The sequence below is a fragment of the Vanessa cardui genome, chromosome 8 (genome assembly GCF_905220365.1).
Source record: "Vanessa cardui chromosome 8, ilVanCard2.1, whole genome shotgun sequence".
NCBI classification, from domain to species: domain Eukaryota; kingdom Metazoa; phylum Arthropoda; class Insecta; order Lepidoptera; family Nymphalidae; genus Vanessa; species Vanessa cardui.
This window is the reverse complement of record NC_061130.1, coordinates 14,568,004-14,712,182: the sequence shown is the minus strand read 5'-3', so window position 1 is coordinate 14,712,182 and position 144,179 is coordinate 14,568,004. Positions and strand designations below refer to the sequence as shown.

General features: G+C 33.5%; 5 protein-coding genes, 1 non-coding gene and 1 pseudogene across 6 annotated transcripts in view; 4 read left to right on the top strand and 3 right to left on the bottom strand.

Moving 5' to 3' along the window:
- LOC124532143 (skin secretory protein xP2-like) overlaps positions 1-3,827 on the bottom strand; it is an 11,985-nt gene extending 8,158 nt beyond the window's left edge. Inside the window, exon 1 of the mRNA XM_047106857.1 lies at positions 3,760-3,827. Coding sequence (XP_046962813.1) covers positions 3,760-3,780 — 21 coding nt within the window. The 5' untranslated portion in view covers positions 3,781-3,827. The remainder of the gene's footprint in view (positions 1-3,759) is intronic.
- A 21,398-nt stretch (positions 3,828-25,225) lies between these two features.
- LOC124531688 (activating signal cointegrator 1 complex subunit 2 homolog) lies at positions 25,226-43,417 on the bottom strand. Its single transcript, XM_047106185.1, has 3 exons — positions 43,251-43,417; positions 29,184-29,451; positions 25,226-26,693 (listed from the first exon to the last, which is right to left on the bottom strand). Exons 1-3 carry the CDS (start codon positions 43,263-43,265, stop codon positions 26,116-26,118), a joined length of 861 nt encoding a protein of 286 aa, XP_046962141.1. The 5' UTR covers positions 43,266-43,417; the 3' UTR covers positions 25,226-26,115.
- Positions 43,418-60,584: 17,167 nt separating this feature from the next.
- Positions 60,585-69,289, bottom strand: LOC124531967 (protein mothers against dpp). The gene is made up of 3 exons (XM_047106562.1): positions 68,981-69,289; positions 65,091-65,252; positions 60,585-63,666 (listed from the first exon to the last, which is right to left on the bottom strand). Exons 1-3 carry the CDS (start codon positions 69,086-69,088, stop codon positions 62,668-62,670), a joined length of 1,269 nt encoding a protein of 422 aa, XP_046962518.1. The 5' UTR covers positions 69,089-69,289; the 3' UTR covers positions 60,585-62,667.
- Positions 69,290-69,512: 223 nt separating this feature from the next.
- LOC124531823 (stress-induced-phosphoprotein 1) lies at positions 69,513-78,621 on the top strand. The gene is made up of 7 exons (XM_047106360.1): positions 69,513-69,714; positions 69,786-70,235; positions 72,774-73,227; positions 73,895-74,095; positions 75,477-75,673; positions 76,702-76,827; positions 77,251-78,621. The coding sequence occupies exons 1-7, from the start codon at positions 69,706-69,708 to the stop codon at positions 77,428-77,430; spliced, it is 1,617 nt and encodes a 538-aa protein (XP_046962316.1). The 5' UTR covers positions 69,513-69,705; the 3' UTR covers positions 77,431-78,621.
- Positions 78,622-79,349: 728 nt separating this feature from the next.
- Positions 79,350-81,770, top strand: LOC124531801 (annotated as a pseudogene).
- A 292-nt stretch (positions 81,771-82,062) lies between these two features.
- LOC124531824 (protein croquemort-like) lies at positions 82,063-141,803 on the top strand. Its single transcript, XM_047106362.1, has 11 exons — positions 82,063-82,329; positions 117,020-117,152; positions 117,905-118,084; positions 124,402-124,527; positions 125,291-125,500; positions 134,220-134,428; positions 135,034-135,142; positions 136,040-136,200; positions 138,151-138,255; positions 139,490-139,637; positions 140,875-141,803. The coding sequence occupies exons 2-11, from the start codon at positions 117,036-117,038 to the stop codon at positions 140,983-140,985; spliced, it is 1,476 nt and encodes a 491-aa protein (XP_046962318.1). The 5' UTR covers positions 82,063-82,329; positions 117,020-117,035; the 3' UTR covers positions 140,986-141,803.
- Positions 140,434-140,515, top strand: Trnas-gcu. The gene has a single exon. It is a non-coding gene; the product is annotated as a tRNA-Ser (tRNA).
- Positions 141,804-144,179: the final 2,376 nt, after the last annotated feature.

Sequence of the window (144,179 nt, the reverse complement as noted above, 5' to 3'; positions counted from 1 at the left end):
ACTTAATTATCATTAAATTCAAATTTTATACAAGTATACCTTACTATACCTCTTATTTGTTAAGATCATTCTAAATTCAAAACTATCGACGTTTGATTTCATCGAAATCATTCAAACACTTATTCATGAGTCGTACACAAAAAAGGTAATATACGAAATTAATTTTATATCCAAATTCATTTCATATCCGTAATATAAAGTACAAACAGTTGCTAACCGAAGTCAAGGATATCATGAATAATGTGAAGTTATCTGCATTGCAACTGACGGTTCTATTCTACGACGGTTAAATTCTACTAATTCCTCATCTCAATCGTACATAGGGGTTAATTCTACTATAAAAATACTAAAAAAATTAAAGTAGTAAAGTAACAGCCTGTAAATTTCCCACTGCTGGGCTAAGGCCTCCCCTCCCATTAAGGAGAGGGTTTGGATCGGATTTCACCACGCTGTTCCAATGCACATGTGGCAGAATTTCAATGAAATTAGACACATGCAGGTTTCACTGGACCATCTTAGCTAACAAATCTTTATACATTAAAAAGAGATTGAACAGAGCAGTTTAGTTTTATAATTGGTTCGTACAAATTTAATATGTTTCAATCAGTTGGGTGTAGTACTGTACTCCTTGTTAGGTTATAAAATAATCTTTAATAAGGAGTAACGGTCCCTTATATGAGTGTTTCTTAATAATTTTGTACAAATATATAACATCGGTTACAATACGATCCCGATTGTAATCCGATCCGGACCGGACCGCAACTGGATCGTTGAGTAAATAATAGGACGACTAAACGTCGAAAGGCAATGTTTCGATTGTGACAAACTGTCTGTTTGTTAGTGGAATTAGGGCTCAATATTTCCTTGACAGGCTCTATCTATATGTGATAATACTAGCTGTTCCACACGGATTCACCCACGTCCAATGTTATTACTCCGACCCAGTGAGTAACATGACTTTGTACAAATTTCTCCAGTACGAAGTGTGGACGAAACGCCAGTAATATTAATATAGTTAAATGATTAATTACAAACAACATTAAAAAAATATCACAATATTGAAAAACATGTAAATGAAAAACCTACCTACACGTAGGCGTACGTCCTTTTTATAACATTAATTTACTTTCACAAACCTATTTCACCTTTATTTATTTCAAGCCGTATTCGTATGACATACTTCAGGTTATAATAAAAAAAAATTGAACCGTTATTAAATAAAATTTTAACGAAATTCGGTCATATTTTTTTATTAGCATTTCAGTTTGATAAAGGCGTCAGTACTTTCTGCCAGTAACGCACTATTTATTTCAGTTGTGCCATCGTAGTATATCCGAAACTAATGGTTAATATCATTCACGCAACTGACGGACACTTGAGTTACGTACGTTGTGTAGGGTTGCCAGTTCTAAAAATATATATTTATATACATATTTTAATAATAAATTTTATCTAATCAATTAATTATGTTGATAACTATTACGTATAATCTAGTTCAAATAATTATGGCCAATTATAATATAATTATATTATAGTATGTAGGAAGTCAAATATCTTTAGTAGTTATAAATTTAGAGTTAAAACCATACCATATTATTATGTACAAATTCCGACTTAGAAAAATAATAGCTAGAAAATTTAATGTAAATTATTTTTTATGACAAAATTGTAGAATGAAAATTGTCAAATCTTCGATATATATTCTAAAAAAAAAATATCTGTGATAGGTGTACTTCTTTAAACCATTCAAGTGAGGATTCAACTCTGTTCCTTGGCACAAGCCTGGAATGTGCTATCGCACATACTATTAAAATTCTTCATTGATTATTCATTTGCATGTAATAGCGATTTTTTTTTAATTTATTTAATAAACCCGTCACTTTTATGAAGGCATGCGACAATGAGACCTCGAAATACCTGGCAATTGGCTACCCTATACATAACTCAAGCTACACACCTGCCTTTGTTAAAAAATGGACCGTATGTAATCACAATAAGGTAGATAATGTGTTAACAAACGAAGTGGCTATTCTGAAACTTTTTATCGTTATGGAAAAGTATATTGAATGAATTATGTACACAAGATCACCTTGTATTGGAATTTTTAATTATTTTGTCATGTCTTATAGTTTTAAAAGGCAAATGGATATATATTTTTTGTTTTAATATCTTTATATAATGTTCAATTATATATAATAACAAGGTCGTGTTTGAAATGTCACAATTTATATATTATTGCAAAAAATTACTATATTTGGTAATTATAGAAAGATAACGCCTCTTGATAGATTTCTATCTCTGAATTTGTGTATATCAAGGAAATATGGCCGAATCAGTCCTTATGAAACTCTTGGATTATATTTGTTTGAAAAACTATTTTATTAGGAAAGTTACACAAAGGTTTTGTGTTGAAAACTATAGTTCAATAGTCCGAACTATACCCAATTACAATGAATAGGGCAGTATGTACATATGTAGAGCTGTTAATTAAATTTAAGTGAATTATTAAAACGCGATTAAAATTAGATTTGATCATCGACCACTAAAGAAAACCAAAATTTAAAATATTTCAGATGCAATGAATACTATTCATATATTGCTTCAAGAATTTATAATGAAGTTAATCTACACCAGGTTTAATGAAAATAATTGTCAGTTTCTGTATACTAAACACAATAAACGGTAAATATGAAACTTATTTTTGTACTCAACTTCTTTACGATATGTAATGCAAGATTGATTTGTAACGTTTACAGTCATGTAACGTTTCAACATGACACATTTATTACACAAATTCTTCTTTCCACATATATGAACTTTTTATAGTTTTCAGTGTATGTAAATCTTGACAATTTTTGCTTTAATATGAGTTATTTTAACGTCAAATATTTTTATTATTTACTTATAGCAATGCGTCGTAATGAAACAATTTATTTGCAAGCTTCATATAAAGCTATAACGTTGCAAGTCATTCACGATTTCTAAAAAAACCGATTACGTATATAAAAAAATAAATCACTACAATTTTACGCATTGTTTGAAATTCGTCGTGGATTTTTTGTCCATTCAGACAAAAAATAAAGAATAATAATCAATTAATATAAAATATTTGAACAAATCAATTATAATTTTTGAAACAGATAATCAAACATTGATATAAGTTTTTAGTTAAACTATTACGTGAAAGAAATATTCGCATACAAATGTACGTTCAATTACGCTTTTCAATAAATCAGTTATGCCTTTAAAAGAAAATACTACGGAACCCAATACATAAATTCTCTTCTAACACTTGGCCCTATATATAGTAATATTGTTGCACAATTTGAAACACTATCGTTACACTTTCATTATCACAAACAGTGAACCTAATTCACTATCACTTAGATGCTATCACTAATGGGTTAATGAGAAATTCACTTTTACACGGATACACTTACACAATTTATATGTCAAGGAGTTTCAATCAAAGTTAAAAAAAAAAGTCTAAGCTATTTAATTTGTGATGTTGACATATATTATTTTATGTCCAAAAAAGATTTAAAACAAATTATTGTAAGGAATTATTAGCAAAAAATAAATATATAACAATAATAATACAATTGTGTTTAAATAATATTTTTTATATTACTAATATGTTTATTAAATTATTATTGTATATTTTTAAAACCAATAAATCCTTTTTTGATTATCTTCCTTTCCCTTAAAATTAAAAAAAAAAATTAAAATAAAAATCAAATTTAGAACAATAAAACGTACCAATCTCACTAACGCCGTCATGTCGTCAAGTCGGAGGCGCGGTGCGCGCGCTGGCCCCTTATATACCTTTCGTGCGGACCTTTCACTGATTTTAGTTTATTTATTATCGAACAGGGGATGCAATAATCCCTTGCGCCCCGAGAATTCAACCCATATTAATTAATTACAGCAACTTTTCTAAATTTACGGACAATTGACTGATTAATTATAATTCACATCTTCTTGAAAGACAGCTCCACTAATGAGAAAATTTGACACTAAATTAAATGAAAGTATGTATAAGAAGGTATTTTTTTTTATTTTATATATAATTCTACAAATATCTAATAAAAGTCAGAGTCGTTATGATATTTATGTAATAATAGTCTTGTTATTTATATAAATTAAATGTAGTATTGCTTAATACAGCTTAATAAGCTATTATTTTTTTCGTAAAAAGTAACGGATAACAAATTGTTATTGTGGGCTATCCCTAAGAAATAGGCATGTACCGTCGACATCTTTTGATATATCTTGAGGGTTCTGTTATTATTTGCAATGTCAACGATCAAATATGTTTATATAGGACATCACATTAGAAACCTCTAAAAGTATCAGTGTTTATCTGCTACATTATACATGTACTAGCGACCCGCCCCGGGTGCAATGTTTATACTAAATATATGTATTACATAATTTGTTGTTAACGACATCACATTAGAAACTTTTAATTATCTGTGTTTCTTTACTATATTGTCCATGTACTGTATACAAAAACCTTCCTCTCGAATCAATCTATCTATTTAATAAACGCATCAAAATCCATTGCGCTGTTTTAAAATTTAAGCATACATAGGGATACAGGGACAGAGAAAGCGACTTTGCTTTATACTGTGTAGTGATTATACATTTAAAATTTACTCGTATAATAACTCTATTTATTAATAAAAATGCGTAATTTTAAAGATCTAAGCATACACAGGGACAGACAGACAGCGGGTAGCGACCTTGTTTTATACTAAAATAAGTGTGTTCTTGTAAGCAAAAATTGATGAGTTCAATTCTAGTACATACTGAGTTTTTAAAGACTATTTTAAGTAATGTTTCTCTTTGGGAAATCTACGTAAATCGGAAGAAATTCCGACTTATATATTAACCGGAAATGACTCGACTGAGACATGCACTCTTGAATAGTAAAGTGCTAAAATTATCTTTAGTTACATCGTTGAATACAAAATGTTTTGAACGAGTTTTGAGTCTCAGTTCTACATTTTAATTAGATCCAAATCTCTCTTCCTTGCAACTGCACTGTTTATTCAATAAATTATAAAGATAAGTATATATAGCTTTGTATATACTAGCTGTGCCCGCGACCTTTTACGCGTTTGAATTTAATAAAAAATAAAATATTGTGGCCTAAGTTACTCTCTATATCAGTTATCTGCCAGTGGAAGTCCCGTCAAAAACGGTCAGACAGACAGACAGACCGACGAAAATTATACAATATGTTATTTTCATTCATAATTAATGCTTCGAGTAATTGCCAATAATATTTGATGGCTGATTTACTTTTAAGATCGGGTCACCTCTAATGGAGTTGTAAGTGTCATGGCAACGCGAGCCGTCATTATTTGACAAGCGTCTCGAATTCGATGGTGACTTGCAAACCCATTTTCCTCTCATAGTTTTCCAAATGTCGGAACAACTATCAAATCCACCTGTTCGGTATCCTGTTCCTCCGACATATATATTAGAATTATATATTGTTATGATAAAGATAGGCGACGTCGGAGTCGAGATGGCCCAGTTAGAAAGCGTGCATCTTAACCGATGATTATGGGTTCAAACCCAGGCAAGCACCGCTAATTCATGTGCTTAATTTGTCTTTATAATTCATCTCGTGCTCAGCGGTGAAGGAAAACATCGTGAGGAAACCTGCATGTGAGAAATTTTATAGAAATTCTGCCACATGTGTATTCCACCAACCCGTATTGGAACAGCGTGGTGGAATATGTTCCAAACCTTCTCCTCAAAGGGAGAGGAGGCCTTTAACCCAGCAGTGGGTATTTTCAGGCTGTTGTTGTTGTAAAGATAGGCGGACGGCCAAGCCTGTTGGTCACCACTTACAGACATTGGGAACTACGACTATAAGTCCCTTGTGCATATTTACACTGGCTCACTCACCCTTCATACCCGAACACAATAATACTAAATATATATGTTTGGTGAAAGAATACCTGATGAGTGTACCTACCCAGAAGTACTTATTTGTTTATTAATTGTAATTGTGATTGCTTGTTTTTACTTCCTTAATGGAATTACAGCGTTGTTAATTGAATCGTTTTTTCTTGTGTAGAGAGATGGGCTGGTAACATTCATACCGCTTAAGAGCAAAAGGTCGTTCGTCAATATTGTATGCTTATAATGACAACATAATATTTAACGTTTTAATCTCTTTTTCCGTGGTAACCCATTATATTAAATGGTTAAACTATTATTATTAATTTTTCATACGACCATTTCGATTACAGAATCTACAGACTATTTATTACTGCGGAAATATAGGATTAAAATATAGTACTTTATATATAATTATATAATTGTTACGAACGATGCAACTCGATGCACATTATGTTACTGAATAAATATATAGTGTAAACGTAATTATCATTTATCTTTTAAATTTATATATTATACATGTCGGCGCGAAAACACGAATTTAAGAAAAACACGTGTCCAGAAATGATTATTTTAATAATTTAACACTGTTTCATTGTTAAATTAATAATTTTCAGTGAATTGTGACATGTTAAATCAGTCTGAAATATTTTAGTGTTTTTGTAAGCAGCTTTTATGTTGAGTGAATAAGACTACCCACCTATTTTGTTATAAAGGACCAAGCGCCCGCCGGTATCGACAGGCTTGGTCAAGCCGTCGGAGCGATCGGACCGCCTCATATTGGAATAAATCAGAGAAGATTATTTCCTGAGTTTAATTTCATACCACTGAGGATGGTTAAAGATCGAAACCCTGACAATCGTGACGTCCGCTATGCTGACGTCATGTTTTTAAAAACGGGGTCGGACATGCTGCTCCGTTAGACATAAATAAAACATAATACAAAAATTAAGGATTAGGGTTTACCTGCCCGGCGCTACGTAACTCCTAGACCTATTGCCTACAATACGTACCTAAACAGTTTGAAGAGCTCATAAAAAAATGTCTACAGTAACTGTCTGCACATTTCCCACTGATGGGCTAATGCTGGGCTAGGGTATCTTCTCCCTTTGAGGACAAAGTTAGGAGCATTTACCACGCTGCTCCAATGCAGGTTGGTGTAAACACAAATGAAGCGCATGAAGATTCAGTGGTGCTTGTCTGGGTTTCTCTTCTATTGGCTAAAATTGAAATTTATTTATCAGAACTTGCACTTCAAGGACTTTGACCTTGAACTTGGGCTTCAAGAAACTTTCACGTTTGTCCAAGCTCGTCTGTGTAAGTACCACCTACTCATTACATATTCTACTGCCTAAAAGCAATTCTTGAGCCAGTCTCACACAAGGGACATATATCTCAGTTACCAAGGCTAGTGACCCATTTGCGACCCTCACATTCATCCTCAGACACCGTCTCCATGTTCCATCGAAATTGAAATAAATAAATAAATATAAATATGAGACAACATCACATACATTACTCTGAACCCAATGTAAGCAGCTAAAGCACTTGTGTTATGGAAAATCAGAAGTAATGACGGTACCACAGACACCCAGACTCAAGACAACATAGAAATCTAATAATGATCTAAATCGACTCGGCCGAGAATCGAACCCGGAAACTCGGAGTGGCATACCCATGAAAACAGGCGTATACACCACTCGACCATGGAGGTCGTCGGAAATTGCCTTAAGATAATAATTAAAACCACACAGGTGGAAAAAATTTCGGAGACATATTTTCACAGTCGGTAATGTCTAAATTAAATTTTAGGTACCTTATTTTTTTGATATCGTTTGAAGTATGTCCCTAATCAACAGTCCAAGGTGCCACGTATAAAAAATAGGATCACCTAATTTTAGTTCCTTGACCTCTCCTCGTGTTATATAACCTGTAGCTAGTTTATAAATATATTGAAGTTTTTAACTCAAGGCAAACTATGAACATTTCCTGAACCATTGGAGTGTTCAATACGGTTTCGGTATACTTGCTTACTGAAGCACGTTGCGGTATCGTTCATTTAACCTATCCGTATATCTTTGTTAAATAATCATGCAGGACCACTTTCTCGTTGCGAGACAATGTCGTCCTTGAGCAAAGAAGGGAAAACGCTGTATGCTGTAAGTTCGAAGAATGACTCCTGACGTCTCTGATGAGATGCAGAATGCCGAAACGAACTCACTCTTCTCCTGCATATAGCATACCTATTAGAAAGGACTTGCAGGGAATGTTGCTGTTTTAATTTAATTTGACAAAAAACTAGCTGAGTTTCTTTCGCTGGTTCTTCTCAGCTTAGGGCGTTTCTTTTTCCGAATCAGTGGTAGTGTTTGATTTGACCATCAATAAGTAAGTGTAATATTGAATTCTTCTATATTGAATTAAGGAATTTGAGTTTGAGTTTAAGAAAAAAAAACTTAAAAATACTCATCTCTTAACACGGAACGTTAAATTATGACTTTAAAGAATTTTTCGTAAAAATACACACGAGACAACGAACAAAGAATTGCTGGTAATAGTTCACAATCGATCACAATGCCAACGGCATTCGAATTGGTGTTATGTCATATTAGGTCGCCTAGGACACCGGCCTCGGCTCTGCTTGATACTTGGCAACGAAATTAGGCTTATAAAGGGAAAGTCGCAGGCCGCTGAACACTATATTTTAAACGTGGTTCCGTCTATTTATTCTTTTATTAGATACTAATTAATTTGTGGTTGGGTGCAACCCCGTTTAGTTAGGTATCAAACACTCATATGTTTCAGTCAAATTTGAAGGGAGAACGAGCCAGGGTAACTACATGTACAAGAGACTTTATATCGTAGTTCTGAAGGTTACTGGTGTTCATTTCTGAGATAGGAGATGGTTAATATGTCCTACAGTACCAATATTTTGCTAATAATAGTTTATTACGAATAAAAAGTAAACAGCTAATAGCAGACAGGCAACAAATAGCAGGCATGCATTGTAATGCCTCTTTCAAATTGTTAACTTTTAAGTGATACTGGCGTTCAAATATTTTTCGTCCTCAAATTTCCTGGCATTGACGAATGGAGTTGATGTACTGCAACATAATCCTTTACAAATCTAGTAAAGTAACAGCCTGTAAATTTCCCACTGCTGGGATAAGACCTCCTCTTCCATTAAGGAGAGGGTTTGGAACATATTCCACCACGCTGTTCGAATGCGGGTTGGTGGAATGCACATGTGGAAGAATTTCGATGAAATTAGACACATGCAGGTTTCCTCACGATGTCTTCCTTCACCGCCGAGCTCGAGATGAATTATAAACACAAATTAAGCACATACATATTGGTGCTTGCCTAGGTTTTGCACGCGTTCTTAGCACTGGGCCAGCTCAGCTCAATTTGCAAATCTACCAGATGCGTAAGTTACACGCTTTGAAGGTTGGCGCGCATTCTTATTTTTTTTTTTTTGGTTGGCGTGCAATGGTAAAACCAATAGTAATAGTATTAATGTGAATATTCGATACCTCATACCATGTCATATAATTAACTAACCACAATACGTAAAAGACAAATGCCACTAAATAAGATAAACCAGATGACCTCGAAAACAGACATACATATGACTTTGGACATTTAGACGGACCATATTATAATAAAATCTGGATTCAGTATGTTCACGTTTTGTTACAGTAGCCAGCACTGTTTGACCTTGGACTTTAATACCTATCGTCTATGTGATATGATTCATATTCCTACACTTTCACAGACAATGTTCTGTGGATCTGTCTGCCACACTCTATTCGCACTAAGAAAAAAGTTTTTACTATTAAACTAATGACGACTGATACTTTTTTGTCATTATCTCAGTTCATTCATCCCTTCCAGGCTATTTCAAATAACGAAAAATATATATTTTCCTTATTTGTTTTTTTTAGTACATAAAAATTGGACAACATCACATACATTACTCTGATCCCAATGTAAGCAGCCAAAGCACTTGTGTTATGGAAAATCAGAAGTAACGACGGTAGCACAAACACCCAGACCCAATACAGTATAGAAAAGTAATGAACTTCTTCTACATCGACGCGGGAATTGAATCTTTTTAGGAATATTGTAATACTCCGCATTTTTCACGAAAAATATTCCGAGGAATTGATTAAATCTCACTTTGGGACGTCCAAGATTCACCCCCATCACCAAGATATCGGATAATTAACAATAATGCGATTTTTAAATCATTTTCTACCTCGTGCAACTACTCCGTGGAACCAAATTAACCGACCGAACCAACGAACGACGACGATGAAACAATTTTAGGACCTTCAAGAAAAGAGCGGACATAGCAGGCTGGCAATGCACTTGCCAACTCACGAGTGGTGCAGATGTCCGTGGGCGACTTTCCTTCAGGAGAACCTCCAGCTCGCCTCCGACCTACATCATGAAAAAAATAACGTTAAATTAAAATAAATATCAAAATTGTCTCAAAGAAAATTTATTTTTATAAAGAAGCTTAAATCGTCGGGTCGTTTTTAATAAAAGTAATACTTTATTGAGTAATATTACTTAACAATGTTCATTCTATTTTCATTTGGTTCTTATATGTATATTATTGAACAACAATATATATAAAAACATACTTCATACAAATATCAGTAGAATATTAAAATCTTTAAAATAATGATAAAACAAAGGCTAAATGTTAAAAAACAAAAACATGACATAAACAATTTTGTTCGCATAAGAAGTGACTGGCTTATTATTAATAATAGACTTTATACTTGTTATTACTTTGTACATTTTAATATAATAAAAAACAAAAGACCAAATCATACAATCTATACTAATTCTTATATTAGTAATAAGAGGTAAAATTTGTTTTGTATGTATGGCACTATTAAATAATCTATTATAAAATAAAAACGTTTATATAATATCATTTCATTTATTAATAATTTCCACTCGCGTAAAGCCCGAGTGGGTCACTATTTTATTAATAAAACAATGTAAAATATCACTGGATATTTATTTTGAGATTTATTTATTAATACATTTTATATTTGTGTTATGTATTTTAAGTTCAAAAAAGTATTTTTGTCAAAAATGTAATTCATTTTGATCGAAGTTGTTAAACGGTTGTTAATAATATTTTTTTAAACGTTTCGCTGTTGTGAATTTGGATTAAACGGATGACGAAAAACAAGCCGAATATGGCATTGTTTTAAGGTTAAACTTAACTTAAACTATATTGTTTGTCCGAAAAAGAAAATCGACAAAAAATTACAATAAAATGTAATTTTATATAAATCTCTTAAAAATACTAATAATTTTCTTCAAAAAAAACATATGAACGCTCTTTTTTTTAAAGTTACAACCTTTTTAGGTTAGTATTGTTACAATAACAAAATTGAACTCGAAAACTTGATAAGTTATACCACAGCTCGAGTCTCTGATTGTGGTTAAATATCTTTAAATTAATATTCTTTATATACCTGTAGACTTCGAGGCAGGATACATTACATACATATATAATTGTATTTAACTAATATGTCTATATTTTTTAAATATTGAAAAAATGTAACTACTTCTCAGTAGAATCTACTTTCAGAACCAGTGGTAGCTTCACTTAATTGTTATATGACGATTCAAAAGTGCTTGTAAAAGCCCCCTTGAATAAAGTTTATTTTGATTGACTATTTCCTTCATCTTGAGGTGCAAATCTTTCGTGTGTGATTGGGTATCCTATCCGATTATAACAGTGAGAAAATAGAGAGTACTTCTGTTTTCGCTTGTGCACTTTAAGGTCACGCACGTTTCGCTAATGTCTTTTTTAAATTGCAAGGTCAACAGGCAATTCGGCAAATTGGTAAGTGGTCACCACCGATAAGTATTGATGTCGTAAGGTTGAAATGTTTTCTAACATCGCTAATGCAACGATACTGGACACTAAGATGTCCTGTACCTGAAGTTACTCTGGGTCACTCACGCTTCAAACTGTAACACAATATATTGCTGCTTGGGTACCATTCGTTTACTACGTAAGACTATTTTCCCAAGCCCCCTCTCCCTCCTATTCTAAGAAAAAAGTCAGTATAGGCCGACCTCTTGCTTATTTTTAAAAAGTAAAAGGCGAAAAATTTATACGTATTGAAGGGAAACCAAAGCTGAGATGGCCCAGTGGTTAGAACGCGTGCATCTTAATCGATGATTTCGGGTTCAACCCCAGGCAAGCACCACTATATATGTATATGTGCTTAATTGTGTTTATAATTCATCTCGTGCTCGGCGGTGAAGAAAAACATCGTGAGGAAACTTGCATGTGTCTAATTTCATCGAAATTCTGCCACATGTGTATTCCACCAACCCTCATTGGAACAGCGTGGTGGAATATGTTCCAAACTCTCTCCTTAATGGAAGAGGAGGCCTTATCCTAGCAGTGGGAAATTTACGGGCTGTTACTTTTGAAGTAACTTTTTCTTTAAATATTTATTTACAATTTCAAAGGTAGTAAAGGTACGTATCCGAGCGAATCTCGGCAATCGCTAGGTTTCCTGAGCTTTTGCAAATAATTTGAACTTTGCGCATTTTTTATATTATGTAAGAACTATTGAAACACCTTTTCATGCCTTGTAAGAAAATATAAGACATGATCAACCCCCTCCCCGTCAAAATGTTCTCTCATAATTAATTCATGGCCCATTGATTCTAGAATACATGATGAGTAAGTGGTACCAACTCAGACGTGCACAAAGCCCTACCCCCAAATTAACAATCCATAGACAACTGCTTCCGTCGCCGCCATCCATAAAGAAATCACTATCATCATAACTGTAATAAAAAAAGACAAATATTAAATTTTACATAAACCTTAAACCTCTGTAATTTTAATTTACTGTATTTGGTACTATAATATTAACAACAGTTACATCATAATTTACTATTTGGTAGACTCTTAAATTCCGTACTGGTCAGTAAGATTATATTTTTACGGTTTAAATAAGCTTATAATCGTTTAAACGGTCTTGACTATATATTCCGATTTTAATTATAATAAATATAAATATTGGACAACATCCAATGATATTCTAATAAACAGATATGTTATATCCATACTAAACAACAGAAAAAAGTGTGCCGCGCCGGAGACCGTTTATTTAAGTTTATTTTTACATTTGGTTAAAAGTAAAAAGGATAACTTGATAAAAACAATAAGTAAAAGGGATAACTAGATGTTTTAATTACGCAAAACGTATTACTACGTAATTATGATGTATTATAACGTATTACTACGTCAAACAACTAAAGGCAAACGTCACAATTAGAACGTTTTCTAGTCTTCACTTTTTGCGCGTTAATAACATATCTGTTTATTTGAACATCATTGACAACATCACATACATTACTCTGATCTCACTGTAAGTAGCTAAAGCACTTGTGTTATGGAAAAACAGAAGTAGCGACGGTACAAAAACCCAGACTCAAGACAACATAGAAAACTAATGAACTTTTTCTACATCGACTCGAGCAGGAATCGAACACAGGACCTCGGAGTGGCGTGCCCATGACAACCAGTGTACAGACTACTCGACCATGAAGATCATCGTTCTTATCGGAGATTTTGATAACATTGTTGTAACACCCTAAGAATATTAATTGATGTGCAATCTTCAGGCGACAAGGTTTTCCAGCGAATCTTGTCACGTCTTACAAAAGACCTTAAGAAAATAAATCATACTATTTAAATACGAACAGAGGCACTTGAAATACTTTTATTTTTCGAACGATCTGATAAGAACGGCTAGTTTATATAAAAACTCTTAGTATTTTAAGTCCTTTATCTATTAATAGAAGTGTGTATAAATATCAGTACATTTTTCTTGGTGGTAGGGATTTGTGCAAGCCCGTCTGGGTAGGTACCACCCACTCATCTGTTATTCTACCGCCAAATTACAGTACTCAGTATTGTTGTGTTCCGGTTTGAAGGGTGAGTGAGCCTGTGTAACTACAAGCACAAGGGACATAACATCTTAGTTCCCAAGGTTGGTGGCACATTGACGATGTAAGGAATAGTTAATATTTCTTACAGCGTCATTGTCTATGGGTGATGGTGACCACTCACCATCAGGTGGCCCATATGCTCGTCCGCCAACCTATACCATAAAAAAACATTTGTAATGTAATTAGTCACAATCCCTTTTGGTGACCTAATGAGAGATGGGAATTAAGGACCAGGCAATGTCTTCCCCCTTTATTCACCCAACTGTTGAACATTATTACACTTGCTTTGTTACAGTAAACTAATCTAAATACATTGTAATATTAATCGAAGTAGGGTCGGGCGGCGCAAGCGCAGGCGACCTTAGCGTAAAGAATGCAACCGTTCGAGGTGGACTTGTTAAATCTTTCCTATTCGCTTTAAATAAAACGTGATTCAAATTTATTAGATATGTAATAACTTTTTACAAAATTTTGCAGTATTTCATGATTCTCTTATGTACCGCGTTTTCATTAGAATAGAGTTTAACACCCTTAGTAGTCGTAGACGGTGTGATAAGGGTAGTTTTGTGACGTGCTTGACAAGGTACCCTTTATGATATCTAGAAAGTAATTGAATAGCAAAAGCAGTTCAAAGATTGATGTCATGCAAGACGGATATAAGACTCAGTGAAATATTTTGTAGTTTATTACACTTTTCGCCAGCTAGGAATAAATTGTGTAGTTATATTTTGTTATTAAGTTTATTAATATTTTAAATAAACAAATATTGACAGTTTTCTGTGTTCGCGGTTGCCTTTATTGTATTATATGTCTACAGCCTCATGTATCTTTCTATTATTTACATTGATTTTCAATTTTATTTCACTGCATACTTTTATTATCAGACTGTATCTCAATTTATGTTTACACCTTTTTAATTGTTAACGGTTTAGATGGTAATTGGCCATGAGATAACAATTTCCTAAAATATATATACCAAAATTATTGCACGGTTAAACGCAGCCCTTTTCTTTACTACCTCCAGTTATTATAACTAGTAGTCGCCCACGGCTTTTAGGGTGTTGGTTTTCATGAGTTAGGTAAAAAAAGTAGCCTTGAAGTTAGTGTTTGCTTCATACTAAAAATTCATCAAATTCGGTTTAGCGGTTTGGTCGTGAAAGCGCAACATACATACAGACAGACAGAGAGCCAGACAGATAGATAAATAGATAGATGGATAGACAGGCAGAAAAAGTTACTCTCATATTTATAATATTAATATAAATTGTAATTATCACGCATGCGATGGCTATAAATTTAAATAACCTCAAAAAATTGCAATACTTTATGACCGTCAATGTAACACTATTAAAGAGATACGGGTTGTTATTACAAATATCAATAACCAGTGGCGTTGCCCTCGATTTCGCTGGACTTGGTATTTGTTATGTTTTTGGAAATATATGTGTACAGTCAGAGTAAAAAAACCTTCGTCAGTTTTCAAATTCAATCCTTTATCGAGTCTTAAACTCTTAGTGCCTTTTGAATCTAAACATCAAATCATAGCGACGCAATATGTCATTCTCAATCGGTAAAGTAGATTATCGCTCATAGTAGGTATTCGTGATCAGGCACACGAAAATAGATCTTAAGGTGACGAAACTTTAGTTTCTAGTACAAATTTGCCAAGCTAACAGCTAATGTTCTAAGTAGGTATTTCGTTTCGGTAAAGTAATCGTTAAGTTTCTTTAAGTAAACCATCTAACTACGTAGGTAGTTAGATGGTTTACTTGCGTACAAGAAATCTATCGTACGAAATTCACTTCCAATGATATCAATTATAAAACTCACTACTATTTTGTAAGTAAAAGTATAATTTTTTTGCGTACAAATCTGAGGTAAGGAGAGAGAAGACATAGAATCAATTGCCCAGTAAATTCTAACTATTTTAATTACAAAACATGTATATATAATAACAGTATAATATGTTAAAAAATGGCACTAAATGAGTCATATCTCAGAGCGAAAAGTAGAGCAAATGATCGCGTCTGCTCGAAGGCACGCGCTATTTTGCGCAGGCGGTGGATAAATCAATGCGCAAGGTCACACATTTGTATGCTTTCACTGCCATCCGCGCGCGAACACGAGTATGCACGAAATAGCGCCACCTGTTTACGCGACGTGTTCGACCTGCTGTTATGCGTTACGCTTCGTCAGATTTACGTCAGATAGCGTCATCTAGAATGTTATAGTGAGCAAATAAAATTCCAAATTCAAAAAACGTTAAAAAAGTTTCCAAATCATTAAATATAATGAAATTATTATAAAGAGATAAACAGACAGAATATAAATATATATATATAAATATATGAGACAACATCACATACATTACTCTGATCCCAATATAAGTAGATGAAGCACTTGTGTTATGGAAATCAGAAGTAACGACGGTACCACAAACACCCAGACCCAAGACAACATAGAAAACTAATGGTAATCTACATCGACTCGGCCAAGAATCGAACCCGGGACCTCAGAGTGGCGTACCCATGAAAACCGGTGTACATACCACTCGACCATGGAGGTCGTCATGAAGAAACATCTTAAAATCTTATAGAGTAATTATGATACAAAAGGACGTATAATCAGTACCAACTTTTTGAGTTATTGTTATTTATATATTTAGAAAGCTACATAATTAACTCTGCCCTAAATAATTAAAATAATAATTACTAAACACCGTTACCTATTACATCATCATAGAATTGAACAATATTTGGCGTTCTAATAAATGCCTACTAAGTACTAACACAACGAAAGCAACCATGATAGAAAATAATATATTATAGAATGTAGTTCACGACCAACCATTACATTTTTTATATGTACATAATAATCATAATTAAAAAACGTGCAAATAAAGTAATCAAAGACACGATATGTAACAATATAAAAATTTTAACCTTTAAGCCAATTAACGAATATAATAATTATATAATAAATTATTAACAATAAAGCTTGGAGGTTCTATAACAGTTGCACTCGTGACGGAAGTGCAAGTCGACCTTGAGCTTTCGTTTACAGAGCATACAACATATTGAAACCGGTCTCATGTTTGTGACAAGATAACTTGAGAAAGACTCTATACACACTGCGTTCACCGATAACAACGATCGTTTGAACAGAATGTTAAATAATAAACAATGATATAAATCGATACAATAAATTGAACTCTTTAAACGAGTTTATCTGTATTCGTTCTGTCCGCCATTTTGAATTTAACCTTCAGTAGGTATATTTATATTTATCAACGTTATCGTTTGTTAAAAAGTATGTTCTTTTTTTCAATGGGCGTGTCAATATTTATTATTATTTGAATATATTATTTATAAAAATGAAGTTAGATTATAAATTTATGGTTTATTTGGTGTTGAATTTTGAGCAATTTTGGTAGTTACGTAGAATGAAAAATTTTCAAATTAATATTTCTTTTAGCTTACCATTTGACATTTCTGATATCGTTTTTTATTATTTAAAAAAAATTACAACAACAATAACTGGGCTAAGACCTCCTCTCCCTTTGTGGAGAAGGTTTTGGAACATATTCCACAACGCTATTCCAATGTGGGTTGATGGAATACAAATGTGGCAGAAGTTCTATGAAATTTGACACATTAAGGTTTCCTCACGATGTTTTCCTTCACCACCGAGGACGAGATGAATTATAAACACAAATTAAGCACATGAATATTCAGTGGTGCCTGGGTTTGAACCCGTATTCACCGGTTAAGATGCTCACGTTCTAACTGGGCCATTTCGCCAATAATTACTAATAATGAAAAATATTCTGAAGTGACTGACCATTCGTTTAGTTTGTAAAACTGTGATCAAAGTTAGATTAACTAATCTGACTAAATACTGAATATTAAGTATTCAATTTTGCATGATGTATTCAAAATATTAAAGAAATATATAAAAAGTTTCCACGCAAAATTAACACCTGAGGTTAACAATTATAAAAAATAAAACTTTAGGACATTCATATCATTTGACCAATCACAAGATTTGATACTTAATGAGTCACCTGAAATCTATCTTAACGTCGAAAGGAATAAGGCGAGATCCTGTTTATAGGTTGTTGAAGTTTTAAACAGTTTTTCAAACTGATACTCGCGCCACCTTGAAAAGTTTCTCGGACTATTAAATTGTCCACAGAGAATACCGGCTATCATTCACTCGTGGATAGTCCTTATGTCCTTACAAATAAGACTTAATATATAATACTAAATATTTGTCTTTGATATTCGTTTTATTTATTTATACAAGGAAGTGACATTTAGATTGACGAAGCTTAAATTTAGCGAGTGCAGAGTAATTTGAACACAGATAGCTGGGTTTTATTCATTAATCTATATTGCTATATTATGACGGCTCCCTTTCTAAGTATACATATAATAAAATTGGAGTGTCTGTTTGCATATTAAAATAGCCCTTTCCTACTCAATGCATATGTATGTATACAAGGTACCTACACCAAAATAACATTTTTTACAATTTTTGTCTGTATATCTGTTTGTTCCAGCTAATCTCTGGAAAGGCTGGATCGATTTGGACGGGACTTTCACGGCAGATAACTGATATAATAAGGAGTAACTTAGGCTATAAAAATTTTTTTTTGTTAAATTCAAACGCGTACAAGGTTGCGGGCACAGCTAGTTGATTGATAAACCGTGTGAAAAGACGATTGAAAAATATTACAAAATAATATTATCAGGGTAAATAATTTGGGATGAAATATGAAATGTGATTTTGTACTTGTCAAGATAGAAACGTGAACATTTAATGAGCTGGTTGAGGGCAAAATAAATCTTCAGAATGACAGAAGGGCGAGCCATGAGATTGATTTTCTAACAGTCTCCACTAATAGAAGAAGACATATTTTAAAAATTTATTATTAAACATTTAACGTTAAAATACCGATATGACATTTTCGTGACAAAATAAATTCCGTTTTTAGTAAATTCTAAATAAAATATTTTTCTTCAGCTTTTATGAAAAGAGATGATAAGCAAGCAATTTGATAAGCGTCTAAGTTGGTATATAACAACAGAAAAAAACTGAAGTATGTATATAAAAAGACGGAATCTAATCAAATTAAACACCTTTTGCTTTAGTAAAGGTTCTTAAAACAAATACAAAAGGCCGAATATTGCGACATATGTTTAATTTAATAATTCGATTTTAAGAAAACGCATAGCTAAATTTTTTTCGACCTCTACGTAATATCACTCTATAAAAAGCAATTTTTGGGCGCGGTCTATGGCAAGGACCAATTCGTGGAGTAATTTGGAGGTCTACTTGTTATCGACCTTAGCGTGTAAAAAGCAGAATCTTTAATATCTAATACTTGTTTCAACTACGGTTCTATCTCTATTTTTTATTTAAGTACTTTAAATAAATAAATATTAGGCAACATCACATTCATACTCTGATCCCAAAGTAAGCAGCTAAAGCACTTGGGTTATGAAAAATCAGAAGTAACGGCGGTACCACAAACACCCAGATCCAAGACAACATAGAAAACTAATGAGCTTTTTCTATATCAAATCGGCCGGAAATCGAACCTCGGAGAGGCGTACTCTTGAAAACCTACGCTGACTCTTTAAAGGACAACATTATTGTCATGTTATCTGATAAATTGAATTAAATTAATTCTAATTCTTATGCAATCGGTGTAAACGATCTTTTCACTGGCAACTTATTGTAATTTTAAGTACTGATAATCCGTGATATCCGTCAAGTAAATACTCATATTAATTTAAACATATGGTACATAGGACATATTAATTTCATTTTAAAAACTTTTCAGTTTAGTTCGTTATCTTTATAATAGTGTGTGTGAGAGAGAGTGTGTGCGTGCAGTGCAAGTGTGTTTGTTTGTAAATAAAACATTATACTTGTGGTTGAGATTTCCTTTTGCATGTTTTAATACAGTTGGTATACTTACAGCTGCTTATAACAATATTATTATTTACGACAATATAAATCATTTCGAAAGAAACGGTGACAATCATTGCACACTACTGAGGTTTTTGCCAGTTCTTTCCAGTAGATTTATTTAACACTAACATGACGAGACATAAGTTTTATGAACCAAATAATATAATAACTATTTATTTTTATAATAATATTAGCAGTAGTGGACTAATTTTTTTAATGAGTCAGCTTTGTAATATGCGTAATTATTGTATCTAATTTATAATAAGTAATTTTACATGCTAATGATAATTCGGTTTTCTTGTTGCCCTTGTAACATTTAATCTGACATTTGGTAGGAATCTATAGTAGTATTACATGATTTGGAATTGTTTTAGAAACTACTTACATCATCAATATATGACATAGTAGTTTCTCATAAGAAAAACATCCTGACAGATGGTCTAGATATTATACACGAAATCCTTCTACGAAATTTGAACATTTTTTGAACGACTACTGCCCAGTACTACCTACCAAGAAAATTATACCAACAATCGTCGAACCACTAAGCTGATTATGATAAAATTTGGTGCGAAGTAGGCTTGAACTTTAAGGCTCCTTTTGATGCCCAATTAATTTGACCTGATGACTGACTTCAAAAATGCGCATGACATAGATAACTAGTCGGCTTCTAAAAAAATTGGTAAAGAGGTTTTCTACTCAATTTCAAAATTATTTATGAAAGATTGGATCAAATACAAATATCGGTAAAAAAGTAGCAGGTTTTATTAGATTTTGTAATTCTTTACATATCTTCAATGTATCAATGAAAGGCTATTCAATTTGTTTTAAGCCGTTACTAGATGGCGCTGCAGAACTAACAGCGGGCAAATGATCGCCTTGAATATGGCTATGATACACAGTCAGGACAACTTCTGGGTTTTATTGGAATATTTATAAAAGAGAATGTTAGTTTTTGTTCATTTTCCATTATACACATATCCTTCATTCGATGGAGTAGAAACTTCATATGGTTATTATTTACGCATGTCTAGTTCCTGACGTGTTACCCATAATACAACTACTGAGTTTCTTGCCGGTTCTTCTCGGTAGAAGCTGCGTTCAGAACCGGTGGTAGCTTCACTTAAGAGTTGTTAATTTAGGATTCAAAGGTGTTTGTAATGAATTGAATGAAGTATTTTTTGATTGATTAATTGATTGAAACACGTACGTCATATCGGAAAATTTTAAGAAGAATAAGAAAACAATTAAAACCGCTAGTTATATATTAAAATTACATATTATTTCGAAGAGCATTTCAATAATGAACCTCAAAATACGACATGGTCTTAAAAAAATATATTTTGTTTATATTACTATACAAACAAATATCATACTGAGATAAGTACTTTGGTACTTAGTCCTTTTTTAACCTGGTCCTAAGTTTGATTGCCTTGGAAAGCTATTAAAGATTCGGTAATCACTTAACACGTTATTTTTAAATCATAATACTTACGTGAAGCTTGCTACATAGCGTGCTCGTGACTTTGATGTATATACTTTCTTTGTCTATATAATTTATTTAAATATACATTCTTGTCATTGGTTCCCTCCTGTATAAGGCTATCCACTTGAGGTAATCTGGCCAACATTTTTTTAAGCTTCCGATACTCGACTATAATTAAATACAAATCAACATAAAGTATATGGTCACCATTAATCGGAAGGAAATTATTTCAGGGTCGACTTAATTAAACAAGTCTCAAAGATTTAATGGCGTGTTATGTGAATGGATTTATTTAAAAAAAACGAGTGGGTAGACTTCCTTTATAGAGACGTAGAGTTTTCTGAATCTGCCCGGAACTTAGATTATTAGCAATACTCGTATTTATTTATTTATGTTTTATGACCATCAGCAGTCACTACACTTACACATGTTATAGATAAAAACATATATATCTATACATATAATAAAATTGGATTGTCTATTTGTAACATTAAAGTAGCCCTTTTTTACTCAATGCATATGTATGTATACACGGTACATATACCGAAACAACATGGTTTTTAAATTGTGTCTGGACCGATTTCGACGGGGTTTTCATTGGCTAATTATAACTGATATAATAAGGTAGTACTTAATAGAAAGTGTTCAGTCACTTCTAGTCGGCCACAACATGCATTTTAAGGTTCAAAACACAAGTATATATTTTTACTAAAATAATCTCATACTACTAAAAATATTATAGTATTAGTCGATATATCGAGATGACCCAGGCAAGCACCGCTGAATTTTCATGTGCTTAATATCTGTTTATAATTCATCTCGTTCTCGGCGGTGAAGGAAAACATCGTGAAGAAATCTGCATGTGTCAAATTTCATAGAAACTCTGCCACATGTGTATTCCACCCATACGCATTGAAACAGCGCGGTGGAATACGTTGCAAGCCTCAAAACGGGAGAGGAGGCCTTAGCCCAGCAGTGGGAAATTTACAGGCTGTTGTTGTAGTCGATATAATATGATCAGATCAGATCAGATCTTTGGCAAACTTTGAGAGAGGCTTGAGACCGGTGAGTTCATTGATCCTATTGAGTTTGAACTACAGTCTTACCAAAAGCTAATTATTATGGCAGCGCCTATATTATTGATTTTATAACTGCAAGAGATTGGAGTATTGGAGTATTGGGTGGGTGATTGTTACACAATGCTTTTTCCACAAATGAAATGGACAAAGATAGTTTGAGTCGCAGGGCTACACATTTGATTCTCTCGAGGGGTAACTTGAGGCTAACGGTTTGTGTGCTGTAGCGCTTTACGCTTAATTTATTAAACTTTTTTTTGTATAGATTGGTGAACGAGCATATGGACCACCTGATGGTAAGTGGTCACCATCACCCATAGACAATGACGCTGTAAGAAATATTAACTATTCCTTACATCGTCAATGTACCATCAACCTTGGGAACTTCAAACTGAAACACAACAATACTGAGTCCTGTTATATAACGGTAGAGTAACTGATGAGTGGTTGGTACCTACCCAGACGGGCACAAAGCCCTACCATCAAACTTTACCCATAAGTAAAGATTTATAAATTATGCGCTGTTTGAGCCGCAGATGCAGGCAGTACTTTTGTAACAAAGAAATCTTGCTATAAACTTTTGTCAGTTATCGTATCACTATTATAAACTAATTATATATATTGTTATGACTTTTTTATATCAAAATAATTAAAATATTTGCGAATGATGAAGGACAGATCAGATCTATTCAACTGTGAAAAAAATTGCTGTATAGATACTCTAATAAAAAGTGTGAAAAGTAAAATTAATAATTGGCAAAGATATTTTTATTAACAATAATTTTGTAAACGATAATACTATGTGACGCAAGTATCCGGTAAGTGCCGTAACATCCTGAAATTAACCTCTTAACCTTTCTTTAATCCCCACATTATAAAAAAGGCGGAAAAGAGTTATATTTCTAATTTCTATTAAACTTGTTTATTGAGTCTCTTACATAAGCCCTTTTAAAGTGAACTAGAAACGAAATCTTCCTACTTAAGATTTACCAAAAAAGGTAATAAAACAAGTTAAATACAAGATAGTTTTTAATGATTATGTATTTGATATTTAAAAAAAAATACCATGTCTGAAGAAGAGACTTATCCTTTTTTAAATTGAAGCGAAAAATATATTTGAACACTCTCCCTAAATTTTCTATTGATTTAGCAGTAGTTACTGTAAAATAAACTAAATGAGTCAAATTATTATAATGACAAAGCAAATAAGATACTACAACTACAATATAGTGATGTTTACTTTAGATTACCTTAGTATTACTATTAACTATCATTGGGCCATCATATTTATTACAGTGTTGCCAGTTAAAAGAAAATTAAACTTCGTTTGTAAAATTTGTGATGTTTTCTATAATCGTTATTTATAACCATTCCTATTTTTTAAGAAATATAAGGCTTTAATACACGACATTCAATTGACTATGATTTTTAATAATTGTTATTATTTTAGGCCCGAATCAGAAAAAGGCGCTGTAAGGAATATTAACCATTTCTTACATAACCAATGCGCCACCAACCTTGGAAACTAAAATGCTATGTCCCTTGTGCCTGTAGTTACACTGGCTCACTCACCCTTCAGACCGGAACACAACAATACTGAGTGCTGTCGTTTGGCGGTAGAATATCTGTATATCAGTGATTATCGTTTTTAATAAGTACGTATTACCGTAAACGCTGTTTGAAATATTATGCCATGGTATTCCATAGATTTATTTATTTATTTATTTAGAACTACCAACAAAAGATACAATAATTCGTGTACAGCAGTAATTTCTAGTAATACATTTCAATTGTTCTTTTACTTACAGGTAATTACAGCATGCAAGTTGTTATAGGTAATCATCGACTAACAGACTTACATTACTAAAAATAATAGATTCAATTGCATAAAAAAAACATGTTTACAAAATACAGGATTTTTCTTAATTTATGCAAAACATAAAAATGTAAAAAAGGAAAAAAGCTAATAAAACTATATAAGAATTCCATTGAATAATCAAAGTGACAAAGTAATGGTGTAAAAAAATTGTTCACAAGTATTTAACAAAATTCACGATATAAAAAAAAAAATATATATATATATATATAAAATAGATAAAAAATCATTGTCTTTTGAGTGTTAATTAAGTCATAATGTCACTTGATGTTTTTGAAAAGTTATTTCATAATGTGTGAATAATATCGATAAAATGAATTATTTAGGGGCGAATGTTAACTTTCTATTTTATCGGAAAGAAAACAATAACAATGTTTATGTAAGTATTTATTGAAACTATTTACACCCTGGACACGTACAACTTCGTCCGCGAGACGCGTCCGCCATATTGAAACATGCGCGCGCAACTCACACCATACTTTGAATTATTGATATAATAGATATACACAAATACAATAATATTATATATATTATTTTATAAAATTAATAATATATCTGTAATGCGTGAATAACACTCATAATATACATACATATATACTATACATTTATATATTTTACAAATGTAATTTGTTTAATAAATTATAAAAATATTTAATATAAAAAGTCTACAATGTACTATGATACATATACATATGATATAAATTATAAATATATATATAGTAATATAAATATACTAAATATAATATTAATTCGATATATATACATTTATTTAAAAAATATATACATAAACGTAAATTACATATAAATATGAAAAATATTTAACTATATAATATTACAAACATTAAATAACAAAAATATGTATATATATGTATAATGTTTAGGTATAAATGTATAAAAAACGTATACTTACGTATATATGTATATTTAAAATTAAATTTCACTGGTCATATCATATTAATATGAAAATATATTTCATAATAATAATTTATGTAAAGCTTAATATACCGAAATAATTTTCGAACTATTGACTAGTACTAAGTATGCAAAATAACATTTAATCTAAAGACACCTATATAATATAGAAAGAGATAGCAATACTTTCCAAAACACGAATTAATTTGTTAAAAAGAGATAAATATAGTTTCGTATTACATATTTACAAATGAAAGTGGTACTTATGACTCAATGGGTATGAGTGTGTGTATCTAGTATCTGTGTGTGTGTGTGTGTCTTAAGACCAAATGTCATTAGACGGTAAAGTAAAATCTTTACTAATAATTTTGAGGGTAGACTTAAAATGCCTTGTCGTACAAAATGTCTTGTTTTTTTAATGGCTGCAAATAGCGGAGGGTTTAATATACTTATACTATGAAACTTGAGTCAATTAGAACTGAAAGTATATGAGAAGTGATACAAGGTAATATTATATAAATTATATAAATAAATAAATATAATATATTAATAAATTATTATATATATGTAAATATTTTGATATTTCGATTAAATGACTGAATTTATATAAACTAAAATATTTTTGAATTTGATTAGGAAATATATTAATAAATACTTTGAATTATTTCATCATATATAAATAAATATATTACATAAACATATAGATATATAAAATACTTCTGATATACTTTCCGTTCAGAACTGATTCATAAATTCGTATCTTTGTAATCAAACTTTAACTCAATTTAATTTTTTAAAAAAAGTCTTAAAATTTCTAATTTTTCCAAGAACGCCATGAGGTAAGTTCTTAGCATCTAAATTACAAACTAGCCAGTGAAATTGATGGAGTATGATCCTGTGTTGGGGTCGAAGTTTTGCGCTGGGTGACCATTAAAGGGATTGTAGTTCTGGGTTTGGTAATTCTGCGATTGGTAGTTCTGATTCTGGTAAGGTTGGGGTGTGTACGCCTGGTACGAGAACTGGGGCTGTTGATGGTAGACCTGGCTCTGAGGTCTCTCTTGGGGAAACTGTTGGGGAGACTGACTGAAAAGACTGCTTTGTTGCGTGTATAATGGCTGCTGAGGTTGGTATTGCTGTTGTTGGTATTGGGGCTGTGGTTGTTGGTACTGGGATTGAGGCTGGTATTGTTGTGGTTGGTACTGTTGTTGTTGGTACGTTGGCTGGGGTTGGGACTGGAAGCTCGATTGGAAGCTAGGTTGAGGTTGGACTTGCTGTTTGTACTGTCTCACGGCACTGGGTCTCGGTTGAGCTCTGCCGTTGTATTTTGGGTCCTCGTAGATCCTCGGGTCCTCTCGGTATTGGCCGTCGTCTTCTTGACCATCGGTCAAGGCGTTTGATGATTGAGGGTCGTGTAATGTAGGTGGTGGTACCATGATGCCAGTGCCTGTAACGTTACAGGATATTACAATAATTTCAAAATCATTGAGGTCAACGATGTAACCTCCGGATAAATAAATCAAGTGTGGTATAAATCTGAAGGTGTCTTCTCAACAAATATTCAAAAAATCTTGTGTAATTAAATAGCATATAATTTTATATATGGCAACATTTCGAGGGTAAATTGTGTTATTTCAAAAAAGTTAACGTTCTTAATTTAATTGACTGTGAACGATTATTATGTAAACTGTTTCACGCCTAATTCTTAATTATCGGTCAACTACCTGAACAACTAGACCGTGAAGGTTACCATCCATGGGTAACCAGAATAGAAACTGTTAAGTGCAGCGAGTGGTTCCTAACTGGAGTAAGAAGAGTAACTACTAAGTTTCTTGCCGGTTCTTCTAGATAGAATCTACTCTCCGATACCGGTGGTAGCTTCACTTGAAATAGTTGTTAAATGACGATTCAAAAGTCCTCGTATAAAAGTATTTTGATTTTTGAGTTTAGAGAAGGGTGTTTGGAACATTCTTCTAAAAGGTAAAAAAAATGGCAAATGTTGTTATGTAAACTCTTTGGTATGTTGCTCAATAAGATATGTCAGATATGATAAAAAAGCGTTGATATTTGTTGAATTGGTGACCGGATATAGTTGATTTAATTTGGTAATTTTTCATCTTTTTTTTTTAATTTGTAGAAATGTCTCGTGAAACTCACCAGTTTTTTTTTCAATATTGCTTTACTTATTTATATGAGCCTTTTTGGTTGCGGTCACCACGTTTAATACGTTAATTTTTAAATGCCTGTCTGTAAATTTGTCTTATGGATCTTTTATTTATTTAAATAGCTTCATAAGAATACAAAATAAGTAGTCTTGGATGTAAAATAACCATAAATAGAAAAGATAAGCAGTATAAATTAACCAATTAATTAAAAGGTTAGGTTAGGTCAGGTGATTACCAATGCGCCACTAATCTTAGAAGCTAAGAAGTTATGTTTCTTGTGTTAACACTGGCTCATTCACCCTCCAAACCGAAAAACAATAACAATACGTATTAAATAAGGTATGTATACGTAGGTAGATACTTTTATGATATACTGCCTGTATATCATAAAAGTATCTCGGCTTCGAACTATTCGATAACTGTACACAAACAAATAATAAATAAATAAATATGAGACAACATTACTCTGATCCCAATTTAAGTAGCTAAGGCAATTTATATGGAAAATCAGAAGTAACGACGGTACCACCAACACCCAGACCCTAGACAACATAGAAAACTAATGATAATCTACATTGACTCAGCCGGGAATCGAATCGGGGACCTCCGAGTGGCGAACCCATGAAAACCGGGTTACAGACCACTCGACCACGGAGATCGTCAATCGTCAAATACTTAAGAAATGTTGACACATTTGTATGGCTGTTTGCACATGATTAACAAATATCAATATCAATGTTATCTACGAAGTGATCTATGTATTTCGAAAAGGTTGTAATAATTATAATTATTAACACTTCCTTTGCAAAATCAATTAGATTGATTTGCGAGCACTCATTTCTTTCTCAAGTAAATTAGTGTACAACGTAATCGATGTCGTAATATCACTTTAGTAGTTCTTAACCCACTTTAGAAGTTTTTTGTAAACTTAGATTCAATGTCACTTGACTGTTAATTACTTGTATGATTAGTAACTTGTAAATACTTTGGTAATACATTAGCAAGATTTGGTATTACTTTATTCGCCTTTATTCGAAATTACCCCTTTTTTTTATGTTTTACTGCTTTGATACAACCTTCATATCTATATAGATATATCTAAATATATGTCACAGCAAAAAAAGCATGCAAAATTGGGTTAATTTAATAAAGTAATACATGTATCAGTGTTCATTTACACGATTAATATTTTGATTTGTTGTACTTAATTTTTGAGCGATGGACAACACATTTTATATAGCTTTGTGCTTTAGGTTATTGTTTTCCGGTTTTTAAGGTGAGCCCATGTAAGAGGCCCAAGGGATACAATAACTTCCCAAGGATGGTGGCACAATTAAGTTGTAAGAGATATGTAGAGAGATGACCATTTATGATTTGTATTCGGTCGTCCTCATTACATCGGTTTTTTCCCGTTATTAGTATGATTATAAACTAGGTGATATTTCTATCAGTTACTAGATTATTTTTCCAACTCGCTATGTAGTGACGAGTATACGGATTACGGACGTAATGTGTATACATATAAGTTATTTTTTATTTCTATAAGATAATAACAAATTAGGGCTAAAATATATCGCCCCTCTAAATCTGCTTAGACTCCAGCCTACTTACCGTATTGGTAAATCCGCCACTGGCAGACACAACTGAATGTATTTGTTAAATATTAGTAAATTTATAACGTTATGTTATATTTAATCATGAATAATTTGCACTGGCATTTTGATGTGAATACCGTTTTTGTATGTATGTTCGTAGTAAAATATGAAACAAACCTTCAGGCTCAAATCCACGCTGGCTACTCGCGCCGTAGGACACTTCGCGAACTTTCCCGTTTTCGTCAACGTATCCGTATTTTCCGGCGACGTCACCGCTGGGATATTTCGTTTCGATCTTGAAAGAACCGTCCGCGGCCTCGTATCCATAGCTGTACGAACCGTCATCGTTCTGTCTGTTTATCTGCTTCAGGATCGGCACCGGGGTCGTCGTTGGGCCGTAGTTTTGCGAGTATGCTAACGCACAGAGCGCGGACAGCAGTAATCCCTGGAAAAAAATAAATGGGCAATGTTACATTTGTACAAACATATTTCACAAATAAATATAATATGATGACATTGTCGTAACTGAATTCGGCTACAGCGCCAAATATCTAGAATGAGGACTCAGGATATAGAAAAAAACACAGGCGTACTACTTCCCTCGCTCATAATCCGATAGGATGACAAATCTACCAAGAGCGGTAAGAGTTTAGCTGCGGAAACAATGACCTTACGTACTTTTTGAATATACACTTCCAACTTCCAGACGTACATTTATTAATAGAAAAAATAACAATTAATTTTAATTGAACTATGGAACCCAGGTCCTGAGATTTGCAGCCTTACATCTAGCCAATAAACCTATCAGAGACTAAACTAACGAAACAAACAATTATTAGTATTCTATTGATAGGTATAATACCTTGTATTAACACTTCATTCGCCCGAGGCAGACTGATAGACTGCATACAAAATTATGGGGTACGATGCACGCACGAACAACATCGAGATAAATCTAATTATTTCATGAAATTAAATGTTCCCCGTGGGTCATATCAATCAATAGACAATCTAACGAGATATTCTTTTTTTAAATCGACCTAGTCTTTATGTTAGCGCATATAAATAAACAAATCATAGATTATATAGGAATAGCTACTATACTCGGGTACAATAAGGTTGTATATACAACTTTTAGACGATAGAAAAGACAAAAGGAAAAGTCTTCTATTTATATAAATAGAAAAGTTGAATTTCTTGCCTGTAACTACTATAGTATGAATGTTTATACAAATAAAACTTCCCATGGAATCTTTTTATTTATTTATGAAAATTGCATTTAAGTTGCGCAGTTTGAAAGATCTAAGTGCATAGACAGCGGAAAGCGACTTGGTTTGTACTATAGATAGATAAAGTTAAACGAAATACATAGTTAAAGTGACAAAAGTTTATACAACTGTTACTGACTTACTGGATAGGTATATTATACTGTTAACTCTACTTTACTAGTATCAATTATAGTAATAAACTAAATGGAAAAATTATAACTTTCAATATGATAAAGAAACGAGTGTTATTTGACATTATTATATAAAAACGATTTAACAAATAAGGTTTTACAATTAGATTAATCATACAGGATCTTTGCCTGCGTTTAATGCGGAAAAAAAACATTTCGTGTAAGTGTGAGAATTAAGTGACTTTAAATTAGTTCGAAAATATGATTCAATGTTTCGGTATTCGACCTTTGATAAACGGTTAAAACGGAAAATAAATCTAGAACAGTTTCCGAACCTAAGGCGTTGGTTTATTAGCAACAAGGAATAGTGAATGTTCGATAACCTTGTTATATACGGAACTATTTTTAATATTAGTACATAGCGAATTGTCTGCATGTTTGCCCACATGTTAAACGATATAAAAAATAAACTTATTACTGCTTCAAATAATATATATTTTATACGATATCTTTATTAACCAAGAAAGCCTTTTACTATTTGATAATGCTTGCTTGTCTGGCTAGATTTCTATCATCACATATTCTGACAAATATATATATATGTATATATACCGAATAGTATTTATAAGAATACCAATGCAGGCACAAGGGACATATTTGTTCCTCTAAGTAATCCGTTTGTGATGCAAGGATTGGTTAAAATTCCTTACGGCGTCAATATCTATGGAAGCCCATTAAGCTGTTATTGCGTATTATTTAAATATTTATATGACACCTTTTAGCATTGATTTTATATAAACTTGACTCTTGTATACGTTGTCCAAATTGGCACGAAAACAAACATTATAAGGAAAACTACACAAGTAATATGTTATTACATACATACATACATTGTATATATTTCATGTAAATTACAAAATATTCTAGTATGGCTTATATCACTTTGATAATTTGAATAATTAAAAAGCGGATTTAATTTAATCTTTTTTCAGATATATTTGTCTGACTCATTTCTGTTCATTTTCGAGGTCGCTTGTAAGATCACTATTAGTGATAATAACGCCTTACAATTATTTATACCGTATTCTTATCCGTCTTTACATCTTTCTAATCCAATTATTTCCAAGAACATTATTTATTTGTTTTTATATTTTAATATTAATTCCTTTAATTGGGTAACACTTTGGGTACATCTTAGCTCGCTTTAAATATACACCAATGAATTAACGACATATTATTCTAATTTAAAATTTAAAAAAATACCTATTGATTTAATTCCTTCCCTTTAAATTACCTTCGTGTAATATAAAATGCAAACCAATAGACAGTTTTATTTTATTTATTGTAGGCCTTGGTTCATTCGTGTCACGGTATGTGTGAAAGCGATCCCGTGGCGAACACTGATGATACTTTGAGGGTATCCCTGGGTTTTAGTGAGTATTCTGAAGTACTATATTGTTTTTTTATGGTATAGGTTGGCGGACGAGCATATAGGCCACCTGATGGTGAGTGGTCACCATCACTCATGGACAATGACGCTGTAAGAAATATTAACTATTCCTAACATCGTCAATGTGCCACCAACCTTGGGAACTAAGATGTTATGTCCCTTGTGCCTGTAGTTACACTGGCTCACTCATCCTTCAAACCGGAACACAACAATACTGCATATTGTTATTTGGCGGAAGAATAACTGATGAGTGGGTGGTACCTACCCAGATGGGCTAGCACAAAGCCGTATCACCAAGTGAACTATATATGTCCTGGTCACCACATACACGAAACGTTACGTGTGTAAGGCGTGTTTCCAGCGGAAACAAAAGGTCCTAGATTCTTAGTATTAGAGTTGAATACAGTCATAAAAACTATGTTTCTTTATTTAAACATTCACCTTTCAATAGTAATGTACTCTTAATGTACTGTCTAATGATTATTTATGTAATACAAAATCTAACTCTATCAAATACATTGATGCAATGGCAATAAATATAGTAAATACAATATTTAAGTGTAGAAGGTTGACTTAACAAAAAACGTCAACAATATAATCTCTGTTTGCATTTGGAGTCATTCTTAAATACAAATAATAGAGTCGTACGTAAAAACAATGTTATTTTAATTAATTTGCTCTTCATTCAATATTTAATCATTTTATTTATGTAAGGGTATCGATATCCTCGACCGCAATACGAATTATAAGACAGTGAAGAATATTGTATGATCGTTCCTATGATGATCACTTTTAATAATCCCATTTACAGTCTTATTATAATAATATTTGACTTTTTGTAGTAGTATGTTTAAGATATAACGTTATTTGTAACATCCGTATGAAATATCTTAAATAGTATTAGGTTTAATTACCAGAAAAAAATAATGCAATAATAAATAAGAAAGCAAAAATAATAAAGTATTGCATACCTACCGGTAATATATATTCTACCAGTAATCTTCAATGTTATAGCCCATTAGGGGCATCCTAGTGGACTACAAGATTCCTTACACTGGTTGTATATCCGAAGTATAATTAAAAGTCGATCTTACTAACTTTGTATAAATACTGATTACTCAAAAGCCCTGAGGGAATTGATTGTCATGAATTCCACTTTGCTTCAATTTGGCATACGCCCAGTAGTGAACTACTTTAGATTATGTCCACATAGTTATATTTCAATAATATAACGACCGATACATCAAATACGCAGCTAATAATGATGGAATTCGTATTTGAATACTTAAACAAACTTATGAAACCTTCGTAAGAAGTCGGCCTTGCTCGTATTCATCGCTGTGATATCGAAAGCTTATTACTCCGTCGAAGCCTCTGGAATGCGACGTCGATAATAATTAAATATTTAATATATGTAGGTCTACATAGCATTATGTGCATGTTTGTTGTTTTTTTTATCAATAGGCTATGCTTAGAACTTTGTTCGTTTTATAACTTTAAATAATGATTTAGAGTTTGTTTAACTTTTTTTGCTTTTTGCTATTGGTTGGCAGACGAGCATATGGACCACCTGATGGTAAGTGGTCACCACCGCCTATAGACAATGACGCTGTAAGAAATATCAACTATTCCTTTAATTATATATTGATGAGTAGGTGGTTCCTACGCAGACGGGCTTGCACAAACCTCTACCACCAAGTTTAACGTATTAAATTTCCCGTCTAATAGTTTTATATAGGTTTTAAAATAGGCTTTGCATTTGAGTTACGGGAGGGCGCCACCAGTGCGAACGTTAAGAGTAGCTCCGTCAATTTTTGTTGTGATAAATAGTTTTAACCACCAAATGCAAGTGAGGATTAATAATCTAGCAAGACAAATGCATAGTACCTGCGAGTGAAATGAAGAACTAACTCATTCGAGACGTAAAAGTGCAAAAAAAAGTGTGAAACAATCGTGATCTAAATTGTGTTTATTTTCATGAAATTGATACCGCCCGTGAAGACAAAAGACTTAGACGTTGATGAAAGTAGCCAAAGTGAATAAATAAGCAATTTCCAAGACAAGAAAACCATGAAGACAAGTTTTTGTATTCTTACATAACATGTAAATTTGCAAATCATCACTCATTCTGCGGTACTATTTACTAAAAGCAGGAAAAGCGCCATCTATTGGTGAATAACGACTTCACAACAAGGTCCAAGTCGCAAGCGCATTCGGGACCTCGAGGTCATCGTGTTTCCACTACTACACGACAGGTGGAGCTATATTAAAATTGTGCATTAAACATTAAAACTTTTTATCAACCATCGAATATATACAATGGAAAATATTACAAAAATATTACAAAGCATTCAAAAAGACTTACAACAGCAGAAAACTGACATGAAGAATATGCAGGAAACTATCACAACATCAATAAATGAAAACATCAATTTACAGTTCCAAAAATTAGATAAAAGATTTGAGAATCTAGAAAAAAAAGTTGAAGAACAAGAGAAGTACATAGATATAATAGACAACAAACTAAGGAAGAAAAATTTAATATTTTTTGGTCTCGAAGAAAAAGAAAAATCATATCAAGAGTTGGAAGACGCTATTTTAGATGTTACAAACAACCTTTTAACAACTTCTTGTAAAAGATGGGAAATCGAAAGCGTAACACGCATAGGAAAGAAAGGACATAACCCCCGGCCAGTCATAGTTACGTTTAGCACGCTCGGGAAAAAAATTCAAGTTCTGAAGAGTAAAAAATATCTAAAAGAGCTCAACTGTGGATACTATATCAAGGAAGACTTTCCACCAAAATTAGTACAAAAAAGGAAAGAACTGCAAGAAATAGTCAACATAGAGAGAAAAAAAAGGAATCAATGCTGTACTGCGCTTCGATAGAATCATTTATCCGAAACAGAAAGAGAATAAAGACCGCTCCAACTCGAATAACAAGAGAAACCAATCACAATCACCTGAGTACATAGCTGTTGGGTCTAAAAACGAAGACGAAATTTTAAACAAAACCCCCAAACACCCTCCTAAGAAAAATAAACATGACATAAGAAGCTTTGTAAATCGCAACAACAACAACAACAAGGAATAGCAATCAAAAAGGTCCCCTCTGATTCTCCCAAGCCGGTTGGTCACCGTGGGAGAAAATGACCGCAACCCTCCAGATATAACTAAGCAATTAAAAATCAACTCATATGAAAAACGCTGTCAAGATATTTATATTTGCTCATACAACGTGAGATCTCTCAGAGATGAGTCGCGTATGATTGAACTAGAGTCTGCTCTTAAAAAAGTAAAATGGGACGTAATTGGTATATCAGAAATAAGAAAGGAAGGATATGGAATTGAAGAGAGAGACTGGTGTATCTTTTACTATTTTGGTCAGACAAAAGGGCATAGAGGAGTTGGATTTTTAGTAAAAAAAGCACATAAAAGAAATATACAGAAATTCAGTGGATTTTCGGACAGAGTAGCTTTGCTCAATATTAGCATTCATAAAACAGAACTATCAGTAATACAAGTATACGCCCCTACTGAAAGTTCGTCTGAAGAAAACCTAGAACTTTTCTATTCTGATGTAAAAAAAGCAATGGAAAATTCAGGACAGAACATAATCATTATAGGCGACTTCAACGCCAAAATAGGTATCCCTAAAGTACCTATAGAACCTATAATCGGACCCTATGGCCTAGGTACCGGCAACGAACGAGGAGAAAGACTAACTGAATTCTGTTTAGAAGAGGAAATGGTCATACTGAACACTTTATACAAGAAAAAACTTAGCCAAAGATGGACATGGATGTCACCTAATAATACAACTAAAAACGAGATCGACTATCTGTTAACAAACTCAAGAGATTATTTTATTAATTTCGAGGTGCTAAGAAAAATTTCATTTCCTTCAGACCACAGATTAATAAGAGGTACATTAAGGATAAAAAACTACAAAAAATGTCGCAAAAAGTTCTCACAACATAACTCTTTGCTGAGAACAGAAAAAGAACAACTAAGATTTTTGGATACCTTGAAAAAAGCCCTTGAAGGCAAATCCTACAAAAATATGTCTACTCAGTGTTTGTATGACTACTTAGAAATAAGCATCATAGAGAGCCTGAAACAAGCAAGATCTAATGAGAAATTAAAAAAGTGCTTTAATTTATCAAAGGAAACTAGAGATTTAATTAAGAAAAGGCATACATTACAACTAAAAAATAATAAAAGCAAAGAAGAAAAAATTGAGCTAAAAAGTCTGTACAAAACTATCACTAAGGTTATTTATAAAGAATACGAAAATTACAAGCTAGATATCTATGAAAGTTGGTTACATAGAACAGGTAGTATAAAATCGGCGAATAAGTCACTACGTCAGTGTAAAATGTGGATACCAAAGATTAATACCTCGGAAGGCAGTTCGGAGAACAGAAATGACTTAGTTTTGTTGGCCACAAATTTTTACAGAGAACTCTATAGAAAGAGACCCTCTAAAGATGTATCAATAAACAGAATTTCTAAAGAACTGAATGTTGAAGCCGAAGTGAAAGACTTCTCCTTAACGGAAATTGTATGGGGTATCAGAAACCTAAACAATCGAAAAAGCCCAGGCCCGGATTCTATTATTAATGAAGCACTGAAAATAGGCGAAAAAATTATTTCCGCCTTAATTACCATACTATTCAACAGAATCCTGAAAGAACGGAAAGTGCCAGAGCAATGGACGGTATCTGAAATCATACTTATTTACAAGAAAGGAGATCCATCAGAAGTCTCCAATTACAGACCGATTAGTCTCATGGCTAGTTTGTATAAATTGTTCTCCCAATGTCTGCTGAAAAGAATTGGAACAAATATAGATGCGAAACAACCCATAGAGCAAGCCGGTTTTAGGACTAAATACTCTACAATAGACCACATTCACGTTCTCAGCCAAGTGATAGAAAAATTTAAAGAATTTAATTCCCCACTCTACATAGCCTTCGTGGACTACCGAAAAGCCTTTGACTCTATCTCACATGCGTCCATCAAAGAAGCTCTAGAATACCACGAAGTAGAGACAACGTACATAGACATCATTAGCAACATATACGAGAACTGCAAAAGTAAAGTCAGACTGGAGAGAACCGGACCAACTTTCAAAATAGAACGCGGCGTCCGCCAGGGAGATCCTTTGTCACCGAAAATTTTCATAGCTGTTTTAGAACTCATTCTTAAAGATTCAAGTTGGAGCAACAAAGGTATAAAAATAGACGACAAATACTTGAGCCATCTGCGATTTGCGGACGATATTGCATTACTAGCTAGCACCGCTGAAGAACTAAATGACATGCTAACAACCCTACATTTACAAAGCATTAAAGTCGGACTGGAAATAAATTTTGACAAAACAAAAATAATGACTAACAATACCTTAACACCTATTAAAATTAACGGCAAAAATGTAGATTATGTCAATGACTACATATACCTGGGCAAGCAACTGTCCTTTAGAGAGACAGACAAGGAAGAGGTGGAGAGAAGGATTGCATCAGCATGGAAACGTTACTGGTCCTTGAAACACATTCTGAAATCTAAGTTGCCCACCAAACTCAAAAAGAAAGTACTAGATTCTTGTGTACTACCCTGCCTCACATATGGCTGCCAAACATGGTGTCTAACAGAAAAAACGGCTAGCAAAATTTCAGTCTGTCAAAGAGCGATGGAAAGAAGTATACTGAACCTTAAGCTTTCGGATAAGGTAAAGAACACTGAAATTCGCAAACGAACACAGGTCTCAGACGCAATAACCCATGTTAGAAAGCTGAAATGGAAATGGGCGGGCCACCTGTCTCGTTATGAGGATGGCAGATGGACAAAGAGAATAACCAAGTGGAGAGGTCCCAGTACGGGCAAGCGACGTGTGGGCCGCCCGCTCAAGCGCTGGGCGGATGACATACGAGCTGTCGCTGGAGAGAGCTGGATGAAGGTAGCTCAAGAAAGAGAAAAATGGTCTAGTCTGGAGGAGGCCTTTACCCGCACGGGAGTTCCCTTTAAATGAGTGTAATTTAGTGTAATTTTATTATAAGTTAACTTAATATATAAATAAACATGAAACATTTTATTAACTTAAAATTGTGTAGTGCATGTTGGAATAAACTAAATAAATTTAATAGAATAATAATATAAACAATTAAATGTATTTTTTTAAATTAATCATTTTATAATTTACAACTGTGTAATGCATGTTTGAATATTTGAATATTATATTACACTAATTGATACAATAATAGTGCTATAATCAATTGAATTATATTATATTGTTAAATGAAATGTATTATTAACTAAGGGAATGAAATAAAAGGCTTATTATTATTATTATTATTATTGCATTTGAGTAATGTATGTATAAATAGGCTTTAGTGATAATTATCATTATAACAACATGCATGCAAGTTAAATAAATTGACTTAGTTCATATATGTATAAGTGTATAAAACATTATTTTAATAGCAAAAATTTCCTTTATACATGTATAAAGAAAAAAATTACTTATATTTTTAGCTGTAGTATAATTATGGTTAACTATAAGTTATAAGTAACGAGAATATCTTTCATAATTATATTTATCGCAATTTAATTGCTTTAACAACTATTTCCAACGTAGAAAATTCATTTAATGTAGTGATTCAAGGTATCGATTCCGTCCATACATATATTCATGACACGTCCAAAAAGGTTGTATGTGACGTCAATAAAAAAAAACAACAACATTCACATGACATTGTTTAAGTAATTACGCGGGAAATTACTTAAACAATCATTTCCATGAATCATAGTGAACATTTTTGAATAATATGGTTCAGTATCACTGTTATTAAGGCGTTTGTCGATTTATGTAATAAATATTTTATTGTCATTTCGCCTTGGAAATACTCAGCTGCTGATATAGCAAAGACTAGGCCAGATATATTGTCTTGTTGCCCACTTTATACAACAATATATTATTGCATTGAGGTTTAGTTTAAATAATATTGTTCTTGGTGGTAGGGCTCTGTGCAAGCACGTCTGGGTAGGTAGGTACCACCCACTCATCAGTTATATAACAGTATCAGCTAAATAACAGTACTCAGTATTGTTGTGTTCCGGTTTGAAGGGTGAGTGAGCCAGTGTAACTACAGGCACAAGGGACATACCATCTTAGTTCCCAAAGTTGGTGGCGCATTGACGATGTAAGGAATAGTTAATATTTCTTACAGCGTCATTGTCTATGGGTGATGGAGACCACTTACCATCAGGTGGCCCATATGCTCGTCCGCCAACCTATTCTATAAAAAGAAATAAGATAACTTAGAACCTTATAATGCCGGCCATATTATTTATCGATGCAGCAATAATGAAAGTATATTTAAAAAAAAAAATTATCTCGAATCTCCAGATATATATTTTTCGTGTTTTAAAGGACTCTGGGTTCTGAGGCTAAACTGCTTGCTATACGGACAGCAGTCCTTAAGAAGACCTACACTGTAAGATGTCCACTGTCAAACCCCATTATCTGATATTAGTTCAGGATACTCTTAAAAACTACCGTTTGTGACCTCAAATATATATAACTTTTAAATTAATATATTTATTTATATATTATAATAATAATGTATTATATCAGACATAATATAAGTATTTTTTTGTTGCGCAGTCGGTTAACAGGCTATTGTTATTCCGTCCACGCTATTAGTATTCTCGACCATATCGTTTTAAGCAACGCCAGGCGTGCGGCCTAGTTACATTTAATTGTTTCACGTAACATTGGCGTTTGAAGAAATTCGCCGTCTCAAGGTCGTGTTAGTCATACATTGGCAACGTTGCCAGTTACACCGTGTCAATGAAATTGTAAAGAAAATCTTCATTGTCGTACTCGTATTGTGAGCGAAAATAACCTTGTTTGTAAATAAACAATCAATCCATCAATCACAATAATACACTTTATTCAAGTAGGCTTTTATGAGCACTTTTTAATCGTCATATAACAACTATATTAAATGAAGCTGAATGAGAAGAAACGACAAGAAACTCTTTTTCAACAGAGAAAAAACACTCAATAAATTGTAAGGGTTTTTTCATACAGATAAGCCTGGGCCTGCAATCGGATATAGATTCATTACGTTATTTTCTAAAAATATGATGTACATGTTCATGCATAAATTATAATTTATGTAATGTATGTACTTACATAAAAGAGTAACGTATTATGCAAAGACATTAACAACTATTTCGCTAGATCGGTTTGTTTTCATACTCAAAATGTTTGAAAATTATTTAATTGGCAAGTGTATCGTATTATCAAACTGGTAGTTAGATAACAATTTAAGTTTTTGATTTAATTTTATATGGAATAATAATATTCATTTACATGAATACCTGTCGACGACCGGTCGAGTGGTTTGGACATCGGTTTTCATTGGTACGCAATTACGAGGTCCTGGGTTTGATTCCCAGCTGAGTCGATGTAGATTATCAATAGTTTTCTATGTTCTCTTGGGTGTTTGTGGTACCGTCGTTACTTTTTTTTATTTTTAATAACACAAGTGCTTTAGCTACTTACATTGGGCTCAGAGTAATGTATGTGACGTTGTCTCGTATTCAATTCAATTGTAATTTTGAGAATTTGACTTAAAGCTAACTTAAAAAAAATTTAAATCTCTTAGAAAGAAAAAGAAAGACTTTGGTTATATACAAAAATAAAATCAATGATTTGTGTAATAAAATAGATGGTAAAAGAAGCGTGGACTTAATACCTGTTGACTTCCAAGCTATATATCCTATATTGATTTAAAGAATTGTATTTAAGTAACTTCATTTTGTATTTTTTATATGTTGAAAAAAAAAATAACTATTGAGTTTCTTGTCGGTTCTTCTCAACTTTCCGAACCGGTGCGCGGTGGTAGCTTCACTTAATTGTAAAATTACGATTCAAGAGTGCTTATAAAAGCCTACTTGAATTAAGTTTATTTTGATTTTGAATAATGAGGCTGTATTAAAGTCATAAGGACGATTTTATGTATATTATTATATAAGCAAAACTTCGTCTTACGCAATGGCTAACTTTTCTGTATACACTAGCTAACCATAAGACTAATAGACAATACCCGAATACTTATCGCATTGGATATTTAATTAAATCAATAATAACCCGATCATGACTTGTGCTTTTTGAATAATCAATCTTTGTTCGTATTTGTCACGGTCGGAAAACTAAAATACACTGACTGTCAGCAATACAATTAAATAAAAGTTACAGTATCAAAGAGATACTAAGGTAAATTAACTGATCTTATTTTATGTCGACGGCATTATTATAAAGCTTATACTATACACCTCAGATTCAAAATCAATTATATTTATTATATGGTACTAGCTTACTGATAAACAAATTAATAACTACCGTAACATTTTTTAACATACATTTATCAACTATTCTAAATTTATATATAATAAATAAAAATTTTAACAAAAAGAAAAATCGGTTTTTCTTTTCATCTTCTTCAAACAAAAAACAAATAAATATGAACTAAAAAGTAATAAAAATAATTGTCCTCCTAAGTTAAATGAAATGAAAAATATTAGACTACTTAAAAGTCGATTTACGATTATAAAGTAGTTATAGTTATTGTTATATTTGGAGCCGGTGTCAAATACGAACGAAACAAGACGGTAAAACATATCATTAGTTTCGTAGACGAGTATACATTTCAATAGTTATTAGATGTGCTACACATCATTGAAGATGTCTCTACGCATCTTCGTAACGACCTTGCTACACGACGCGCTACGACCGCAATTAAAAGTACTACGTATTATTTATTAATATTTGTTTTATGTTCTGGTAAAATAAATAATACTGTTATTTAGAGTTGAATAAAATTTATGATTTTTTATGTGTTGTATTACTTAAGATTGTCATTTTTGGTCCTCTCGTAGACTTAGAATTAGGAATTTTGTAAATAATAGCATATTATTTAGTCATTAAGATCTATGTAATACTTTCGACGTATGTTTTGCCTTTATACTACGAGGTTTTTAATTATTATTAAATCATTTTTTTGTATAAATATAAAATGAGTAAACGTCAAACTGGCTAATAAAATATTTAAAGGTTATACTCGGTCTGAATAAATCATTTCGAATAAGTATTACATATTTGTTGTTAATTTAAAGCCTAATTTTTATGTAGGTATGATCGTTAATAAACGATAAAGTTATAACATAAAAATCCACATTTAAATTTAGATTAAAGTTTTAAAAAAAAAATAGAAGTGGTCTATATGTTTAAAGAAAGAATTCTAAAATACTTTATATTTTACTCATATCCAATCGGTTAAGTCAATACTATGTATAAAAGCCGAAATTATATACTACGCAACATTTCACCTAACAAACTATAACAACACAACATAAAATGGCCGATCGTATTGAAATCCTATAAATTACAGTCTATAACGATTTTCCTAACCATTAGATCCAGTTGTTACTTTGAGTCGTTACGTAAAGCTGCGCCCGCGCAGTTATGCCTTGCAGCATTCCTTTGCAACTATCCTTGTTTTGATAGCTTTGTATAATATTACCAGTATATTCTGTATTGGCTTATATACAAGTTATATACATTCTACATATAGCATAACATTACATTATATTAATTTTGAGTATTTATTTTGTTATTAACTTAGAATATCAATTGAGTAAATGCTGATAATAGTTATATCAAAAGTAATAACATAAATACATAATACTTTTTTTCAAATATAATAATGCTTACGAAACGTAAATTAAAAACTCGAATCTCATTAAATGATATAGTAAAGTCGCTGTGTCATGAAAAAGGTATAACACGAGTGTTATTTGAAACTAGTTTTTTTTTTCATTAATCTAAATACCACCTGACATTAATGATATCGAAAATATCTGACGCATTGCTTTAATTAAACCTATACAAACTTTTTTGTGCTAAATATGTAAGAACTATATGGTATTTCTTATTAAATAGCGTTATAAGTGGATTTATGTAAGTTTCGATTGAAATAAATACCTTGCTTTAAAATATTTAGATGACATAAATATTTGTCATTATTTAACTATAATCTATAAACCAACACATTCAAGCATTTTATATTTATTTAATTTAACGCATTTTAAAACAATAGCGTCTAATATTGCACAATATATTTATTTAATTTATTTAAATGATTATTAGTCGAATGGTATCGACTTTTCTTTGTTAATTTTGGCTGTATCCATATTTAAATTTTTGACGTTCCTAACTGTCATAACATTAAATAAAATCACAAAATGTGTTTTTATAAACAATTTAACCGTTAAAAAATAAACTAACAAGCGTTAATAAATAAACAAAACAAAGAATACTAACCTTCAAAATGAACATTATAACTGATTCTTTCCGTGCGCAAACGTCAAACTTTCGCGCGCTTTGCTCCGGCTATGGCGTCTCACACACTTGTGGACCTCACGGCCGGCACTTGTATTTATAATGTCGTTTTGTTACAACAGCCGCTAAATATTGTCATGCGGCCAGCGGAGCCCTTGTGGTTTTGTAACAGAACCCTCGTTGGCTTTGCTGGTTTTGAATTGTTATCAAACATAACTATTCATGATCGATATTTATTATGGTGACATGAATAGGGGTTCATTATTTTGTAAATATATTTTTAATCTGTGAAAAATTGTATTTCATCACTTTCTATTTTTATTATTACGATTTACGTACTTTATACTTAAAAAATATTTTGATGGTAATGTTTAAAAATCTAAATAAAAAATAAATATTAACCTAGGTTTTGTTTTATTATAAATGTAGGTAGGCTGGCAAGAAGGTAACCTCTTCGTAAAATTACCACTGGCCGTAGACATCACTATAAACAAAATATAAATTTCTTAAAATATATGTAATATTATTACCAATGCGCAACCTTGGGAACTAAGGAGGTGTATCCTTTATGCCTTTAGGCTCACAAACCCGTGAAACCGAAACCATACTAAATATTATTATATGACGGTAGAATAACTATGATAAGTTTAATATGGTACCCAGATGAGCTTCTAAAAAGTCCTACCATCAATAATACTAGTTTAAGTATATATATATGAAAAGTAACTAACATTAAATTAATATATATTCGTATAACAACTTAGTTGTGATCGCATACTATTCGGTAACCCAGTTGCCAATCTGCCTACCTATTAAGCAATAAAAAAATGTCACTGTGTTGTTTTAGTTTATTTCGGAGTTATCAAATTGCCAGTAGAAATATAAATAGTAAATAAATAATTTAAGCCTAATTTAAAAAAATGGAACAAAATATAAATAATTTTTATTATTCAGGACTAAAAATTTGAGGTTGTCCATAAAACATAAAAGTCTAAAGATAAATAAAAGTTTTGGAAAAATAGATATTAAATGTTACTTAAATAACCTGACTTAATAAAACATTCTAGAAAACTGTATCTTATCTCTACGTATTTTAATTATAATACATTGACGTTATAACGTATAAGTAGTTTAACATAAATGTAAAGTAGCAATGCGGATGGGTCGTTGCTTGATAGTGGTATGTAAAAAAAACATGCAACGACATCATGACATTCATCCGGGTCATACACGGTTTGTAAACTTCAACAAAATGCATTAAAATTTAAAACCTATTTTTATTTCTTATTTAATATATATAGTAAATACTTTTTTTATCATATTTTTATATGAAATTTGTAACTATAATTTAAGCTTGGAAAAAATTAGTCGGAATCAATTTTATTTTTTGACAATTTACATTATATGTTATGATAACTCTGAATGATAACTCTGAATATTCTCGTTCATTCCATTTAATTTCTCCGTATCTTAAGAAAGTTTCCGATAAGGTCAGTGTGGTGGAGATATAATGTGAATCCATAGTATTTTAGCCCTTGCAGCGCTAGAGCGCTGAATCATCAAGACGCAAGGCCAAGGGCGACCAGTCTCAAGTATTAATAGGCCAGGAGATCGCTCACTTCTGATAAACGTCGAAAGTTAAAAACTAAGGTTTTTTTAATGTATTTTTTATTACTGTCAAAGTATTATTACCTCATGATAAATATAGATTGATATTTAAATGTTAAATTAAATGGGTTTGTATATTTTTCCGGAAACATGTATGTATAATCAAAACATCCATCCAATACACAAAAGCGTGATTTTTAAACATTGTCTACCTCACACATCCATTCTGTGGAACCAGTGGAACCAGCTTTTGCCGGCGGTTTTCCAAAATGATAAAACTTCTTGAAAAGAATGTACTTATTTCATAAAGGCCACGAACGCACTTGCAAGTTCCCTGGTGTTGTAGAAGTCCATGGGCGAGGGTAGTCTCTTTCCATCAGATGAGCCTCCTGCTCGTTAGCCACCTATAACATTAACTGAAACTCAGAATCAAAGTGTTACTTAAACTCAAACTCAAACTCAAATTCCTTTATTCAATATAGAAGCATTACACTTACTTATTGATTGTCAAATAAACACTACCAGCGGTTCGGAAAAAGGAATACCCTGACCTGAGAAGAACCGGCGAAAGAAACTCAGCGGGTCTTTTTTTTGTTATTTTTTTTTTGTCAAATTAATAAGATACATAGTAGTATATGATTAGAAATAGCCAGGAGGCGATCGTTTCATTCCCAAGGTGTGCTATGAAACATAAACTCGCTAATTGTATAGTAACCTTTTGCACACAAGCGTTCCTTAACATTTTTTTTTAAATTTGGCAACAGAAGCATTTTGAACGCTTTCTGGGATCCTGTTGTAGAAGCGTATACATTGCCCCACAAAAGAGTTACTGACTCTATGCAGTCGAGTAACAGGAGTAACAAGATTGTGTTTGTTCCTTGTACCAATGTTATGAGAATCACATTTTCTCATAAAAGCATTAATATTTTTCCTTACATACAAAATATGTATTGAGAAGCAACAGTCAATATCTTAATTTCTTTAAAGTAGGCATATATGTATGTTAGAACATTGAAAACATTTTATAAATAAACTTGTCGTTCTCGTTAGTCTCTTTAACTTAGTGTCCCATATGGTTGGAGTCAAGGATCGGCCATCAATACAGGCAATTGTATTCATTGCAGGAGTTCTTTACTTTTATTATATTTTCTTATCCTTTCTACGGGTGATTTAAAAAGGTTTATGAATTACTATTATTATAATTTCATATATATTGGACGTACAACAAACTTATACTCGCAATTTCTTTCGCGTTATATTTTATAATTTCTTTTTATGTTTTTTACACACACACAGAATCCATGACATATTTATAATACCTAAATCTCCTCACACCAAGCGCTTATTTTGATTCTATAATAATACAATAACACAGTTATTTGCAATAAATAATTGCAGACCTTAAATGTAATAGTTATTAATCGAACATATATAATAGCTTTTAAAATTAACTACACGGCATTATAGATTTAGTTTTTCACATTCAAAATCATAAAATAGATTATCATTTATAACGTATACAATATCGACTGGACCAGTAAATGGATCCCATGATAAGTGATTGATGATGTCCATCTGACAGATTTCGGTCATATATGACATACATAATGGGGATAAGCATATAAGCAAAAGCAATAACCGTATTTGAATTTGTGTACTAGCATAAGTACACTTTTTTGTCTCACCCTCACAATCATGTCAAATCTGACTGAACTAGGGAAAGGGTAAGCCAAGACCAACAGCCTTAAGCAGTTTTTGAGGCAAGAGTTAACAATGACAACTTCAAGGTCCAAATGGGAACTTTTTTAAGAAAATCTCAATCATTTTTATTGTCCCCGGAGTCCAGACTTTGTTCCAAGAACACAGGAAGCCTTATATGTTATCCGCTGGACCAATTCGATCTTCCCTCGCACCATCATCATCATCAGGCCGTACCCGTCCACTGCTGTACATAGGCCTCTCCAAGTGCACGCCACTGTGGTCTTTCTCCGGCTACTCGCATCCAGCTCCTATCTGCCGTATTGCGTAAATCCTCACTCCACTCCACCATTATACATACATCAAAGATTGTTGAAGCAATAGACCTGGAACATGAGTATACTGAGCTATCAAGTTCCGTCTTGTAGATACATTGATTCACTCGCCATTAACATTATAATTCGACACGGCATTGTTTGTTAGTGATTTGAGTGTCGTCTGATGTGTTCAGGTATACAAGGTGAGCGAGACATTAGGGATATCCTTTCTTAGCTTCTCTGGTAAGCAGCGTATTGACTGTACGCTAATTTAAAAAATATTATATTAAAAATATGTTAAAATCTTCATAGCATGGACTATTGATGATTACCTCTAAGCAAAATTTTACAGGATTAATTTGACATTATTATTTTTTTACTAACATTTTTTTTGTTGTAGACTAATTTAATGAAATATTAGCAATTTGCAAACAAGTTGCAACGATTCCAAATCTAACCAAAAACTATACAATATGTATGTATTTTCGTTGAATAAATTATAATATAATCCCTTTCCGCCAACGCGTATTAACAGAATTGTCGAAAGTGGCAAGAATATCTTTGATATTCAATTTAGCATAAGCAGCAATAAATTTGCTCTCTAATTGAAATAATTGACATTTACCATTTGCAATAATATTCGAGACATACAGAAGGTACTATCATAATTAGCATATTATATTTTAATTATAACTCAAAATTTCGTTTTGAAGAAAAGGATAAAGGGAAATGAACATTGAAAAATATTAACTAACTCATCGACTTCGCGATAATATTGCAGGTCTATAGTTTTAGGCTATTAATGATTTATATTTATAATTATTTCTTGTTCAATAAGATCATAATGGTTTTATAAAATGTCCAAAAAGTTATATACGAATCGATTAGTATAACAAATTGTTCTATAAAACATGATTACACGAATTAACATTATAGTTACATTAGCGTCAGATTAAATGACATCATAAGTGTCAGTGCGTACCCAATAATAGCTGTATTCGTGGTAACATATGTGTTAAATAAATTTATATTTTAATAAATATAAGTAACAAAATAATTATGTGGAATTTAATATTAAAATATAAATAATGTTACGAGTGATAACAATATGAATTGCTTATGATTCAGAAGAACAAATCTAGTATATTAATACAACGATTGCATTTTATATTATCTCAATTTCATAAAGTACCAAGAACCAATTTAATATTGGTAATCAATATTCTTATGGTATAGGTTGAAGGACGGGCATATGGACTACCTGATGGTAAGTGATCAACACCCATAGCCAATGGTGCCGTAAGAAATATTAACCATTCCTTGTATTACCAATGCACCTTCAACCTTAGGAACTAAGATGGTCTGTTCCTTGGTTTTTTTTTATGGTGTAGGTTGGCGGACGAACATATGGGCCACCTGATGGTAAGTGGTCACCATCGCCTATAGACAATGACGCTGGAAGAAATATTAACTATTCCTTACATCGTCAATGTGCCACCAACCTTGGGAACTAAGATTTTATGTCCCTTGTGCCTGTAGTTACACTGGCTCACTCACCCTTCAGGCCGGAACACAACAATACTGAGTACTGTTATTTGGCAGTAGAATAACTGATGAGTGGGTGGTACCTACCCAGGCGGGCTTGCACAAAGCCCTACCACCAAGTGTGCTGTGTGTTGTGCCTGTAGTTGCACTGGATAACTGTTGTTTAGCTGTAGAATTTCTGATGAATGGGTGGTACGACGAGCTTGCACAAAGCCCTACCCCCAAGTAATTATAATGAATAATTAATATTTTCTGTATAGGAACAAAAGTATTAGGTGTCTCTTGCACTACTTTCATACTAATCCATCGATTAACACTATAATTCGTTAGTGACAGTCCGTGAAGCGTGGGCGGAGATAGTTTTTGAGCCCTTTCAATTCCAATTGTTCTTGATTAACTGTGACTGTTGCATTGATGTGACAACTATTGTATTAACTCGTTGGCATTCGCATATATGTCAAATATATACTGTATATAAGTGTAGAGGTGAGGAGATGTATGTTTGTGAATAAAGTGCATCTCAAAACGTACCAGGCAGAAATAGAGTAATGTGGAATTACTCGTTCGAGAGTTTGTTCATCATTCATACCCATCAGGCTTCAAATGCCGTATTTTCAAATTATGCTCAAAAAGCGCGTAAATTAAATTTTTGAGTAATACATCTTTAGCTACAATATTGTTATTCTAGAAATTTACCTCACGACATGAGAACCTCACATATATATATGATACACTTAACTTATTAATTTACTTCAATTTCATTCTTAGCTGAATAGCTTTTAGTTGTGCCGACAGGGCACACAGATTATTTCATTATTAGTTTAATGGCTATTAATTGTGCTGACATGCCACAGATTATTTCACCAATGTGACGTCGAAAGTATTTTTTTTTTGTGGCTTTTATTTGTGCCAAGAGGGCTCAGACGTCGAAAGTAATCCTTTATACGGTATACCAATTTTAAATTGACAGTTCTATTGATTTATCTAATTCAAGTTTGACATCATCCCAATCGCACAATTATGAATAAACGTATTTTTTTTAAATATAATTTATAATTTCTGATATTCACAAATATATAGTAACTCTTGTGTTTTCGACCGTTGAAAAATCGTTAACATTCAATATGGGGTATTTTAAAATAGTAAAAAATGAAAATAAAAATGTATTGACAGTTCTTAGTTCACCTTTTGACAATATTGAAAGTTGTTTTTGATAATATTAAATGTTACAAATATCGTTTTGATATAATTTTTTAGTTTCTTGTAAATTGTTGATGCTTACATTTATGTATTATAAAGTTAAGCAACAGTTCTGAAGTAGGAAAATTAAGCTTTAAAGAGAAGGAATTAAATCACCCCTTGTATTACCTACTTTGCACACACGATTCTTTGATACATACACATAATATATAGGTACCTATACGTATACATATATGAATAAATTTAGGAGCAGATTCGACGTTTAAGAAAAGCACGAGGTGAATCCCAAAAATGAAATTAAACAAATTATGACGACGTAATGAACATATTCTATGCAATATATAAATGTTGTATGTCTACAAAAACATGAACGAAAATTTTGACATACTCTAGAAACAAGCCTTATTCATAGATTTCAGGTTTAGTAACGTTTTTGTGAGATACATACATATGTTTTTGGAACAAGATCCTAATTGTTAAAAAATATTTAATTGCAAGTATTTATTAATAAAATGTTAAAGAGCGTTTGTGTGCTAAAGGATATCTCAAAATTTATTCATTGGTTTGATTCTCTTGTTGGGAATGATGATCGCTACAAGCTACGTAATATAACTTTTATTAATGTATGAAAGTTTTATATTATCCATTATTCCATGGATTTTTAGTTGGTTCTTCCCTCAGATATGAGGTATTAATTTCCGAACCTTTGTTAGATTTTTATAAATCAAAGACACATTTTTTTTTATTAATAGCTATGACATCAATAATTAATAGGATATTTTAAGTAAATGTTAAACAACTATAATAAAATGAGACATTTGGAACCTCTTAAAACCTGTAATATACAGTTAACAACAAATAGATTTATTTAATTTATCTGACCTTAAATTTTATTATAACCGGAAAAATAAATGTTCAACTATTGTACAATTTAGATTTCATAATGAGACATAACATCGCTATTTAAAAACTAGAGTTTAATGCCGAATGAGTCAAAACAATCTTATACAAGACGTCAAAAAACATTTCCTACGCATGCGCAATAACGCTCATGTGCGCTTGCTAATTTCTACATAAAATACTTCTAAATTTGTTATGCGTATCTTGATAATCTTACTTTGCTAATTAATAGATTAAAAATTTAAATTATTTAAGAAAATTACTTAACAGCAGAACATTTAAGTGTTAATAAATTGCATAGTTAGTATATGTTGACTTTTAGGGAGGATATATTAAAATAAAATAAACTAGCCTTTTTTATAAAAAATACGTTAGGTTAGTTTGGACGGCCAATGTTGGGCAAAAACCTTCTCAAAGTTTTTTTCTTTTTTTGTCTGACGCTCGCTATCCGCTGTCATAACATCCCTAGATTTTTATTATGCCAACCCCGAACTGTTTTCAGAATGTTCGTTTAGCATCGCTTGAGAACCAGTTCAGAATCATCTGCTTGTGTTGCCTGCATATTTTCATAATCTAATGAAAAAGCAACTCCGATGTTTGTTTTAGCCTGTTCATCACAGATTTGAGGTTACAAAACTGTTCTTAGTATATTTTTGAGAGTTAATAATAAAGTGTAAATTGTGTATTAATTTTCATAGCATTAAGTACTGAAGCAAATAATATTAAGTATAGATTTATAGAAAAAAAAAAACATAGCAATACCTGTGAGTTTACCCGACTTACAGTAAACACGACCTTTTCTTTCCTTTTTTTTATTTCAATAAATAAAGTAAGTAACAAAGTTTTTTTTAGTTGTTCCATAAATTGTTATTAATAAAAATATATCTGACATTATGCTCAGCATCTCAAAAAGTACAATTATTAAAGGATAAATAAATTATTTTGACGCTTTTTTGTTTACTTTGGCTACACTAAACTGCAGACTTTTAAATGCACTGTACACTATAAAGAACCTAATTTTCACCGCGCGCCGGCCATGACAGTCGCCATTTAAATTCATGGCGCGAAATAAATGTCTCAATAAATTGCATATTATTTCACCGCTTGTTACATAATTCTAATGTTCAATACCTTGCAACAGTATGTCGATTCGTAATAAATATACATGAATTTTATATAAATTGGCGACAGGGGTTTGTGTGAGCTTGTTGATGTTGTTCGGATAAAACAAGGGAAATGTTGTCATAACCTTAATATTAGATAAAGCTAGACAAGATAGTAATCCATGGTAATACCTAACAAATAAATAAATATTTACCTCGTATCATCATCATCCTCCTGCCCTTATCCCAATTTTATTTGAGGTCGGCGCAGGATCTTTTCTCCTTCCATACTTCTCTGTCAAACGTCTTCACACGCGTAACATTCTTTCTTACCATATTGTCTTTCACTCAATCCATTCATCGTTTCCTTGGTCTTTCTCTACCTCTATATCCATCCACAAAATATTTACCTCGTATAATCTCGTTAATTTTTACTCAGTAAATTAAATCAATTTATTAGAAGTAATTATATCATTGTTTTGTGGATATCATATGATATTGACCACTTAGCTTCATTGACCTCTATAATTAAAGGTCGCAAGCCTTACATTTAGTCTTGAATAGCGGCTAACCGCGTCTATGTTTCGCTAACCGCTGAAATCATTTGGATGATACATGAAACCACTAACCTTAAACCGTGAAACTACTTAATGAAACCTCGTTAACAATATTCGATTTTGTCCTTCAACTGCTTCGAAAATATATCAATCAGATTTGAGTAAAAAAAAATCGATTCGAAAAAGGTTTTAATTAAAAAAAATCTTAATTGTTGTCAATTATTGGATTAAATAAATATAATTAATTTATAATGAGTAAAAAATATTGGATAACGAAAATGGGACATACAAATAAAACTAGAAAAGGGCTGTAAACTGAAAAGTATGGTGGATAAAAAGTATGAATAATTAATCAAAATATTTGTTTCAAAGGCATCTTGAACATATATGGAGTCAGTGTAAATTTTACGAATATAAAACCTGTAACTAGTGGTTTTTTTATGGCATAATAAGGAGTACGCTCTTTTCTTGGAGGTTCCCACGTCGTATCGGTTCGGAAAAACCGCCGGCGAAAGCTGGTTCCAAAAAGTGGTTGTGTGAGGCAAAAAATATCTAAGAAATCGCGCTCTGGTGGATTTTCGGTCATCTAGGTGGTGCGGGTGAAACTTAGATTTTTGACGAGATGTCTGTAGGTGAAATTCAGCAGCCGGGATTAATCCAAACAATTCCTCGAAACATTCCCCGTGAAAAATTCAGTAGAAGATGCAGAGTGATCCAACATCTCTACCAGAGCCAAAGGATCAAGAAGATCGGAAAGGGCTTGATCGTCGATAACTCGAGCCGCTCTACGTTGGATGCGGTCAAATGGAAGGAGCTGGTACTGGGGAGCACCCGCCCAGAGGTGAGAGCAGTACTCCATGTGAGGCCGAATTTGCGCCTTGTAAAGTTTTAAGCGATGGACCGACGTGAAATACTGTCTCGCCTTGCTGAACACACCCAGCTTTTTTGAAGCTAATTTGGCTTTGCCTTCCAATTGACCGCGCCACTATATTCCACCACGCTGTTCCAATGCGGGTTAGTGAAATGCGCATATGGCAGAATTTCTATTGAAATTAGACACATGCAAGTTTCCTCACTTTGTTTTCCTTCGCCGCCGAGCACGAGATCAATTATAAACAGAAATTAAGCTCATACATATATATAGTGTGCATGCCTGGGTTTGAACCCGAAATCATCGCTTAAGATGCATGCGTTCTAACCACTGGGCCATCTCAGCTCAATACGCTAATATGCTGATACGCCGTGTATATATCTACAATTGAAATTGGAGGGGCGCACCTTCGCATGTCAACAGATCTATATCATGATGACGGATACAATGATAAATTTTAATTTTTATAGGCCAGTGGTTTGATTCGATACATCATTTATTACATTACATGTCACAGTTAATGTTCGTTGGAACTGGTAAAAAGATTAATACATTGAGTGTCTTGACGACAATGACAAATTAAAATAGTTTGTATAAGTTGAATAATGTTGTTACCTTTTCTGAATACTATAGTATATTGTAAGATAGTCAAAAAGATTACTAAGACAAATACAGGTACCGGTAGTGTTGTCTTAGATTCTCGCGATTATTACACATTTAAATAAAACTAGTTTTAACGGATTTAAATCACGTATATTAATTATTTTTATCATCCCGACGTTTCGAGCACTTTACAGCGTTCGTGATCACGGGTAGACAAAAATAATTAACGGGATGATAAAAATAATTAATATACGTAATTTAAATCCGTTAAAACTAGTTTTATTTCAAGGTACCGGTAGATGTCGTCGTTCTACTTATGTATATATATTAACTAAATTATAAAGAAGACATCGAGAAGAATAACGCTGCAGCATCATAGTGTATAGAATAAACTTATCCCATGGGAAATTACTCATGACAACCGATCAAGTAATATTGATTTATTTTTAATCTATTCATAAAATATGTATTGGAAGGTCTGTTTGTAATATTAAAATAGCTATTTTTACTCAATGCATGTGTATGTACATACGGTACATATACCAAAATAACATATTTTTCTATTTTTTGTCGGTCTGTCCGTCTGTTTGTTCCGGCTAATTTCTGGAACGGCTGGGCCAATTTTGACGGGACATTCACTGGCAGATAACTGATATAATGAGAAGTAACTTAGGCTACAATTATTATTTTTTTATTAAATTCAAAAGCACACGAGGTCACGGGCACAGCTAGTCTCAAATACGAACGTATACTTCTATTTAATAATAACATATGACTACAACATATAAATCTGCTGTAGATTTGATTAAGTACGTATTTGATTACTAGCACGTACAAACACCGTCAAACTAGAACACTTACCCAATGGGCATTGACAGTTATGTAATGCGTTTCCTCATCTTTGCGATCTGGAATGAACATCCGTCATGGTGTTGAATCAGCAATGACGTATTGAACTATCATGTGATACATGTGTATATAGCCTTAAACTTAAACGTATTGGATAATTAACATTATTTACGTCAATGCTGAGAAAGCTTTGATATAAAAGATATGCTGTAATCAAAATTGTAATGGAGAAAATATTGCTCTTTAATTTGGCCGTGATATTAATTGTAAGAGTATTCGATCTATCGACCACTGAAGGGTGAAATTACATGTGCTTTATTGTGTTTATAACACATCTCGTGCTCGAGGTTGAAGACAAATAACATAAGGAAACCTGCATGTATTTAAATTCAATAAAACTTTATCAAGATGTGCATCTTAGTAGTAGGGCTTTGTGCAAGCCCGTCTGGGTAGGTACCACCCACTCACCAGTTATTCTACCGCCAAATAACAGTACTCAGTATGGTTGTGTTCCGGTTTGAAGGGTGAGTGAGCCAGTGTAACTACAGGCACAAGGGACATAACATCTTAGTTCCCAAGGTTGGTGGCACATTGACGATGTAAGGTAATATATCTTACAGCGTCATTGTCTATGGGTGATGGTGACCGCTTTCCATCAGGTGGCCCATATTCTCGTCCGCCAACCTACACAATAAAAAAAAAACCAATATGATGTTCCAATATAACCTACATTGGCTCCAATATCATCATGGTGGAATAAGCCAGATATATCTCCTCAAAGAGTAAGAGAACCTTAGCCCCAGAGGCAGATTTACCAATAGGCTAAGTAGGCTGGAGCCTAGGGCGGCAATTTTAGCGCAAATTTTTATTATCTTACAGAAATAAAAAAAATAACTTATAATTATATGTATACATATAACGTCCGTAATCCATATACTCGTTACTGCATAGTGGGTTGGAAAAATAATCTAGTAACTGACAGAAATATCACCTAGTTTACAATCACACTAATAACGGGTTAAACTCGATGTAATGAGGACGATAGAACAGAAATCATAAATGTTGCAAAAGAAAGTAGGGGCGGCAAAATTGAATAGCCTACTAGCGGCAAATTTGTGAATCCGTCACTGTTTAGCCCGTCAGTTGGATATTTACAGGATATTCCGTTCGTGTTCGCTATCAGGCTCTTATTAATGCTGGGTTCAGAGTGTGCCCTACATCCTGAGTATTGAGCTCTTGCCAATGAGATTTAAACAATCGGTTAGGTACTCCAGATCTCATTATTTTTTTTTTGCTTGCGGACACTTTGTGCTTAAGAAGATGGGGGACTTAGCACATTAAATTTTTTTCTCTCAACTGTTAATATAAATTTCCTTCCCCGATATTCTTGGCATCTCTAGCTATTCTTAATGTTATTTAAATCAGTTAAGATATTTAGTAGTGAAAATATGATTTATTTTTGTATTAATATAGTTACTAGTTGGAAATATAATACAATATTATCAGCTTGTAGCTTCGGAAATAAATCCTTCTTGGAGCAAGGTATCCGTTTCTATAACAAAATTCAGACATTTTTAACTTTGCCTTTTCGTAAATCCAAATCGATTATAAAAAATACATTGGTAAAAAAGGCATTTATTCGATACAATTTATTTAGATGATAAGAAAGCGTGGAGTTGATACCCGTTGACTTTCACGCAGGATATATTAATTTTAAATAAATGTATTTAACAAACATGACTGTAATTTAAAATGTCGATAAAGATTAACTACAGAATTTCTTGCCGGTTCTTCTCAGCAGAATCTACTCTCCGAACAGGTGGTAGCTTCACTTAATTGTAAAATGACGTTTCAAAAGTGCTTGTAAAAGCCTACTTGAATAAAGTATAATTTGATTTGATTTAAGCGCGTTCAAAATTACCAACTCTGTAGCTATATAACATTAGTATTAATCTGTATTTCCCAATATCTTCACACACGTGTTAAATTAAGAACTTAATGTCGTCATATTATTACTTATTACGCGTTTCAAAACGAAATGCTCCAGTTTGTTCCGCTAATTATATTGTAAACGTTGATTGACAATCTATTTGCGGTCATTATCAGATACTTACATCGAAATTACGTGATTGACATACATACATATAACCATGTCAAACATATATAAATTTGTTATTTTTCAATTATTGAGTAAAGCCCAATGATATTCTAATAAACAGATATGTTATATCCATACTAAACACAGAAAAGTGGGCCGCGCCGGGGACCGTTTATTTTAGTTTATTTTTACATTTCGTTAAAAGTAAAAAGGATAGATTGATAAGAACAATAAGTATAAGGGATAACTAGATGTTTTAATTACGCAAAACGTATTACTACGTAATTATGATAACGTATTACTTCGTAAAACGACTAAAGGCAAACGTCCCAATTAGGACGTTTTCTAGTCTTCACTTTTTGCGCGTTAATAACATATCTGTTTACTACAACATCATTTGTAAAGCCTATTCCAAGAGAAAGTAGGAAAAAAGATATAGAAAGAACAAACTTTAGATTTATTAGAGCTGTCTAATATAAACAATGTCGTAAGGCATTGGGTCTTACAAAATGACTTATCAATAATTAGGTCTTTATTAATGTTTACTGGCTATATAGATTTTTATTATTTTTCGTTTGACACAGTCTACTTGTATTCTAGAATGCTCTCGAACAAGTTAGTACGATAATAAAATCCTTTGAAATCGTTACATTTGTTTATTTATCAAAATTAACCTATCAAGATTTACGTATTTGATGTGATTTGCTTGAGATGATGAATATATCACTACATAGTATAAAACGAAGTCGCTTTCTCTGTCCCTATGTAACTTTGTATGCTTAAATCTTTAAAACTACGCAACGGATTTTGATGCGGTTTTTTTAAATAGATAGTGATTCGAGAGGAAGGTTTTTGTGTATAATACATCTAGAATATAGTAAAGAAACACTGATAATTTTAGGTGTTTGTAATGTGATGTCATAAATAAACAAATTCTGTAGTATATTTAGTATCAGTATTGTACCCGTGCGACCGCGGGGCGGGTTGATAGTTATTTATAATACAACACTATTCCACTTAAACACTTATTTCCACAAGTCTCCTTCTACAATTATTTATTAATTTATATACAGCTTAATTTGCATCTATATGTTACTTATAATTTTATTATTAGAGATGGCCCAGTGGTTAGAAAGTATGCATTTTAACCGATGATTGCGGGTTCAAACCCAGGCAAGCACCGCTATATATATGTGCTTATTTTGTGTTTATAATTTATCTCGTGCTCAGCGGTGAAGGAAAACATCGTGAGGAAACCTGCATGTGTCTAATTTCATCGAAATTCTGCCACATGTGCATTCCACCAACCCGCATTGGAACAGCGTGGTGGAATATGTTCCAAACACTCTCCTTAATGGAAGAAGAGGCCTTATCTCAGCAGTGGGAAATGTACAGGCGGTTACTTTAAGAAAAAAACTTTGCTTTACCTTTTTTATTATTAAGATTGATAATACCATACGATTTTACAACACTTCTTAGCCATCAGTCATCAATGTAAACTATTCACCTGATCTAATAACTTCTCTCCTCAAAAAAAAAAAAGAAAGATTGCTGGCGGTATAATAACTGTTAGCAAAAGAAGAAGGACGACATAGTTCCAAACCCTCTCCTTGATGGAAGAGGAGGCCTTATCTCAGCAGTGGGAAATTTACAGGCTGTTACTTTACATATTTGCATCATTCTATATTTATTCTAGTTATTTTAACAGATTTAAATTAAAAAATATATATTTTCAAGGAAAATAAAAACCAGAACACTAAATAAAGAAACTTTATTAATTATGTACTAAACGGAGAAAAATGTTCATAGTAATAAAAATTACACATACAATGGCATCTATTACGATTAATTTTAACTTAGTATCGCCCGCTGCTGTATTCAAACAACTTCCGACCTTATACACTTATAATACGGCTTAAATTTTAATAGCATTCATAAACTGACTGAGCGATATCATCATTCATTCATTTACAAATATCATACATTATTTTAAACTTGTATTATTCATTTTGGAGAACATTACATTTGTACGCTTTTTAAACATCTAACAATTTAATTTTTACTATAATGAATAATACATATTCACCATTGCTTCACAAATTATATTTAAAAAAAAAAAATAAACGTCAAATGAGATTTTTGACAGGTGTCAAAATTATGCCTTTGAAGATGACGTCGCTTGTCAGAACTTTATATATGGAAATTAATTCAATTATTTAAAATAATCGCACAAATGTAATGTATGTTTTTACAAGAACATTTAATACAGAATATATACACGAGTATCCAGATAATTTAATCGATTTACTTTTGACATGCCGATAAATTAAAAAAATCATGTGTATTTATAAACGTTTTCAAACTATTCGCAGTCATATTTAAATACTATACATACATGAACACCAAGTCTTTGATGAGTGAATGAATGATTCGTTTCGTCGCATATAGAACGAATGATTTAAAAAAAACTGATTAGTCACATCTAAAGTTGAATAAATTCAATAGGTCACGCCAGTCTACAAATATTGACACAATTACAACTTTGAACAATATTTACAATTTTGTTTTCGTCACAGATTAAATAAAATCTCTAATATTTTAATAAACATCATTTTTTATTTAAATAATAACCGCTTGAATTTGGTTGAAATCTATACTGTATGTATAGTTTTGTTTTAATGGCAGCATAGGTTAAATTATTTCGATCTTGATCAACCATTTAAAGTGCACAATCTCATATTATTATATTATTTAAATATTTATTTAGGACTTCATTTTAAGCAATATTTGAACAGTCCTAGAATAAAAATATCTTATGCCTAATAATAACTCGATTTGAGTTATCATTAGATTTATTAAAATGGCGAGACTCGATTCGATGTTGCCAGTTTATAAATTCTCTCAGACCATATTATTTAACCTATAGAAAGAAATCTAATAGCACAGATTATCATACTTTATATGCAAAAAAATAAATTTATGTTTAGTTCTTTAATGACTAAATATAAAGTTATTCGTTTTCTAATTATCTTGGTACAGAATAGTTTCCATAACTCTTACGACAAAAGTAAAGAATGGAACTAGTCTTCATATAACCCTGTACACAAAATATAATTTCATTGAAATTATTTATTAAGGCCATCTATTTTTAATCTGTTAATAATATATGAAAAATTATTCATGTCGGTATAAGGCTTCTTTACGTTGTATTTAAAAAAAGGCACGATATAATACAATTATAGTAGTCTTTAAAAATAGCAACGACGGTTAATTTTTAAAGTAAAAATACATATCTCAATATTTGTATAATTTGGTAACTCAGTTCTGTTATCGATTTCATTTTGAACAATAACATTTAGAACAACTTGTTAATTATTATAACTTGCAACATTATACAAGTGTGTATTTATATACTTCTGTATGTATAAAAATGGATGATCACTAAACAAATTGTCGAAGAGTGCATAAAACATTTACAATAGGCTATTTGACTGATTTTTAAAATCCATTTCATATTTACTATATTTAGTAGAAGTTAAGGAACCCAGTAAAAGTTTTTTATTTCTAGTACATATTTACATATCATATCAAAAATTCCATATTTAAATAGCGCGCAAGAACGCTACTTGGACAATATGGCGCTGCAATTATTGATTTTTGAATAAATTAAGTATTATTTTTAAGTTTCGTTAGTAAATGACCATTTTTAAACTCATAATATACACTGATTACAATCATTCAAAATTTTGTTTTTCGCATTGTCAAATAGCCTAATGTGCCTACTTTTATGGTTATCGATCACACTGTGTCAAAAGTCGATTTATCTTAATCAAATATCAACAATCAACATCCATCTTTATATATAGACATGTGTATACCATTCCATTATTATGCTTATATGTCATTAACATGAAAAATATATATATATTTAATTTTCAATTTGTCTAAGTGAATACATATCTTTTCTAAACAGAACTGAGTCACAGAGGCATTTAATTGGACGGGTGTATATAATAAATTATGTAGGCACATACATTTAGTAGTATTATGTAACATATATTTAAGAGCTAATTATACAAAATTGTACATTATTTCCATTCCTATACCATTATATTTATATATTGTCAGTTTATGAACATTGTGAAATATAGTGTTGCTAATTCATGTATCTATGAAGTTATTAATTTTATAAAGTTTAGAAATAAACTATTATTTCCATGTACTAAAACACATAGCATAATATTTGTAAAGACTATGAACTCAATAGAATAGGAGAGCAGTTGGAGTGATATAAAAACTTTGATAGTGATATAAAGGCCTTTGAGAGCCTTGTAGAACTATGAAAAAATGGAGTATAATTAGATTATATTTCAAGTAATCATCAAGTATCATGTAGTCTGCAAATTATAGTATTTATATATATTTTATAATCTGTATCGTGAAGAGAATTATTATTAATACAATAAACTTTAACATGTAACTTATATTTGTAAATATATAGTATATTAAAAGCCCTCACGTATAAAATTAGGCTTGCGTATTGAAAAATACTTACAGCGAATTATTTTGTGTTATCTGTTACTTAATTCGTTAAAAATTAAATACATCTGAATGTATGTTTCATTTAATTGTTCCTATCATTCATTCATTCTTTTAAGTTTTAATTGAATGCACTCTCATAAGGCACGGGACACGCTCAGTGAATCATCAGGAGGAACTAAACACTTAGTATTATTTTGAGATCAATTCAATAAGAAATTTTGTCTGTGCAATGCCCCAATTTGGTTTTACAAGTCAAGTTTACCAATGATCATAATCATTGATCATATCGAATTATATTCAATCATTTAGTCCGTTATTATTATAAATTTTATCCTTCGTCCAAATATAAAATACAAATGTAACAAAATTTACAATTTAAAAAAAAAAAAAACTCAATTTTCTTACAACGAAAAAACAACATTCGACCATTCAAATAATAGACCAGTTTCTCCGTTGAATTCACAATTTACACAAAATGGCACATCCATACTTTTAGAACCACTGCCGTGTACGTTATAAAAAAAAAAAATTAAAACACGAACGCACCAATTTACAATTTCACATTTGGTCTTGACTATTATTATAACGAAATAATTCTATATCCAATAAAACGTGTTTATTTTTTCTACACGTTCCCTATTCAATTCCATCTTAAAACTACATCATGTAAAATATATTTACCGTTAAAATTAACCGTTACTGTGGCCCCGTAAAGGAATATCATTTTTTATATACATGTAAAATGGCGACTAAATTTCGAAAGATCAAACGTTCTCAAAATTGTTTTTATTAAATTAAATTACTATTAAAACTTTGGGTACCACATAACCATTTAATTACATAATGTAAAAATTAGTAAAAAAAAAAAAAATTGCATTTAAGATAACTAGAAGCTTTATATATTGTTAATAATCGTATAATTACAATACCTTGACATACCATTTTTAAAAATCGAGTCTGACGCGCCAAACCGTTTCTTAACCTCTCCAATTATTTACAACGATAATATATAATTGTCATCGTAAAATATTCACGAGTATAATTCATCCTTTCCTAATATATGTCTTTATAACAGATACAAACAATTACTTAGAGTACGTCTAACGTTCCGACCGCATTGGACACATCATTTGAGCTACAAATTTATAAAATATTTTGGGCATATAGTTTAATTGAATACGCGTTTAGATATTTAAAAAATATAAAATCGCTATATGGCAACACATTGTCACGTTACTGTATGAAACGTTTTTTTAATGTTATATTCGTAGACGTTTATTTTCTTAATTCCCGCAAGATAACGAACACTCGGAAATCCACACGGAAATAAATTAATTTACAGAACCTTTTGTCAGGAATCCTTTCGGATGATATAGAGCATGTTTTTAGAAAATTTAAAATCCACCTCCTAGCTTATAGAAATAAAATGCACGTAATTTTGTGAGATTAGCGAATGGAACCGAAATAAAAATACGAAAACCGGTGGGGGGCGAATGCGATCGCGGCGGCTAGGACACGGACGAGATCGCATTGTGGGGGGAGCCCATCTGCGTCAGCACTTTGTCGAGCCACTGGAGCGGCCCGTGAAGGTGGATTTCGATCCAGCACGGCGTCGACGTCACATCCTGCCGGTGGTACTCCGCCCCCCAGCCCTTCACGAACGACATCCTTATGGTGCACATCTTGGTCAGCTCGTAGACCGCTTCGAAGCCGTGGTTCACGCTCTGCGACAGCAGCTGGGCAAACTCGCGGTTGTTGAAGATCTTCAGCGAGCAGCCCGGCGGGATCTTGCAGACGGTCGACGGGTGGAATCCGTGGTGGTGGTTGCAGTTCCGGCTCTGAACGAAGATGGCGGCGTCCGACAGGCACTCGGCGTACACCTCGCCGCCCACGTAGTACAGGTGGACGCCCTTACCTATGTGACGCCTGGTGTTCTCTATCGTCGAGTTCCTGTTCACGTTGCTGAGCTGGCCGAGGCAGAATCTGTCGCTGTTGTTCGAGGGATCAGTGAACCCGTCCACGACCACGGAGTGCGAGTTGCAATGGAAAACTTCACCGACACGACAGTTCAACTCGTAGTACGCCACTGACGCCCAGTACAGGGGCTCCTGGTAGGAAACCGGTGCTACTTCTCCGGGGGGCTCGGTGTCGTCCGACGGCGGGGAGTACGCCGGGGGAGGAGTATCGGGCAGTTCCGATGTCGCCGAGGGTGGAAACCCTGACCCCGAGTATGATACGTTGTGGGGCATCGCCGGCTCCACTGTTCTCTGGAAGGGCAGCAGAGAGTGCCCCGGAGCGAACTCCGAATGCCGTGGTACAAGAACTGGTGGCAGAACTGGGCTCTCTACGCGTTTGTAGTGGTAAGGATTTATGCATACCTCCTTTTGTTTAGCGCTGAATGGGAACTGACAGATTTCGAGTGGTTTGAGTTCGTGGTGGCTTTGGAGGTCCGGCCACCGCCACACTCGGCAGTAGATCACGTGTGGCAGACCCTTGCGATGTGAGACCTGGAAATTAAATGCAAACAAATAAGAATTATTGTTACATATCGACAGAATAAGTAAAAATAAATAATATAATAATAAGGGTCACGGAGGTACATAATCGCTATTGTATAAAACTCTTATAACGTAATATTAATCTTAAAATGAAACAAGAGCAGAGGTACCACATGCTTCGAAACATCCGTTGAATAAGTAATATTTACTTTTTTATTCACTTTAAAACTGTACAAAATAAATTCAAAAGGAAGTCAGAAAACTGACGAAAGAGACTCAGAATTTAGACAAATTTATTTTACTGATATTATTAAAATTTATAGAAAACAGCATTTTTGATGATTATGATTCTTGGAGGAAGGTTCTTTAATTGAATTAATATAAATATTTCATATGTTTTACTACCGCAACTTTTTATGGCCGTTATGAGAAAAAAAATAACCTTTAAAATTACAGTTGTGTAGTAGGCTTTGAATGAAATGAGAATGTTCTCCTAGTCGATTTTTAATAATATCATAAATCTTAACTCTCCAAACGCAATGGAACGTACAGCCTATTCCAATCGAAGTTAGACTAATTGATAAACAAATTAGATGAAGTATACCATGCGATTCGCTTAATTTTGCTATTGAACTAGTTCTTGATGCTCTTTTCTCCTTTTTGACATACCCCAAAGGAAACATCGTAGATTATTCGCCAAAATGACCAATCATGTCTGTTTGTCTCTATTTCGCTGACCGTCGAAAGAAAAGTCTAATATACACGAATTATCGTTGAAAAATCAACGACTACATGGTTTCCGACGAATGGGGTCAATTGGTACTATTGGTAGTGACTTCCTGAAGTTCACTACTGAGAATTTATAATCAGGTCTTATAAACGTAAAAGCCAAGACCAACAAAAGTTTAAAGTGATACAAAACAAAATATGTATTCTTTATTCGAGTGAGTGCAAAAAATGACTTTTTAATCGTAATTGCTGTTCAATTAAATGTACAACCCGTTCGGAAAGTCGATTCTAACGAAATTCAGTAGCTGCTCTTTTCCATCATTTCACAGAACATCGTAACTCTAAGCTGAACTAGATTACTTTAAGATTAATAATAATTTCGAGGATAAAAGGGCTCAGCTATAGAGCAGTGGCGTAGCTAGGTGAGGAAGGGCCCCGGTGCATGAAAAAAGAATCGGGAATTCACCCCCTCTTTTCCATCCCACTTTAACTAATAATTAACCTTTAAAATTATAGATATCGCATAAGAAATCTTGTGCGCAGGTCCGTGATTTTCTAGCTTCAGAAGCTAAAGGTTTAGTTTAGAGGGCCCCCTGAACTCCGGGGCCCTGGGCCTACGATAGCTAGGCTACTAGCTATAGGTTATTAGAGGAACACGAATTCGATTTAAAGTGTGACTTTACTATTTAACACGGGTGTTGTACCTGCAATCTCCCATCCAGCGACCGAGGTATGGTGACGCACTTGGAAGGCGTGCCGGGACAGGACAACGCGCGCTCCAACTCCTCGATGGCTCCTTTCCTCTTTTTCAACTTCTTCACGAGGCTGTCCACTGCTTTTTCGGCCCATTTCTCCTCTTCATCACCCTGAGGATTATTAATTACACTTTTATTACATGATATGTAACAAATAATTCTAGTTACTTGGGTATCTTGCAGTGAATTACGTGTTAGATACGTTGTAAATGACTTTTTTTTTGTTAAATATTATTTATATATGTATATGATTATATTTATGAATGGTTACGTGTATGGGTTATCGGTGATATAGTTTGATATTATCCATTAAAACAAAATACTATATTACTGAGAGAATTACTAAAATTATTTTTGAATTTTAAAAAACGAAAAATACATATATTTTATTAGAATAATTTCTGTAAGCATGTCCAGAAGGTGTGTTATATACGAGGATAAAACATTCTATCTGTCGCATCCCTTAGATGGCAGGTGTTGAACCTATATATTCTATCAAAAGGTATTTCAATTGTTATGTATATGATGTAGACTACGATGGCACGGGCTGCAACATCAGTTGTTTTTTGTTGCTATTATTGTTTTTATATGCGTAATGTTGTACATCGTTTAAACGATAAATAAAAAATAATTTAAAAACTACATTACCAAAACGAAAAATACATTGTGTCAGTGTTGCCAAGTAAAGGTTAGAGATATTCGCGCTTTTCGTAAATAATTTTATTACATAATCAAATCAATTATACATCAAATGAAAATAGCATACAAGTGAAATTTAGTATATAAATAACACATAGAACTAAAATAAATGTATTCATCATCGAACATCAAATGGATGAATCAGATTTCTTTGAAATACAATTGAAATCCAACGCACTGAGTCACGGAAAAATCAAAAACAACAAATGCTAATAATCGGAAGCGATTTTTCTTTTCAATAACGTAATCTTACTGATATTTTGACTTGTTTATTTATTGTCACCGATACCACGCACGATACATCGATACGCTTTTTGTATGGCATAGATAGGCGGTCGGTCAACCATAAGTAGTCACAACTGCTCATCGAAATTGGCGCTGTAGAAAACGAACATTCCTAACATCGCCAATTCTTAGGACAACATCACATACATGATCCCAATATTAATCTTAAGCACTTCTGTTATGGAAAATCAGAAGTAACGACAGTACCGCAAACATCAATTCACCATCAACAGAGATTTTATTATCCTTGTGGCTAATTGCACTGGCTTACTCACCCTTCAAATCGGAACATAAATACTAATTATTGCTGCTTGGCGGTAAAATATAGGATAAAAAAATGGTATCTAACTAGGCGGGCTTGCCAGATACCCCTCTCAAGAAGTTCGTTCGACTTTTGTATTCTTTTAGTTTATAGTTATGAGGCGGACATATGCTATATTGTATATTTATATGTTGCATTTTTTTGTTGAGCTCATTATGTCAACTTGGTCAGAGAGAATATTAGTTATTTCCGCGCTTACAACGCGAATGCACAAAACTTTACGTACGAGCTTTGTAAGTATATATGTATGTCTGAAAAATACTAGGCAAGGGTGTATGTCTAGTTTATAAGATACTGTCACTATATCTATGTTTAAAAAAATAAGGAAGTAAACGAAAATATTAAATTAATTTTAAGTAATAAACCTGATTTCAGTATAAATCTTTCTTTAATAGAAATAGAACCGGCGTAATAAACTCAGTGGAAATAAATTTATTAGGACAATACAAAAGAAAATAACATTCGGAGATCAGATAGCCAGTCTATGCATGATTCTATTCTCGATTTTCTCTCTTATGCGTAAGAAGAAAAGTCACGTTAAAAATCATCAGATCTATTGTTTATAATAGAGATGATACTGTAACATCAAATTAATCTGTGACCAGAAAGCTTTAATTTTAAGACTGAGAGATAAGAAGCTTATTTTATAGAGGGGTCAATTCTACTAATAAATTGGAAATATCGCAATCAAAGCGAAACATGATAGTTGATGTTTTCCTTTTCTAATAACACATTGCAGTCACGATTTTATCGAAGTTGCTTAAAAATCGGGGATGTATCTAGATCTAGACCATTATAAATTAGTAGAATTACCCAGTAATTGCAAAATATGTCACATAAACAACTTCAGGACAGGCAGACTCTACCCAAACAAACCACTGAGTATTCACACAAATGCATGCTTATTAATTGTGCTTATGTTTATGTGCTCAGCAACTAAAAAAATCGCGAGGGAACCTGCATGTGTCAGATGATATGGAGGTAAACTTTTTACATTTATAAAAACAGTTTTTGGCTTATTGACACGCTGTATCATTCTTAAAACATATGAGTATTTGCCATTGCTCATTCATACAATTATAATGAATGAATGATTCACTGTGCATGTTGATAAGTTATATGCGCTTAGTAATTATATGTTTGTTGATATTTAACTACAATGTAAAGAATTAATGCACTGGTTTGAATACAACTCACAAATTTGAAACAGATTTTTTGGGTAAGCAATAGCTTTGCTTTTGCTAAGTTATACCTAAAATATTTATAATATATGATATATGAAGATTATGCATGAAACAAGTTCACTTTAATTTAATTTGTTGATTTCACTTCTGCTTTGCACAAGCCCGTCTGGGTAGGTACCAACTGCTCATCAGATATTGTAAAAAAAACCATACTTAATAAAGTTGTGTTCTAGTAACAAGGGTGAGTGACCCTATGTTACTATGAGCATAAGGGACAAAAAATCTTAGCTATCAAGGTTTACAGTCCATTTGTAATATAGGAATGATTAATTTGTAATAATACTCATCACTATTAAGTGATCAGTTTGTCTGCCAGCCCACCACCAACTTTAAACATATTACCCTACCATCAGAAGAATTATATTCTATGTCAGAACAGATAATATAAAAACTTTCTAAGCTTAATTTATTAATTAATAACTAAAATATTCGGTTACTTATTATAATATGTATTTGAACAATAATATTAAAACTTAATAATTTGTAAAGGTTATTGCGAACTAATTAGGAAAAAGCTTAAAGTAAACATTTTGTACTGTTATGTGTGTTACAACACACACTTGTTACATTAACAGTCACAGCCACAGAGCCAAAGAATATACGTACTGGATATATACATAAACATATATGTTACTACAATGTTAACTCTTTCAATCAATCACTGATTTTTTAGCCAGTTTTATTGGTACAATATATATTCCAAACCAGTGGTTGGATTGTACTCAATTTTAAAACTTGAATTTGAATTCATGAGGAATCAAGCGGTAATCTGTTTTTGTATACTAGAAATGCATATGAAAAAAAAATCCCTTGTTGACTTTGATAGAATATGAAATGAAAAAAGATTTAAGAACAGTTGAAAGTTCAGTTGGCAGAAATTATAAATCCAAATACACAAATATTATTTACATAAATTATCTTTGGAAATGTGTTGCTTTAGATAATACTAAAGAAGTTTTTGTATCAGTGTTATTTATTATAATGTTTAACTGTATCACAATTTACAGGCATATTATAACTTCATTGAAATTGTTAAGAATTGTAAGCACTTGTAATATATTGTTTTGGGTTAACTCTTGCACCTATTGAATATACAGTTGTGTAACATGTTAGTTGCCGACTGCAAGAAATATCGCAAACATACTTTAATTTAAAACAACAACAAAAGTTAGGATGGTAAATATCTCTTAAAACGATATAAGTATGAAAAACAGGACGCTGGAGTCATTTCAGAAGTCGTAAATTTAGGCTGGATTTTAAAGTTTTTAAGCCACAAAAGATGGTCTTACCTGTTTCCAGCCAAGTAATTTCTTTACAGCAGGACTTGTGAAGGAAAATAAACTATTCAAGCTGGACATAGGCCCACTGCTTGAGGATTCACCATCGTCGGTGTCCATAGTGACAAACGTTTATAAAACCTCGATGAATCACCAGGAGTTACGGGAACGCGCGACCCGTTCTGGTTTTAACCACGTAAATGCTTACTTTGCCATCGATCACCACTATTTCACTTGGTATTTCCCACAACGTTCGCCAATTGTAATCACGAATACTACAAAATAGCGATTAGCGTGACACTAACAGGAAACAGATTAAAAATGTCATTAAGTGGCGTTCATATATTTGTTTGAGTTGAAAAATATATTTCTACTTCATGTATAAAGTAATAAAATCCTTAACGAAATTTAAATCAAATATAAGCCAAAAACAAATAATATTAAAAAACATGTTGTGAATGGAAAAAAATAATTAGAAAAAATAATATTTTACGTATCACTATGGGAGTGTTGCCACTAATTATTTCTATGAAGTCGCATTTAGCTAGAAAATTCTCGAATTTGAAGTGTCAGTGTCCGTTCATTCATAATTCATTTTCATACTGAGGTCTAGAATAGTTGAAATAATTGAACTATCGCAAGGAAAGTGTGAAGTTTAATTATAAATTATAGTACAAGTGAACAATTCACTATAGTGTGATCTGACTTTTATATAAATAAAATAGGATATTATAATCATGGAGCAGGTAAGGTTATGCCGACTTCAGCTGTTTTGAACGGTTTATAGAACAAACAATAAAAAAAAGGTTAATTTCAGGTAAATCAATTAAAAGAGAAGGGAAACGCGGCTTTGGCTGCCGAGAATTATGACGAAGCAATTAAATTTTACACTAGTGCAATAGAATTAGATCCAAATAACCACGTTTTGTATAGTAATCGGTCAGCTGCATACGCTAAGGCTAAAAAGTATTCCGCAGCACTAGAAGACGCCGACAAAACCGTTTCATTAAACCCTTCCTGGAGCAAAGGTTACTCTCGAAAAGGCAGTGCATTAGCGTACCTCTGGAGATTCGATGAATCAATCGAAGCATATGAAAAAGGCTTAGAACTTAACCCTGGAAACGAGCAGTTGCTCGCAGGTTTAGAAAACGTAAAAGTTCAAGCTGAGGAAGCTAAAGTAAGATCAGATGCTTTAATTGAGAAGTTGAAAACAGACCCTCAAACACGGGAATGGCTGAAGGATCCAGAATATGTGAAAATGGTCAAGGTAGGTTATTTTAATTTATCATTCCTTATTTGTTACTTCAATAAAAAAAAAAAAACAAAATATCTATCAGAACTATACATAAGCAAATGAAGTTTGTACTGTGAGCTTACAATTTATCATGCTTAATGGTTATGTAGCATTTTCCACCCACATTAAATTCAACATATTATTTTAATTAGGAAAAATAAATTGTAATTAATGAAATAAATTTAAACAGTGACTGGACAATTTTTTCCATGAACTTCCTATGAGAATCATATGATTGTAAATATAGATAACATAATTTTAGATTTCGGAATTTTAATTATAATCTGTGAACAAAGAACCATTAAATAACTTGACTTCCAAATTTAAACTATAGCTAAGTTAAGTTTGGCAAAAGAATAATTATATTAGTAGGTAAATATTAGTAGGTATTTATTTAATTTAATGCATAGAATTACAATGGGTATATAATTCATTAGTGATAATATTTTTTTGTGTTTTATGACTTTTTTTTATGGAATATTAAATCCTGACCATTATAGTGATTTTCATTTAGATTTTTAATGGAAAATTATAATGCACTATACTCAGTAGATTAAGTATCTCAACTTTTATCTGTGGTCAAAATATGGGGCAACCAACCTTATCATCATCCTCCTACCCTTTTCCCAAATTTATTTGGGGTTGGCGCAGTATGTCTTCTCCTTCCATACTCCTCTGTCAGACGTCCTCTCACAAGTAACATTCATTATAACCATATTGTCTTTCACACAATCCATCCATCATTTTCTTGGTCGTCCTCTACCTCTATATCCATCCACATCCATGCTCAAGGCCTTCCTCACAATATGTTCAACCGACGTTATGTATATTTTAAATTGTCTCTTAGTCTATAGTCAATGAAAACAAAGTATCCTCCCATCCAGTTCTCTGTATAAATATTTAGCAGAAAAACAACACATTTACATGTAATTTCTATTATACATATTTTACCAAAACATGCAATTCTACTTATATCCATAAGGTTCTGATAGCTATTTGGGGAAAATTCAAAATCCTATTCTTTGCTAATCATTGTCGGCTAAAATTCTACTATTATATTGGTTAATTATTTGCATTGTTTTCAAAATTTTTTAAAACAATGCAAATAATTTCATCAGTTTGCTAACAAATTTTTCAATTTGTTAGCAAACTGTTTTGGGACAAAAACTATTAATTCATTCGTTTGTAGTAGGTTCTAACAGCAGTATTAATATTCATGTATATGTAAGGAACATTTATTTACAGAATATTGTTGATCTATTTACCAAATTTGCTATATATTGCTCATATACCACTCTGAGGTCCGGGTTCGATTCCCGGCAGTGTCGATGTAGATTACCATTAGTTTTCTATGTTGACTTGGGTCTGGGTGTTTGTGGTAGTAGTAAGTAAGTAACGACGGTACTTCTGATTTCCATAATACAAGTGCTTCAGCTACTTACATTGGGATCATAGTAATGTATGTGATGTTGTCTCATATTTATAGATAGAATTGAACAGATTGTAAATGTTCCTCTGCTGGCCTGAGGTCACCTCTCCAATTGAGGAGAGGGTTTGGCCTTATTTCACATTGCCGCTACAATGCAGGTTGCTCAATACATATATGGGAGAATTAATAAAAAAAATATAAAAATTATTGATGCAATAAAACAGTTCACTACCCAGCATGAAGCAGATGAAAATTAATTGGTGATTACTTAGATTTGAACCTGCAAGCATGGGCTATGTTTTCATTACCGCTGGACTATTTTGGTTCTGGTTGAAAATACCCACTCAAGGAAATGTGTCAGAATATATTGAATAAATATATATGTTGTAAATAAATGGTCAGTTAGGTTTGCTTATCTATAAAAATACAGACAAATTGATAATCTCCTCCTTTTCGAAGTCGGTTAAAAAATAGGCAAACAAATGATTCAATGTCTCTTTCTATTTCGTTTGGTAAATTACATTTTTTTTCTTTTTTTTTTGATAGTTTACAGCTGCTGTGTTATGTATTTCAATGTTCAAACTAAGTTGTTATTATGTTTCTTAAATTAATATGTAGTCAACAATAAACCACTACTTTTATAGATTAATGGAAATCAAAGAATAATAAATCCACACTTTTTATTATCTATTAGTTCATCTATTTATTAATAGGCAAGTTGGTAGAATGACTATATCAAGAGAACATTATGTTAATTTATTTTTTATTTTTTGCTAGCAAGTTGTGTTTCTTACTAGTAATGAGTAAAATTTTATTAATAAAATATGCAAAATACAGAAACAAAAAATAACTAGAATTTTCTAGAAATTACCTACCAAAGACACTGATATTTCTTTCATTTTAATTGTGCTCAACAAGTTGCCTTAAAATATATTTTTGAGTTAGCTTTATTTATTTATAGACTTTTCACACGAGTCAATAAAACTTATAATAAAAATGTGTCTAAAAATATATTACAAATTGCATATAGATTACAAATTCTATATTAAACAGTTATATAAAATTTTACTTTACTTTTTCAGAGAGTAAATCCAAATGATCTGTCGACTTTAGATCCCTACCTGTCAGATATGCGTCTGCTGCAGACGATATCGGTCATGCTAAACTTAGATATCGGCACGCCAATGGACGTCGATCCACCCGCGCCGACCCCCAAACCAGCTCCTCAGCCGGAAAAGCAGGAGCCTCCGAAACCTAAATACGAAGATTTACCAGAGCACCGCGTATCTGCCTTACAAGAGAAAGATTTGGGTAACGAATACTATAAGAAGAAGGACTTTGAGAATGCTCTGGTTCACTACAATAAGGCCATCGAACATGACTCGACGGATATAACGTTTTACACGAACATAGCTGCCGTATATTTCGAACAGAAAGAATATGAGAAGTGTATTAAGGAATGCGAGAAGGCAATCGAAATTGGTAGAGAGAACAGAGCTGACTTCAAGCTGATTGCGAAGGCTTTCACTAGAATCGGTGAGTATTTTAAAGGTTTTTATTTAACTTGCAATGTTTGTACATTTACATGGATGGATTGTGTGAAAGACGATATGGCTAGAAAGAATATTACTTGTGAGATGACGTCTGACAGAGAAGTATGGAAGGAGAAGACATGCTGTGCCGACCCCGAATAAAATTGGGATAAGGGCAGGAGAATGATGTTTGTACATTTACAAACTTACACATATCAAAACAATAATAGCAACAAAAAACCACTGAGGTTTTTTTCAGTCCGTGCTATCGTAGTCTACATAATATACATGCAACAACAGCCTGTAAATTCCCACTGCTGGGCCAAAGGCCTCCTCTCCCTGTGAGGAGAAGGTTTGGAACATATTCCACCACGCTGTTCCAATGCGGTTTGATGGAATACACATGTGGCAGAATTTCTATGAAATTTGTCACATGCAGGTTTCCGCCGAGTACGAGATGAACTATAAAGACAAATTAAGCACATGAATCAGCGGTGCTTGCCTGGGTTTGAACCCTCAATCATCGATTAAGATGCACGCGTTCTAACCACTGGGCCATCTCGACTCACTTTTATTTCATAAAACACATTAAATATAGGAAAATAAAATCACTGTTACGTTTGTATACCACTGTCGATATTCAATACATAAAAAAATACGTCATAAATCAGGTAACGCCTACAAAAAGATGGAACAATGGAAGTTAGCGAAGACATACTACGAGAAGTCAATGTCTGAGCACCGTACGCCCGAGATCAAGACTCTCCTCAGCGAAGTGGAGAAGAGAATTATCGAGGAAGAGAAGAAGGCGTACGTCGATCCCGTCAAAGCGGAGCAAGAGAAGGAACTTGGCAATGACTACTTTAAAAAGGGTGAGTCTTTATATGTTATTGTATTAAACACGGATGTTCAATCGTGGATAATACTTAAGCGTGTAATATATCATTGAAAACTTGTTATTTTAAAAATATCTTGAGGTTAGTAGACTTTATGCCATTACTATGAAATTGAACACAAATCGACACCTCCAACGCATAAAGTCGTATGACAAAATTTGTGATTTTTCCGGAGAGCGATTTTTAACTTTCATCTTTGAATTGCTCAGCCACCAAGTACAGTTTGTGATTAATATTGGTACAAAGCACAGATTGTATGTTAGAGAGTATAATAAAACTTTTCTATTGAATTAAAAATTCATGTTTTAGTGAAAATCGGTAAAAAATAAAACCTTACGACTTTATTCGTCTTGTCACAAAACCTTTGTTTTAATACTAAACGATGCATAAAATCGTAAGACATAGCAACGGCGTATAATCCACAAAATGCCGACCACGCATAAAGTCGCGTCTGTGTTGCAACGTTTTGCGTCGGGCATTTGTAGCAGTTTTTGTTCTTTTTACATCATGCGACGTCGGAACTGAGCCACGGTTCACGTGTGCGCGCTCTAATGGATCAACGCTAATCGTCGCAACGGAAGACAAGACTATATGCGCGGTAGTTTAAATGTGATAAGACTATTAGCGAATTAAAATCTCGTTATTTAAAGAAAATATGGTTTTTATATGGTTTTCACGTATGTGTAGTATTTATATTTTAATACATTATAGTACCAAAATCTTATTTTTGCCAAAAATCATGTTACGACCTAATGCGTAGGCGGTGTCGAAATACTCACTTGTTGGTTGGTATTCAAGTTGGTAGGGGTTTGTGCAATCCCGTCAGGGTAGGTTCTATCCTATCGCCAAACTTATCGTAGTCTTGTTGTGTTCCAGTTTGAAGGTCGACGGAATGTCTCTAATCGCTTTAGTCCAAATTTTATCAATACAATTTGTTTTGTCTGAAACGTTTCTAGCATTGTATGAGATCGTCGTAGGCAGAGTCATATAAGTGTTTGATTATGGTAACAATGTCACACATCATATTTTTGACATTGTTTAGTGAGTTTCGAAATTATGGAATAGTTACATAGGTAATGAGAAACATTCAATATCCTCTAAATATAATAATTGTCAGTAAAATTATTAGTGATAACTTTTCACTATCTAAACTCTGATGTGACTTCAAACGGACATAACATCTTAGTTCCCAAGGTTAGTGGCACATTGACGATGTAAGGAATATTTAATATTTCTTACAGCTTCATTGTCTATGGGTGATGGTGACCACTCACCATCAGGTGGCCCAACCATATACCGCCAATCGCAAACCTATACCAATAAAAAAAAAATGTTTAACGACAAATATATTTTCCAGGTGATTACAGTACAGCGATGAAGCATTACACAGAAGCGATTAAGCGTAATCCCGATGACCCTAAGCTGTACTCCAACCGCGCTGCTTGCTACACCAAGCTGGCTGCCTTCGACCTAGGTCTCAAGGACTGTGAGAAATGTTGTCAGCTAGACCCTAAGTTTATCAAAGGTTGGATCCGAAAGGGAAAGATCCTTCAAGTGAGTACTTACAATATAACACTATTTATTAGATGTATATGACAGACATATATGATGTCTGATGGGAAGCCGGCAAGATTGTTTTGTTTGGTTTTGGTACTTCATCTTCATGTCTGTGTATTTTACTTGGTGGTAGGGCTTTGTGCAAGCCCGTCTGGGTAGGTACCACCCACTCATCAGTTATTCTACCGCCAAATAACAGTACTCAGTATTGTTGTGTTCCGGTTTGAAGGGTGAGTGAGCCAGTGTAACTACAGGCACAAGGTACATAACATCTTAGTTCCCAAGGTTGGTGGCGCATTGACGATGTAAGGAATAGTTAATATTTCTTACAGCGTCATTGTCTATGGGTGATGGTAACCACTTACCATCAGGTGGCCCAAATGCTCGTCCGCCAACCTATACCATAAAATTAAATAAAATTATGTCCTCTCCCTTTGAGGAGAAGGTTCGGAACATATTACACCATGCTGTTCCAATGCGAGTTGGTGTAATACACATGTGGCAGAATTTATATGAAATTATACACATTCATGTTTCCTCATGATGTTTTCCTTCACCGCTGAGCATGAGACGAATTAGGCACATGAATATTCAGTGGTACTTGCCTGGGTTTGAACCCGCCATCATCTGTTAAGATGCACGTGTTCCAACCACTGGGCCACCGGCTCATCGGTATCGCCAAAACTTAAAACAACTGCTTAATTAACAAAAAACTGATTATCTATTACCTTTTCTGAACTGCTGGTACTTTTTACTTTATTTATCTAAAATAAGCGTAACGCCTGTATAGTGACACCGAATAAAGCAATTGTAAATTTATTAGAGATGTACTAACATTACTTCTTTGCCTCAAACTAAGCTTATATGTAAAATCATATTCTAAATTTACTTAAAAATTAAAAAATTATCAACTTTATTTGGGTAGCTAATTCATTAACTTTGCTATTACACTCTTGTACATTTGGTTAATTTATTTAAAATATTAATGGTGATTAGATTTAATACCATAATTATGCATCTTTCAGGGTATGCAACAGCAAGCGAAAGCCTTAAACGCATATCAAAAAGCGCTGGAGTTGGATCCCAGCAATGCAGAAGCACTCGAAGGTTACCGGGCCTGCTCTACACAGCTCAACTCAAACCCTGAGGAGGTTAGTTTGATTTAACATCTAAAACATATTTAAATAAGACTAGTTATAACGGATTTGAATCGCGTATATTAATTATTTTTGGCATCCCGACGTTTCGAGCACTTTAATCGCGAAAATTTAAGACATCATTATCTAAAACATAAATAATCAGTTTCACTTTTTTTTTTAAAATTTAATTTACAACATCCACAGGCTCACAGTTGCCCATGCCTTTTATATTTTTACTGAACATCAGCTGATCTTTGCTGGACTTTTTGGAACATATGACCCACACTGACATTTTTTTTTTTTCATTTTAAAATACAATTTTGAACTCTCTCATCGGCTCCATACAAAAAAAATCATATGTGACTTGGTTATATCTGTCAACGTCTTGGTTACTTCTTGGCGCTCATTGATGATCAATGGTCATGTGTCTCGCAGGTCCGCAAGCGCGCCATGGCCGACCCGGAGGTGCAGGCCATCCTGCGCGACCCCGCCATGCGCTGCATCCTGGAGCAGATGCAGCAGGACCCGCACGCGCTGCAGGACCACCTCAGGAACCCCGACGTCGCCGCCAAGATACAGAAGCTGCTCGAGTCGGGCCTCATAGCCATTCACTAGCCGCGCCCTGGGAGTTGCGCGTTGGGATTGATTTTTAATGTTGGTCAACTCGATGGACTTGTTTTTTTTTTAATATTACGATTCTTTTAAAATTTTTTGATTATCTGTATAAAATCTCTAACAAACCCTTGAGTTTTTTCTCTCAGCAAATGTGTTCTAGAATCGAGAGCATGTTTAAATTCGGGTCACAATTAATATTTTGTTGTCAAAATACCGCCTACGAAAACCAAATGCTACTTTTTGAGTAGAAATGGTTAACAGCGATGTCGTTTTAAAAACCAATCCCAATATTATAAAGTAATTCTCAATTTTATGTATTTTGATAAATCGCGAGGAAACTAAAATATAAGTTAAATAATTTACGCCTACTTAAATAGAGTTACGAGGTTTGTTTTTAAATGATTAAAAAAATATATATCTGAGACACCGATGTTGTTTTTAAGCTTGTTTAAAAAATATTTAGGGTTGAAGTTTTTGTAGGATCTAAAAGGATAATTTAGCGGCAAGCATTCAAACAAGAACAAAACACAGTCCGAAGTTCATTATCAAGTGTTGCTATCCGAAAAACTCGATGATTTTTAAATGTCAAATATATTTAAAAGGATTTGATGCCGGGCAATATAAATGGTTATTTACAATGAAGTTTCAGTTCTTTTATCGATTGACATAAAGTTGTTTAAAATATATTGAATCGAGTATTTTGGATAGTTTCACCTTATTGTATGTATTTACAAGCCGCTTGCGATAACACGTCTATGCCGTTTCTACTGACAGTATATATTCACCGAGATATATGTACAATGTACGGTCGCATACGATGTTTCGCCTCTGATTGTGCGCTAGACGTTAAGCTTGGCCTTCGTTTCCCGCGAGAGTGTGCAGTCAGCATAATTTCTGAATAATAGAATTGGAAAAGTACTTGCGAAGTATCGTATGGATGTTTGTCGTTACACAATATAGTTTTATCATTCACAGTCTGACTGTGATTCGTCTAAAAATTTAAGGCTTCTTCTCTTGTAGGCTATTGTAAACCATTCCAAAGTATGCTTCACCTAAAACGCTAAGTAGTAACTCTGTGAACTATTTGTTTTAGGATTTATTCAATGTTTATTTGAAATGGTAATTTATGCGAGTATATTGCCTGCATTTGCGATTTCATAATTTATTCAATAAAGGAACATGTAGGCATAATTATTTGTTTTATTTATTTAATTGTCAATTCTGAATTTAAAATTAAACAGGTGATGAAATATCTAACCACTTTTACTAAAAAGGACCAAACTTTTAGGACGTCAATCCCTCGTTAAATTTCATGGAACCTATAAAATACCCAATAAAAAAATAAAAGAATCGTGTTAGCCCAATCGTAAGATGTAAATCTTAGTCGATGGTTCTGAGTTTAAACCGTGACAATCAACTCATGTGCTTAATTTGTATTTTAAAATTATCTAGTGAATATAAATGTGAAACTGGTGATTGAGAATCTGCTACGTCCACAAAGTTGCACTAGAGCAATGTGGTAAACTAAATTCATCAACCTTCTCAAAGGGAGAGGAGGCCTTTGCCCAGAAGTAGGACGATAATTTATTTAAAGACAACGAAAATGACGTAGTTTCCAGAATGCACCGATATTAACAAGGGTTAACATGCCTAACAACCGGGGTGGGTAGCATTGTAGAGAAAGAACAGATTTATCAACAGACGTGATCTGAGAAACTAATAAAGCAATTTTGCCAATAACAGGTGGACGGACAAATGGGACATCTTATAATAAACACTAGTAATCACCAGCTTCGTAGATTTTTTTAAGGCACCACCTTAAAAAATCCAATCATTTCTTAGATCTCTAATGCGATATCATCACTGGTTCACTCGCCAATCAAAAGAATACAACAAAGTATTGCTGCTTTACTGCAGAATATAATATGTATGGGTGGTACCTAACCAGACGTTATCACATAGCCCTATCGCAAAATAATAATCTGTAATTAGACTATTTTAAAACATGTACATAAATAAAAACTATGCTTGGCAATTATTACAATATAAACATTTAGCAGCATGGCGGTACTAGGTCACCGAATGTCAAAGCGGAAGGATTGGATTTCCGAAACAACTTGGGACCTCATAAGTAAGCGTAGGGAACAACAACCACAACAACAACAGCCTGTAAATTCCCACTGCTGGGCTAAAGGCTTCCTCTCCCTTTTGAGGAGCAGGTTTGGAACATATTCCACCACGCTGTTCCAATGCGGGTAAGTGGAATGCACATTTGGCAGAATTTCTATGACATTTGTCACATGCAGGTTTCCTGACGATGTTTTCCTTCACCGCTGAGCACGAGATGAATTACAAAGACAAATTAAGCACATGAATCAGCGGTGCTTGCCTGGGTTTGAACCCGCAATCATCGGTTAAGATGCACGCGTTCTAACCACTGGGCCATCTCGACTCTCGAGGGAAGGGAAATTAACCTGGAAATATTGAGTACGCCCGTGGACCAACGCAGCGAGCTAGTTAGTGAATACCGTCTTATCCGTAAAAAGATTTACCGCAGCACACGAAGAGACCGTAGAATATGGGCTGATCGTGTGGCAGAACACGCATACCATACAAAGCAACCAAGACCTTATCGGAGAAGCCTCATTCCAGGAAAGTTCCACCCAGTACGTGATAAAGACGGAAAGCCCATTGCAACAACTGAAGGGCGGCTAAGTCGCTGGCACGAACACTTTGTGGAAGTCTTTCACCAAAACCCCACGGATATCTCAGCGAACCAAATACCCAGCACTAGTCAGACTGGTTATCTCGACATCAGCACAGATCCGCCGAGTAAAGAGGAAGTGGCGAAAACCATTTGCACACTCAAGTCTGGAAAGGCGCCGGGAATCGATCTCATAGCAGCAGAAATGCTAAAAGCCGACCCAACACCTGCAGTGAACGCCCTCATCCCTTTGCTGCATAAGATCTGGACCGCTGAAAATTTAACCGACGACTGGAACAAGGGATTACTAATAACTGGGCCAAAAAAAGAGACCTAAGCCAATGTAACAACTGGCGTGGAATCACGCTGTCATCGATCCCTTCGAAAATACTCTGTAGAGTAATTTTGAATAGGCTCAGTAAAGCGGCAGAGCCCATGCTGCAGAGAACAGGCAGGTTTCCGAGCAAACCGTTCTTGCATAGATCAAATCAACACCCTCCGCATAATAGTTGAAGAGGCATCAGAAATGCAAAGAGAACTTTACATGACCTTTGTAGACTTCGAAAAGGCCTTTGATACTGTGCAATTGACTAGCATGTGGGTACGTTTAAGTGAGATTGGAGTACCGAACAAGATAGCAATTCTGATTAGAGCCATGTACGCGCACTATTCTTGCCAAGTCTATCATGAAGGACTTATATCCTATGGCATCACCGTACATGCGGGTGTTCGCCAGGGATGTCTTCTTTCATCTCTGCTGTTTCTAATCGTTCTCGATGATATCGTGTTACGAGTGAATGCTGACAAACGCCGCGGTATAGAATGGGGACTAACAGAAGTTCTGGAAGACTTAGACTATGTCTACTCAGCCATACTCGATCAGACATGCAAGCCAAAATCGACGACCTGTAGAGAGAAGCAGCAGCAGGAATCAGCATCAATATAAAGAAGACCAAAGAAATTAAATTTAGAGTGCGAAACACGTCACATTTATATATAGGCCCTCCTGGCCTATATATAAAAGTGACAGGTGGAGCGCGTCCACCAGTTTACCTACCTTGGCAGTATTGTGTCAGAGACTGGAGGAACTGAGGAGGACATCACCTCACGGATAACCAAAGCGAAGGCCGCTTTCGCACAACTTCGCCCGGTTTGGCAGTCCGCGAAACTGACCAGAAGGATTAAGTTAAAGATCTTCAGGTCCAATGTGAAGACCGTTCTGCTGTACGGGTGTGAGACGTGGAAAGTGACAAAAGACCTCATGCAGAGACTCCAAGTATTCGTCAACAGGTGCCTGCGTCGAATTCCCTAAATATTCTGGCCCGAAACAATCTCCAACATAGCTCTGTGGCGGAAATGCCATGAATATTCCATCGACCAGCAAATAAAGCGCCGCAAGTGGCATTGGATCGGGCATACTTTGCGATGGGCAGCAGACCATATCCCTAAACAGGCTTTGGATCGGAACCCGCAAGGCAAGAGAAAGCGTGGCCGACCGAGACAAACCTGGCGACACTCGGTTCTATACGAACTCAAGCAGCTTCACAAAACGTGGCAAGAGAGGAAGCTTGAAGCCCAAAACAGGACTTGCTAGAGACTCTTTGTGGACGCCCTCTGCCCCATCCAGGGGACCTAGGAAAATAAGTAAGTAAGTAAGTAAACATTAGCTTGTAAAAGACTGGTATTTATATTGGTATATGTAAAAATGTATTTACATTAATTATAACGACAAATTGAAATTTACTCACCTATATAATTTTCATAAAGTTCAATAGGTTAGTAATAAAATATTATTTTCTTTGGTATATATAATTACACATCTCAAAGTTTCTTATAACACAAATGTAATTTAAATTTTTTATCTACTTTTCTACATTGGCAATAACAAATTTGACAAACACGTTATTTGACTTAATTGTCAATGTCAGTTAACAGTTTAACTCTGTGTCGACAGTTGGTGTCAAGTCGTATTGACTATTGAGTTCGCATAAATATTTTGATCGGCAAGTAGGTACGCTCGTATCATCATTAAAACCGTGATATTTATTAACTGATTATTTTTTTATAGCGACTTTGTTGTGTTCGTTGACTCATGGTGTGAATAAAGCAATGTTACTATTAAAAATATGGGTCAATGATAACATATTAAATTAAATCGTGAGTAAATTCATCGTTTCATCAATTTATCATTCACGGTAAGTAAATATATATTTCGTATTTCAATACAACAAATCAAAAAAGACTCACCTTTTAAATATTTACTTAGATTATTAATGTCTATTGTTTAATGTATTTTAAAAATTAAAAATACTTCAGTACACTAATCTTAAACCTAAACATTTTCAAATGAAGGCGTTTTTACGTCATTTTAATTAATTTTTGTGTGATCAATTTGTTTTCATTATTTTTTTAAATGCAGAAACTGTAATTGTCTTGTTATTTAGTGGAACAATAAACATGCATGTACTGTCGTATTTCCTTTGTTTTAGCTATTTTCATGCACACGACTATTTATACAACATAAACATATCATACTATTGACATTTGCATTCTTAATTTAAAACAAAACTTGCGTATTCATGCTTACAGGAAATAATTATGCATAAATACACAATATTATTAGTATTATAGTCCTAAGTTAGATTCTTGAATACACAAAAAACAGACATTAGTATATTATTTAAATGAGAATGGCATGAGAATATATTTTTTTTTATTAATAATTAAACCAGTCTTAGAAACCAGTCTCAGTGTTGTTAAAAAAAACAAAAATTATAGTTAATGATAATAAAATAAATAAAAGAAAGCTAACCTATCAGTGTTTCCATTTCATTGTAGGATGTGTTCATTCACTTTCCACTTTATGTAACTTCAACATAATTGTTTCCTTATTAAACTATGCAGCGAATGATCCATGAACAAAGTTATTTATATTTAACATTAAAGCTTGGTTTTTTGTTTAATAAAAGTATAATACTTCACGTGATAAATATATTAAAATTTGTGTCCTGTGGGATATGATCTCATGAATAATGCTTCCAATTAAAAAAACCTTTATCAAGTGGTTTAGTGTCGGGCAGGTTAGTTCTAATTGAGAAACTGTTTTACTTCTATTGATTACAGTCTGCTTTTGTGACATCTCTTCGTTTATATTAGACTAGCTATGCCCCCGACCTTGTATCCATTTGAATTTATATTGTTGCCTTACTCCTTATTATATCAGTTATCTGTCAGTGAAAGTCTCGTCAAAATCGGTCCAGCCGTTCCAGAGATTAGCCAGAACAAACAGTCAGACATATTTTATTATATGTATAGATAGAATGAGATGAATATACCTATTCTTTAAAAGTAAAATTTCTATGTTGTTCATGTGTACAATGCAAATCAAACTTATTTGCCCTGACTAATATACATGTTGTATTTTTTACACTATGAAAGAAAGAGATAACAATATATGTATTTATTTAAGATATTGTTTCAATGGAAATTATATATTATCATAAACTAATAAACTCATTTAAAAATATAAATCATTAGGTTGTAATTACAACATCAGCATTTCTGGTAATGATGTTGTTAACATTAGCAGTATCTATTACTTGTAATATTTGTATTATTATCTGTACTGTAATTGTCTAACTACTAATTACACTAAAGTCCTTTAGCATACACTGCTCTACATAACCTTGGTGTGTACTTTTGAATATAATAGGTACTAATCAGGGACAATTAAATTTGGGCATAGACAATTTTACATTTTTTTTTTCAATTGCTATTTCAATATCAATATTTATATGCATAGGAGAAAAAGATGTACGTCTATATAATAAAAGAAAATACTCAGGATGCAATATCTGAAATTGTAAGTGAATAATCAGATTTAATACCTTTGTCACCCATGATCCACGAGGATGGTTATGGTGTATAATTCTCTAATGTTTAATTTTGTAAATTGTCTGTACCGCGTAAACCAATAAAAAATAAGTAAAGTAACAGCCTGTCAATTTCCCACTGCTGGGTTAAGGCCTTGTAATGTAAAAATTTTGAAGGGGGGCCAATTGTAATATATAATTGGCTAAAAATAAATTTAAATTTAAAAAATATTAATTTTCTTCGAGGTAAACTAAAAATTCGGTAGAGCTGGACAAGGTTTTTAAATTAAACAAATCCTCGAAAGAAAGTGCTCCGGAAGTCAGTTAAATAACCCTTCAACATTACAAGTAGATTTACAAAAAAAGGCAAATCTATGTTATAAATTAATTTATTCAAAAGAACATATCAAAATAATTTTAACAATTAAAAAGTCTTAAAGTAACAACAGTAACAAAATCGGGCGCCTGGATGTTTACATCCATTTAAATTCAATAATCTTAATTAAATATTTACTTATTGTAAATGTTTTAAAGTTAGCAAAAAATATTTTAAAGTTAGACTAAATTATGTAATTAAAGTTACAAACAAGTCAAAAATGAAGTTTAAATAACGTTACAATAATGTATAAATATCTTTAAAAAAAAAGTGTTTGAATGCCAAATTTTCATAAAGTTATAAAAATGTATACTAAATCCCACGAAGTTCCAAAGTTGCGGTAAAAATAAATATGTAAAAACTACATACCGAAATCCAGAAGTTAAATAAATGTTATAAAGTTTTCACTTCCTTTACGGTTTCTAAAATTTTATCTTCAAAATATCCAAAGAAATTAAGTTCAAACGTTCTTCGAAAAGCGTTGACAATAACCCACTCGAAGATACAGCCAAAGAAGATAATTCAAGGAATAATCCACGAAAACACAGTTGTAGAAAATAACTGTAGAAAATAATGGTAGAAAAATACCAATTGAAAATAAACTGTTGAAAATAACCATTGAAAATAACTGCAAAAGAGAAACAATTCTAATTAGAACCTAACACGAATTTCGAAAATCTATAGTTTCACTTTAATAATTCAACCAACTTACCCGGTCAATCCCGGTTATTTTCCAAAAATAACAAAATGCATCATGGGAAATATTCTAAAAATTCCCTGTAAAGAACCACAATCGTTGTTACGAAACCGAACAATTGAAATAAATTCAAATTACGAAGAAAGTTTTTCGACTTACCACGAGGCGACAAATATCCAAATTAATTTTTGTAATCCGACGTGGATTTACTTCCAATCGTTTAAATTAAGACATATCGTGCCTTAAAACTTCAATTTTCAACAATATTCAATAGTTTAAACCAAATAAAAGTTACAAAAACTTTGAAAATAATTTAGCGTCACATTTCGACTTAAAAGGCGGAAGGAAAGTGAGGTCTTAGACAAATGTCAAAGATCATCTCAAAGATAATATAAAGACAATAAATCACAATTAGGTCAGGAACGCATAATGCATAAAAAGTGCATTTTTATTTTAAATGTCAAATTTAGCGGTATCTTTAAATTATGCATAAACATAGCCTTAGAAATGGTTGTCAAAGTCAAATGACACATAACATCCGATAACCTATGTTAGAAATTTAATATTTCGTTTTTCGCTTGCGTTAGCGTTGGTTAACACACGTGTTTAGAGATTATCAGTGTTTACGTTTAGTTTTGTAGTATATTTTATTGTTAATAGTGTTTTAGTTGGTAGTTGGGTTAAGTGGTGTTACTAATATATTTAAATTTCGTGAGTATTTATCTTATATCAATATTTTTTAGTTTGTAAGTTTTATAATGGAGGTGGATACTCCGCCTGAACCCCCTGATCCAGGTGGCTCAGTACAAACCGATACCGATACTCTTTCTCCTCCCTCTATTCCGGTTTCTCGAAAACGCCAAGTTAATGAATCGATTAATTCCGATTCGAATGCTAAAAAAACTATAATCCATCCAAATTCTGCAAATCCCTCGATACAGACCATCTACACTCACCCATCCTTCTCTGAAGGCCCAAAAATTTATTCTGACGATGACAAGGGCCCTTTCATCGTACAAGTGTCCCGGGAAGTCTCTGACCCAGCCTCAGGAACTACTATCCGAGCAATTAAATTTGGACAATTTCTGCACACTCATAAAATTAAAGGGATTATTAATGATGGTGTTAAAAACATAGGTCGTAATAAAATTTCTGTTGAATTTTCAACAGCCCAAGCGGCAAACTCATTCCTGGCAAATCCTATTGTTGAAATGTGCAAGTACAAAGCTACTGTACCGACTTTTAATGTAACCAGAATGGGTTTGATTAAGGGTATCCCCGTGGACTGGACGATGGAAGAACTTGCTATGTCACTTGAACTTCCCACTGGATGTGGTGAAGTAATGAAAATAAGAAGGCTAAACAGAAAAACAATTAATGACAGTGTAACAACATGGGTTCCTACCCAATCTGTCGTTATTACTTTTAGAGGGCAAATACTTCCTTTAAAAGTTTTTTCCTACCATACATCCCTTCCAGTAGAGACTTACAAACTTCCGACCATCCAATGCCTTAATTGCTGTCGTTATGGTCATATTAAAACACAGTGCAGATCTCAACCTAGGTGTTATAAGTGTGCCAAATCCCACACAGGTGAGTCTTGTAGTGTAAGTAAGGATAACGCCACTTGCTTACACTGCTCTGGTAACCACTATACAACAGACAAGGACTGTCCTGAGTTTTCCCGTCAACAGTCAATTAAAATAGTTATGTCTCAGGATAACATATCTTATATTGAAGCATCCTCTCGGTTCCCTCCTGTTCGTAGATCCTATGCAGAGATTGCAAAGGAGATGTTTACCCCTCCCTCATATTCTCCAAATATCCAAAATCAACCTATCCCTTCAACTAATAGGTCCTATCGGAAGACTGTTATCAGTACTCCTCGCCCAAGATCACCTCTTGGTAAGGGGTATGATAAGCAGGCCCACCAGTCGATCATTAGTAATTGTCCCTCTTCTGCTCCTAACGGTTGTGCTCTCAACCAAAACACTCCTAATCCTCTTAATAGCAATCCTAACTTCTTAGAAATGCTAACAAAAATACTTCTTAGTATTATTTCAACATGTAACGACATCCCCTTACCGTCCAACGTTGCTCAAGACTTATGTCAATTATTCTCAATCCTTCACAATGGCCCTAATCAGCTTCCTTCAATGGAACTGCAAGAGCGTCCGTCCTAAAAAACATGAACTCCTCTCACTGATTAACCTCCATAAACCTATCATTATTGCCGTCTCTGAAACATGGTTGATCCCTGGATCCCGATTCCGGGTCCCAGGCTTCTCCTGTTTGAGGGATGACAGAAATGATGGTTATGCAGGGAGTGCCATTTTTATACGGCACTCCCTCCCCTTTTCCCAAATTCCCTTATCCCTTCCCAGCCAGCATATTAATGCTGTTGCTGTCAGAGCCCTTAACATCTCTTTTCTTTCCCTGTACATTCCTCATCCTAATCCAGCTTTAATTCCTGATATCTCTGCCATCATTTCCTGTCTTCCTAGTCCTATCCTTGTAATGGGTGATTTCAACGCCCATCACACCTCCTGGGGTTCACATTTCTGTGACCCATTTGCTCTCTTGTTGATGGACATATTTGATGATGCAAACCTCTGCATCCTCAATGATGGCTCACCGACTCGTAGAGTATACCCTAACCAAAACCCAAAATCCGCTGTAGACTTATCCTTATCCTCTCCAGTCCTTGCCTCACAAATATCCTGGAACATCCTCTCCTCCACTTTTGGTAGTGACCACTTTCCTATTCTCCTTTCTTTAAATCACCGATCCATTCCCCATATCAATCCAAATCCCTTATTAAAATATAAGCTAAAGAATGTAAACTGGTCTGCATATGCTGAGTCTGTTGATTCCATGATCGACAACCTCTTTGTTTCACAAGACTATGGAGATGTAATTCTTTGCTACGATCTTTTCCTTAATGGCATTTTTTCTGCAGCGGATCTTCATTTTCCCAAAAAAAACATCTCAAAAACTCATTTGCTTTCCACCCCTTGGTGGGATGAGGAATGCAAGCGATTATCTGAACAGAGACTAGAGGCTGAAGTATCATACACATTGTGTATGTCTATGGATAATTTTTGTAGGTACCAGAGAATCGACGCAAAATTCAAACAGCTCATTTCTAAAAAGAAAAAAGTCAGTTGGATTCATTTTTGTGAATCCCTGAGTCCTCGTTCCCCTTCCTCTGTAGTCTGGTCCCAACTTAAAAAATTCCGCCGTTGCCTTAATTCTGTCAATCTTTCTTCAAATACTCCTTCTGAGTGGCTTAACAATTTCGCTGACAAGCTTGCCCCCCCATTTGTCCCTTATGAGGACAGTTTTCTAAATTCTACGCCAGCATCTACTTTGGATGAAATGGATGCCCCCTTTTCTTTTTCTGAACTTGATTGTGCTTTAAATGGTTTATCTGACTCTACTCCTGGGGAAGATGGCGTTCCTTACTCTTTTATCTCTAAATTGAACGATAAAGCGAAAAATTGTTTTTTAAATATAATTAACTCGGTTTTTATCAAAGGAATCATCCCGCAATCTTGGAAGTCGCAAATTGTTGTCCCTATTCTTAAACCGGGTAAGAACCCTTCAGATTGCAATTCATATAGACCCATAGCTTTATCGTCAACTTTGGCAAAGATCACTGAACATCTTTTGAAGAACCGCCTGGAATGGTTAATGGAAAGCAGAAATATACTTGCTCCCTCTCAATTTGGCTTTCGGAAGGGGTTGAGCACCATTGATAGTCTAAGCATTCTTACAACAGACATTCGAATTGCCTTCGCTAAAGGAGAGTACCTTGTGGGAATCTTTCTTGATATATCTTCTGCATATGATAATGTCCTTCTTCCGTTACTCAGGCAGAAAATGCAACAGCTGAGTATTCCATCGAGGATTGTACATCTCATATGTAATCTGTTAACTTGCAGATCAATAACGGTTAGACACCAACATCTCTCTCTTCCCCCCAGACTTGTCTGGAAAGGTCTTCCTCAAGGCTCAGTACTCAGTCCTCTGCTTTATAGCATATACACTCATGACCTCGATTTGTCTGTTAACAATTTTTGCAACATACTCCAGTATGCTGATGACACTGTTTTGTACTTTAGATCTAGCTCCATTGAAAATTTAACGTTCCGATTAAACACTGCTTTGCATTACCTATCCCAATGGCTCTCTGACCATGGCTTATCGCTGTCGACAGCCAAAAGTCAAGCAGTGATATTTACTAAAAAGAGATATATACCTTCCTTCAATTTATCTTATGAGGGTCAACGCATCAATTTTGTAGACAAAACAAAATTTCTTGGTATTATTCTCGATCAACGACTGAACGGAATTTCACACTCTGATTATTTAGCCAAGAAATGTGAAAAATCTATTAATGCCCTTAGAGCAGTGTCTGGAGTTTGGTGGGGAGCTCACCCTTATACATTGAAGCTGATCTATAACGCAATAGTTCGTAGTCATTTGGACTATGGACTGTTTGTTCTAGATCCCTTCAATAAATCTGCTTCAGAAAAATTAAACAAAATTCAATATAAATGTTTGCGCATAATCTTGGGTGCGATGAAATCCACCCCTACTAATGCTCTACAGGTTGAGTGTGTTGACCCTCCTCTACATATAAGGAGACAATATTTATGTGACCGCTTTGTCATCAAATTGTTACAGCTATCTTCCCATCCTCTTTTGATCAGGTTAAACAAATTATCCCACCTTTGCAACCCGGACAGTCCGAAATCCTCATTCCTATTAAACAGTTTCCTTAAGTATACCAACCTGCCTCATCCTATTAACACGTTTCCTTCTAATCCTCTTTTTTCCACCTCCTTTAAGGCTCTTTTATTTAATCCTCTTGTAATTACAAACCTCGGTCTTATAAAAGGTTCTTCTGATACTGCTATCCAATTTCAAAGAATCTTTCATCAAAATTGGCCAAATCACCTCCCTATATACACTGATGCCTCTAAACTCTCTCCAATCGGATGCGTTGGTGCATCGTGTTGGATTCCCAAATATAAAATAGCACTACTTTTTAAATGTCCCCCTGAAACTTCGGTATTTTCCGGTGAGGCTATTGCTTTACTGGAAGCTATTAAGTACGCCCAGTCACATAATATTCAACAGTCAATTATTTTATGTGACTCCTTAAGTTGCCTGTTAGCCATTAAGGAAAATCCTTTTCGTAGCAAATTAAGACTTTCCATCGTTTTCAAGATCAGAGAGGCCCTGTTATCCTGTCATCATCAGGGTCTACAAGTTTTGCTCGTCTGGATTCCAAGTCATTCAGGTATTATTGGAAACGAGATGGCTGACTCTTATGCAAAGACTGCTACACAATTTGGTTCATCGGAGCATTTTGTCAATTCTGCTAGAGATTTACTCACTCTTGCGAAAGCTGAAATGGATAAATCCTGGAACTCTTTTTGGATTTCATCAAAATCGGTTAAGGGTAAGTATTATTCGGCGTTACAACCTAAAATTCCGAGGCGTCCATGGTTTTCATTTCACAGGCACGCTGATCGTTGGATCATTTCCACTATCTGTCGTTTACGCCTCGGCCATTCCTGCACACCTGTCCACCTAGCAAAGATAAGAGTTCGTGATCACTCGCTGTGTGAATGTGGCCTAGACGAAGGTTCCGCAACCCACGTCCTGTTCCTTTGTCCTAAACTTATTCATCCCCTTTACGACGTTCTCCCTCCTAAAGTCCCCCGCCCTATAAATGTTGAATGTTTGTTGACGTTTGTGTTTAGTCCATTTTGTTCTTTTCTATGTAAATATATTAAATGTAATAAAATTAAGTTGTGAATAGTCCCATTGAGTGTTATATTTTAGTATATATAGTTTAGAGTACTAACAATTATTTTTATTGTAACATATTATTAACCCTTAATGTTTGTGTTGTTCTAGGTTGAGGATTAACAAGGAAATTACTACTACTATGCTAGTCTTCAAAATTTAATTGAGTTTGTTTCCTCAACTGTTCCGATCAATCTCTTTCGTGTCTTCTCCATCCTACGTGACATTGGCGAAATAATCTGTGCCCTGTCGGCACAACTAAAAGCCATTAAACCAAGAATTGAAATTTAATATTTTTTTGACGAAATTATTTAAAAATGGATGAAACATGTAACGTGCGCCACAATTACGTTACATTACCCCCCAACCAAAAAATAAAAGAGGAGCTCAACCTGAGAGACTCTTTTATTCGACTCTACAAAAGAGGTAGAGACCGACTCTATCAATCAAAATATTAGTGACATAAGAAATAGTAACTCTACAAAAGTTAGTAAAATATGGAAAACAACAAACCATAACATTTCTAAAAAAATCAAATCAAAAGTAATAGTTAAACACTACCCTAGAGATGAGAACTCTAATATAGTCTCACTCGAAAGCAAAAAGTTGTCTAACTTAACTTTATTCAGAAAATGTGATAAGTATAAGTAATTATCCAACAACTTAACCTTGGAGATGAGGACTCAATATAGCCTCACTCGAAAGCAATGAGCCGTCTAATAAAACTTGTTTCATTTAGAGTAGGAAATTATAAAGTATTACCTTACTCGAAAGATGGAAAATATTTTTTTTTTTTAATATGTTGGGTCTACGGAATATACACTAATTGGCATACCAAGAACACCAACCTCAAAATGGTTTCAAATAAAAACAAAAGATATGACTAACGTGGCCGACGCAACTCAATACGACTTTCCGAACACGAGAGCATACAAAAATAGTTCTAACTGTGACCGACTCTACACCATCAGCTTTTCGAACACAGTTAAACAAAACTTCCAAAAAATGGGTGTCTGTGACCGGCTCAACCCCACCAGTTTCCCGAGCACAGAACAAAGTCTCCAAAAAATATGTCTGTGACCGGCTCAACTCCACCAGCTTCCCGAGCACAGAACAAAACAACACACAATTGTTCCAAAAAAAAAAATGTTATTGGAAAATTCACAAAATTGGAATATCCAAAACAGAACCAAGCTGGACTAAAGTCATAGGCAATAATCCAATATGAAGGATTATTTCTATAAAACTTCAACCAAAAATAACCTTTTACTAAAATATGTAATAAGGTTCTACACAACTAGCAAAAATGTTATGTACAAAACACACAAACAAAATGTTATATACAAAAGTATAAACACAAAAACATTGCAAAAACAATATTCTAAAAATATTACAAAAAATGTATAAGATCTTATGAGTCAAAAGAAATATTTGGAAATATTTAAATGAGAATCTAAAATGTCCTAAGTATACTTTAGTAAAATACATTTGTAGAAAGGATATTCAAATAGGAATCCTATCACTCAATCTACTCACACGTTCAGGGCTAACTCTATCATACTTCTCGCTCATTCTTCTCTAACAATGCCCTTTTTATTCCAAATCCAAATATAAATCTACAAATTATTTTAGAATTAATCCAAAACTATATTTTAATAATATATTTAATATGAAAACGACCAACAGTACCTTTCTCTAAATCTTTTAATATATAAACATTATTAGAAATCTTCTCTATTATTTGAGATTTTATAAACTTAGGAGCAAGTTTAGCCGAAAAATATTGAGAGGCATTAGACAGAATGAAATTTCTTCTCCAAACTATATCACCTGACTCATAGGAAATGACTTTCCTTCCTTTATTATAATATAAAGCATTCTTTTTATAAGCTTTAAATAAAGATTTGGTTACTAAATCAAAAATTGAACTTAAGGAATCTAAACTTTGTGCATAAGTTCGACGATTACCAAATTCGAGTTCATTCAAATTTGTAAATGAATTACTGAAACGATGTAATGAAGCATCAATTATGACTTCACGACCAAACATAAGAAAATTGGGAGTAAATTCAGTAGCTAAATTAATACTGCTATTCAAAGCTAATTGAACATGATATAAAAATTTTGACCAAGTTCTATGATCATCATGAACAAAACATGCTATGCAAGTTTCTAACATTTTATGATAACGTTCAACTGGATTATTTTGAGGTGTATATAAAGTGTTATAAAATATTTTATTTATATTAAAGCTTTTCAAAAATTGTACAAAATGTTTAGAAGTAAATTGAGTACCATTATCACAAATTATGATTTTTGGACAACCAAATTTAAGAAAAATATCCTTTTCTAAAAATCTACATATGGATTTTGTGGTAGCATTACTTAATGGATTTAACCAACAATACTTAGAAAATACATCTAATACTGTGCAAATATATCTGTGTCCAGAATATGATTTTGGCAATGGACCAACTATATCAATAGATAGCATAACCATAGGTTGAGAAACAATCTTTTGATTCGTCATAATACCAAAAGGTGGAGCATTTGAGTGCTTATAAGCTTTACAAGTTTCACAATTTGAAATATAATCTTTTACATCTTTAAACATATTAGGCCAATAATAGTGGATTTTTAACTTATTTAAAGTTTTATGAATACCCAAGTGACTTGAATCTAATGAATCATGATTATTACGAATAGTATCTAATACATTTTCTTTTGGAATAACAATTTTCCATGCTAAATTACTTTGCAATTGAAATTTGGGTTTACAAAATCTATAAAGAACTTTGTTTTCAACTCTATAATTTTTATATCTTAAGGGAAATTTTTGACAACCTATAAATATATTTTTGTACCAAGGATCTTCAATTTCTTCATCAGGATGGGTTATCTCTGATGGAATATCAATAGCATTAATTTGAATACGAGATAAAGTATCAGGCACAACATGTAAATTACCTTTTTTATGAATTATATTGAAAGTAAATTGAGATATACGAGCAGCCCAACGCGCTAAGCGTCCGCTTGGATTATTTAAGCGTAATAACCACTTTAAACTAGCATGATCTGTTATCACAGTAAATTCCATACCTTCAATATACGGTCTAAAATGTTCTATAGAATCTAATATAGCAAGAAGTTCTTTTTCAGTAGTACTATAATTAATTTCACATTTATTAAATGTTCTAGAATAAAATGCAACAGGATGTTGATTATCTTCATCATCTTTTTGACATAAAACACTACCAATAGCATAAGAGCTAGCATCACAATGCAGGAAAAATGATTTGTTAAAATCTGGACAAATTAGTACAGGAGCTGTTAATAATGCTTGTTTAAGTTTTACAAAAGAGGTTTCGCAATCTGAATTCCATTCTACGGCACGTTTACTATTTCGACTACCGCGAGTTAGATTAGTTAAAGGAGTAGCAATATCAGCAAATTTTTCTATGAATCTACGATAATATGAACACATACCAAGAAAACTACGTACTTGTTTTACAGTTGTAGGACGAGGAAAATTTTCTATTACAGACAACTTAGAAGGATCTGTATGTAAACCATTGCTATCGACAACGTAGCCTAAATAACATAGACGTTCTTTGCAAAATTCACATTTTTTCAAATTAATAGTTAAACCAGCATCTTTTAATTTATGATAAATTTTACTTAAAAGAGTTAAATGAGTTTGAAAATCACTAGAGATAGCTATTAAGTCATCTAAATATACAAATACATTAGAATCGAATTCTACACCAAAAAGTTTGTCTACTAATCTTTGTAGTTCAGCGGGAGCATTAGTTAAACCGAAGGGCATACGAACGAATTCGAATAATCCCTTTCCAGGAATTACGAAAGCCGTCTTCTCTCTGGAAGTTTCTTCTAAAGGAATTTGCAAAAAAGCTTTAGACAAATCGATTGCTGTGATATACTTAGCACCTCGCAAATTATCCAAAATCCGCGACGTGTAAGGTAAAGGATATGCATCTTTAATAGTGACAGAATTTAATTTTCTAGAATCTAAACATAATCTTATACCACCATCTTTTTTTGTGACAGCTAAAACTGGAGAACACCAAGGAGATTTAGAAGGTTGAATAATACCATCCCTAAGCAAAACTTGAACTTCATCATAAAGTTCTTTTTGTTTAGCAGGACTAATAGGCCAATAACGTTGTTTAATAGGTTCACCAACAGTTATAATTTTATGCTTAGTTAAATGTGTTAAACCTAAACCTTTCTTTTCATAAGAAATTTCTTCAAAAAGTTTTATAATTTTATTTAATTGTTCTTTTTCAGAAGAAGAAAGTTGAACTACAGAAGCAGTGGCGTAGCTAGATGAGGAAGGGCCCCGGTGCATAAAAAAGAATCGGGCCCTCATCTTTCCCAACCTTTTTTAACTAATAATTACTTTTTAAAATTATATATACCAAATAAAAAATCACGGTATTTTCTAGCTTCCGAAGCTTAAGGTTTAGTTTAGAGGGCCCCCTGAACTCCGGGGCCCTGGTGCACTGCACCACCTGGCCCTACGATAGCTACGCCACTGTACAGAAGTTACAGAATTTACAATTATTGAATTCTTATTTTCAAATGTTATGTTTTTAAATAATTCATGAGCTAAATTAAATGCGAGCCAAAAATCGAATCCTAGAATAATTTCTGGATTTAGTGAGGGAACTACCATGAATTCTACAATGCGAGTTACATTGTCACAAGTAATTGGAATATCTATAGTACCTAAAACGTCTTGTGAACTACCATCAGCAGTACAAGCTTTATAACTACTAGTCTTAAGTTTGAATCCTAAATTGAGAAATTGTAAGTGACTATTACAACCTAGTACACTTTTATTAGCACCACTGTCTAATAAACCTGTAAATGATTTACCACAAACTTGAAATTTTAAAAATGGACGTGTGTCGCTATTTTTTGTAAACAAAATGGGAGCAAATTTATTCATTGAGAAAAATAGTTTTAAATAATTACACCAATTAGAAAAGTCTTCACGAATTTCAGAAGCATTAGGTTTAGAAATTTTAGTATTTGTCAGATCAACTGATTCTTTATTAAGGACCTGTGTCTGACAAAACCTTACTCGTTTTTTGGAAGAGTACAATTATTGCAAAATTTAGTGATAACATTTAATTTACCACATTTAAAACATATAGTGCCTGGAATCTTTTTACACTTTTTATAAGTATGTCCAATTTCTTTACATTTTAAACAAGTTAATGTTTGAACTGAATTAATATGCTTAGTCTTGAAGTCTGAGTTATTATAACTATGTTTATTATTTAATATTCGAAATTCATCAATCTGTTTTGAAAGTTTTACTAAATCATCAATAGAATTTATTGAACGACCTACCAAATGGATAGAGTAGCTAGGCAGCATGTTATGTTTCAATATTTCTAATATAGTATGTTCAGATAAGGGATAAGTTAGTCTATTTGACATATCTACAATTTCAATAATAAAATCTGATAAAGTTTCAGTTTGTTTTTGTTTTCTAATTCTTAAATTATATTCAAGTTGATAATCAAAATCTAGTTTGTCAAAACGCTTTAGTAATTCTAATTTAAGATGTTTCCAAGAATTAAGTGAACTACGTATAGATCTAAACCACTTGAGAGCAATGTCAGTAACTACTTCAGTAAAGCATGGCAATATTTGGTCATCACTAATATCTCGACTCACACAGTATTCTTCAAACGTTAACAAAAATTCACGTATGCACGTTTTACCATTAAATTTATATTTAAACTTAGACAAATCTACTCGTTTATAGTATTGAGGTTGTTTATTATTCATAGATAAAGTGTTACTAAAAAATTGTGGCAAGTCTGCCGACAAGTCTACTAAATCATTAGAAGCAGAAGGCTTCGCCTGAGAAATGTTTGTTTCTAACATCTGAGAATGTTCAACATTAATAATTGAAAAAAATCACTGGCAACACTGCTCAGGGTGACATGTCAAATTTAAATTAATTTTAAATATTTTAAATTATTTAGTTTTAAGTGTTTTAATATATATTTACGGTAGTAAATCTGGATTACAATTCTTAAAAACAGTGTCAATAGTGTTTGTGACGCATATACTCAACTAAATCTGAACAAAAGAAGAATCGAATCGACTGTCATACTCTAACGGCCGCTTAACTTGAAATCTTCTGCATAAACCCGGGGAGTATTTTGTTTTAAAGATATTTTACACGTTATAACCTAATTCGAACAAGGCTTGCATGTTGTGGATAGCATCTGTCTGCTCCTTTGGCGTGATTACTGTCTCACTTTGCTTGACAAATAGTTGGAAGCAAAGTTGAAGATTTTAACATAGTCCTCAGATAGTTCTTCACAATATATGTACTGTGCATAGGCCTCAGCTTATTTTGTAAGCTGTAATCCTTGTGTTCAGTGTACATTAAGCTTATAATATTGTTTGAATTAATTAAAAACTAAATAATTGTATACCTACATATTTACAAAAGAAAATAAAAAATAATTAAAAACATTAATATATTATATGTGATTCACATAGTACTATTGTAATATTATACCAAATATCACATATAATATAAGTTTGCCTTAATTAATTGCTAGTACCTTAACTGACAAAAAAATAAGAAATAACATCTTGATATACCTACCTATAATAATCTTTTTTACACATAGATCTGAACAACCCTTATTATATAAAATAACTTCTTTAAGAGTATTTAAATACATCTTATTATAATTTTACAGTTTAACATCATGGAGTATACTATCATGACCCGCAAAACTTCAATGAAAGATATGGAGGCCAAATTCCAATTGACCCTTAAAGAATTACAATCTTCCAAGGAGTTAAACAGACAACTTCTTCAAGAGCGTGAGGACAGTGAAGAAGAGATTCAAAAAATTGTTAATAAAAACACTGAACTCAAAAGCGAGTTAGCTAAATTAAACGAACATTGTTTAGATGTTGTTAGCCAGCGGGACAACCTTCTTGAGATTGTGACCTCATTTAAAGAGTGTAGCGAGGAACATGAAAGAGCTTTGAGTCGCATTACAGAACTGGAAGTGAGTCTTTATAATGCTCAAAAGGCAGAATTAGAATTGGAAAAAATTCAAACAAGCCAGAAATGTGATGCGACTGAAAGTTTGTATAATGAGTTAGTTATACCTGCCCCTGACTCCAATACCACCTTACAGGAGTCTAAAATTAAACATACACCCATGAGTTCACATAATAAGATAAAAAAATATATAAAATTAAATAAATTCATCCGTAAAACAAAAAAAAACATTAATAACTATCAATACATATGCAAAATGAGAAAAGACCGGTCACATTTAATTAATAAAGTAAAATCATCAAATAATAAATTGCAGAATAATAAAATAATATATGAAAATGACATTGAACAACTGCAATTAGAAATTTCTAGCCTACAAAGATCTTTAGATTTTGTTAATAAAAAATATGAATTGGCTCAAAAACAGATGGAGGAACACATACACACAGCCAACAATCTTCTTGAGCTATGCACCTCTAACTTAGAAAAATTTGAATCCTTATCGAATAAATGTAACTGTATGCATACTCAGGAAAATGAGTTGGTTCCTCCTAATAGTAATAATACCAAAGTATCACCTATCAAATTGAGTCAATGTGCACCAGGGATCCATAACCATAACCATAATAAACTGGGGTTAGAATTAAATAAAGATGTTATTGTAGTATCGGATAAGTTAGGACAGGGCTTTGGCTCAATAATTAAAAGTGAAATAAAAAATGTATTTAACACATGCTCACCCGGGGCAACCTATCAATACCAAATAAATAAAATAAATTCTATGCATCTGGGTTCTAATAATGTAGTAGTATTAATGCATGGTGACAGTTTGTCTCTAAACAAAAAGAGTTTAATTAAGGATATTAAATTATTAATTGAAATCCAAAATCAAAAGAAATGCAAATTTATAATTAGTTTATTTCCATATTCACATACCTTGACAGATGCACAGAATTTACATATTTATGACTTAAACCTATGTCTATATAATTTGACTCGACATTGCAGTAATGATTTTATGTTATTTGACATTAATAAATTTATTCATAGATTTAAGTGGACAGAGGATACTATGTACCTACCAATGAAATCGAAAAGACAAATTGGTAACCTAATTGCCTACAATATCAAAAATTATTTTACAAGTAATGTTACCAAGGATCATATGTATAATAAAAATAATAATTTAATTTATATTAACACCGACAAAATTAAAAATACTCAAATTAATAGTTTAAACTAAATAAAACGACAACATCTGCGCCCTCTTACTTAAATATTATACATCAAAATATACAGGGCATAGGTGGCAAAGATCATGAAATAGAATTATTTTCGGAGTATTATAAAATACATGTATTTTGTTTCACAGAACATTGGGTTAAAAAATTTGACATATTTAATATTTCAAACTTTAAACTGTCAAGTTCGTTCGTAAGAGGGAGTGCTATTCGTGGTGGCTCATTAATATTAGTACGGAATGATATCGTTTGTAAATCTCGAAAAGATATTGTGGCCCTCTCTATCGAACGTACTATCGAACTATCCTGCGTGGAATTTCCACAGTACATTATAGTCTGCGTGTACCGGCCCCCATCGGGAGATTATTATTTGTTTGAAACCACTATGGAGGACATTCTTAAAAAGCTATGTAAAACTAATAAATATATAATTGTATGTGGGGACTTTAACGTCGACTTACTTAAAGAAACTACGTTAAGTGTTCGGTTGGTTGCCTTGTTTATGTCATTTAATTTAACTCATAGAGTTAATGAACCGACGCGAATAACCGACGGCACTTCTACGTGTATTGATAATGTGTTCTGTGACTGTGAAATATATGAAGTATCAATTATAAATAATTTAACTTCTGACCATTGTGGTCAGAAGTTTTCATTAAAACACAAAGAAATAAATCATTTAAAAAAAATAACATACAGGCCAATAACGGCTAACAAATTACATTGTTTTAAAGATATTGTGGCGTATAAATTGTCTAATCTAGATCTTACGACACAGGATCCAAATGAGCTTTATAATTCATTTTTTGAAGTAATACTAAAAGAATTTAACAATATATTTAAAATGAAATCATGTTATAGTAACACAAAATTAAAGTTTAGTGACTGGGCTACTGTTGGTATTTATAAAAGTAGAAATAAATTATACGACTTATATGATATGAGGCGGTGGAATCGAAGCGTAGCCTTTTTAGAATACGTCATTAAATATTCAAAAATTTTTAAAACAGTATGCATTTCTGCTAAGTCCTTATATTTAAAGAAAAAAATCCTGAATTCTGATAATAGAATTAAAGCCACATGGGATGTTATTAGTAGTGTTAGTGGAAAACACAAAAAGGAAATGATACCAATAGAATTGAACACAGGTAGTAGATACACGAGTTCTGAATTAGAGGTTGCTAATTTATTTGAATCATTTTTTGATAAAGTACCCCATAAAATAACATTTCATTTAAAATCATCTACATCAAATGCAGCTAGGTTATTAAATAATAGTGTTTCTAAATGCGTTATTGATTTTTCATTTGAAACGGTTTCTGCAATAGATGTCATAAAAGTATTTAAAACTATAAATATTAAAAAAACTAACGACATATGGGGCATTTCGGTAAAATTTTTTAATAACATCATATACGATATTGCTCCGTATATAGCAGTAATTTTTAACAAGAGTTTGGACACGGGTTCATTTCCTAACTTGTTAAAATGTAGTAAAGTTTTACCACTTTTTAAAACTGGAAACAGAAGCGATCCCGGTAATTACAGGCCTATTTCAATACTCCCATCTTTAAGTAAAATTTTCGAAAAAATTATTTTAAATCAACTTCTCGTCCATTTCGGTACAAATGCTATTTTTCATGGTGAGCAATTCGGTTTTAGAAGAGGTCGCTCGACAACTGATGCGGGAATTGCGCTTCTCAAACATATTTACGATGCTTGGGAGAAATCACAGAACGCTATTGGAGTATTCTGTGATTTATCTAAAGCATTCGATTGTGTAGAACACGAAACGCTTCTTTATAAGCTCAAATATTACGGTGTTAAAGGTAAAGCTCTTGATCTCATCGCTTCATATTTAAGTCAAAGAATCCAGCAAGTTTTCATTAATGGAATAAAGTCTTCTGGATCTACGTTAAAAATGGGAGTCCCACAAGGTTCAATTTTGGGTCCCTTTCTATTCCTAGTATATATAAATGATCTTCCTTTCTATGTTAAGGGTATTTGTGATATAGTGTTGTTTGCTGACGATACTTCGCTGATTTTTAAGGTTGACAGGAAAAAAAATGACTATGACGATGTGAACGGTGCATTATCACAGATACACAATTGGTTTACAGTAAATAATTTAGTTTTGAATGCTCAAAAAACAAAATGTGTAGTTTTTACCCTACCTAATGTTAGCAAGCAAAATTATAATATATCTTTAAATGGTGACCGTCTTGAAGTAGCTGATACTACGGTGTTTTTAGGAATAGAATTAGATTCCAGACTTCAGTGGACCTCTCATTTATCATCCCTAACAGGAAGACTCAGCTCCGCAACATACGCGGTTAGAAAAGTTAGACAACTAACTGATATTGATACCGCTCGTTTAGTTTATTTTGGTTATTTTCACAGTATTATGTCATATGGCATATTACTTTGGGGTAACGCTGCAGATATTGAATCTGTCTTTATTTTACAAAAGAGAGCAATTCGGTTTATTTATAATCTTGGAGCTAGAGACTCTCTTCGGGATGTTTTTAACAGAGTAGGAATACTTACTGTTGCGTCGCAATATATTTACAACAATATCATGTATATTCACAGTAACATTGATCACTTTGATAAAATCAGTGATAATCATTGTATATGCACTAGAAGTAAGGATAAACTTATAACGCCAAGTTTCCGACTCCGCAAAGTCAATGGATCCTTCTTGGGGCAAGGTATCCGTTTCTATAATAAAATTCCGCAGAAATTTTTAACTTTGCCGTTTAGTAAATTCAAATCGTTTGTTAAAAATACATTGGTAGAAAAAGCATACTATTCGATACAAGATTTTGTAGATGATAAAAAAGCGTGGAGTTAATACCTGTTGACTTCCAAGCAGGATACATTAATTGAAATAATTGTATTTAATTAACATGACGTTGTATTTTTTAAATGTTAAAAAAGAGTAACTACTGAGTTTCTTGCCGGTTCTTCTCGGTAGAATCTACTTTCCGAACCGGTGGTAGCTTCACTTAATTGTAAAATGACGATTCAAAAGTGCTTATAAAAGCCTACTTGAATAAAGTTTATTTTGATTTTGATTTTTGATTTTTGAATAATATTAGGTGTTAAATTTTTGTCACCACTATCATCAATAGATGGTTTAAGAGTTAATTCATCTTTGTCAGTCATGGTTATGTCCTAGAATATAATCGATAATGGAACGAAAAGCTTTACTTCAAAACATAAAAAAGTTATAAACTTGGCATTCAAATTACATAAATACTTAAAATTAGTATTTAGTACAAAATTATTCTAACAAAAATTATACATATGTAAATACATAGTACATATTCAATACTAGACAAGAGCTGTAATTGTAATTCAGGTCCCTGGCTGAGGGCGCCAATTGTAATGTAAAATTTTGAAGGGGGGCCAATTGTAATATATAATTGGCTAAAAATAAATTTAAATTTAAAAAATATTAATTTTCTTCGAGGTAAACTAAAAATTCGGTAGAGCTGGACAAGGTTTTTAAATTAAACAAATCCTCGAAAGAAAGTGCTCCGGAAGTCAGTTAAATAACCCTTCAACATTACAAGTAGATTTACAAAAAAAGGCAAATCTATGTTATAAATTAATTTATTCAAAAGAACATATCAAAATAATTTTAACAATTAAAAAGTCTTAAAGTAACAACAGTAACAAAATCGGGCGCCTGGATGTTTACATCCATTTAAATTCAATAATCTTAATTAAATATTTACTTATTGTAAATGTTTTAAAGTTAGCAAAAAATATTTTAAAGTTAGACTAAATTATGTAATTAAAGTTACAAACAAGTCAAAAATGAAGTTTAAATAACGTTACAATAATGTATAAATATCTTTAAAAAAAAAGTGTTTGAATGCCAAATTTTCATAAAGTTATAAAAATGTATACTAAATCCCACGAAGTTCCAAAGTTGCGGTAAAAATAAATATGTAAAAACTACATACCGAAATCCAGAAGTTAAATAAATGTTATAAAGTTTTCACTTCCTTTACGGTTTCTAAAATTTTATCTTCAAAATATCCAAAGAAATTAAGTTCAAACGTTCTTCGAAAAGCGTTGACAATAATCCACTCGAAGATACAGCCAAAGAAGATAATTCAAGGAATAATCCACGAAAACACAGTTGTAGAAAATAACTGTAGAAAATAATGGTAGAAAAATACCAATTGAAAATAAACTGTTGAAAATAACCATTGAAAATAACTGCAAAAGAGAAACAATTCTAATTAGAACCTAACACGAATTTCGAAAATCTATAGTTTCACTTTAATAATTCAACCAACTTACCCGGTCAATCCCGGTTATTTTCCAAAAATAACAAAATGCATCATGGGAAATATTCTAAAAATTCCCTGTAAAGAACCACAATCGTTGTTACGAAACCGAACAATTGAAATAAATTCAAATTACGAAGAAAGTTTTTCGACTTACCACGAGGCGACAAATATCCAAATTAATTTTTGTAATCCGACGTGGATTTACTTCCAATCGTTTAAATTAAGACATATCGTGCCTTAAAACTTCAATTTTCAACAATATTCAATAGTTTAAACCAAATAAAAGTTACAAAAACTTTGAAAATAATTTAGCGTCACATTTCGACTTAAAAGGCGGAAGGAAAGTGAGGTCTTAGACAAATGTCAAAGATCATCTCAAAGATAATATAAAGACAATAAATCACAATTAGGTCAGGAACGCATAATGCATAAAAAGTGCATTTTTATTTTAAATGTCAAATTTAGCGGTATCTTTAAATTATGCATAAACATAGCCTTAGAAATGGTTGTCAAAGTCAAATGACACATGACATCCGATAACCTATGTTAGAAATTTAATATTTTTTTGACGAAATTATTTAAAAATGGATGAAACATGTAACGTGCGCCACAATTACGTTACAGCCTCCTCTTCCATTAAGGACAGGGTTTGCAACATATTCCACCACGCTGTTCGAATGCGGGTTGGTGGAATGCACATGTGGCAGAATTTCTATGAAATAAGAGACATGCAGGTTTCCACAAGATGTTTTCTTTCCTCGCCGAGTACGAGATGAATTATAAACACAAATTTAGCACATATATATAGTGGTTCTTGCTTGGGTTTGAACCCGCAATCATCAGTTAAGATGCACGCCTACTAACCACTGGGCCATCTCAGCTCGCGTAAATCAATATAGCTATATTATTATTACGATATACTAAATATTTCATAACCTTTATGTCCTGTGTGAAGACGAGACGGATCGCACCTAAGATACAATCCTCAATTTGATTAATTAAGAAAAATAACTTTCATCCTCTGCCTTTGTTTATTTATGTTTGTCTTGCAGCGAACGTTTTCCGTCTGAGATAATATTAATGAATGTTAATTAATGAATATTAATGAATGAACTTTAAAATTTCAACGAAATGTAATGTAAGTTTGAACAATTGATGACTAAAATTTATTTAGACTACCGCCCTCTATTTCTTTGTTATACAGAAAATTACAAGCAACAAAAAAAAATTTAGTTGGCAGTTTTGCTTTGACGAACGATAAGTGAAATGCTTCTCCATTTAATAAAAATCAATTGAGTTAAAATTGTACTGGATTAGATTGTGGGTAGTGTAGTGAATCTATTTAATTAAGTTATACAATCAAACAAACTATTATCAGTTGCGCAATCATAATGATTACACTTTCGTAATCAGCCAGACGCATTCATCGATGTCGTGTTATTTCTAACGACCTGAGATTCTTCAAATGAAGGGGAGACTTTAGCCCAGTAGGGTAAGTATATGAAATTTATCCTTACCGGTATCGCGTAACCTTCTCCTCAAAGGAAGAGGAGGTCTTAACCTAGCAGTGGGAAATTTACAGGCTGTTGTTGTTGATGGTTTGGTTGGCTGACAATTATTTTAGTACGAGTAAAATTATTGCCAGCCACTAGGAAGCATAATAAGCTTCGATGTATAGTGTTCTGATACTGAAATACTTGACCATGATTGGCGAGGCGACCCTTAAGCTGTTAAAAGTTTTTGCAGACTAAGCACACTTGATTAAGATGAAGTATTGAGTAGAGTGAGTGACGAGCTATTCGTCACATTAGCGACTATATTTTACATCGTAGTACTCGTATATTTTTTACGTTTTTGTTTAAATACTACCTGAATTCGTATGCGTTTAAATTCAACAAATATTGTAGCTTCAGTTACTCCTTATTACACCTTAATGAGTGAAATTCCCGTCAAAATCGGTCCAATCTTTCCATCGATTAGCTCGAACAAAAAATATTTTGGTGTATATACGAATTTAGTAAAAAGCGGTTATTTTAATATTACAAACAGATACTCAAATTTTATTACATGTAGTGATTTTTATGCCTTGGGCCATTGCAAAGCGTTAAGCAGGATCAATTTGTGTTTATATAAATGCTTTAAAATATTTTATTAATCTTTGTATGTATTTAAAAGTAAATAATTTAGTTTTTTTATAACCTTATAATGTTCATGGCGGATAAAGACACGGAATAATGTTTACTGTGGCTGAGGCTCATTTATAAAAGTTTAATGGGTTAGTAGTCAAGTGCTAGGCAATTAAAAGTAGCATATGTCTATCCAGTGTGCAAGCTAAGAGTAAAGTAATTGTCTAACTACTAATTAAATTGAAGTCTTTTAGTATAGACTCTGCTCGTGCATAACCTTGGGGTGTACTATCAAATATAATAGGTACTAATCACGGACAATTAAATTAAGGCATAGACAATTTTACAATTATTTACCAATTGCTTTTTACCAAAAGATTGAACACTGCATTGCAATTCACTGCACTGCATGCAATAGTGCATACACTATGTATCCAGTGTTCAAGCTTGATTCATGTCAATTTCATGGAGTTTGGGTCAGAGATTTGGTGCAGTAAAGGAGCAAGAGTTACTTTTGAATTTATAATGATATAGATTATGTTGTCGTGTTTTTCGGTATATTCGATGAATTTCCTAAACTTCAAATCAGCGTAAGCGATGTGAGCGAAATGGAGACAAACTTCCTCCATTAACTATTTATAGATTTAATGACATTATGTTACACATGCAAATAATCTCTATCTTTAATCTTTTGAAAGATATTTAAATTAAAGTAGAAACCGGTACACATTAGAAGACCTAAGGCTGACAAACAGCAGACGTCGATAGAGACTTGTATGTTATTTATACATATAATATTATGTTTTATTTAATGTCAATGAAATAACAAAACAAAATGAAATCACCAGTAGAGCAAGTCTCATAAACACTAGGTATATAGTGGACTTTAAATATTATGTGTCAGAGATTCTACTTATCTGTTACTAAAAGTCGCACGCGGTTTCGCTTGCGTTTTAGGGTATTGGTTGTCATGTGTCAAGGAAAAAGGTAGCCTATGTCCTTCTTTGTAGTTCAAGTTTGCTTCATACCTAATTTCATTAAATTCGTTTTAGCGGTTTGGTCGTGAAAGAGCGACAAACATACAGAGTTACTGTCGCATTTATAATATTAATAAAGATTGGCATATCAGTGGGGGGAGGGCATGTGTTACGTACCCTATGTACGTTTGAACGTTTGTGTATTTAAGGCGTGTACGCGTAACTAACAAATAAACCTATTTTAAACGGACACGGTACAACTCTCCGCTAATTTTATACGTATTTAAAAGTCTTGCTATATCTCGAAAAGTACTCATTCGAGTTGTTAAGGATACATACAGGCAAATAGTTCTACGTGTTGATACGTCACCGTCCTATTAAAATTGGCCCAGTAAGAAATATACTAACAATGCTAGCGGGCCACCAACATTGGAAACTAAGATTTTAAGTAACTTGTGCACGTTGTGACTGTTGTTACTCATATATTGATTTGGAACACAACAATATTAAGTATTACTGCGCGGTAGTAGAGTAATACAACAAAGTGAGCACGATCTACTTAAAACGTTTTAAATGAATGTGTTCATGAGACTTCAATTGATTTTATTGTATGAGTCTATGCGCATAGTGATTACCTGTAGTAAATATAGCTGTTACAATAGCTTTTTTTTTTTCATTTTACGTTATGTATGTTATGTTGGTGATCCTAAAATGAGTGAATAAAATAAGGATTAATATTTTGTGACGATAAAACTCATTATCATTATCGTCCTGCCCTTATCCCAATTCTAATCAGGGTCGGCGCAGCATGTCTTCTCCTCCCATACCTCTCTGTTGGACGTCATCTCATAAGTAACATTTTGTTCTAACCATATCGTCTTTCACACAATCCATCCATTATTTCTTTGGTCTTCCTCTACCTCTATACCCATCCTCATCCATGCCTCATCAAGACCTTTATTAATAACATGGTCCTCATTCCTCCTCATAATATGTCCATACCCATATATCCATGTGACGCTTAAACTATATAACTATATTATGAAAATGGGATTTTTATGTATAAACTTAGGCTTAGACAACTTATCAAAGATTGAGCAGAGATGCCCCAGTTGATGATTTCGGGTTCAAACCTAGGTAAGCAGCAATGTATGTGCTTAACTTTTCTTTATAATTCATCTTGTGCTTGGCGGTAACGGAGCCATCGTGAGGAAACCTGCATGTGTCTAATTTCATCGAAATTATGCCACAAGTGCATTCCACCAACCCGCATTGGAATAGCCCTCTCGAGGAGGGATTTAGCCCAGCAGTGGGGAATTTAAAAGCTGTTATTTATCAAAGATTGGTATATAATGACGTCAGTGACTTTATAGACTTACTAATCTACTATACACAATTTTTGCGTATCGGTTATAAATTTGGCAGAGTTCGCCTCGCTTTTCTCTTCGATTACGTAGACATATTACGCTATGTCTCATAAAATATTCAATATTTTAACATGGCATATAGCCTGTCTCCGTTTTGACACTATACAATAAAATATAGATATTCAAAAGAATATCCAATCCACAAACGACTAATCCAAATGAAAGGATTACTCGTTAGTGCAAATTTTACTCGGTGGTAGGGCTTTGTGCACGCCCGTCTGGATAGATGGGTGGTATATACTTATCAGTTATTCTATCGCCAAACAGCAGTACTCAGTATTGTTGTGTTCCGGTCTGTCTTTGGGTAATGGTGACCACTTACCATCAGATGGCCCATATGCTCGTCCGCCAACCCATACCATAAAAAAAGTCGCTGGATAGGTAGAGGCCTCGACGAGGTGTCGAATTGAGAAAAAAGTCGGACATCTATGTGAAATCGATTAACATACTTTAATTACGTAATTGTGAATGGCGTTTTTTCTATGTAATAGTAATTTTATAACGGTAATGTATTAACATATTCTCTACATTGTTGTTTACTGACATAATATGTAATTATGTCAGTAAAATGGCGGAAAGTACTACTACTTACTACTACTACTGAACTTACTTAAGGAATATTTTGATTTTTAAATAAACACTCTGCTTACTTTCGACGACCTCCATGGTCGAGTAGTGTGTACACCGGTTTTCATGGGTACGCCATTCTGAGGTCCCGGGTTTGATTCCCGGCCGAGTCGATGTAGAAAGTTCATTAGATTTCTATGTTGTCTTGGGTCTTGGTGTTTGTGGTACCGTTACTTCTGGTTTTCCATAACACTAGTGCTTTAGCTACTTACATTGGGATCAGAATAATATATGTGATGTCATACAATATTGAAAAAAAAAAATTTATACTATACATCAATGTTAAATATGTTCCTATATATACTAGTAGTCGCCCGCGGCTTCCATTGCGGTTTAGGGGTTGGTTCTCATGTGTAAGGCACAAAAGTAGACTCTAGTAGCCATGGCCTTTCTTGGAGTTCAAGTTTGCTTCATACCAAATTTCACCAAATTGGGTTCAGCGGTTTGGTCTTGAAAGTGCGACAAACAGAAAGAAGAGATATGAGTGGAGATGGCTATGTGGTTAGAACGCGTGCATCTTAACCGATGATTGCGGGTTCGAACCAAGGCAAGCACCGCTGATTCATGTGCTTAATTTGTCTTTGTAATTCATCTTATGCTCAGCGGTGAAGGAAAATATCGTGAGGAAACCTGCATGTGACAAATTTCATAGAAATTCTGCCACATGTGTATTCCACCAACCCGCATTGGAACAGCGTGGTGAAATATGTTCCAAACCTTCTCCTCAAAGGGAGAGGAGGCCTTTAGCCCAGCTGTGGGAATTTACAGGCTGCTGTTGTTGTTTGTTGTTGTTGTAATATTAATATAGATATATATTTTAAGTGATCACAACGTAACCTCAATGTAAACCACGCTCAGTACACCGCACCGATGTGCCCTATAAAAGCTGTTACTGGATATAATTTATATAGCACATTGTGTATTGATACCATATAGTAGTTAATGAATATATACACATACATAATTAATGTAATAGTAGTAGTAATACCAAGAGGGCATTAAACTTGATGTAAACGTATTTATGTTACGCGAAAGGTAAATGATCTGTTACGTCTAAGATAATATATGTTATACTCATAAATATGTACCGTTAACTACGGTATCGTTAAAATAATAATTACAATGTTTTTTTTTATATTAACATTAACTGTGTACGTTGAATGAAGATTGCGTCTTCAAATCTAGTAATATTTGAACGAAAAATTTACACATCGACCAATCCGCCGCCGAGATGGCTAAGTGGTTAGAAAGAGTGCATCTTAACCGATGATTGCAGGTTAAAACCTAAGCAAGCACCACTGAATATTCATGTGTCTAATTTGTGTTTATAATTCATCTCGTACTCGGTGACGAAGGAAAACATTATGAGGAAACCTGTATATGTCTAATTTCATAGAAATTTTTCCACATGTGTATTCCACCAAACCGCATTGGAATAGCGTGGAATGTGTTCCAAACCTTCTCCTCAAGGGGAGAAGAGGCCTTAGTGCAGCAGTGGGAAATTTACCGGCTTTTGTTGATGTTGTTGTTTTGTTGTTGACCAATCCGGATTGGAGCATTGTGGTGATACCGACGACTTTGACGACCTCCGTAGTCGAGTGGTGTGTACACTGGTTTTCATGGGTACGCCACTCCGAGGTTCCGGATTCGATTCCCGGCCGAGTCAATGTAGATTATTATTTGTTTTCTATGTTGTCTTGGGTCTGGGTGTTTGTGGTACCGTCGTTACTTCTGATTTTCCATAATACAAGTGCTTTAGCTACTTACACTGGGATCAGAGTAATGTATGTGATGTTGTCTCATATTTATTTAGATATATATTAAAAAAAAAAACCGATCTCAAACCTTCTCCTTAAAGAGAGAAGAGGAAGCCTAAAAGTGTTACCAATCGCAGACTATTATTTCAGTAACGAACATATTGCTTAAGATGATTATGATACTTTATGTCAGAAACGAACATAATATCACTGTGTGACCGGTTTGAATTTGAACCCGGGACCTTTAACGCAGAATAAATTGCACTCAACCCTGAGTCACTCGGGTTGAAGTTTACTTACAAGATCTTTGACCGCGATTACCACCTTTGTACTTAACACTCGATTACATTGTTTGCCGTTAGAAATCTTGTTTGTTAATTCTTAGTATGTGTATTGTGTAGTACGACACAACTTAGATGTAGCATCGGTAAATTCAATAAAACCGTTTGACTTGACTTCCGATTTATACAACCAAGAGAAATAGCTATTTTTGTTCGAAGCTATTCGTCTCTATAGATTATCTTGTCAGTTCAACTCGAGAAAGCAAGTGCATGTTAATCGACGTGTCAAATTGACGAATACATTAGGTCATATGATATTACAAGTTATTACGTTTGTGTAAAAATCATATACACATAAGAAAGAAATATTGGTAATTTGAGATGGCTTACTTAAGTCGGATGTGATCGGTTTTACGAATTTTGACGACGCTACATCTAAGTTGTGTCGTACTACACAATACACATGCACTGCACCAAGTGTATGTAATCTTTAAGACTCATAGATAGGCTGAATATCAAAGATATACAAGGATATAATAATTGTTAATTAAATTATGTCTTCACCTATTTGGGTAGGTATATATTCTACAGGCAAGAAGCAATATTTACTTCTGGTATTCACCCGCGTCTTTTAGGTTGTTGGTTGTCATGTGTGAAGCAAAAAAGTAGCCTATGTCTTTTCTCAGGGGTCAAGTTGGCTTCTTATCAAATTTCATCAAATTAGTTTCAGCAGTTTGGTCGTGTAAGAGCGACAGACAGACAGAAAGTCTGAGTTACTTTCCCATTTATAATATTATAATTATAATACAGATTATATAGATTTTTGTATTCCGGTTTGTTTATGGACAGTGACAGTCGAGTCGAGGTGGCCCAGTGGTTAGAACGCGTACATCTTAACCGATGATTGCGGGTTCAAACCCAGGCAAGCACCGCTGTTTCATGTGCTTAATTTGTCTTTATAAGTCATCTCGTGCTCAGCGGTGAAGGAAAACATCGTGAAGAAACCTGCATGTGACAAATTTCATAGAAATTCACACACACACCGCCACATATGTTTTCCACTAACCCGCATTGGAACAGCGTGGTGGAATATGTTCCAAATCTTCTCCTCAAAGGGAAAGGAGGCCTTTAGCCCAGCTGTGGGAATTAACAGGCTGTTGTTGTATGGACAGTGGTGACCACTTAATGCTCCGATACAGACAATCAATTTATAAAAAATATTTTTTTTGTGTCGATTTAAAAAAGAAAATTATAAAAATATCAACTACGATAGTTTAGTAGTATTTTAGTTTATTAATAAAGAGCTGACAAAAATGTTATGAATGCGACCTTTATATCAATGGCGCTTAACTCTATGTAAACATTTGATGATGATAACGATCAAGCTGATAACGGCGAGTCTTCTCAAAGTACGTGCACATGTATTTTTCACTATCATAATAGTATGGTAAATCCAATCCGATATGAAAGGAAAGAGTACCTGTAATCTCTACCAATACCAGGGCCAACAGTCTTTCGTGTTGTCTGAGGTAAGGCAAACGCTGCTAACTCAGGTGGCTGCTAATCAAAACAAATCAATTTTATTCAAGTAAACTTCACAATGAAGCGTTTTTGAATCATTAATAATTAAATAGAAACGGCAAGAAGCTCGCATAGTTGCTCTTTTCAAATAAACTGATTTACAATGCTGGAACCCGAGCCTAACTCCAGGCGTTTCTTTCCAAAAAGTATTCTTTTAATGAATAATATGATTTTATTTATTAATTTAGTCTTAATAATCTTTTAAAATTTTGAAAATGGTTAATTGATTATATTTTCCGGTATCTTATTATATATGCGTATACCATTGTCCAAAAACCGTTCTATTTACCGTATGCAAACGGAAACTAGGGGTTACAATACAAGTTTATTTTTATTTCTAGTATTAATAGTATGTATATCAGCATTGATAGAATATTTTTTTGTATTCTTTTGTATAAACATTATATTATCATAAATATATTGTGAAGCAGCCGTTAATACACCTATTTCTTTAAATTTTAGCTAGGAATAGGGAACCTATGAATTCGGGATATACTTACCCTATATGCTAGCTGCTTTATGAACGAGGCTATTAGTAATGGAAAAGCAAGTGGTGTAATAAATGGGAAAGTGTGTCCGTCGGTTTGCCCTTGCACGCAACAATGGTCAACGAATCAATCAGAGGCAATTCTACTAACTTATAATAATAATGATATGCCGGATTGTGTTTTAATCTAACTTCTACTATTCGTAATAAGGCTTAACTTCAGCTTAACCGTAACTGACCAATTCTACTTATTTAAATTTGTTACTATACGGTCCCGAATAAACAGGGTTATGGGTAATTCGACGTATTCCCTTTAGGAGATGATAGGGGTGACTATTAGCAATGATTTTAAACACCATATGCATGATGCAAAAGTGAACCATTTTTGAGTTATCACGTATTTCACCCTGTATTTCGTTCGAACTTTTCTGAATCGTGTAAATACGCCATTGGTCGGCAACGATTACGTTACGATTCGATTTCGATCCACTGACAAATTCTTAGTAGTTTTGGAGCTCTGGTAGTCACAGATTAAAGTGTTGTCATGTACTTATAAAAGTAATTATAGAGTCGATTTTCGGTATGTAGATACCATTGTCCAAAATTACCTTCAAGCAAGCGGTTGTCTCAGAATTTATCAGATAAAAAGCGATAATTTTATAAGGATATTTTTTTATAGCCGGACTATCGGCTTAGTTACCGAGATTTTGAATTTAATGACACGTATTAGCTCAACTTATATCGAGTAATTTATTTTAATATATTAACGACCTATCTTGCGATATAAACCATCATATTTTGTGATGTTACACAATAGGGTTACACAAAAATGGACTTCGGTAAGCCCAGGCGATCCCTTGAATATCCCCGAAGGTGTGGGTGCCGCTTTAACGAGTATGTACCAGCAGACTTGGCTTGTATGAGCACTAACATACAACAAAATTCAACAACGAAAGCCCGCTATAATTGTTACTAACAAAAAAGATGAAACTGCTACAAAATGTTGTCTTCTTCTTTCAAATGTAAAATCAATAGTGACGGAAAGAGAGCATAGTGTTCCACTAACCACCCGCTTACTTAATAGGTAGTACTGTTTTTTTTTGGCTATAAAGATTTTATCATGAAAAAATGCAAACAAAATATATGTCTGAAGAAATTTTAGTTCAGCCATTTACTATGGAATGCTGAATTTGAGACTTCTCTGACCGACCTGCCATCCATCTGTTCTTAGTCTCTTCTAGTTTTCAAAGTTCGCCAAACAATTTACCTGTCTTTACATCTAAAAAGCTCGTATGTATTTTAGATGTTAAGGCAAGTATATTTTCCTCAATAAATTAATTATCGAACTCCACTTTTTTATTACACATTTTTAAGCCTTATCCGTGGAGGGGATTAGTATTTTATAATCACTTATAGATACGAAAGCAATTCAAATCTGTAACTTCATCATGACTAAGATGTATCAACCGTTATTATATTACACAGATTTAATTTAGAAACTGCATTAAAACAAATATCTAAAAGTAAAAGTAAAGTGGGATAAGGCCTCCTCTTCCATTAAGGAGAGGAACATATTCCACCACGGCTACCACGCTGTTCCAATGCGGGTTGGTGGAATGTACATGTGGCAGAATTTCGATGAAATTAGATACATGCAGGTTTCCTCACGATGTTTTCCTTCACCACCGAGCTCGAGATGAATTATAACACAAATTAAGCACCTATATATAGTGGTGCTTGCTTGGGTTTGAACCCGCAATCATCGGTTAAGATGCAAGCGTGCTAACCACTAGGCCATCTCAGCTCTAAATATACACTTGATAATACAAGAGGAAAAGTCCCAGCGACTAATTCCAAGTTAAATAAGTTTTCACTGATAAAATGCCTCATCCTTATTCAGAGCTACAGGGTCATTAAATAATCATTATCATTACATAGTATAAAACAAAGTCGGTTAACGTTGTCTGTTCCTATGATGCTTAGAATAACGCTCTATGTATTAATAAAGTAAAGAGACACTGATAATAATAATTTTAGAAGTCTAGTCACTTTTCTAATGTGATGTCGTAAATTAATCAATTCTGCAGTATATTTAGTATCAATGTTGCACACGTGCGAAGCCGGGGCAGGTGCTAGTATAGGATAAATTTTGATCCACATGAACACGTGAACGTAGTCTCAAAAGGATATTGTTGGTATGTATAACTATCTCAGCGTAAGCTTCGTCAGCTGTTTCCCGCGGTTTCTAACTAAAGGAACAATAGTATTTCCAGAGAATATATCGATTAAAAAAAATCCCGGACCTGATAGAAGCACCGGCGACTGAAACTCTTTTCGTCTATTTTTTTTTAAATTATTTACAATTATTAAAAATAAAGAATTAGTTAGGAACACTTTGGATGTCCATGGAGTCTTTACACACGAACGTACGAATGGTATAATAATCATTTATAAACGTTTCTTTGTATATATATTTAAATAGCATCAGAATTTAATGATATGATATTCTAATGCCTTTATCAATGAAGGACGTTATCAAAAATCCGAATTAATCCATTGATAAAAATGATAATATACATTACAGGTGCTTAATTAGTTTCACATTTAATTAGTATGAATTAATATTCTATATAATATACCTGTGTTGCCAGTTTAATTTTACCAATTTAAATAATGGTATAATATAGTGTTTAAAATTAAAAGTGATATATTATTTTAGTTTTTTGAAATCAGGTAATATTTCATCTTTTAGTTTAACATCAATTAATCCAAAACTCTTAATCAGTGTTGTCATTAAGACATCCATGGAGTCGTGTTTTGTCCATGAGGTCTGTAATTGTACCAGTGATGGTCAAAAACTTGGTCAGTCTACTCGAAAGTATTAATTTAATTTGTTGTTTTGTAACTCCATTCAGATTGTTTAAAGTTATTCATTCTGAGCACTAATTGCACGTGGTAAAAAAGAATTTAATTAAGCACATGTGTTGTCTTAAAATCGTTTTAATTAATTGAGAAAAAATGTCCACTATTTTTTATAAGCTAATAAAATAACCATATACGATGATTTACTGGTGTGCTTTTATGAGCCTACTTGTATAAAGTTTTTTCTTTTTTACTTACGTTAAAATCAATATACATATATGTACTATTACATACATATATACTTATACTGAATACAGTCCCATAGTATCTGCATATGCGGGATTCTCGCTTTGTTTTCTGTTACTTTAATTTCTATACTTAATATTATAAATGTGAAAGTAACTTTGCCTGTCTGTCTATTTGACTGTCGCTCTTTCACGACCAAACCAATGAACCGAATTCGATGAAAATGGTGTGAAGCAAACTTGAAAAATCCAAGGAAGGACATAGGCTACTTTTTTTGCCTGACACATAACAATCAACCCACTAAAACGCGTGCGAAACCGCGAGTAACATGTTTACTTATAAAGTAAAACTAATAGCCCACCCCACTACTAGGCTATGATCTCATCTAATAGCCTCTTCACGGTTAGCATAGACATCTATGCTGAGGATTATGCCACGCTGTTTCAACGCGGACTGTCACATAATGCATACTGGAGGCGGAATATTTCCACCTGACACACGTAGCTTTCCTTGTAATGAATAATAATTAATAAAGTACCCGGAAATGACGTGGTCTCCTATCCTTGGATGTAGCGTGGTGTTATTTCATATGTGTCGGTATTACCAGTTTTGGCTTGTCAAGTTATTTTAAAAATAATACATCACGATACAGTACAAGGAAATTCAACGTAGTAGGTAAATAATAAATGTGAATTGAATTATATTCCGTAGTAAAGAATACACTTATGGTTTTGCACGAGCAAACGCGCTAGCATGTTACCAATCTAATTTACATACTTACGCGAAATGTCGCTTACGTGTAGATACATTTTTAATAGATACTGTTTGATTTTTGAAGGAATCATATTACCGAATAAAACAATCTTAATATGTACTGTTATACGTTTAGTGTATATTTATAAATATATGAAGGTTATTATAGTCATCATTCACTAATAAAGGAAACTATAGATATGTTCACTGTAAGAGCGTAGTTGAGTAAAGTATCATTTAATTTTGATTTTTTTATTTCATAATTTTTTCTGTTAATTTGAAAGGTTAAGTCTTCAAATTGTATTTGAATCTGAATCATCTTGTCTTAGACACGTATGGTAGCATGCGCTTTAATAATCATAAGCCTATTTTGTTTTAGATAAAAAGAACACAAAATGCCGTCAGCCGAGAAGAAGAGCGCTATATTGATGACCTGCGGGTCATTTCTGGTTGTCGGTGGAGCTGTCATGGTTGTCTTCTGGCCGACAATATTCTTTGCTCAGTTAAAAAGTGTAAGTGTAGTTTTAAGAGTTTTCATGAGAAATGAAGATATTGGTACCAGTTACGTTGTTCGCCCTGAGAAACTAGCTTTGTCAAGATACAGAACCACTTCTCACGAAGCTACTGAGATAGCTCAGGTTGGAGATTTCAAGGTGCTAGATTCAAACACAGGTCCTAAATATTTAGTATCATTGTCTAACAGTAAATTCTCCATGGTAGTCGACATTTTGAAGTCATCTGTGTTAAAATTTTATATCTTGGAAGTGAGTAATCCGTTCGTCTTCTGTAGATCTCTTGTATGAATCTGAAGGAGAGCAATATTACTTTTTTATATACCATAGTTGGTAACGCATGGACCACCTAATCGTACGTGATAACTGGTACTTATAGAAATTAGCACTGTAAAAAATATTAAACATTGCCTTATAGTACTAATGGAACGTCAAATCAGCCTAGGGAACTGGGGTGTTATGTCGCTTGTGCCTGTATTCACGCTGATTCACCCTTCAAATGACAACACAATTAAATTATTCTTGTCTGGCACTTAAATAAATGAAAAGTGGGTAGCGGACCCAGCTTTGCAGAAAACCTTAGGGCATCAAGTGCCATTTATGAAATTGAGGAATTATTTAGCCCACCTGTCCACACAATCAAGTACCATAATATCTTGCGAGTATTTGTCTGTCGTCAAATGGCCGCCGTGCCAAAAATATATCAGGAGTTGATCATGGATTTGCATTATGATCACAATTTCTTTTTGCAGATGATGACGTTGACACCGACCTCTACATCATTCGAGATATGGCGGGACGTGCCGATACCAATGTACCTGGAGTGCTTTATGTTCAACATCACCAATGTAGATGACATATTGGCCGGAAAAAACGTCTCATTGGAAGTTGAAGAGCTAGGGCCATATGTGTATAAGGAGTCTCACACAAAGGTAAATTTTTAATGCTCTATACGCGGAACTAGGGTAAAGCTTCAGTCATAGAAATTACAATCATCATGATCAGCCTATATTAGTCCACTGCTAGTCATAGGCCTTCCCCAAGGCGCACTACTGAAACCGATCTTCGGCTCTTCTCATCTTTGTTCTACGGGTCCCCTTCCGTGCATCATTTCTCCACCTTGCCATAGGACGCCCTTCACTACGCTTGCCGATTCGGTCTTCACTCTAGAAACTTTTTGCCCCAACGGCTATCAGTTCTTCGAATTCCAATTTTAAAATTAGAAACTATTCTGGACATTTTTAACAGAGTCACGATCCAGTTATTATTCAGTATTTGAGTTTATAATTCATCTCGTGCTTGGTTGAATATGTTCTAAACCTTACCCTCAAAAGGAAAAGGCCTTAGCCCAGCATGGGGAAATTTACTGGCTGTTGTTGTTATGATCCAGTGGCATAGCAGCATACATAACTTATAAAAACGAGAATTAATACTGCAAATACCTTTAATTCTATCAATTAATAAAAGCCAAAGTACCTGTGTTACTTACACGCATAAGAAGTGTGCTAGAGTTGCCGCAATAACATTTTGAATCGATAAAGTGATCGTTGCTCGCGCCTCGATAATTTGTATATCGCTAATTAATATTTAAATTAATTTACTTGTAAGTGTGTAATTGTTTCATATCGGTAAAGATACCTTGATAAATTGTGTAATGTAGTAGGTTATGGTTTTCATTCTATGTTGCTGGATTAATCCGCTCGATTCTAGTATCTTATTCATAAATTATGACATAAAAACGTTAGGAATATATTTGTGCTATCTAAATATGCCGTGTTCTATAAATATATGAAGATTGTTTTTTTTTTTGAGAAAGTTTTAAATCGTTTGTTTTTTTTTAACGCGTAACTCAACTAAGGCCACAACGATAATACATGTTTTTTTATATTCATGGTGTAGGTTGGCGGACTAGCAAACGGGTCACCCGGTGATAAGTGGTAACCATCGTACATAGACTCTTGGCTCTTGGCTCTTTAAGAAATATGAACAATTCCTTAGATCGCCAATGTGCCAGCAATCTTGGGAACTAAGATGTTATGTCTCTTGTTACACTGGCTGGCATTCTTTAAACCGGTATACAACAATACTGAGTACTGTTATTTATATATATCACATTTGTGGTTGGTACCTACCTAAACTAGCTTACATAAATCCATACAACCAAGTAAATTTTATAAAAGTGATAATTTTAACAAAAATGATGACTCTCGATCCTAAAATATAATAATACGAAAATGGAACTCAATAATTAGGATCCTTAAAATATTTATTAAAAAAAAATCTGTCGAATTTTACATATGACAACCCTGACACTGATTTTTAGTGGCCTTCAATCCACGACATCGGATGATCGCAAAACCGCCTGATAAACAGTGATTATAAATATAACATTGCTACGAAATGTGAATGTTATTACGTATTAGATAGCAAATTAATTAAGGATAATAATTATTCGAAATAATGTAATGTGAAACATTTTAAATTTAGAGTATCAAAATAAATCGAATGTGTAGTACGACACAACTTAGATGTAGCATCGGCAAAATTCGTAAAACCGATCACATCCGAATTAAGTACGCTATCCCTAAATATCAATATTTATTTCTTATGTGAATATGATCTTTACAAAGACGTAATAACTTGTAATATCAGTGGTTTTATTGAATTTGCCGATGCTACCTCTAAGTTGTGTCGTACTATACCTACAAAATTCGTAAAATAAATTTTCTAACAAATGAGAAAGTATGCGTGTATGAGGCTGATGCGTGTGGTATATGTAAATGTGTGTTTATTATCTGTTTTAATCAAAGATACCAAATATTGAAAAAGACTGATTTTCTTACTGGTTCTTCTCGGTAGAATTTCCTTCCCGAACCAGTGGTAGCTTCGGTTAATATAGTTCTTAAATGACGATTTAAAAGTGCTTATAAAAGCCTACTTGAATAAAGTATTTAGTTTTTTTAATTTGATTTGAAGGAATAAAGTTAAAGAAACCTATGATTTAAGTATTCCGCTAATATTACTAATATTGTGTACTACTAAGAGTTCTTGATAAGTTTATCTATAATTATAATGAAACACTATTCCTCTTATATCCGTTTTAATTTGCCTTCCAAAAATCCGATAAGTTTTAATAAGTTCATACTGAATTGATAAAGCTATCAACCAATGATATCGCGAGAATTTAACGTCAAAAGTTGTTTATTGGTTGTTGTCCTCTTAAGGTTGGAATAGGCTATATATACATATGTAGATGTTTGTGTGTGTTTTGTTATGTATCTTGTGCTATATTATAATTACTTGTGCGCATGCGCCATTGACATTGGGAACTAGGAGATGTTGCCTGTAGTTGCATTGGCTCATTAACTTTTTAACATAGAACAAATTAAAAAGTATTTTTGTTTGGTGGTGGAATTTATGATGACTGGGTGGTACACTTGTTGGTTTGCAATTGCCATCAGATTTGATAGTTTACATCAGTGGAATGTGATGATTACTCTGACTTAAAATGAGTCCTACAAAAAATATTGCCGTCTAGCCAGGATCATCTTTGACCTATTGGATGCCCTGGGCATATTTATATAATGGAGCCTATGACTTTAACAGAACACAAGTTTGTTAGAATAGACAAAGAATCTTTCATTCATCTTCAATTTGTGAATAAATAATACTTTGAAATACCAAGTTACTGTTTTATGAACATATTTATAGATTCTGGGTGTATTGGAAAATTAGGATTTTTATTTTGAAACTATGCTTATTATTTGATCTGCAGTAGGCCCCTATCGATCATGGGGCCTTGGGCACGTCCCCAAAGTAACTGGGAAGAGGGGGTCTGTGTTGAGCGGTACACTAATTAGTTCATGATTGTTATCCAATTGTTTCTACCCGCATAGTGTTGTGATATATAAATTATGTATCTGACATCTGAAAGGACATTTTGATTTATTTTACAAGCATATCTTATTTTTCCTTTATCTAGGTATTTCGAATCGTTTCCTTTTGCCTTTAATAGTCGTCAAGTATTATAAAAAAGATATGTAGTATTAAGGTGGTTTATTACATTGTATTCGTTAAACAATCACGAAACGATAAATTATTTTTATTGATCATTATCGAGCTGTCGATAATAACTAATCCCTCATTGTGATTTACTTGGTTTCATTTGCATTTATTAAATTTATTTTTCCGGTTTTTTGGTTTCTGAGTTTATACATATTTTTGTCTGAATAGCATATTTTAGGCGCGTAAATTTGTTATATGTATATTATGGTCTAAGTACAGAAGGGCAAATAGGGCATCTGGTGGTAAGTGATCCCTATTTCACATAAAAATTGACGGCGCAAAAATATTAACCATACCTTACGCCACCAATGCGCTGCCGACTTTAGGAAATATAGTTTTGTTATGTTCCTAAATTATAATTTATTTTGCGCATGCGCCACCGATCTTAGGAATTGAGATGCTATGTACCATGTGTCTATAGTTACACTGGCTCATTAAACCTTCAAATCAAATCAAATTAAAATGAAATAAACTTTATTCAAGTAGGCTTTTACAAGCACTTTTGAATCGTCATTTAACAATTAAGTGAAGCTACGACCGCTTCGGAAAGTAGATTATACCGAGAAGAACCGGCAAGAAACACAGTAGTTACTCTTTTTCAACATATAAAAAAAACTACATTCATGTGAGTTAATACTAATTATTTTAACTAATATAACCTGCCTGGAAGTCAACAGGTATTAATTCCACGCTTTTTTATCATCTACAAAATCTTGCATCGAATAATATGCCTTTTTTTACCAATGTATTTTTTATATACGATTTGAATTTACGAAACGGCTAAGTTAAAAATGTCTGCGTCTTAAAAATGTCTTCAAAATGGAACACAACAATACTGAATATGTGATAGGCACCGACAGTAAATCAAAGAAAAATATGTAGGTTACGTGTTCTTTATTTAAACTTAAAAAGAATATAAATTTCAGTATGCAATAATCGGTACATATACAATATTGCAATGGATTTAACCGCAATGGAGTGTGAACGACTTGCATACTGGTAACAATAACAAACCGTAGCCATTGCCCCGCTTGCTTCGTAGCCTACATTACGCGGCCGCAGATTATAAGACCCCGTTTCGGTTCCGGGTCGTGTCATTTTGCTTCCGGGTTTTATAAGATATTGGGTTCTGTTTGTTATGATACTAGTTGTTGCCCGAGTTGGTTGTTGTGTTAGTCAATAGTTTAGGTCCTTCATTGGAGTTCTAGTTTGCTTCATATAAAATTTCATCAAATTCGGTTCAGTGGTTTGGTAATGAAAGAGCGACAGACAGATAGAGTTACTTTCATATTTATAATATTAGTATAGAACTTTGTGTAGGTTACATTTCCTACCAACGAACAGCAATACCTACTGAGTAGTATTGTTTCAAGGTTGAATAAAGTAGGGCAGTGTACCGCTCGATCTCGTTGCCTCACCACTCGACGGCATGGTGGAAACCTACAGATGGCATTAGGTCCTGGCACGGAGCCCTTATGGCCCCGGTTGAGTTCCACATACCCGTCCCGGTCCCCCGATCGGGCAGCATGCGTACACGCATTTCCTCCTTTTTAAACAAAAGAAAGGGTAGTGTAGTACAGCCCCATAACATCATCGTTCCCAAGGTTTGTGGCGCATTGGCGATGTAAGGATTGGTTAATATTTCTTACAGCGTCAGTGTGTGGCTGTTAATCATATAGTATAAAACAAAGTCGCTGTCTGTCCCTATGTATGCTTAGATCTTGATGAGTTTACTGATACAAGAAAAACAGTAACATAGGCCCAATTAGTAGCAATATTTGTATTTTTTTGTTAATGGTATAGATTGGCGGACGAGTATATGGGGCACCTGATAATAAGTGGTCACCATCACCCATAGACAATGACGCTGTAAGAAATATTATGTCAATCGTCATCGTCAATGCGCCACCGACCTTGGGAACTAAGATGTTATGTCCCTTGTGCCTGTAGTTACACTGGTTCACTAATCCTTCAAACCGGAACACAACAAAACTGAGTACTGTTATTTGGCGGTAGAATATCTGATGAGCGGGTGGTACCGACCCAGACGGGTTTGCACAAAGCATTACCACCAAGTAGAGTTGATATCTATAAATAAAAATATCAATAATGTAAAAATATTACGCGATAACACTACCTACATTATAATGTCAGAATGTCGAAATATATAATTAAGTGATACCGTATCGCATTAATCGGATTCTTCTTGATTAACATCCTGTGTGAGATTCTATCGCTGTGAATACAAAAGTATAATATTATATTTTTAATAATAAATATAATCGAACTAGGAATACAGACAAATAAACAATTTTGACATTGAATATACGCGATTTGATTGGTCGAAATCTTGATTTATCTAATTTATTCGATACGGATTGGCGAATTCCCGTTTTGTATGTTGAAGGTTTCGGAACGTTGGAAGTCAAATTAAAGAGGATATTTTATTGAAATAAAACTAGTTTTAACGGATTTAAATCGCGTGTATTAATAATTTTTACATCCCGACGTTTCGAGCACTTTACAGCGTTCGTGGTCACGGGTAAAATAAAAAAAAAAAAAACTAATATACGCGATTTAAATCCGTTAAAACTAGTTTTATTTCAATGTGTTATAATCGCGAAAATCGAGGATATTTTAGTTGGAACAGTGCTTCGAATTAAAAGTCAAAATATATATGTTAATGAAGAAATTATTGTGCATAATATAGCAAGTTTATTAGTCGCAAGGAATTTGTAGCTTTTAAAGAATTTATACTACTTCGATTGATTTACGATATCGATTTTCCGAACCGATGGTAGTGGTCAATTTAATTTTATAATATAATAATTAAAAGTTTATCAAATGGCTAACTTGAATAACTACTATATATATTGTTAGTTTTTCTCGGTAGAATCTATTTTCCGAACCGATGGTGATGGTAACTTTACATTAATCCAACTCAAAAAAAATGTAATCAAAGTCTTATACCTAATTCAAGTAGGCTTTTACAAGCTCTTTTGTTAAATGAATCTAATTAAGACTATACATATTGCGACATAACTCAATTATGAGTTTGCTTGAATATATAATATTTTAATTTGATTTCATTGATTGATTTTGAAGTAAATTTTTGTCGTATTTGTTTTGATTTGAACTTTTAAAATGTACATGTTTATATTATTATGTTTGTCTTTGTCAACAGAAAAACTTAACGTGGAACGGAAATGGGACGGTTACGTTCTACAACGAGCGTTTCTGGCACTACGTGCCGGAAATGTCGAACGGCAGCCTGTCTGACATGATCGTCAGCATAAACCCCATCGTTGCGGTAAGGGAACATCATTATAACATCATCATCATTCCTGCCCTTATCCCAATTTTACTCTTCCTGACTATCAGCGCACTACAACAGTTTATTGTGGGATTTTTGGAAATTACAAATTTAAGTTGTTAGATGGGGTGGCTTTGTTTGAATGGAACCTTTTGGTTGGACATATTTTAATTTAACATGATTATTATTTTATTATTGAAGAAGCCTAACGAATTCTAATACTAGTAAAGATTTAAAAATATAAAGAAGAATTTTAAAACAGAAAAAAACAGGAAAATATTTACATTATTTTGGGTACGTTTGTAGCGTGTTAGTTGTAACAGTCCTACTGGCAAGCAATCGAAAGTACTGATTTATTGCTGTTGTTATATACGCTGATGTCTAAACTGTTTATCATATTGTTTAGCAGTAGTTCGTTCCTAATTGTAAATTTAAAATGTGCTAGTCCATTAAAGAGTTTAATTTAACATCCTAAATCGTCAATCAATCTTTAGGGAATTTTGCATAAAGACACATTGGGTACCTGCTCCGTGGTCTTGTGGTGTGTACACCGGTTTTCATGGGTACGCCACTCCGAGGTCCTGGGTTCGATTCCCGGCCGAGTCAATGTTTTATCATTAGTTTTCTAAGTTGTCTTGGGTTTGGGTGTTTGTGGTACCGTTACTTCTGATTTTCCATAACGCAAGTGCTTTAGCTAGCATTGGGATCAGAGCAATGTATGTGATGTTGTCTCATATTTATTTATATAATTCCCCCGCAGACGGTAGCGTACGTGATGCGTCACCAGCCAACGATCCTCAGGGTACCAGTGGATGTGTTCATGAGGATGTACCACGACAATATGTTCATAAGCGCTAACGTGTCCAGTTGGCTTTTCGATGGTATAGACGACCCAATACTGGACATCGCGCAACGCTTCCCTGATCTGCCGATCACTATACCGTATGACAAGTTCGGTTGGTTTTATTCGGTGAGTGTTATATCATAGTAATATATCTATCATATCAATTTTTTCTTTATATGTGTGTATGTCAATAAATGTTTTTTCTTTCTTTCTTTCTTCTAATATTGATCATAATGTTGTCTTGAATTTTCGTTATTATTACACATTGAAATAAAACTAGTTATAACGGATTTGAATCGCGTATATTAATTATTTTTATCATCCCGACGTTTCGAGCACTTTACAGCGTTCGTGGTCACGGGTAGGCTGAGGTGATATTTGTCTATTTGATGTGCTCGAAACGTAGGGATGTTAAAAATAATTAATATACGCGATTCAAATCCGTAAAAACTAGTTTTATTTTAATATTGATCACATGAGCTGAGATGGCCCAGTGGTTAGAACGCGTGCATCTTAACCGATGATTTCGAATATATGTGCTTAATTTGTGTTTATAATTCATCTCGTACATCGGTGAAGTTAAACATCGTGAGGAAACCTGCATGTTTCTAATTTCATAGAAATTCTGTCACATATGCATTCCACCAACCCGCATTGGAACAGCGTGGTGGAATATGTTCCAGACCCTCTCCTTAATGGGAGAGGAGGCCTTAGCCCAGCAGTGGGAAATTTACAGGCTGTTACTTACTTACTTTTTGATCACTTTGCTAAAATCTGTGATAATCTTTGTATGTGCACAAGAAGTAGGGATAAGCTTATAACGCCAAGGTTCCGACTTCGGCAAAGTCAATAAATCCTTTTTGAGACAAGGTGTCCGATTCTATAATAAAAATCCACTGACATTTTTAACTTTGCCGTTTCAAATTTAAAATCATTTGTAAAAAATACATTGGTTAAGAAGGGATATTATTCAATACAAGATTATACAGACGATAAATAAGTGTGGAATTAATACTCGTTGAGTTCCAGGCAGGATATATTACATACATATATACAGTATATATGTAATTGAATTTAACTAAAGCGACTGTATTTTTAAAAGTCGAAATAGAGTAACTATTGAGTTTCTTGCCGTTTCTCGGTAGAATCTTTAGGAACCGGTGGGAGTTTTGATTTATTTAAATTCTATAGCTGTTCACAACAAGACTAAGAATGCAATTTTGAGCCTGTTCCACGCAGTTACATAGTAAAGTAAAGTAAAGTAACAGCCTGTAAATTTCCCACTGCTGGGATAAGGCCTCCTCTGCCATTAAGGAGAGGGTTTGGAACATATTCCAGTTACATCACGAGTTTAAAATTAATTAGTGGTTTAGCTAGAACCAAAATCCTTTTTAATTTTCCATGAAAATCAATGCCTTACATTTATTGTATCTAGCCTTTCATGAGATACTTTCTCATGACTTACTATGATCGCTACGGATATAATGATCTCTTCTAGATTTTTTTCTCAGTAAAAGAAAAACGATCGGGCATGTCATTATTATTTTAATGATTTCCGTTTGACGGGAAAATCCATAACTACATTTTTTTTGCATAAGTAGTTATACTTTTTTGTCAGAGTTATATTGTATAGTCGTGTTATAAAATACTAGTAGTCGCACGCGGCCTCGTTCCCATTTTAGGGATGCGAAGCCGCGGATGGTTTTATTTGGTGAGTGGTTCTTTCTAAAACTGATCACAACGGGTGTAAGAAAGTTATTTCTTACACCGCGATGTTTCATTACGACTACAAAATTGATGGTGATTAGTGGCTTAATAGAAAACAAAATAACATTTAAATTTCCGTAAAAACACTATGCCTGTCATTCATTGTATCTAGATTTCCATGGGAAAGTACTGGCTTGTAATGTGATTATGATTTATTTTAAAAGTTGTGTCAGACGTAAGAGAAAAACGATCAGACATGTTGGTTTTAATTATTTCCGTTTGGCGGGAAAACCCATAACTACATTTTTTTGCGTAAATAGTTATATATTTTTGTCAGAGTTATATTGTATAGTCGTGTTTTAAAATACTAGTATTAGCCCGCGGCTTCGCTCCTGTTTTAGGTTGTTGGTTGTCATGTGTCAGACAAAAAAGTAGCCTATGCCCTTTCTTAGAGTTCAAGTTTGTCTAGTCTAGTCTAGTAACAGGCTGTTCATTTCCCACTGCTGAGATAAGACCTCCTCTTCCATTAAAGAAAGGGTTTGGAACATATTCCACCACGCTGTTCCAATGCGGGTTGGTGGAATGCACATGTGGCAGAATTTCGATGAAATTACACACATGCAGGTTTTCTCACGATGTTTTCCTTCGCCGCTGAGCACTATATAACAATAACTATAACTACATTATATAATCGTAAATCGACTTTTAAGTAGTCTAATATTTTTCATTTCATTTTACCTAGGAGGACTCTCAAAAATATGTTAAATATGCAATTATTTTTATTACTTTTTAGTGCATTTTAATTTGTTTTAAAATACTGTTTTGTTTGAAGTCTAGTCTCTCTGTGAATAAAGAGCAGCAAATGCTTTTATATTTGCGATGTATGCGTCACTATCGTAAACAATATTTCTTAATTCAACGTTTCTTTGTTCAAATGGATTGATGTTTGTGTTTAGGTATATTTTGTATGTATCCTATATCATTATATACTTTTGTTACGAATGTATTTAGTACAAATAAACATTTCAATTTAAATTTTAGCTGACTTTCCGAATCTTAGTAATCATTTGTGTTGTTTTCGATGATATTTGTCAATTGTGTTGATGTATTTAATGAGGTGAGTTATATTACTTAGATACGTGGTTTATTAAGCAATACATAACTATACTATAAGAAATATTATGCATTAGTTGTAGTCAGCGGCTTCACTCGCGTTGGTTGCCCGATAAGAAAATATATCTATGTCTTTGCTTGGATTTAAACTTTGTTTCACACCAAATTTCATCGAAATCGGTTCATTGGTTTGGTTGTAAAAAAGCGACAGACATATAGAGTTACTTTAACATTTATAATATTAGTATATATTTAGATCATCAACCTTGAGAACGAAGATGCTTTGTTTTTGTTCTACCGAGGTTAAGTCATCGCTTAATTCAAATTCAAACTCAAATAACTTTATTCAATATAGAAGCATTACACTTTCTTATTGATGGTCAATTGAAACACTACCACCGGTTCGGAAAAGAAAATACCCTGACCTGAGAAGAACCGGCGAAAGAAACTCAGCGGGTTTTTTTTTTGTTTGTCCCATATATTATATGTATAAACAATTTAACATGAGATGAAATAGCCAGGAGGCGATTGTTTCATTCCCAAGGTGTGCTATCGATCATAAACTCATTAATTGTATAGTAACCTTTTGCACACAAGCGTGCCTTAATATATTTTTTTAATTTGGCAACAGAGGCAGTATATAACAGTTAAACTTATACCTAACTAAAACCTTTATGTAGGTACATACGTTCCAAGACTTACGAGGAAAAGAGCAATCTTATCATATAGATGACTCCCGAGTCTCAAATCATTAACACTAATAATTTTATTATTATGACGTCATCGGTAATTCAAAATGGCGGCAGCTGTCACGATATAAGATAGCAATCGTTGAAAGTATTTGAGATGTGTATGTTATCATCTGTAATCTTTAAAGATGATAAAATCAAAAATACTTTCATCAAAATAAAAATTCTGTAAGGATTTTAAACGATTAAGTTTTGACCTTTTCAATAAATGAAGTTAGCAAAATATACTTTATTCTACTAGGCTTTTAATGGTCATTTTAGTTAATTGGAATTTACTTTCTATCGAAAAGAGCCAAGTAACTCGGAACCCTTTTTCGTGTTTTTTAAATGTTGAAAAAGAGTAACTACTGAATTTCTTGCCGGTTCTTCTCGGTAGAATCAGCTTTCCGAACCGGTGTTAGCTTCACTTAATTGTAAAATGACGATTCAATAGTGCTTGTAAAGCCTACTATATAAAGTTTATTTTGATTATGATTGAACAATGATTTTTATCGACAGCTATACATTGTCTATGCACGGCGCAACGGCCGGAATTGCAAATAACAAATAAAATGTTACTTAATATGCAATCGTGCGTTGCGTTTATTTATAAATTCTAACGGGAAATTATGTTATGAAAGATAATTATATTTTTCGCATCCTCCGTACTTGTGATCATATCGCTTCGACCTTTGACCTCTGAACTCCGATGAATCAAACTAAATGTGTCACATTATGCGTAGATAAAAAAATTAGCTCATTTAATACCTAGCTCATTCTAATGGACGAGGAAACCTGCATGTGTCTAATTTCATCGAAATTCTGTCACATGTGCATTCCACCAACCCGCATTGGAACAGCGTAGTGGAATGTGTTTCAAAACCCTCTCCTTAATGGAAGAGGAGGCCTTATCCCAGCGGGAAATTTACAGGCTGTTACTTTATTTGAATCCATAATTAATATAAATATATCGACCATTGATGTTCTGTCAATTCAAGGCTAATGTTATGTAATCTGTAATCCTCCTGTCAAAAGACCCGGCTTTATAAAAATGGTAACGCCACACTTGGTCGTAGAAACTTAAGCTGTAGAGCACGTCGCTTCGCAAAATGTAATGTGTTAAGGCCCTTATGTCATGCTGTAATTCGATTATGTCTCGATAACAATGAATGAATACATTTAATTTCTCTATATATATATATCGTTGATTACATAAAGACAAATTAACCTTCGACCGTATTCGTTTAATTAATATTCAATGCAGTTCCTTGTGTTATATACAGTCGCGTGGATGATTGATTTTAACGTTATAAATAAAATTTTTAACAAAAAGACTTCAAACAAAACACTATTTTAAAACAAATAAATATGCACTAAAAAGTAATAAAAAAATAATTGCGTATTCCACATATTTTTTAGAGTCCTCCTACGTAAAATGAAATGAAAAATATTAGACTACTTGAAAGTCGATTTACGATTATATAACGTAGTTAATACAGACGAATTGATAACCTCCTGCTTTTTGAAGTCGGTTGAAAAGATGAAATACACATAGCTGATTTTTTCCATTAATGTATTTGTATTTAGTGATTATATACTGAGTTTCTTACTGCTTTGTAATATGCCGTGACATAATAAGTATAAATATAATTTATAATCTACAGCGCTATATATAAACATAGCCTACTAACAGGGAAAAAATAGATTAAATACAAATTTTCGATTCGAACCGAAGTTATTACCGAAGTTAGTCATTATAATAAACGACTATATCTATAAATATTTAAAAAAAAATACAGATTAAAAATAATGGCACTAGAAAACAAAATGAGGTTACACAATCGAAATATAAAATGCATTAAATATATTGTATTTTTTTGAAAAGAAAATTTTGAAAATACCAATTTATTGACGTCTGATGTTTTTGGTCGTGCCCTTAAGTTGTTTAAAAATAATTATAATACGGTAATGATAAAATGTCCTCATATTGAACTTAGTTATACTACGATGTTTTAAAACATATTTCAGTATAAAAGTGATTTCGTTACAGCGCTTCGTTCGGCCGACTGAATACGCGTTACAAAATACTTGCGATATTTGTTCGATTGGAACGCACTTACTTTCGCTTGTATAGTCCGATGCACCTTTAAATAAATTGTAATGCGTTCACAATTAGTGATATTTTTACAATGATTGATAATTGATATATATATATATAAATTAACAATTGAATGTACCACAATACACTGTAAATGATACAAAATAAATATCGTTTTGATTTCTTAGTTAAAAAATATATATAGTATATTAATTAACAAAAGATTATTTTGTTTATAAAAAGCGAGGGGCAAGTATTGCTTATATAATTGTATTTAACTAACATAATGTATATTACAACTACATATTTAACTAATATCACGTTGGAGAAGATTAACTTCTGAGTTTAAATAAAAATATAGTATACATATATATTATGCTACGATGAATCTAAAATTAGGTTTATTTTACGTACATAAGTAGGTCAATATTGTCGGTAATTTCTTCAAATGGAATAATGTTGATTGTTTTATATATTTTTATGGTAATTTTTTGTTACATTAATCGTTTCGTTAGCCAATGGAAAGATAATTATGATAATGTATTTTTTTCTTAAGAAATGTGTGCTGGGTGGCCATCTTTACCACCATTTTAATAACCCTAGTGCTGTAGTTAATGTGGCCCACTGACCATTCAAGAAACACGACAATACTAAGCTGTTTCATAGTAGAATATCTGATGAGTGAGTTTCTACCGAGACGGGTATGCACAAACCTGGTGGTAATTAGTCACTTTTAGACATATAACAATAAAACAACCTTAACAATATATTATATTAAATATTTATTGTTTCATCAATGTTATTGACTCGTTTCAATAAATCCAGTCATAAAATTTATTAGTAGGTCATGATAAACTTATATGGGCTTGTCTGTAAATATTTTATTTATTTGTTGATAAACAAGTCTCGTGTTTTATAATTTTTTTTGCTTAGAGTCAAAGGTAGTGTTTTAGACAGTGTATATTCAGAGGGTTCCGTCCATAATTTATTCTACCGCTTAACAGAAATATTTAGGCTATGTTACATTTCTTTCTCGGTTCCAAGGCTGGTGTCACATCGATAAATTAAGAAATCAATAATTTCGTTCCATAAGCGGTTGTCATACCATTTGCAAATCTTTATTTACTTAAGCGTCTGTAGTGCATTGGTTTACGGGCCTAGCTCTGTAAAAGTCGCAAATTCGATTCTGACCCATTGACCTATTGTGAATAAGAAATGAGTGGGGAATATTAAAAAAACTTTATGAATTTTTAGACGTATTGCGTTGAAAATATTCGTATTTACGTAGAGAAAACTCAGCGATTGTTTTAAATATAAGTGGTTTCTTACGAATAACAAAAGATTTAGATAAGCGGACGTTTGCGCACAAGTGGGGTGATGTGACTCATTTCATATGGAGCATAGGAAATCTGTCATAAACACTTATCGGTCAACGAAGCAAAATAAGATATGCTATGAAATACGCTTTAATTTTAACCCGATTACGGAGGATTTCAGAAAGTTATGCCTATATATTCATATAATATGGAATGTATATTATTATTCTATATGTGAAAGTAACTTTGTCTGTCTCTCTGTCGCTCTTTTACGACCAAACTCGAAACTCAAATACAACAACAACAACAGCCTGTAAATTCCCACTGCTGGGCTAAAGGCCTCCTCTCCGATTGAGGAGAAGGTTTGCAACTTATTCCACCACGCTGTTCCAATGCGGGTTGGTGGAATACACATGTGGCAGAATTTCTATGAAATTTGCATGCAAGCTCTGGAGAAAACGTCCCAAAACATGTTTCTCCTATTGTACTTTTGTGTATGGTTTTTAGGTGATCTAGTTAACAAATGAGGTTACTAAAGCTTTCAAAGTTTTTCAAGGGCCACTTAGTAATTAAATACTTAATTTTAATAATTTTGATCATCCGCTAGGTATTGGTTACATTACTTCGCACTGATAACGTAAATACTGTTCTTTTCTGTTTACTTTCATTTGTCTACAATATTGCTAAAAATATAAAGGGTTTTTGGAAATTCGATGTATTCCCACTAGAAGGTCATAGAGATCGCTTTTTGCGATAATTTTAATCAGATGAAACTCCAAAAATTTCTTTAAAAAGTCGATTCTAATCTATTTCTTTCTTTTGATTTATAAAAGCTATTAAACACTGGATATTTGTCAATATTTAAACAATAATTATCGTTCCAAATTTAAAAATGCGAGAAGGACGTTATATAAAAAAAAAATGGCAATAATGCATTAAAAAATTATATCATAATAATATTATTGCTTGCGACTTTGTTCACACTTCATGGTGGCGTATAATTAATAAAGTATCTTAGTAAGTATCTAAGTATCTTAGTGGTGTTATTATGATTATATAATAGCATAGCAACTGTTATTATCAAATATGTGGATTGATAAATGTTGCATCGATTAATCAGTATTATGGATTATGTTACTGCACAGCTCCGTAATACTGATTTATATATTTTTGATTTGATTTGATTTGATATCAATCCTTAACATATATCTGATGGAAACCGTCGCTATGTTATAATTGTAATAACACCACAGATGATCAGTTAGGTTATAAACTTGAAGTATAGGGTCAACCTATGATCATGCACTTCTTTTAATAGGCTAATAATAATATCGATGCTTTACGAACATTAACAGCCTGTAAATTTTCTATTGATGCGCTAAGGCCTCTCCCTTTGAGGAGAAGGTTTGGAGCATATTCCACTACGCTGCTCCAATGCGGGTTAAAGAATACACATGTGTCAGAATTTCGATGAAATCAGACACATGCACGTTTCCTAACGATAGTTGCTTTCACCGTCACGCACGAGATGAATTATAAACAAAAATTTAGCACGTCAATATTCATCTGTGCTTGTCTGGGTTTTAACCTGCACCGTCGGTGATGATGATCACTTTATAACCACTGGGCCATCGCGGTACTGTACCGAAGCAATCAACCTTCTCGTTAATGGAAAAAACGACCAATATCCAACAGTACATTTCAGGTTAAACAACTTTATTACTCATAAAGAACCTTACACTTCACTTTGGTGAATGAGCATTACATATAACTTATATACAAAGTTAGTTTTAGTGGTAGAATCTGCAGTACATATCTACATTGACCCAAAAAAAATTAATGAAGGTTTTTCTTAACATATCCAATGTTTTTCTCGTTTCCAGCGTAACGGTTCCCTCGTGTACGATGGTATTTTCTTAATGAATACCGGCGAGAATGACTTCTCCCAGCTCGGTAACTTGGAGAAGTGGAAGTATTCCAACAGGACAGAATTCCGGGACGAGTGCGGGGAGGTGAAGGGATCGACGGGGGAGCTGTGGGCGCCTGAGCTCGGACAACCCGAGATTACTATCTTCGCTCCGGATATTTGCACGTGAGTTTTTTTGGTAGCTGTTGGTTGGCACACGGGCATATGGGCCACCTGGTGGTAAGAGGTCACCACTGCCCATATGGCCCAAATGGTCCACCAGAAGGATTTACTTTAATTTATTATATACTTAATTCATTTCGTGTTTACGAAGAAGCTATCGTAATGAAATCAATTATGTCAGGTAAAATTCTTTGTGACATAATTGATTTCATTACGATATCTTGATTGATTGATTGAGCTTGAGATGTGTGTTTTTCGCTAATCTCTAACCGCCTGGCCACGGGAAATTCGTCGACGCGAAATTTCGCGCGATGCGAACGGCGAAGCGTCTTGCGAATGAAACAAACGTACATATATCAATGTACATGCTTCGCTTTGCTTTTGCTTCGCTTCGAATTTCCCGTGGCCAGGCGGTAAGGGGATATTAGGGAGAATGTGTATGTTTACTTTTGTTTATATACAGACTGTGTATATTTTTATGCCGCAGCCATTTACAGCAAAACTCCACTAAAGTCTATTTAAAAATGAATATTTTTCTAATCTATTCTAGAAATATTTTGATTTCTTAATAATGATAATGATATACATATATCGCATTGAACTTTCAGTTACATGAATCTCGCCAAGGCCGGCCCGACTAGGATACAAGGCATCGACGGAGTGCTCTATGCGGCCAATGAATCTCTCTTTGATAACGGATACAGGTATCCCAGTAAGGTAAGCCAGTCACGATTTACTAACTACATATATTGAACAATAGTAGGAAACTAAACTTCTTCCTAAAAGAGTGGATAGTGCCAGTGGAAACTTAAGATGCGTCGTTAATCCTCAATTGGGAGTTACCGATAAATATTCTCCTGATTTTACACCTCTGTTCCCGCAATGTTTTGTTAGTCGACATTTTTTATTGGAAGTCCTTAAAAAAATGCTTAAAAATATTCTGCAATATATTCCAAAAAGAAGCCGAGTGTTAGTGTATTCAATAATAGTGTATTCAATAATGTGATATCAATAAAATAATCTTCAGAAAAAAAGGCGACTTTATAAAATGTTGTAATTACGACATTTATGCAACTTAAGTTGATTAATTTGGCGTATTTTAAACAAGCAGACAATTTTTCTTGAAATTTAAAAAAAGAACCGGCCGATTAGTCTTTGGGGATTTGTACCTGAAAGATGGCAATAAGATGTAACAAATAACGGGGCGTTAACGATTAATATTAAATATATATATACAGAGTCGAGAGCCTAGTGGTAAGAACGCGTGCATCTTAACCGATGATTGCGGGTTCAAACCCAGGCAAGCACCACTATATATATGTGCTTAATTTGTGTTTATAATTCATCTCGTGCTCGTCGGTGAAGGAAAACATCGTGAGGAAACATGCATGTGTCTAATTTCATCGAAATTCTGCCACATGTGCATTCCACCAACCCGCATTGGAACAGCGTGGTGGAATATGTTCTAAACCAACCCTTAATGGAAGAGGAGGCCTTAAACCAGCAGTGGGAAATTTACAGGCTGTTATTCAATAATTTTCTCCAAAATGTAACAGAAATCTCTCTACAATCTATAATTTATTGCCTTTGAAGTGAATGAAATGTTTCCACCAGGCGTGCTACTGCGACGCAGTGAGAGACGAGAACTGCGTCCCGGCCGGAGCCCTGAACGTGTCGTCGTGTCGGTTCGGAGCGCCAGCATTCGTGTCGCAGCCCCACTTCTTCAACTCTGACCCTTACTATCCCAGTAAGATAAAGGGTCTCAGTCCAAATGAGTGAGTACAAGTAACAATTCGTTAATATAGTATATATATGACGACGGAGGGCCATCACCACGGTTATAGTTCATACAGAGTCTTCGACGACCTCCATGGTCGAATGGTGTGTACACCGGTTTTCATGGGTACGCCACTCTGAGGTCCCGGGTTCGATTCCCGGCCGAGTCGATGTAGATTATCATTAGTTTTCTATGTTGCCTTGGGTCTGGGTGTTTGTGGTACCGTCGTTACTTCTGATTTCCATAACACAAGTGCTTCAGCTACTTACATTGGGATCAGAGTAATGTATGTGATGTTGTCTCATATTTATAGTTCATGGTATTCTTATGTGGGCGTCTATCGGTGGGTGACGTAGGATCAAGAAAACACACTTGTACAATCAACCACAGTATAATGAGTCAGTAACACAGTTTAAGTAGGTGACCGGAATGTGCGATGGTTCTGTGACCGCATGCGCCGGACGCTATGAGGGTAGTGATGTCCGACGTTCCCCTCTCATCAATCATGGGTCTTCCAGCCTGGCCTAGGCTAGGCTTGGGTACGGGCCTCGAGGTTACCCTCCTTACCCGGCCTTTTCCTTCTCGGTAGCCTCGGCTACCGCGTCGTTTGTTCTTGACCCGATGGGTCAGGGTCCGTGGACCCAGTGGTGTCTTCATCTTAGTATTGGTAATCTTGTCTAATGGTTGTCTCGTCCTTGGGGTGTCATGTCCGGTGGTTTGTCGTCCTATCCTAGCTCCAGATCGCCTGCGTCGGTGTCTGCGTCGGGGCAGGTGGTGACCGGCAGCAGGAGCTCACGAGGTTGAGGACGCCCGTCAGGTGGTCTGGCATGTAGTGGTGCGATACCGTGGAGGTGCCCGCACACTCTTGTCCGCACGAGCGAACATGGTGCGCGCGAGGTGTCGGACGAACTCCTCCACGGTGGGCGTCCTGGTGTCTCGTTCCCCTCTCAATCCGGGTTCTTCCACCTTGGCCTAGGCCAGGGTTGGGTACGGGCCTCGAGGCGAACCTCCTTACCCGGGCGTTTTTTGACCCAAAGGGTCAGGGTCCATTATTGGACCCGATGGCAAAAACCCTCCCCCTCTGGCGCATGCTTACACAAACTCCATCGAGTGCCGCTACGTGGCGCTGGCGTTCCGGAAACGATTCCATAACGTAGTCTCGTGGTAGTGGTATACGTTCCACTAGATGGCGTTGACCGAAATAATTCACCCGGTGCGACATATACTAGTCGTTGCCCGCGGTTTCCCTCTCGTTTTACGGATTTGGTTGTCATGTGTTAAGCTTAAAGTTGACTATGTTCTTCCTTGGAGTTCTAATTTGCTTCACACCAAATTTCATCGAATTCGGTTCAGTGGTTTGGTAGTGAGAGAGTGACAGAGATACATTCATGTTCAAATATTAGTATAGATTTAGTTCGTAAAATAATATTATCGTCATGTATTTTTTATACTCTACATTATACAGATAAAAAAGGATATATAAAAAAAAACAAAATATACATTACAAAAAAAATTAACTATATGTGTTTATATGTGTAAGCCGCCTTTAGCCAGATACCATTGGTCACCAACATCCATGGCGGACGAGCATATCGGCCACCTGATGGTAAGTGGTTACCATCACCCATAGACAATGACAATGTAACAAATGTTAACTATTCCTTACATCGCCAATGTGCCATCAACCTTGGGAACTAAGATGTTTTGTCCCTTGTGTCTGTAGTTACACTGGCTCACTCACCCTTCAAACCGAAGCACAACAGTACTGAGTACTGTTATTTGGCGGTAGAATAATTGATGAGTGGGTACCTACCCAGCCGGGCTTGCACAAAGCCCTACCACCAAGTGAGACCATAGACAATATAAAGACATACAAATATTAAAATCTCTTATATCGCGATATGTGTGGTATATTATTGTTTATTTATATTTGATTATTATGTTTCAGGGATATGAACTTTGAACTGGCTCTAGAAATGTACACCGGGATGCCTCTGCGCGTCGCGGCGCAATTACAGATTAATCTCCTGGTCAGACATATCCGGGGCTTCAGGTGAGATATATGTCTCGTACTGGAAGCTAAAGAACAGAGATGATCCAGTGGTTAAAACGCGTGCATCTAAACCGAGGATTGCGAGTTTAAACCCACCCGCATTGGAACAGCGTGGTGGAATATGTTCCAAAACCTTCTCCTTGATGGAAGAGGAGGTTCTATCTCAGCAGTGGGAAATGTACAGGCTGTTACTTTACTGGACTTTACTTGCAGAATGCAATTATTTTAACGTCTTACTAAGCTCATGATAAATCTTGTCGAAATCTTGAATAGTTTATGATAATTATTATGGATTCGAAAAACAATACAATTTTAAACGTCCTCAAAGTTGGTATCGGATCTCTGAAAGTAAAATTATAGTGGGTATCAGTGGTGGAGGGGAATAGAGTCGCATTACATCTAAAGATATTTCTATCAAAAACTGTGCAGTGTGTACAATATAACACATAGTACATATACTATATAACGTGGCATAAATAGTTTGACGACCGCCGTGGTCGAGTGGTGTGTACACCGGCTTTAATTTGTACGCCAGTACCGAGGTCCCGGGTTCGATTCCCGGCCGATTCCATGTAGATTACCATTAGTTTTCTATGTTGTCACGGGTCTGGGTGTCTGTGGTACCGTCGTCACTTCTGATTTTCCATAACACAAGTGCTTTAGCTACTTACATTGGGATCAGAGTAATGTATGTGATGTTGTCCAATATTTATTTGTTTATGTATATACTGATGTTGTTGCTTGGAGGCCACTGGAATACTAACCCTCATCATCCTAACTTAAGCTGAGAGGTATAATCTTAGATAATTTTTCTGCAGTCTAGCTATAGCTAAAGCACTTGTTAGCTACTAACATTGGGATCAGAGTGATGTGTGTGATGTTGTCTCGGAAAGTAAAGTAACAGCCTGTAAATTACCCACTGGGCTAAGGCCTCCTCTTCCATTAAGGAGAGGGACTGGAACATATTCCACCACGCTGTTCCAATGCGGCTTCGTGGATTACACATGTGGCAGAATTTCTATGAAATTTGTCACATGCAGGTTTCCTCACGATGTTTTCCATCACCGCTGAGTACGAGATGAATTATAAAGAGAAATTAAGCACATGAAACAGCGGTGCTTGTCTGGGTTCGAACCCGCAATCATCGGTTAAGATGCACGCGTTCTAACCACTGGGCTATATCAGCTCTTATTGCTGTCTCATACTTATCATCTATAACGGCGTGTCCCCTCAGCTTGAATAACCAGCTGCCTGACGCGGACACGCTGGTGCCGATGTTCTGGTTCCGGCAGGAGGTTCGCGTGACGGACGAGTACGCTCGCCTGGCTCGCTTCGCGCTCAACCTGCGCAGCGGCCTGCCCTATGGGTTCTATGCCCTCACGGTGAGCGACTGAGCCTATGCCCCACGCTAGAACTAGCTGTGCCCGCATTACTCCCTATTCTATCAGTTATCTGACAGTGAAAGTCCCGTCAAAATCGGTCCAGCCGTTGAGATTAGCCGGAACAAACAGACAATTGTTTGTTTGTTTTGGGAATGAAACGATCGCCTCCTGGCTATTTCATCTCATATTAAATTGTTTAAATAATATATGAGACAATAAAATAAAAAAAAAACCCCCGCTGAGTTTCTTTCGCCGGTTCTTCTCAGGTCAGGGTATTTTCTTTCCGAACCGGTGGTAGTGTTTCAATTGACCATCAATAAGAAAGTGTAATGCTTCTATATTGAATAAAGATATTTGAGTTTGAGTTTGAGTTGAGACAGACAGACAAAATTGTAAAAAATAATATTTTGGTATATGTGCCGTGTATACATAAATATGCATTGAGTAAAAAAGAGCTATTTTAATATTACAAACAGACACTACAATTTTATTATATGTATAGAAAAAAACTTACAAACTTAAATCGCCAATTTCACATTCAAATGTCAATTCTCTCATTTGAAAACGTTTGAAAAAATGCATTTTTATTTATTGATTTTTGAATAAATTGAGTATTATTTTCAAGTTTCGTTAGTAAATAACCATTTTTAAACTCATAATACATATACACTGATTACAATAATTCACAATTTATTTTTCGCATTGTCAAATAGCCTATTGCAAAACAAATATGTAGGGTATTTTAAAATTTTTATAAATCTTAATATGTACGTATATTTGGATCACTTGCCCAAGCGACGAGGTGGCCGAGTGGTTAAGGCGTTGGACTGCTAATCCAATGTGCTCTGCACGCGTGGGTTCGAATCCCATCCTCGTCGATACATTTTTATTTATATTTTTTACGTACATATTAAATGGAAGTAACCATGTATATATTATATATGTATATATATATTTTTTATTAATTTCTATTTAGTTTATTACGAAAAAATAATTTTAAATTAATTTGTACAAATATTATACATTTTTTTTTACTAGTTTATATTTAAACTTTTTTTGTTTGTATTTAATGTTATAATATGTTGGTATTGCTTTTAGTATAACTTGTCGCCAGCCTCGTTATTTTATATGATATGAAAACTTTATGCTAGTACATATACATGCAGTAAATATTCTTTAAAATCTAAATAATAAGCGTTCAATAGACCCACAATTAATTTTCATTTTTTCTTTAAAGGTAATTGGGGTATTCCTGCTTGTAGGTGGTATATTTATATTAATGAGAAAATTGTTAAAATCAACTGATACCTCACCGATTCTAGAGTCACCACATGAAGAAATACAATGATCGAGGCAGTAGATGTGGGTAAATTTATGCCAATTGTTACCATAAATATTCATAAGTAATATAGTATCAAATACTGACCATAGACCAAGGAGTTTTCTAACTTTGAGGTTTAATTTGATTGACATGATATTATTTTTTTTTAAATAATCAATCAAAAATGTTTTTGTTACTTAATTTTAAACTTTAATGTTAATATTTTTATATGTAAAAAAGAGAGTTTATATAAAAATATTGATAGTATAATGGTGCTATATACTTCTATAAGAATAACAATAATAATCAAAAACATTTTTTATATAACTGATGTGATTCTTAGATAAATTTTACTCTTTTTAATTATAAAATTTTGACTTATTGTTATGGGCATAGATACTGTTATTAATAATGTTAAAAATATTTTCAGCTTTACTAAAGCTTAAAGAGAAATATAACGATTAATGGTGCCTTATTAATAACACTAGTTAATTATATGTTTTTTTCTCTTGTTGAAATTTTTACCTTAATTAACTATTATTTTCTTTTTAACGTGGCATTTAGCACTACGGTTTCAGCCTAAAATAGCTCCCATCAAATTCTATTTTTAAAAACATTATTTTTGACAGCTGTCAACACGCGATTTTTTTCACGCCATTGTTGCAGTAATAAAATACTCTAGTCCTGTATTATCATTGCACCAAATAATGAAAACGTTTTGCAAGAAATTTATAAATAAATAATATAATATTATTTTTTTAATAATAAGTAATTATTTAGGTTAGAAAAAATATATGCGTTTTGTGAATTTGGAACTAACAGCTGATGCGTATCTCAGCCTGGTTACAAGTAATCACAGCTGTCATTTACTCTTATCGTTACGATGCGGCTAATCCTATTATTAATTGCATATAATGTGATACTAATAAGTGGAAAATATTTAATGACGCAAGAACTGTGAATGATGATGATATATTTGATATCGTTAAAAATTTTCAAGGTTTTTAGGACATTTATTAATAGGTAAAGAGTTATATGTATTATGAAGAAGATTATTAGTATAATCTGAAGATAAAAAAGGTTGGACTCTATATTATTGGTTAAATTTCAAGATTTCCTGGCAACACTGGGGATGACGCTATCAGGCAATGACTTAAAATGAACAGCTTAAGTAAATTATTTGACAATATCTTCCACTTTTTTATTGCATTTCATTGCTTTAAATACTTCCAAAACATAATTTATAATTATATACATATAGTGTATGATTAAATAAGGTTTCATTTAGATCTAAGACATGTATGTACATATATTTTTTTTTTATAAATAATCATCTTTTTATCTGCCATTCCTATTTTAAGACATTTTTGTAAATAAATAATTGTTTTAAAGTATTTTATATTGTTTTGTTATATTTATATCGAGGCATAATATTTGAACATTGTAAATAAATTTATTTTATATTAGAAATTTTAAATTTTATTAATAAGTGAAATATGGTATATATATATATATATATATGTTATGATTGGTTATAAAAGTTACACGTAAAAGTGTAAGCATTATCTAGGAAGTAGGGATAATTTACCTAAGATTGGCGGTACGAATATACATAGAGTTGATACAACATGTTTTTCTAATTTATTAACATAAAAATTAACAACATTAAATGCTTAAATATATACAAATATGAACTAAAACTAGTAACTGTATAAATCTTGACCGCGTGGAATGGTGGTAAGAATGCTAGCAGCATTTCCCCGTTGAATCGCAATTCCGATCCTCTGGGCAAAAAACGAACCAGCCCTCCTGTCACCAGTGGAGGCAATGAGGCGAAGCGTTATACTTTTGATGAAGCTATTGGAGATGAGTACGTACGTACTATCATTGCATGTAATCATACAACTGACGATTTTGTTTCTATTGTTGAACACAACAGCGTTTAATTTAAACACTGTTACTACTTTCAGGGGCATTATGTAATATTTTTTACTTTTATGACCTGTGTAAAAAAAAAACACTATTCTTCTAACTGTACTGTAAGGGGTGTTTGGTAGAGGGTCTGACAAATCAAGTGGGTGTGTTTGGGGACCCATTTTGAGAATACAAGTTGGCCAAAAAATTTCGCAACCATCCAATTTTTTTTTAAGTTTTTAAAATCAATTTTTAAAATCTGTTTTAGACTGGATGTTTTTACTTTAAGTTGGTCTCTGATACATCTTTAGGTATCTTAAAGCAAAATTAGATAGAATCAGAACCAACTAACTGATGAAGAGGTTGATGACCAATACATCAGTTAGTATAAAAAAATAAAATTCACATCTCTACCAAACACCTTATCCACATATACATGATACCGGCTTATAATATTATTGAATAAGAATTCTAAGTGATATTTTGTCACAAAATTTTAGGTAAATTATCTGTAGCGTTATAGATGATGCAGTTTTTAATTAAGTTAATTAATTTTTTAATGATTATTAATTGTTAATGTAACTTCATTCCTCAGATTGTTATCACGTGTGGATATTTTACAGATGTTTCGACTGTTTGTATGATTTTAATAAAATTTTACATAACGAATAATTTTTTTATTTTATGTTGGTGGGTAACTTGAGATTTTTTTAATTGAAGGTTTAATGGCAATGCTGGTCGATTATTTGAGCTGTGTCTTCCTGATACGGACGATCGAATGTAATGCAAAACACGTAGATGATATTTTCATAGATATATACATATGTATGTATATATGTATGAAAGTTTACTTGGTAGGTAGGGCTTTTTGCAAGCCTGTCTGGGTAGGTACCACCCACTCATCAGTTATTCTACCGTCAAATGACAGTACTCAGTATAGTTGTGTTCCGGTTTGAAGGGTGAGTGAGCCAGTGTAACAACAGGCACGGGGGACATAACATCTTAGTTCGCAAGATTGGTGGCACATTGACGATGTAAGGAATAGTTAATGTGTCTTACAGCGTCATTGTCTATGGGTGATGGTGACCACTTACCATCAGGTGGCCCGTATGCTCGTCCGCCAACCTATACCATAATATAAGTATATACGAATATATAAACGGCACCAATATTGATCATTGTAGAACACCCAAAGTACAGTCGGGGTAAGAAAAGGTTCGTCAGCTTAAGATCTATTTTCGTGTGTCCAGTATCTGCTATAACGATTGAGAATGACATATTGCGTCGCAATGATTTGATGTTTAGAT

Excerpts from the sequence above, each read along its gene's own strand:
- LOC124531967 (XM_047106562.1), bottom strand. The coding sequence starts at position 69,088 with ATGGACACCGACGATGGTGAATCCTCAAGCAGTGGGCCTATGTCCAGC. Across the intron at positions 65,253-68,980 it reads AATTACTTGGCTGGAAACAG|GGTGATGAAGAGGAGAAATG; the intron begins GTAAGACCATCT and ends AATAATCCTCAG. Across the intron at positions 63,667-65,090 it reads CGCTGGATGGGAGATTGCAG|GTCTCACATCGCAAGGGTCT; the intron begins GTACAACACCCG and ends TTTAATTTCCAG.
- LOC124531824 (XM_047106362.1), top strand. The coding sequence starts at position 117,036 with ATGCCGTCAGCCGAGAAGAAGAGCGCTATATTGATGACCTGCGGGTCA. Across the intron at positions 124,528-125,290 it reads GCATAAACCCCATCGTTGCG|ACGGTAGCGTACGTGATGCG; the intron begins GTAAGGGAACAT and ends ATTCCCCCGCAG. Across the intron at positions 138,256-139,489 it reads AGACATATCCGGGGCTTCAG|CTTGAATAACCAGCTGCCTG; the intron begins GTGAGATATATG and ends GTGTCCCCTCAG.
- LOC124531823 (XM_047106360.1), top strand. Across the intron at positions 74,096-75,476 it reads CAATGACTACTTTAAAAAGG|GTGATTACAGTACAGCGATG; the intron begins GTGAGTCTTTAT and ends TATATTTTCCAG. Across the intron at positions 76,828-77,250 it reads TCAACTCAAACCCTGAGGAG|GTCCGCAAGCGCGCCATGGC; the intron begins GTTAGTTTGATT and ends TGTGTCTCGCAG.
- LOC124531688 (XM_047106185.1), bottom strand. Across the intron at positions 26,694-29,183 it reads GCGTGGATTTGAGCCTGAAG|GCACTGGCATCATGGTACCA; the intron begins GTTTGTTTCATA and ends GTAACGTTACAG.